The sequence below is a fragment of the Rhinoderma darwinii genome, chromosome 6, assembly GCF_050947455.1.
Source record: "Rhinoderma darwinii isolate aRhiDar2 chromosome 6, aRhiDar2.hap1, whole genome shotgun sequence".
Taxonomy (NCBI): Eukaryota; Metazoa; Chordata; class Amphibia; order Anura; family Rhinodermatidae; genus Rhinoderma; species Rhinoderma darwinii.
In genome coordinates this window covers 64,184,149-64,328,327 of record NC_134692.1, presented here as the reverse complement: position 1 = coordinate 64,328,327, position 144,179 = coordinate 64,184,149, and the positions used below count along the sequence as shown (strand labels likewise).

The 144,179-nt window shown below is 42.9% G+C and overlaps 2 protein-coding genes across 2 annotated transcripts; one reads left to right on the top strand and one right to left on the bottom strand.

Annotated features, from left to right (window-relative positions):
* Positions 1-44,523: 44,523 nt before the first annotated feature.
* On the bottom strand, positions 44,524-99,155 carry LOC142656348 (carboxypeptidase O-like). Its single transcript, XM_075831254.1, has 11 exons — positions 99,070-99,155; positions 93,444-93,519; positions 89,211-89,335; positions 88,383-88,494; positions 69,147-69,248; positions 64,992-65,096; positions 63,000-63,110; positions 61,542-61,632; positions 59,970-60,172; positions 52,297-52,381; positions 44,524-44,792 (listed from the first exon to the last, which is right to left on the bottom strand). The coding sequence occupies exons 1-11, from the start codon at positions 99,147-99,149 to the stop codon at positions 44,524-44,526; spliced, it is 1,359 nt and encodes a 452-aa protein (XP_075687369.1). The 5' UTR covers positions 99,150-99,155.
* A 19,131-nt stretch (positions 99,156-118,286) lies between these two features.
* LOC142656347 (gamma-crystallin M2-like) lies at positions 118,287-120,802 on the top strand. Its single transcript, XM_075831253.1, has 3 exons — positions 118,287-118,295; positions 118,549-118,791; positions 120,527-120,802. The coding sequence occupies exons 1-3, from the start codon at positions 118,287-118,289 to the stop codon at positions 120,800-120,802; spliced, it is 528 nt and encodes a 175-aa protein (XP_075687368.1).
* Positions 120,803-144,179: the final 23,377 nt, after the last annotated feature.

Genomic DNA, 144,179 nt, shown 5'->3' with positions numbered 1-144,179 from the left:
GAAGCACTAAAGCACAGGGGACAAAACACCCCAATAAATGGTATTATACATATAGTAGTCACGTATTGTAAAATAATATATACATCTTTATTAATAAATAACAATACATGGTATCACATGAAATATAATAAACATACAGACAAACACATGGAGAGCAGCAGCACGGTAGACTGATAAGTGTACCAAAGGGTTAGCAGACCTGACCAAACTCAGAGTCTAACGTCCAAAATCAGATAACAAAATAATGAAAAATGAATAATACAGAGATAATGAATATGTGTTGTAGAAATAAATACACCAAAAGACGCTACGGAGACTGCATAGTGTGTATAGAACAATAATCTAAAAATATGTAAGGGAAACTATGAAGAAAACCAAGCAAAGTAATGGCAGTAACAGCAACATCCAATGATAGCTTAATAATGAAAGAGGCAACACATACCTAGGGACATGATGGAAGAGAAAGACAACTGAGATGGGGCACAGGAGCAAAGACGCCTCGACGCGCGCTTCGCCACGGACCGGCTTAGTCAGGAGTCTGACGATATTAAAATAAGGGGGACTTTATAAAGGGTAGCTGGCAATAATAATAATACACACCTGTGGATGCTGCGCAGATCGACGCTCACACCGCATGTTGCGAGACTCCTCATCACCAGAAGCGCCAGAGTGTCCGCATGGTGATGACGCGTCACGTCAGATGACGCAAGGCGCACATCACCAAGGCGATGCGGACAAACAAAGTTGGCACCACGGAATGAGGGAATCACAGCGCATGCGTGGAGGAGCGTGCGTACACACAAACACTAGGTGAATGAGAGAGCAAATGGATATGTACAGAGCAGCTCAAGATAAAGAGAAGCTCAAATGGGGACGATATAAGCAAAATATCATACGAATAACTGATACCAATTTCAATTTATGGAGGATATATAAATATATATAGAAATAATAATAGTAGTGAACATAAATAATCTATATAAGTCTAATAGATCAAATTAGACACAATAACAAAAGAAAAATAATAATATATGTTATATGCATGAAAAAAATATAAATATATAAATAATATAAAAATTATATAAAAATTAATAATGCCTAGGATTTAATTATAAATGACACCTACATACACTCTGTCAAGTAATTGTGAATAGCCGTGAAAAAGAAGGGTGAAAAAATAAAAAATGAATAGAATAAATTGTGAAAACATCTAAGTATAAAAATATATGGAGCAAAAAAGTTTTGATACAATAGAAAGTGAGGTGAAAAAATATATAATATAAATATAATGAGAAAAAAAAATATATAAAATAAATATAGTGTGAAAATAGATATGTATACAGTATACAACCAAAAACACAGATAATATATAAAAATATATATATATATATTTTGAATAAATAGTGCAAAAATTGAATATAGAACAAGTGTAAAAAGGAAATATGGACAGAGTATACACAATGATATCACAATAGGCATAGACATCCAAATAACATACATATAAAAACATATAAATTACAAATACACAGGAGAAATAATAATGACATAAAATAGAAATAAAAATAAATGTGAAATAGATACAAAAAATAAAAAATAATTATAAAAAATATATAAAAAATATATAATAAGAATAATAAATAAAAATATAAATAAAAATATAAAGATGAATAAGACATGAAAAAATAATAAAAATATAAAATTGAACAATATATGTATAAAGAAATATACAACAGAATAAATTAGAATTGTATATTATAGCTTGATTGAAGAAATCATCCACCGATGCTCAATAATTCGTGATGTATAGGATATTCATGAACTAGGTATTCAGCCCAGAGGAACATCACAGTAGAATAGGCCAACAAAACTATGAACATAGAACATTAAGAACAAAAATTAGAACAAATATACAGACAAAGTCCCCCTGAAGAACATTATTTAAATAGATGGAAATAAAAAATAAAAAATTGTTAAAATTCACGCAAAAAGGTGACAGTTACAGAAAGGGTTTGAAGCTAGTGGCCTCATTCAGGCCAAAAGGTGTGGTGGTATTTAAAAGTGTGATCCACTTCATTTCTTTTTTCAAAAGGGCCTTACGGATGTCACCACCCCTACAGCCCAAATGGACCCTGTCAATACCCCGAACCCTTAAGCCTCTGGGGTCGCAAGCGTGAAATTCTCGAAAATGACGATGAACAGGTTGAAGTTGATCAAACTCCTGGGCATTCCGGGCCGACTGGATCTTACTTGCATGTTCGAGTACACGTATCTTCAACGGTTTACTGGTCATTCCGATATATATCAAGTCACAAGGACATGTGGCAAAATATATCACAGCTTCCGTTTTACAAGTGATGTTGAAAACTATCTTATATTCTTTATCCTTCTTCGAATTAAAGAAGGAAGATGCTCGCAGGATATATTTACAGGCAGCACAGCTACCACAATTGAAAGAGCCCCATGGAGGACCACGACTACCAAAGGGATTAATTGGGGTCTTGGAAATGTAATGGCTAGATGTCAGAAGGTCGCGTAGATTCTTAGATCTCCTCCACGTAATGGAGGGATTCTTGGGTAAACAAATAGACAGATCCTGATCCGTGAGAGGTACATTCCAATGTTTTTGTACGATTTTACGGGTTCCAAACCATTGGGAATTAAAGGTGGTAATAAATCTCACTTTCTGATCCGAAATTTGTTTTGATTTAGGCTTACTTACCAGAAGTACCTCTCTTGATGCTTTTTTGGCTCTCAGATAGCCACCTCTGATATCTTTAAGGTTATAGCCACGGTCACGAAAGCGTTTTGACATATCAGAGGCTTAGTGTTCAAAATTGCTGGAATTAGAACAGATACGTCGAGCCCTTAGAAACTGTCCCGTCGGTATTGACTTCTTGACTAGTGGGTAATGAAAAGAAGAGGCATGTAGAAGGGAATTTGTCGAGGACGCTTTTCTAAAAATGTCTGTAGAAATAGCGTTATTACACTCTCTGGAAATCAGGATGTCAGGAAATTCTACACATGATTTACTGAACTTCCATGTCAATTTGATGTTCAGATCATTGACATTTAAGGCAGATAAAAAGATCTCTAGATTTTGCATAGAGCCCTGCCAGATAAACAGTATATCGTCTATGTATCGAGACCATAGGAGTATGGCGTCATGACCAGGAGTATTCAGGACTATTTCTCTCCCCCACAGCCCCAGGAACAAATTGGCATAGGACGGGGCACAAGTGGCCCGCATAGCCGTGCCCTGGAGCTGTAGGAAGAGACGATCCTTAAAAGTAGAATTATAATCAACTCAATAAAATCAGGATCATAATTGGTCATCTCCAAAAAATATTTAGACGCTCGTACTCATGATGGATAGACGTGTAGAGGGATTCGACGTCGCAAGTGACTAAAAACATATTGTCTTCCAAGTATAGGCCATCCAATCGTCTCAGGACATCAGTGGTGTCCTTAACGAATGATGGCAAGGTCTCTACACACTTCTGGAGAAATAAATCAATAAATCTACATACATTCTCACAGAGACCACCGATGCCCGAGACGATAGGACGGCCGGGGGGATTTGTGGAATTCTTGTGGACTTTAGGTAGCAGGTAGAAAGTTGGTATAATCGGAAAGTCCACTACTAATCTTTCTCTCAATTTAGAGCTGATTATCTGCTCTTCCACAGCCCTTTGCAATATACTATCAAGTTAAATGGCATAGTGGGTTCGCAAGGTAGGCGACGATAACAATGTGACATGTTTAACTGTCGAAACGCTTCGCCCTCATACATCAATGCCGGCCAGATCACAACATTCCCCCCCCCTTATCAGCAGGTTTAATAACAATCTCCTTGAGATCACGAAGTTGTTTAATAGCCTGTCTTTGATTGAAATGAAGGTTATAAGTCAAACCAATATCAGTAATGGATTCCAAATCTCTTTTGACTAGCTTGAAGAAAATATCGATTGGGGGACACAGCGAAAAAGGAGGGAAATGTTGTGACCGCCGGCACAAATGCATGGGTAATTTAGGATCACTATCAGCATCCTGTTCGTCAAGGAGGGATAATAGGGCATCCATAGCCTGTCTTTCAGCAGGTGAATCACCCTGATATAGATAGACGCGCCTACTGAAATGCTTTTTAAAAAGGAGTTTACGGGAAAATAGTGCAAGATCTTTAATAGCGGTAAATAGATAAAATTTACCCGTGGGTGAAAATGATAAACCCTTTTGCAAAACCTCAATCTGAGGAGATGTAAGGACAAGAGAAGATAAATTAATTACCTTTAAAATCTCCTGTTTTTCTTGTCCCTGTTGAAATTGCCTCCCGTTTTTCTTTTTACTGAAGGAGTTCTCAGGTTGTAATTGCGGTCTCCGAGGGGACCCGGGGTCTGCCTAAAAAACTGCATTCCTCCTCAGATGCCAAAGATATCGAGGATGATGAGCGCGAGAAAGACCGGGTTCTCTCTCTGTTATTTTTCCAGCGATAGACTTTATTAGAGTGAAAATCGCCCAGATCGCGTTGGAAATTCTTAATCTTGATGTCCTGAATATTCTTTTCCCACTTAAAAAGATCTTCCTCTAGTGATTTATCAAAAGTTACAAGATCATCCTTAGTGAGGGCTTGTTGAATTTTATCCTTAAGGACATCAATCTCCTTCTCTAATAGTTCCAATCTTTTACGATCAGCGCCTATAAGTAACTCCAATAGAGTACGGGAGCATTTAGTAAGAGTATCCTCCCATTTAGAAACAAAAATAGGATCCTCTACCTGTACACGCAAGCCTCTAGGCAAAATATTTTTTGGAAGATAATTTTCCATATATTTTTATACTTAGATGTTTTCACAATTTATTCTATTCATTTTTTATTTTTTCACCCTTCTTTTTCACGGCTATTCACAATTACTTGACAGAGTGTATGTAGGTGTCATTTATAATGAAATCCTAGGCATTATTAATTTTTATATAATTTTTATATTATTTATATATTTATATTTTTTTCATGCATATAACATATATTATTATTTTTCTTTTGTTATTGTGTCTAATTTGATCTATTAGACTTATATAGATTATTTATGTTCACTACTATTATTATTTCTATATATATTTATATATCCTCCATAAATTGAAATTGGTATCTGTTATTCGTATGATATTTTGCTTATATCGTCCCCATTTCAGCTTCTCTTTATCTTGAGCTGCTCTGTACATATCCATTTGCCCTCTCATTCACCTAGTGTTTGTGTGTACGCACGCTCCTCCACACATACGCTGTGATTCCCTCATTCCGTGGTGCCAACTTTGTTTGTCCGCATCGCCTTGGTGATGTGCGCCTTGCGTCATCTGACGTGACGCGTCATCACCATGCGGACACTCTGGCGCTTCTGGTGATGAGGAGTCTCGCAACATGCGGTGTGAGCGTCGATCTGCGCAGCATCCACAGGTGTGTATTATTATTATTGCCAGCTACCCTTTATAAAGTCCCCCTTATTTTAATATCGTCAGCCTCCTGACGAAGCCGGTCCGTGGCGAAACGCGCGTCGAGGCGTCTTTGCTCCTGTGCCCCATCTCAGTTGTCTTTCTCTTCCATCATGTCCCTAGGTATGTGTTGTTATCTGATTTTGGACGTTAGACTCTGAGTTGGGTCAGGTCTGCTAACCCTTTGGTACACTTATTAGTCTACCGTGCTGCTGCTGTCCATGAGTTTGTCTGTATGTTTATTATATTTCATGTGATACCATGTATTGTTATTTATTAATAAAGATTTATATAGTCTTTTACAATACGTGACTACTATATGTACAATACCATTTATTGGGGTGTTTTTGTCCCCTGTGCTTCAGTGCTTCTAGGTTGTCTGTAGATAATACTTGTTGAGAGAACCAGGCTTTAAGGCGTACTGATCTAAAAAAAATTATTTAGATCCACATCTAATTGCAGCCAATTAATATTAGCAACCGGGCAGAATGATAGGCTTTTACTTAATACAGATAGTTCCATAGCTGATAAACAATGTGTGGAAATATTTACCACTGATTTGCAGTAGAGGGTATCTTTCTCCCCATCTGTGACGTGGATTTCAGATGTTTCATGCTTCTTGTTCTTGAGCCATCCGTTGTAGTGTCTCCCTCCCCTCCTTGTGTTGCGTTGCTTTCTCCCATGTTCTTTAAAGGTACACCTAAAAAATCTTCATTAGTGCAACTTTCTTTTCTATTCCCAGGTGTCTTTGTTTGAAAATCTCTCCGTGCAGGTTTCCTTTGTGGTATTAGCTGTTGTTCCTGTTTCCAATTGTATATCCTTTTGTTAGCATAGTCTTCCTTGTCACGGAACCATTTATGGCGTTTGATTTCCTCCTGTTCTTCTTGAAATTTATGCAAAATGAAGTGGAACCTTTCAGTGCAATTAGTACATTCATCACCAGCCATTAATGTTTGTAATTTCTCCTCTGATTCAACCTTTCTTTTGCGACGATTATCAATTTCAATTTGCAAGAATTCTATGTTCAATAAAATCACATCTAGGGCACTATGGTGCTAATATAGTTATAGGTGCAGTGTATGGCGCTATTATATTTAGAGGTGTTGAGAATTTTATCTTCGTTTATAGGTAAAGAAATGTTTTAAAGGTGAGAAGCTGAAGACATCTGAGTGGAAAAAAGCAGAAATGGGTCGTGGCCGGGAAAAATCCATCATAGAGGTCCGGACCAGGGGGAGAACAATAGAGAAAAATAATTAGAATCTGAGTTGTCACTGGTAAGTGACTTAATGTAAATGTTTATTCTGCCTCTTATCAGTACTGTGGTCACTATATGGTCTGCAGTGAGATGATGGGTGGTATGATTTATTTTTTTGTGACACAGCATCTCCCAGCATATCCTTACCATTGTTTGGGCCATGCTGGGAGCTGCAGTTTTATGCCGTACAAACCTATATGGCAGGGGTTGCACTAAATTGAGCTGTATTTGTTCTGGTGTTGTATATATGTACTGAGCTTGGTTCTGGGGCTCTATATATGTACTGAGCTTTGTTCTGGTACTCTATATATGTACTGATTTTGGTTCTGATGCTATATTTAAGTACTGAGCTTTGTTCTGGTGCTGTATATATGTGTGAGCTTGGTTCTGGTACTGTATGTATGTACGTACGTACGTACGTACGTACGTACGTACGTACGTACGTACTGAGCTTGGTTCTTGGGCTGTATTTATTTATTGAGCTTGGTTCTGGTGCTGTATTTATGTACTGAGCTTGGTTCTGGTGCTGTATATATGTACTGATTGTAGCGTCCCCGGCCGCGGACCGTCGAGATTACTTACCCTCCCTACCACAGCCATGGATCTGTGAGTGCTGACCCGCATCTCCTCCCCAGGAGACGCCAGCGCTCACTTCCGCTCCATTCTGCTGTGTTCCGTAGGGTGCGCTCGCACGCTTGTGCATGGCCTTAAAGGGCCAGTGCGCTCACATGAAAATAATCACTAATTAACCCATGATCACCCTAGACTATAAAAAGGGCTCTGCCATTTCACTCACTGCCTTAGCATTTTGTGTTTACCCATGTTAGTCTTGCAAATGGTCCCTTAGTGTTATCCTGTTCCCAGTGTTCCCCGTACCTGCTACCTATATCCTGTATCCTGTGCTACCATTGTTCCTGTGCCCTTGAAAGTTGGAGTCGTGTTGTGCCATCGGTCACGCCGTCTGTGTTACACCACGCCTGGTGTCTGCTGCCAAGGTCCAATATGAGCCTAGCCGTTACTACTGTCTGAACTGCTACAGGTACCCTTGTGCTTGGACTATATAGACATTGACTTGGTACAATGTTTGGCCAGCTGCTATCCTTTTACGGTGCCAGTGGGTCCACATACAGAGAGATCGTGACAATATGCTCAGGCCATGGACCCTGCTGGTCAACCAAAGACCGTGATGACATCACAAGCCATGCATTCGGATATGCTAATCTGCCAATTATGACAGGATCAACTGCTCCAGGCCTCTGCCCCGACCCAATCCTATATGAAATCAAGCCGATGTAGCTCCAAGTTGGAGCCCTTCATTCGGAACTAATTTTGTTTCTTGTTTTGCCTAAAGCCGTCACTCCTGTTCTACTGGGCCTGGCTTGTCTCCGACTACATGCCCCAGTCCTGGACTGGAATTCCAGAGAAGTTCTCCAATGGGGCTCCAAATGTCGCAGACGCTGTCTGTTACAGATCCATCCTGTCCAGCCTCCTCTGCCTCAGTCATTAGCATGATTACCCCCTCATTTCTCTCAATTTACGGATGTCTTCAGCAAGAAGGAGGTTGAGATGCTTACTACACACCAGGCTTATGACTGCCTCATTGAACTGGTTCCAAATGCGTCTGATCCCCTTGGTCGGGTATACTCTCTCTCCTTGCCAGAGACTCAGTCTATGTCAGCCTATGTCAAGGAGATTCTGAAAAGGGGTTTCATACAAATATCCTCCTCCCCGGCCAGGGCCGGGTTCCTCTTTGTCAAGAAAAAAGACGGATCTCTTTGGCCTTGCATTGACTACCGTGGTCTCAATCAAGTCACGATCAAGAGCAAATATCCATTGCCACAAATTTCCAAACTATTTGACCGCATTCGAGGAGCCAGGATCTTCTCTAAACTAGGCTTGCGTGGGGCTTACAATTTGATCCGAATCCGTCAAGGTGATGAGTGGAAGACGGCGTTTAACAATTGAGACGGGCACTATGAATAGCTGGTGATGACCTCCGGTCTGTGAAAGGTTGGGTTCACACTGAGATTTTTGCTTCTTTTTTCGCTGCGTTTTTCGCCTGTGGCCATTGAGCGCTGCAGGCAAAAAACGCCACGAAATGCGCTTTCTCTGCCTCCCATTGATGTCAATGGGAGGTCAGAGGCGTAAACGCCCGAAGATAGGGCATTTACCTTCTTTTTCCCGCGAGCCAGTTTTTCCGCTGGTGGGAAAAAAACGCCTCCGCCTTCCATTGAAATCAATGGGAGGCATTTTCAGGCCATTTTTGGCGCGTTTTGCGGCGCGGTTTCTGCATAAAAAAACTCAGTGTGAACTGGCCCTAACGCTCCCGCGGTCTTCCAGGAATTCGTCAATGATATCTTCTGAGATCTTCTTTATGTCTGGGTTGTGGTCTGTCATGATGATATTCTGATTTTCTCTCCAGATTTGACGACTCATCAGAGGCATGTTCGTCAAGTTCTACTATGTTCCACTAATTTCTACTAAGTTCTATTAAGTGAGAATCGTCTGTATGCCAAGCTGGACAAGTGCGTCTTTGAAAAGAACTCTCTGCCCTTCCTGGGTTCAAGGTCTCAAGATGGATCCTGAGAAAGTAAAGTCCGTCCTGGAATGGCCACGTCCTCAGGGCCTGCGGTCCATACAGCGTTTTTTGGGATTCGCCAACTTCTACCGGCAGTTTATCCCAAAGTTCTCATCATTGATGGCTCCCATCGCTACCCTTACCAAGAAGTGTGTGAACGCCAAGGTGTGGACTCCAGAGGCAGAATCTGCATTTAATAGCCTCAAGAATGCCTTAATCCTCCATCATCCTGACATCTCTCGAAAGTTCTCCTCGGAGGTGGACGCTTCTTCTGTTGGTGCAGGTGCACTTCTGTTCCAGAGGGGCCTCAAAGGTAAGGCAGTGATATGTGGCTATTACTCGAGACTTTTTTCCTCCGCAGAGCGCAATTACTCTATTGGGGATCGGGAGTTGCTGGCTATTAAATTGGCTTTGGAGGAGTGGAGACATCTGCTAGAGGGCGCAGCCCACCCCATCCTGATAAGCACCGACCACAAGAACCTTACATATATCCAGTCGGCTGAACGGCTGAACCCCCGTCAAGCCAGGTGGTCGCTGTTCCTGCAATTGCAATTTCGGACTGAAAAAACGCAGCAATTCCGCAACATGTGGACGAGCCCTAATGGTGCACTCTTAGGGGGGATTCACACGAGCGTGTATTCGGTCCGTGCGGGCCGCGTGGTTTTCACGCGGCACGCATGGACTAATACAAGTCTATGGGGCAGTACAGACAGTCCGTGCTTTTTGCGCAGCGTTTGTCTGCTGCGCAAAAAGCGCGACAGGTTCAATAACTCTGCGTATTTCGCGCATCACGCACCCATTGAAGTCAATGGGTGCGTGAAAATCACGCGCACCACACGGAAGCACTTCCGTGGGACGAGCGTGATTCGCGCAACAGCAGTGAAAAGGATGAATGAAAACAGAAAAGCACCACGTTCTTTTCTGTTTCCAAGCATCCAAACGGAGTGTCTTTGCGAGGAGCGAACCCCGACAACCGAGGCAAACTTCACCGGGTTCGGCCAAACTCGTTTTGGCCGAACCCGGCAAAAAAATTTCCGGTCCGCGACGTCGGGAGAGATTCACTGTGCATGGTGCTGAAAGAGTTAAACTGTTTCAGCACCATGGACAGTGACTTGCGATCCCAAAATACATGAACCTGTAAAAAAAAACGAAGTTCTAACTTACCGATTACTCCTGTCTCCTTCCTGCAGTCCGACCTCCCGGGATGACACTTCAGTTCAAGTGACAGCTCCAGCCAATCACAGGCCAAGCACAGGCTGCAGCCAATCACAGGCTGCAGCGGTCACTTGGACTGCCGCGTCATCCAGGGAGGTGGGGCCCGATGTCGAGAGAGGCGCGTCACCAAGGACGCGTCACCAAGGACGCGTCACCAAGGCAACGGCCGGGAAGTTCTCGGTAAGTAGGAACTTTATCTTTTTTTTTTACAGGTTTTGCGATATTGTGTTCGGCATTCACTGTCGAGGGTGCTGAAAGATTTAGCTCTTTCAGCACCTTGGACAGTGACGGGCGTCGACAAGCCTCATCTCTATGATGCCGGCTGCGCGAAAATCACGCAGCCGCGCATCAGACACGCATGACACACGCAGCTGTCAAATGGTTTTTGCGCTCGCAAAACGCTGCGTTGTTTGCGCGCGCAAAAACGCAACGCTCGTGTGAATCTCCCCTTAGGTGCAGTTTTTACATTTTGATGTGGAAATACAGTAGGTGCAGCTTTTATGCTGCGGATTTATTTTATTTTATTTTTTTAACTGGTCAGATACAATTTGCAAGTGGAAACGCAAGATAAACTGACATGCAGCGGATATTAAAATACACACCACAGGTCAATTTATATGCAGAAAATATCTGCGACGTGTAGATGAGATTTCTTGAGATCTCATTTACTTTGCTGGTACTGTATTACGCTGCGGATTTGCCGCACGAAAATACATGCTGCAAATCCGCACGTAATATGCATCGTGTGCATTTGGCTTAACAGAGTAATTTTCAACCCTAAGGCCCCATTCACACGGGTTGGAATTGATACAGATTTTAATGACAATCTGCATCCCATGCATATGAGGTTTCCGCAACCCAGTTCACATGCTACGAAAAATTTTCCACGTGTATTTTTGTCCGCACCATGAAAAGAAATCCACCACAGCAATAAGTAGCATGCTACTTATTTTGCACGGAAAAGCCGGGGATAAGCCCCTTTGAATGACAATGGGACTTGTTTTCGTGCGGATCTGCTACACGCTTGTGGCACATCTGCAGCAGAAATCCAAGGGTAACCCTCCGACTTTTGCTGCATAAAAACACATTGGACTTTAATGGCAATGTAAGGAAATTAGTGCTCCTTATATCCTCACAAGTGCTTCCTCCTCTCTTAATGCCCCCTTCACATTGTGTTATTGCCCTACGTTTATCATAGAGAAAAACAAACAAAGATAAACAAAAATTCATAGGCCTCCATTATGTCTTTTTAGCCTCCGTCGGGCTGGTAGACGTCAGTATACTTTTTTTTGAAGGATGGAATAGCATAGTAGCTATTCCTTCGTGAGAGATCCCACAAAAAAAAAACGTATACCGCTCCTGGCATTACTATATGGACAGTGATGTCACGAGCTCCCCAATGCTGGAGTCCCCATATAAAGCATCACAAGTGCTCGGCACGTGGACTTTGTCCCTGGGAAAGCTGCTGACATCACTGTCCATATATGTAAAGTGACATCAGGGGATTCTCCCGGGCCAAAATATAGATAGATAGATAGATAGATAGATAGATAGATAGATAGATAGATAGATAGATAGATAGATAGATAGATAGATAGATAGATAGATAGATAGATAGATAGATAAAGAAGATGATAGAAGATAGATAGACCCATTAACTTTTTTCACATTTTGTTATGTTGGGCCTTGTGCTGAAATAAAAAATAAAAATCAATGCATTGTAGATAGATTTTTTTTTTATGAAAGAGACTTGCATTGAATGATGGAAAAATAAAAACATAAAAATGGTATCTTCTGAATGGTATCTTCTGAAGAATTTAGGGTGATTATGTTACATGAAATAAAAACTGTTTTTCTGAGTTGTCCACATGCTTTTCTATGAACGCCATATCATTTTTTTAGTTGGATATACTGCAAGTGACATGAGCAAAAATGTAATTTCTTTAAAAATGATCTTTCTTTAAAAACCCTTGTCTTTAACTTTTTGCAAGTTTTAATGTACTAGGCTGTACATATGCTGCACAATGACTTCTGTTAAAGGCAAAAGCAAAATCTAAATCCCGGAACCCTATTGATATAATCACTGGATATTGCTCAGCATGCCAGGTAGAACAACTGGGAGCTATTCATTCTTGTCTATATACACATAGTTTGGGTGTTTTAAATGAAAATAATGAAACCTTTTCAATGTATATACATTCCTATTATGGTATCTTGGAACAGAACACACTTTGACCTTGTTCACAACACTGAGAAAATCAAATGTCTAATATCTTAGTATTTATCATTGAATTACCAACAACAGAGTGGACCTTGGAAGTTGCTTTGCATTTTATTGTCCATGTGTGGCCCAGGGACAGTTCTTTGCCCTCTCTCTGTAAATGATGAGTCCATCAAAGTCTTTTAACCCTTGAAGAGTTCCTATTTCCATAATTGCATTGTGATTTTACTAATGCATATAACATTACCTCCATCATCTGTTTTAAGGTAGTCTATTTGTAATGGCAGGAAGGAGGTGAAGGGAAAGTGAGCCCTAATCTACCCACTGCCCTGTCCCTGCCTATTTGCAACGACTCGCCCTAGGCGACGGGGTACAACTGGGCGGCGGTCCCTACGCTGTCTAAGTGCACGGGAGAACAAACAGGGAACACGCAAGGGAAGGGGCAGTAGCCACGGAACGCCGCGAGGAAACAGAGCGGTGAATGAGTAGTCAGGACCAGGACGAAGTGGAGTAAACCCAAGTGAGCACGGAGAAGGAAGCAAGCCAGGGGCAAAGCAAAGCAGGTTAAGCAGAACTGCAGCAAGGCAGAAGCACGGCAGAAGCAGGCTGGTGCACGCAGCAGTGAGGCCAGGAATCCAGAAGAATTACAAGCACTGAGGAAGAGAACACGGCAGGTAATAAAGGACAGGGGGCGGAGCTAACTCCGACTGACCAGGCCGCGATAGGCTCTCCCACTCCTGAGCCTGCCACCCTGGTTGGTGGGAGATGGTGTCAGTCTGGCCTCAGGTGTGGATTGATTATTCCCAGGAGTATACCTAGACGTAGTACCTGGCAGATCCCTAACAGTACTCCCCCTTTTATGAGGGGCCACCGGACCCTTACTAAGAGGACCCGGTTTAGTAGGGAAGAGAAGGTGGAACCTCCTGATCAATACCCCAGCGTGAACATCACAGGCAGGTACCCAAGTCCTCTCCTCCGGCCCGTATCCTCTCCAATGGACCAGGTACTGGAGGGAGCCCTGGACCATCCTACTGTCCATAAACTTGGCCACCTCGAATTCCACCCCCTCAGGGGTGAGAACGGGAACAGGAGATTTCCTCGAGGGGGACCAGGACGGGGATCAGCGTTTAAGGAGGGAGGCATGGAAGACGTCATGTATGCGAAAGGATGGGGGCAGCTCCAGACGGAAGGATACAGGGTTGAGGACTTCAATGATCTTATAAGGTCCAATAAATCAGGGAGCAAACTTCCTGGACGGGACCTTAAGGCGCAAGTTCCTGGACGACAACCAGACCAAATCCCCGACGACAAACCGGGGGTTAGCAGAACGTCTACTATCCGCCTGAATCTTTTGTGCGCTCTGGGACGCCTCTAGGTTCTTCTGAACCTGGGCCCAGACAGTGCACAGTTCCCGATGAACATCCTCTACCTCAGGATTATTGGAACAACCAGGGGAAACGGAGGAGAACCTTGGGTTAAACCCGAAATTACAGAAAAACGGGGAGACCCCTGACGAGTTACTGACCCGGTTATTCAGGGAAAATTCAGCAAGGGGAAGGAATGAGACCCAATCGAATTGACAGTCAGAGATGAAACACCTTAAATATTGTTCCAGGGATTGGTTAGTCCTTTCCGTTTGGCCATTAGTTTCGGGATGGAAGGCGGAGGAGAAGGACAGATCAATCTCCAACTTTTTACAAAAAGCTCTCCAAAATAAGGAAACAAATTGTACCCCTCTGTCAGAAACGATATTGACTGGGGCCCCATGGAGACGCAGGATGTGTTTCACAAACAAAGAAGCTAACGTCTTGGCGTTAGGTAGCTTCTTAAGGGGCACAAAGTGGCACATCTTGCTGAAGCGGTCTACTACCACCCACACCACCGACTTGCCCTGAGATGGAGGCAAATCGGTGATAAAATCCATGGAGATATGGGTCCAAGGTCTCTGGGGAATGGGCAAGGAATGTAGTAGGCCCGCAGGTCGGGACCTAGGGGTTTTGGACCTAGCGCAAACCTCACAAGCGGCGACGTAAGCCCAAACGTCTTTAGGCAACCCAGGCCACCAATAGTTTCTGGTAATGAGGTGTTTGGTGCCCAAGATGCCAGGATGACCAGATAGAGCGGAGTCATGGTTTTCCCTGAGTACCCTTAGCCGGTATTGCAGGGGAACAAACAGTTTGTCCCCAGGGACGTTCCCGGGAGCTGCACCCTGATCAGCCGCGATATCGGAAGCTAAATCAGAATCCGTGGCAGAAACGATTATACCAGGGGGTAAAATACAAGCAGGATCCTTCTCGGAAGGAGGATTGGCCATGAAACTACGTGACAGAGCATCAGCCTTAATATTCTTGGACCCAGCCCTATAGGTAACCAAGAAATTAAATCTGGTAAAGAATAGTGCCCACCGAGCTTGTCTAGGATTAAGCCTCCGGGCCGATTCTAGGAAAACCAGATTCTTGTGATCCGTAAGGACCGTTACCTGGTGTCTGGCCCCCTCCAGGAAGTGCCGCCACTCTTCAAAAGCCCATTTAATGGCTAGAAGTTCGCGGTTGCCAATATCATAGTTACTCTCCGTGGGCGAAAACTTCCTAGAGAAGTAAGCACAGGGGCGGAGATGGGTGAGGGAGCTGGTACCCTGGGACAAGACGGCCCCCACTCCCACCTCGGATGCGTCAACCTCCACAATAAATGGCTCCTCTTGGTTGGGCTGAATCAGCACGGGGGCCGAGATAAAGCACTTCTTGAGGGTCTCAAAGGCCTGGACGGCCTCAGGGGGCCAATGGAGGACATCAGCACCCTTGCGAGTAAGGTCCGTAAGAGGCTTAGCGACGACCGAGAAGTTGGCAATAAATCTCCTGTAATAGTTGGCTAACCCTAAAAAACACTGTAACGCCTTAAAGGAGGCAGGTTGGACCCATTCCGCTACAGCCTGAACCTTGGTAGGGTCGATGCGGAATTCATGAGGAGTGAGGATTTGCCCTAAAAATGGTATCTCCTGTACCCCAAAGACACATTTTTCAGTCTTAGCAAACAGATTGTTCTCCCGAAGGACCTGGAGCACCTTCCTGACATGCTCCACGTGGGAGGACCAGTCCTTGGAAAACACCAGTATGTCATCAAGGTACACAACAAGAAAATTACCCATGTAATCTCTCAGGATTTCATTAATAAAATTCTGGAAGACAGCAGGGGCATTACACAACCCAAAGGGCATGACCAGGTATTCGAAATGACCCTCGGGTGTGTTGAACGCAGTTTTCCACTCATCCCCCTCTTTGATGCAGATAAGGTTATATGCCCCCCGTAGATCGAACTTAGAAAACCATTGGGCTCCCTGAACCTGATTGAAAAGATCCGGAATCAAAGGAAGTGGGTACTGGTTCCTTACGGTGACCTTATTCAGGTTACGATAATCAATGCACGGCCTAAGACCACCATCCTTCTTCCCCACGAAGAAGAAGCCAGCACCTACAGGAGAAGTCGAGGGGCGAATGAAACCCTTGGCCAGGCATTCTTGGATATACACCCTCATAGCTTCACGTTCAGGACATGAAAGATTAAATATCCTACCCTTAGGAAGCTTGGCACCAGGCACCAAATCGATGGCGCAATCGTAATCTCTATGGGGGGGCAACACCTCGGAGGCCTCCTTAGAAAACACATCGGCGAAGTCCTGAACAAACTCAGGAAGCGTGTTTACCTCCTCCTGGGGAGAAATAGAGTTAACAGAAAGACATGACATAAGACATTCACTACCCCATTTGGTGAGATCCCCAGTATTCCAATCAAACGTGGGATTATGCAACTGCAACCAGGGAAGACCTAATACCAGATCAGACGATAATCCCTGCATCACCAGTACAGAGCACTGCTCCAAATGCATGGAGCCAACCAGGAGTTCAAAAACAGGAGTATGCTGAGTAAAATAACCATTAGCAAGGGGAGTTGAGTCGATACCTACTACAGGGATAGGATAAGGTAAATCAATAAAAGGCATCTTTAGAGACATAGCAAATTCCACAGACATGATATTAGCAGATGAGCCAGAATCCACGAAAGCACTGCCCGTGGCAGACCGGCCAGCAAACGAGACCTAAAAAGGTAAGAAAAATTTTATTGCGTTTCACATTAACGGGAAATACCTGTGCGCCCAAGTGACCTCCCCGATGATCACTTAGGCACGGAAGTTTTCCGCCTTCTTATTCTTGCGCCTGGGACAGGTGTTCAGTAGATGCTTGTCGTCCCCACAGTAGAAGCAGAGACCATTCATTCTGCGAAACTCCCTACGTTGTCGAGGGGACATGGAGGCCCCGAGTTGCATAGGTACCTCCGAGTCCTCCGTGGAGGGGCGAGGAGACGGGACCTCGGGGGGAATCGCAGAAAAGTCAGAGGGGAGCACATTGAAGCGTTCAAGCTGACGTTCCCTGAGACGTCGGTCAAGTCGTACTGCTAGGGCCATAACCTGGTCAAGGGAGTCAGAAGAGGGGTAGCTAACCAGCAGATCCTTCAGGGCGTCAGATAATCCTAACCTAAACTGGCACCTTAGGGCCGGATCGTTCCACCGAGAAGCTACGCACCACTTTCTAAAATCAGAACAGTATTCCTCAACCGGTCTCCTACCCTGACGTAAGGTCACCAGCTGACTCTCGGCTAAAGCAGTCCTGTCAGTCTCGTCGTAAATGAGTCCGAGGGCAGAGAAAAAACGATCAACAGAGGAAAGTTCAGGGGCGTCAGGAGCCAAGGAGAAGGCCCACTCTTGGGGCCCTTCCTGGAGTCGGGATATGATGATACCCACCCGCTGGTTCTCGGAACCTGAGGAGTGGGGTTTTAGGCGGAAATACAGTCTGCAACTCTCCCGGAAGGAGAGAAACGTCTTACGGTCCCCTGAGAACCGGTCAGGTAACTTGAGGTCGGGTTCTAGAGGTGAGGTGAGGGGTACTACTAAGGCAGCGTCACCCTGGTTGACCCTCTGGGCCAGGGCCTGGACCTGTAGGGAGAGGCCCTGCATCTGCTGGGTCAGGGTCTCAAGGGGGTCCCTGATAGCGTCAGCGTAGGAGAGATGGTAGACTAGGTAAGGGCTTGTAATTATGTAATGGCAGGAAGGAGGTGAAGGGAAAGTGAGCCCTAATCTACCCACCGCCCTGTCCCTGCCTACTTGCAACGACCCACCCTAGGCGACGGGGTACAACTGGGCGGCGGTCCCTACGCTGTCTAAGTGCACGGGAGAACAAACAGGGAACACGCAAGGGAAGGGGCAGTAGCCACGGAACGCCGCGAGGAAACGGAGCGGTGAATGAGTAGTCAGGACCAGGATGAAGTGGAGTATACCCAAGTGAGCACGGAGAAGGAAGCAAGCCAGGGGCAAAGCAAAGCAGGTTAAGCGGAACTGCAGCAAGGCAGAAGCACGGCAGAAGCAGGCTGGAGCACGCAGCAGTGAGGCCAGGAATCCAGAAGAATTACAAGCACTGAGGAAGAGAACACGGCAGGTAATAAAGGACAGGGGGCGGAGCTAACTCCGACTGACCAGGCCGCGATAGGCTCTCCCACTCCTGAGCCTGCCACCCTGGTTGGTGGGAGATGGTGTCAGTCGAACAGGTCTGGCCTCAGGTGTGGATTGATTAATCCCAGGAGTATAACTAGACGTAGTAACTGGCAGATCCCTAACACTATTGCCCTGACTTTGTAGCCATAAAACGAGCCTCACTGCATAAATACTGTACATTTCTTCCTTGTCTTGTTACACTTTCAATTTTATGTGTGTCAGATTAAGATGCCTAAGGCTGGGTTCACACGACCTATTTTCAGACGTAAACGAGGCGTATTATGCCTCATTTTACGTCTGAAAATAGGGCTACAATACGTCGGCAAACATCTGCCCATTCATTTGAATGGGTTTGCAGACGTACTGTGCAGACGACCTGTCATTTACACGTCGTCGTTTGACAGCTGTCAAACGACGACGGGTAAATTGAATGCCTCGGCAAAGAAGTGCAGGGCACTTCTTTGCAACGTAATTTGAGCCGTTCTTCATTGAAGTCAATGAAGAGCAGCTCAAGATTTACGAGCGTCAAAGACGCCTCGCATAATGCGAGGAGGAGCATTTACGTCTGAAACTACGCAGCTGTTTTCTCCTGAAAATAGTCTGTCTTTTCAGACATAAAAGACAGTTCTCTTGTGCACATACCCTAATGGTTCATTGCTCCTTCCAGTCTGTACCGCTGAATCTATTTTATGGAAAATGTTTTACCATCTAAAAATGTTTTTTTCTTTATCTCAAATCAGGGTCATATCATAAGTAGGGCAAAAATGGCTATTGCCCTGGGGCTCCCACCAAATAGGGGCCTCAACCAACTCTATAAAATGTCCAACAGTCAGTTTTGTTCCCCGTTTCCCATGCTACATGGCCTTGAGAAACAATGAGCTCAGCTTTTTCCAGTAAAAAAAGTTGGAGGGAAAAAGGAATAAGGAGGAAACCTCCAGCTCACCAATCGAAACACTCCAGTGTTTGTAATCGCCCGGATCGACCGCGACGGCACACGGCAGCAATCGAAGAAAAAACCAGAGGAGATCCAGCGATAAAGAAATAAGTAGGAAAAACTAAGTTTCCATTTTATTGGAATGCAAAAACATTGCTAGAAAAACACCAGGAGGAGAAGACAAGGTGGTGATATGCGGCAATAGATAGCCTACGCGTTTCAGGCACTGGCTGTGCCCTTAATCATGGCTTTTTCCACATTCCCTTATGTTATCAAGTTTGTGTGCCTTGGCGTCTTTAGGAACATCATATCAGCCGAATCAGCAATTGAATTGAACCGCACATCTTGTGGATAATCTGCCTCTATTCAAATTAGAAGGATGAGCACATTGCTGTAGATGGTCAGTTGAACTGTATACTGGTACTGCTTAGGCACAGTAGGGCACCATTTTTTTTTAGTACTGTATGGTGTTTTCTTTATGTGTGAAATGTATGGTACTGTTATTAATATCAAATTTTTATGATCTATTCAATATTTTTATTCATCCTTGTAAAGAAAATGGTAGCCGCCAAATAATGTTCTGCCAATTCCACATTCCTTGTTCAACCCTGTCTCAAACACAACTTTTACACGTTGTATAAAAATTAAAGTTATTTGTCTGACTAAATTCATCACCACATATTCTGTTTATGTTGACTATATTAAATATTATTATCTCTCTTTTATAAATTGTCCACTGTATCTGTAATGGCAGGAAGGAGGTGAAGGGAAAGTGAGCCCTAATCTACCCACCGCCCTGTCCCTGCCTACTTGCAACGACCCGCCCTAGGCGACGAGGTACAACTGGGCGGCGGTCCCTACGCTGGCTAAGTGCACAGGAAGACAAACAGGGGACACGCAAGGGAAGGGGCAGTAGCCACGGAACGCCACGAGGAAACGGGGCGGCGAACGAACAGTCAGGACCAGGACGAAGTGAGTACACCCGAGCGGGCACGGAGACAGAAGCAAGCCAGGGCAAGCAAAGCAGGTCAAGCAGAACTGCAGCAAGGCAGAAGCACGGCAGAAGCAGGCTGGAGCAAGCAGCAGTGGGGCCAGGAATCCAAAAGAATTACAAGCACTGAGGGAGAGCACAGGGCAGGTAATAAAGGGCAGGGGGCGGAGCTAACTCCGAGAGACCAGGCCGCGATAGGCTCTCCCACTCCTGAGCCTGCCACCCTGGTTGGTGGGAGATGGTGTCAGTCGAACAGGTCTGGCCTCAGGTGTGGATTGATTAATCCCAGGAGTATAGCTAGATGAAGTACCTGCCAGATCCCTAACAGTATCATGGGGAATTAGAGTGGAGAGAAATCTATTCCATCTTTTTGTAGCTACAGTATATACACTTTTTAATAAAAGCAATACCGATACAACCGAAGGAAAAATAAGTCACACTGTGCTGTTATTTATGCAGTTTTAGAAGCTACATCCATGAGTAGATTGTAAAGGAAGTAAAAGTATATAGGAAAGTCTACTTCTCTTTTTTTTTTTAATCCACTCCTAGTTGTGGCTTCAAAAATTGCATCAAAACTGCACCATGTGAATAAAATTACCAATCAATGTATACCATATATAAAGAATTATAGTCCAACATGTTTAATACAGTATCTTTATTAACTCAAGGAATAACACAAACGGACAACAAACTGTCTCAATTAAAAGGCACTAAAACCAAACTGAGGTGGTTGTCAAGATATCCAAATGTACACGGTCACAAATATGTTGTATACAGAAATATATTATTAATATCTATGCTAATATATAAGCAATTATAACTGGTACAAATGCACAATATAATTAGCTGAAAAATATAGATAAATGACTATTTAATCACATATACAGCCCAAGTGGGGTATAAAAGCCAGATACAACTATAGTCACCCAAATAACACCATGCATATAGCAGTGAACCATAAATAAATGGACCACTAGCAAAAACTATATAAATACTAACCCATAGTGGGCTATTCGGATATGTATCCACAAAGAAAAAAGACCACTGGATAAAACCACCACCTCAGGACCCAACGCGCATTTCGCCCTCAGCATTCTCAAGGGGTACTAAAGTAGGGTTGGAAGTAGTGGTTAGATATAGTAAGGGTATGTTCACACGACCTATTTTCAGCTGTTTTTTGGCCCGTAAACGTCCCAAAAAATGGCTGAAAAATCGGAAGCAGAATGCCTCCAAACATCTACCCATTGATTTCAATTGGAAATACGGTGTTCTGTTCCGACGGGGCGTTTTTTACGAGGCCGTTTTTCAAAACGGACGCATTAAAAAAACGGCCGCGAAAAAGAAGTGGTTGTCACTTCTTGAGCCGTTTTTGGAGCAGCTTTTCATTGACTCTATAGAAAAACAGCTCCAAAAACGGTGGTAAAAAACGTAGTGATAAACGCAAGTGGCTTAAAAAACAGCTGAAAATAAGGAGCTGTTTTCCCTTGAAACCAGCTCCATATTTTCAGAAGTTTTTGGTTAAGCGTGTGAACATACCCTAACAGTAGATGGGAGGATCAACCTTATGGCCAATGAGCATTACAAGATAATGATATGAGTCACAAAATATAGATATTAACCCCTTCCTGCCGCAGCCCTTTTTTTAGATTTTCATTATCGTTTTTTCCTCCCCACCTTCCAAAAGCCATAACTTTTTTATTTTTCCATTGATATAGTCCTATGAGGGCTTGATTTTTGTGAGACGAGATGTAGTTTTCCGTAGCAGCATTTATTGTGCCATATAATGTACTAGGAAATGGGAAAAAAATTATTTGTGGGGTAGAAAATGAAAAAAAACAGCGATTCCTCCATTGTTTTCTGCGCGTCGTTTTTACAGAATTCACTGTGCAATTAAAACAACATGTTAACTTTATTCTATGGATCAATACGATTACGGCAATACTAAATATATATCGATTTTTCTAGATTTTCTACTTTTACAAGTAAAAACCTAAGTGTAAAAAATTTAATTTATTTTGTGTCGGCAAATTCCGAGAGCCATAACTTTTTATTTTCCCGTTGATTAAGTGGTATGAGCGCTTATTTTTTGCGTGATAAGCTGTAGTTTTTAATGATACTATTTTGGGGTACATGCAACGTTTTGATCACCTTTTTCTTTAATTTTTTTGTGGGAGATGAGGTGAACAAAAAATAGACATTCTGGCATTTATAATTTTTTTACGGCGTTCACCGTGCGGGTTAAATAATGATATATTGTAATAGTTCAGACTGTTACAAACGCGGAGATACCAAGTATGTTTATTTATTTTTTTACTATGCTCTAGGGGGAAAATGGGAAAATATATATTTTTGTTAACTTTTAATGACATTTTTTTTTTACATAAAAAAACAACTTTATTTTACTCATTTTTACTTTTTTTATTAGCCCCTAGGGGACTTCAACCAGCGATCGTTAGATCGCTTGCGCGATATACTGCAATACTAATGTATTGCAGTATATCGTGATTCTGACAGGCTTCTGGGGTAAAACCTGCTCTGCCTTATAGCCACAAACACAATACCAATATGGAGGCATTCTAGTGTAGACGCATCAAGGGAAAACGTAAACTACAAGTAATTTTTTGCACTGCACCACATATGACTATATGTTAACTCATGATATTATTAACAGAACTTTTACCGCTAGGGATATAACAGTTCGTGGGCAGCATTTTTTCAAACCAAAAGATCGCCAAGTGTGATGTCACATAACATGACTTCAGGGCTCTCATTGCTGCCATGTTATTCTTACTTATGAGTGACAACAACTAGTGACCTTCACCTCATAACTCCACACAATAAAACACTTTTAACACTTTGTAGTCTGCAGTACTGTGGCATATTCACATACTTCATGATTATAAACCTCAAACAATATAAACAATAGGGCCTCAACTAATAAAATAATACTATAACTAATCTCCGTATTTCCCCCAGGATTGGGTCCCATCAGTGAATTGACAAGTCCTGTACATCTTCATCCTATTCTGTCTTCTGTGCTTCACTGACTGTCACCCTTAGGGTAACCCACACAGTTGTGGAGTCAGACTGTACGTTGGTGTCCAGTGGGGGATTTATTATTTCCCACCTCCTGGTCACCTACTTGTCTTTCGTTATGAACACTTGGATGCTGCTGACTGGTTCATTTTGGCTGCCTGGATCCTCGCTCTTTTTACTCGGGTCTTTGGCTTTTTTTGCAAAGTGATATGTGGATCTAGGTGGAGTTCTCCTTTACCTTGACGGTGTTTGATGTCAGCAGGACTTGGTATGGTCCTTTTCATCTGTCAAACAGTGAGGCTTGTTAGTGTACGTTACCGGGCTGTACACTTTGTACTGTGAGCCTGGCGTGAGTTCCCTCGTAGGCGGATTAGTGGAGTATTATTCTGACTGCCACAAAACCTCCACATCTGAGTCCTCTTCCTCCGGCATGTTGCTTGTATGCAAGGCTGCTTGGATTTGTGACACTGCCTTCTGTTCATGACAAACACGTTGTATTGGCTCAGGCTGTGTCTACCTGGTGGCTCTGTGATTTAGTTGATAATTTTTTATGTCTTTGGTTTAAGTTTGTTGGCACTTGCGGCCAATCATTGTTAACTTTTAAAACAAATGTTCATATGTGATAACAACAACATGCCCTTTGAGTGTTGTTCCAAGTGCATGCAATAAAAGTGGCAAACACAGGGTTCAAGTCAAACACTTTTATAAAAATGTTTATTATAACATGATATCTTTGCACTGGACAAGGTATCTAGGAAATGTGCAGCTACCGGGTACATTTCATTTTGTGCTTGTGTTGTAACACTTTTTAGTGGGATTTGTACCTTGATCTGAACTGATACCCATGACAGCCTATCCCCACAGAAATATTTATAGATACTATATATTTTTTTTATCTGAAAAGTGACTAAAGCCATATTTTTCCTTCTCTTTGAACAAAGGAACACACACACATTTACACATTCCTAACTTAGGAAGCTAAATGAAAACAGTCTGTATTACCTGGGAAGGTGTCTCCGTGGGACATATGTGTGTTTTGGTAAGGTTGGCACCAGTCTGCCAGGACTGTTCTGTAGGCAAATCAAACAGCTCTAACAGAATTTACCAGCAACAGCGGTAAAACCTGGGACATATCAATGAGATATTACCAAATTGATCCTTGCTGTCTTAGAGGCATATGTGAGGCCACATACCATCAATAGAAGCGACATCAAGAGTCTCTTAGATGCTACCGGTTGTCACGTTCTGTGGGTATTTGGACCCACTGGGCCGTACCGCCATAGCGGGATAGCAGCTGGCCAAACAGTGTACCAAGTCAATGTCTATAGTCCGAGTAAGGGTGCCTGTGGTAGTTCAGACAGTAGCGATGGTTAGGCTCGGATGGGACCTCGGCAGCAGACACCAGGCGTGGTGTAATACAGCAGACGTGATCGGTGGAACAACACCACTCCAACTCTGTAAGGCACAGGAACAAGGTAGCACGTGATACAGGATACAGGTAGCAGGCACGGGAACACTGGGAACAAGAAAACACTAAAGGACCATTTGCAAGGACTAACACAGGTAAACACAACAATGACCAGGCAATGAAGGAAGGGGCAGGGCCCTTCTTATAGTCCAGGGTGAGTATGGGCTAATTACTGATTTTCTTCATGTGTGCTCGCTGGCCCTTTAAGGCCGGGCACGAGAATGTGCGCGCACCAACTGAGTGCTGGCGTCTCCTGGGGAGGAGATACGGGCCAGCGATCATAGCTCCTTGGCTGCGACCGTCGGGGGGTGAGTAATCCCGATGGTCCGTGGCCATGGGCGTTACATCGGTTTACCTTCCTTTATCCATCCACATTCCATTAGAATCTGTTTTTCAAGCCTTCTGCTCTCAGTTCCCACTTCCTGTGGAGAACAATCTTTTCACTGCAAAAATTATTAATTGATCTTTATCGGGTAATTCAATTGAAGGAAAACATTTTAAAAAAAGACAACTTTAAGTTAAACATTAACATTGAGCAGTATAGTAAATGTTATATATGCAAACTGATTTTTCATCTTTTCATGTAAATTTCATGTTTTCCTTACACATATCTTTATCAGGTAGTTCATTGAAAGCAAAATATGTAAAAATGACAACTTTAATTGAGTGTACTAAATGTAATGTATGCAAACTGATTTTCTTATTTTCGATATAAACTTCATCATGTTTCCCTTAAACATAACTAAGAGAGACTAGGAATGTACTCATCTTGTATATACTGTATATGATGAAGTATCTCCTCATTACCAGTTTGCATTTGGAAACCTCTTTGTATCTGTTGTTCAAAGGGGGAGTCTATTTATTTTTAAAAATAGAATACTACATTTTATATGCTTCTCCATGCTCATCTGATAATACAGAACATTTGAGAATCCCACCCCCTTCAGGTCCTGTGAATGCCTGATTAATACCAAAAACGAAAGAATTGTGTTACTTCAATATGGAATAAAAGTAACAATGTTCAGCAAATGTTCAGGTAATAATCACCTCCTTCCCATCTGAGTCTGTAAAGACTCATTAATCTAACAGTGCACTATACTATTCACAAACAATAGGGTTATCACTGTTTTCCTTATTGTCATTGGGGTACAAAGGAAATTACCATTTATCCTAAACACACAGACAGAAAAAATTGCCTTGACTACTTAAATTTAGGCCTCATTCACACGACAGGGTCCGAGTGTCGGCCGGGAAAATCGGCCGTTTTTGGCCGATTTTCCCGGCCGGTTTGCATCCGGTTTGCATCCGTTCCGATTCCGTTCCGGGCCGTGTTGCCATTTTTACCTGCCGATTTGGACCCTATTTGCATCCGCTTTTTTCCCTGTCCGTTTTAAAATCGTGATGCCACCCAGCCCCCTGTAGGTGATGCCACCCAGCCCCCTGTAGGTAATGCAACCCTTCCCCCTGTAGGTGATGCCACCCTGCCCCCTGTAGGTGATGCCACCCTGCCCCCTGTAGGGGATGCCACCCAGCCCCCTGTAGGTGATGCCACCCAGCCCCCTGTAGGTTGCACCCATCTCCCCCCACTTTCCAGGAGAAGTCACTGACTTCAATGTCCATATATGGACAGTGTAGTCACTGACTTCTCCTGGAGAGGAATTCCCTGCCACAGGTCGGGAATTCTGCTTCAGAAGTGAGTGACATCACTGTGTCCATATATGGACAGTGTAGTCACTGACTTCTCCTGGAGAGGAATTTCCTGCCACAGGTCGGGAATTCCGCTTCAGAAGTGAGTGACGTCACTGTGTCCATATATGGACAGTGTAGTCACTCACTTCTCCTGTAGCGGCATCCCCGGCCATAGAGTCGGGGATTCCTCTGCAGAAGTGAGTGACTTCGCTGTGTCCATATATGGACAGTGTAGTCACTCACTGCTCCTGTAGCCGAATCCCCGGCCATAGAGTCGGGGATTCCACTGCAGAAGTGAGTGACTTCGCTGTGTCCATATATGGATAGTGTAGTCACTCACTTCTCCTGTAGCGGAATCCCCGGCCATGGAGTCGGGGATTCCGCTGCAGAAGTGAGTGACTTCACTGTGTCCATATATGGACAGTGTAGTCACTCACTTCTCCTGTAGCGGCATCCCCGGCCATAGAGTCGGGGATTCTGCTGCAGAAGTGAGTGACTCCGCTGTGTCCATATATGGGTAGTGTAGTCACTCACTTCTCCTGTAGCGGAATCCCCAATCTCCGGCCGGGGATTGGGGATTCCGACTCCTACAGGGAGCAAAAAAATACCACCCTCCTCCTCACATGCACTCTGCACTGGGAGGAGGAGGAGGAGAGAGAGCGCGAGGGACGGTAGACCCGGCCATCACTCGGGACACATTCCGGTGATGGCCGTGTATTACCCGGCCCCATAGACTTCTATGGGAGCCGGGCGGCCGGGTACTCGGCCGAAAATAGGGCATGTCCCATTTTTTGACGGCCGGTTTTCCCGGCCCGTCAAAAAATCGCTCGTGTGAATAGCCCCATTAGGGGTCTATTGTTCCTAATGCAGCCGGGTGCCGGCCGATTTATGAACGGCCGGCACCCGGCCGGGAAACCCTGTCGTGTGAATTCCGCATTAGTGTTGGTTTGGCTATTTTCTGTAATAAAATGTACTGTGTATGATTTTTATGTGCACAGAGTGTCCTTGGCTGCTGCAGACTCACTCGCACAGCCACCCCCTCCCCCTCTCCTGTCTCTTATCACACTGCTACTTATCACACTGCTGCTGAGGCACTAAATGTCCCAGCAAGGCTATAGGATATGCAGTGTAATTTACTATGATGGTTACATAATTACGTAGTACGGTTGAAAAAGAAAGACATATTAAGTTCAACCAAGCTTAGAAAAACTCCATTCTATGTAACTATAAACAATGTGCTCCTTGGCTTGGCTCACTAATGCTGTAGTCTGGGTGTCCCTAATATCTTCTGATATGAGCCTCTCCGTACTCTTGTCCCTCCTCTTGGTTCCCCCATGGGCTCTCCAGTATTGGTAATAAAGGACACCATTATCTGGTTCAATCCTTTCATCTTCACTGTCTGCAATTCCCTTTTGTCAAACACCTCCTTCATCTGGTGTGTTATAACCACTCCACTCCAGTGCCGCTCGTAAGGTGGTGAATAAGCATTGGCAGTCACACCCTTGTTGGCATCAGTGGTCGTCCTCCTAGACTTTCACCACCTCCTCCCAGACAAATCTATCTCCCATACCTCCTCTTGTGCATGCAATTTAGGCAGGCAACTCCACCTGCTTGTGGAGTAATTATCTCCCAGAGATCTATGCCAACTTCCATTTAAGAATAAAGCAGACCGTTGCACTGGAATACTAACCATAAGCAGGGCCGGATTATTATTGGTGCTCTTGGAGGTCAAGCTCCAGGCCCTGCGTTCCCCCTCGCTCAGGGGGGTCCCCCGGCCCCCGGTGACTTCCATATTCAATTGTACCTGCATTCTCAGGATGCAGGTACAATTAAATACAATGACAGAGCTGCAGGTAGCCAGCGAACTTGTTCGCTATTCACTGCAATTGTGCAGGTGCGATGACGTCATCGCTCTGGCGTACGCTTCAGGCCTAATGTGGCTGAATAGGCTGGAGCTCGGTTCATCACGGAAACGGCCCGGGCTCGGTGAGTACAGGTTTTTTTTTTTATTTCTTGGGGGCGCTATCTACAGGGAGAGGGGGTGTATGGCACGACCTACAAAGGGGGGGGGGTGGGGGTGTATGGCACGATCTACAAATGAGGGGGTGTATGGTATGATCTACAGGGGGGGGTGTATGGCACAATCTACAAGGGGTGGGATGTGTGGCACTACCTACAGTTCATGTGTGTGGCACTACCTACAGTGGATGTGAGTGGCACTGCCTAGAGTGGATGTGTGTGGCACTGCCTACAGGGGATATGTGTGGCACTACCTACAGGGTATTTGTGTCACACTACCTACAGGGGATGTGTGTGGCACTACCTACAAGGGGGTGTGTGGCACTATCTACAGAGGGCGATGGGGCACTCTCTACAGGGTCCACTGTGTGGCACTGTCTACAGAGGGCACTGTGTGGCACTATCTACAGGGGGCAATGGGTGATACTGTCTACTGATCCGCTGTATCTAAGCCTATCATGTGATATTGTCTGCTGAGCTGTTGTATCTAATCTTATCATGATACTGTTTGCTGAGCCACGGTATCTAAACGTATTGTGTGACACTGCTAAACTGTTGTATCTAATCCTATCATGTCTGATAATGTCTGCTGAAACAATGTATCTAATTCTATTCAGTGGTGTAGCTATAGGGGTCATAGACTTTTAGATCTATATACAGTGAAGGAAATAAGTATTTGATCCCTTGCTGATTTTGTAAGTTTGCCCACTGTCAAAGACATGAACAGTCTAGAATTTTTAGGCTAGGTTAATTTTACCAGTGAGAGATAGATTATATAAAAAAAATAAAAATAAATCACATTGTCAAAATGATATGTATTTATTTGCATTGTGCACAGAGAAATAAGTATTTGATCCCTTTGGCAAACAAGACTTAATACTTGGTGGCAAAACCCTTGTTGGCAAGCACAGCAGTCAGACATTTTTAGTAGTTGATGATGAGGTTTGCACACATGTTAGATGGAATTTTGGCCCACTGCTCTTTGCAGATCTTCTGTAAATCATTAAGATTTCGAGGCTGTCGCTTGGCAACTCGTATCTTCAGCTCCCTCCATAAGTTTTCAATGGGATTAAGGTCTGGAGACTGACTTGGCCACTCCATGACCTTAATGTGCTTCTTTTTGAGCCACTCCTTTGTTGCCTTGGCTGTATGTTTCGGGTAATTGTCATGCTGGAAGACCCAGCCACGAGCCATTTTTAATGTCCTGGTGGAGGGAAGGAGGTTGTCACTCAGGATTTGACGGTACATGGCTCCATCCATTCTCCCATTGATGCGGTGAAGTAGTCCTGTGCCCTTAGCAGAGAAACACCCCCAAAACATAATGTTTCCACCTCCATGCTTGACAGTGGGGACGGTGTTCTTTGGGTCATAGGCAGCATTTCTCTTCCTCCAAAAACGGCGAGTTGAGTTAATGCCAAAGAGCTCAATTTTTGTCTCATCTGACCACAGCACCTTCTCCCAATCACTCTCAGAATCATCCAGATGTTCATTTGCAAACTTCAGCCGGGCCTGTACATGTGCCTTCTTGAGCAAGTGGACCTTTCGGGCACTGCAGGATTTTGATCCATTACGGCGTAATGTGTTACCAATGGTTTTCTTGGTGACTGTGGTCCCAGCTGCCTTGAGATCATTAACAAGTTCCCCCCGTGTAGTTTTCGGCTGAGCTCTCACCTTCCTCAGGATCAAGGATACCCCACGAGGTGAGATTTTGCATGGAGCCCCAGATCGATGTCGATTGACAGTCATTTTGTATGTCTTCCATTTTCTTACTATTGCACCAACAGTTGTCTCCTTCTCACCCAGCGTTTTACTTATGGTTTTGTAGCCCATTCCAGCCTTGTGCAGGTCTATGATCTTGTCCCTGACATCCTTAGAAAGCTCTTTGGTCTTGCCCATGTTGTAGAGGTTAGAGTCAGACTGATTAATTGAGTCTGTGGACAGGAGTCTTTTATACAGGTGACCATTTAAGACAGCTGTCTTTAATGCAGGCACCAAGTTGATTTGGAGCGTGTAACTGGTCTGGAGGAGGCTGAACTCTTAATGGTTGGTAGGGGATCAAATATTTATTTCTCTGTGCACAATGCAAATAAATATATATAATTTTGACAATGTGATTTTCTTTTTTTTTTTTATATATAATCTATCTCTCACTGGTAAAATTAACCTAGCCTAAAAATTCTAGACTGTTCATGACTTTGACAGTGGGCAAACTTACAAAATGAACAAGGGATCAAATACTTATTTCCTCCACTGTATCTTTTTTTTGTTTGGGGTGGTGCATGTTTTGGGCCTTGTGTCCCTGATCTTATAAGACCCTAACATCGCCTCGGGTATGGATACATATTATGTTAATATACATAGTCTCCCGGCCGAGCCCCGTCGCAGGCCGCAAACGCTAATTTGACATTGCCACGTCCCCAGTTACATAGTTACATAGTTAGTACGGCTGAAAAAAGACACATGTCCATCAAGTTCAACCAAGGGAAGGGAAAAGGGAAGGAAAAATTTCTACACATAGGAGCGAATATTTTTTTGTTCTAGGAAATTATCTAACCCTTTTTTAAAGCCATCTACTGTCCCTGCTGTGACCAGCTCCTGCGGTAGGCTATTCCATAAATTCACCGTTCTTACTGTAAAGAAGCCTTGTCGCCTCTGCAGCTTGAACCTTTTTTTCTCCAGACGGAGGGAGTGCCCCCTTGTTTTTTGAGGGGGTTTTACAAGGAACAGGATTTCACCATATTTTTTGTATGTGCCATTAATATATTTATATAAGTTAATCATGTCCCCCCTTAGTCGTCTTTTTTCAAGGCTAAATAGGTTTAATTCTTTCAATCTTTCCTCATAACTTAAATTCTCCATGCCCCTTATTAGCTTCGTTGCTCTTCTTTGTATTTTTTCTAACTCCAGGGCATCCTTTCTATGAACTGGAGCCCAGAACTGAACTGCATATTCTAGATGAGGCCTCACTAATGCTTTGTAAAGTGGCATTATTACATCCCTGTCCCGTGAGTCCATGCCTCTTTTAATACACGACAATATCCTGCTGGCCTTTGAAGCAGCTGATTGACACTGCATGCTGTTATTGAGTTTATGATTTACAAGTACACCCAGATCCTTCTCAACAAGTGAATCCGCCAGTGTAGCGCCCCCTAGGACATATGATGCATGCAGGTTGTTGGTACCCAGATGCATAACTTTACATTTATCTACATTAAACTTCATCTGCCAAGTGGACGCCCAAACACTTAGTTTGTTTAAATCTGCCTGTAATTCATGAACATCTTCCATAGTCTGAACTATATTACATAGCTTGGTGTCATCTGCAAAAATAGAAATAGTGCTATTAATCCCTTCCTCTATATCATTAATAAATAAGTTGAATAATAGTGGTCCCAGCACTGAACCCTGGGGTACACCACTTATAACCGGTGACCATTCAGAGAAGGAATCATTGACCACAACTCTCTGGATACGGTCCTTGAGCCAATTCTCAATCCAATTACAAACTATATTTTCTAAACCTATAGTCCTTAATTTACCCATTAGGCGTCTATGGGGGACAGTGTCAAATGCCTTTGCAAAGTCCAAAAACACTAAATCCACAGCGGCCCCTCTGTCTAGACTTCTGCTCACCTCTTCATAAAAACAGATTAGGTTAGTTTGACAACTTCTGTCCTTAGTAAAACCGTGCTGGCTGTCACTTATAATGCTATTTATTGTCACATAATCCTGTATATAGTCCCTCAATAGCCCCTCAAACATTTTCCCCACGATGGATGTTAAGCTTACTGGTCTATAATTACCTGGGGAAGACCTAGAGCCCTTTTTGAAAATAGGCACCACATTTGCCCTGCGCCAGTCCCTTGGCACTATACCAGTCACTAGAGATTCTCTGAATATTATGAAAAGGGGGACAGAAATAACTGAACTAAGCTCTTTAAGAATTCTAGGGTGTAACCCATCTGGTCCCGGGGCCTTGTGCACATTTATTTTATTTAATTTAGCTTGGACCATCTCTACATTCATCCAATTCAGTATATCAACTGATATATTAACAGCACTGGCACCGGCTACATCAGCTGCTCTTTCTTCTGTTGTATATACAGAGCTAAAGAACCCATTTAGTAACTCTGCCTTCTCTTGATCCCCTGTGATCAACTCCCCATTACCATTATCTAGGGGTCCTACATGTTCAGACCTTGGCTTTTTTGCATTTATATGCTTGAAGAATTTTTTGGGATTTGTTTTACTATCCCTGGCCACCTGCCTTTCATTTTGTATTTTTGCTAATTTTATTAAATTTTTACAGATTTTATTAAGCTCTTTATATTTTACAAAGGCTACAGCTGTACCCTCAGATTTGTATTTTTTAAATGCCCTTTTTTTGTCATGTATTGCCCCTTTCACAGAAGGTGTAAGCCATGTGGGGTTTAATTTGAGTCGTTTATACTTATTACCTGTAGGAATAAATTTTGCACTATAATAACTCAAAGTAGATTTGAAAATCTCCCATTTATCATTTGTTCCATTATTTGACATTAGTTCTTCCCAGTCTATATCCTGAATTGCAGCCCTCATCCTGGGGAAATTGGCTTTCTTAAAATTAAATGTTTTTGCCCTCCCAGCCTGCGTTTGTTTTTCACAGTATAGGTAAAATGTAACTATATTGTGATCACTGTTACCGAGGTTTTCACGAACATTGACATTCCCAACAAGATCTGCATTATTAGAAATGAAAAAAAAATTATAAACACACAAACCAGCTCAAATAGCACGTGTGGGGCTGGATGCTTAAGGTATAGCATACTACCCTATTAAGGAAGAGGGCAACTCCCGTATATAATGATATACACTGAAGACACAAAGGAGCATACTAGCCAAAATTAAAAAGTAAATTTTATTAAACATATATAAACATGTATGAAAGATAAAAAGGTACAGAGCTGGACATAAGGACTCTGAAAAGTTTCACTAAAACACAGAAAGCAACAATCTCTCTATATTGCAAAAAATGAAGGGTAGTATGCAATACACAAGTTAGAGTGGACGGACAAATGTATTCATGGTGCCAGTCATATACATCAACATTGTAGGACAGCAATAGTATGCGTAAGTTAAAGGAAGTAACATGTCATAAAGCACAGATGATGCATGACCTATAGACACGCAAGAGTCTGAAAAAGGTATAAGGACTATCAGTCATATCAGATGAAAGAGATGCAAAGACTGTTGCCAACTTAAGCCAGAAGTCCACCCACTATTACAGCAACTTACCCATAGTGATCAATAGATGCAGAGAGTCGAGCTAATGTCAGTTGAAAAACCCCAACGCGCGTTTCGCGATGTGCTTCCTCAAGGGGTGTCTCTTTCATCTGATATGACTGATAGTCCTTATACCTTTTTCAGACTCTTGCGTGTCTATAGGTCATGCATCATCTGTGCTTTATGACATGTTACTTCCTTTAACTTACGCATACTATTGCTGTCCTACAATGTTGATGTATATGACTGGCACCATGAATACATTTGTCCGTCCACTCTAACTTGTGTATTGCATACTACCCTTCATTTTTTGCAATATAGAGAGATTGTTGCTTTCTGTGTTTTAGTGAAACTTTTCAGAGTCCTTATGTCCAGCTCTGTACCTTTTTATCTTTCATACATGTTTATATATGTTTAATAAAATTTACTTTTTAATTTTGGCTAGTATGCTCCTTTGTGTCTTCAGTGTATATCATTATTAGAAATGACCAGATCCAACAGAGCTTCACCTCTAGTCGGGTCTTCCACAAACTGGCCCATAAAATTTTCCTGCAACAGGTTGAGGAAATGTCTCCCCTTTGCAGTTGAAGCCGAACCATGACACCAATTAATATCCCGGAAATTAAAATCTCCCATTATCACTACAGTACCCGCCTGTGCAGCCCGCTCCATCTGTTTATATAGCTGACCTTCCATCTCCTCAGTTATATTGGGGGGTCTATAGATTACACCAAAAGTAATTTTTTCAGTGTTTACCTCCCTTTCTAGTTCCACCCACAAGGTTTCAACCTCCTCACAGTCTTCACCCACTATTGTCTCTTTCACACTCGCCTTCATATCACTTCTCACATACAGACATACACCACCACCTTTCCTATTTGTCCTGTGTTTACGAAAAAGTGTAAAACCCTGTAGATTTACAGCCCAGTCATGTGAAGAGTCCAGCCATGTTTCAGCAACACCAACTATATCTATATTTTCTTCCAGTATCAAGGCCTCCAGCTCCCCCATTTTGCTTGCTAGACTTCTGGCATTTGTGAACATACACTTTAACTTGCCTGTCAGTTTTTCACTTTTATTATCAGAAATGTGATTTGACATTAATCGGTCCTTTTTATTTACACTGATGTTTTGTAACGAAAGGATCTCCTTATCTTGTTGTCTAGTCCTCTCCCCACATTCTGTTTCTCCCCCCACCAATATAGTCTGACCCCTCTCTAACCTGGCTACCCCTTTTTTTTCTACATTGACCTCCCTCCTCAGCCCTAGTTTAAATACTCCGCCACCCCAGCTAGAATTCTCTCCCCCAGCACAGCGGACCCCCTTCCATTTAGGTGCAAATCATCTGCAGAATACAGTTTGTACCCCAATGAAAAGTCAGCCCAGTGCTCTAGGAACCCAAATCCTTCTCCTCTACACCAAGACTTCAGCCATGCATTTGATGCTTGCACCACTCCGTCGTCACCAGCAGGCATAAAATTGAACTTGTCCCTTTGGTGTAGTTTACAACTGGTGAGTAGATGTGTAGACAGTGTAGTATTAAACAGAGTGGGGTAGGTCAAGATCACTTTTTTCAATTGGAATGTCATTTTGGGGGATGGGCTCATACTTAATTGGCATGGTGCAATAGAAGTGGATGCTGCTATGTAAGTAAATCATGAAGTGGGGCAGGTTAGGAACTTACTAATGTGTTGAAAAGTAGCTGTATTAATGTATTAACTTTTTTCTTTAGGTGACGTGAAGAACCTGACCCCTCTATGTGGTGTGAGTAGATTCCAGGCTCCTTCCACCTGTATCTCCTGTGTGCTGGCTGCCCAGTGGGCATAGAATTGAACTTGTCCCTTTGGTGTAGTTTACAATTGGGGAGTAGTAAATTGTCTTATTTATAACACTGTACTAGATAGGATGGGGATGATTTATATATTGTGTTAGGCTGATGTCACTTTTTTTTTTCTGGCCGTTTTTGAGCAATTTTTCTAGCCAAACACAGGCGTGCATACAAAAGAGAGACATATCAATTTTTTCTTTATACTTTTCCGTCTTTTAGGATTCACTTCTGTGTTTGACTCAAAAAACTGTGACAAAAAGCTGTGACACCAGCCTCAAGGAAATATGCTAAGAGCTCTGTCCATGGGCTGTCTCATATTTCAGTTCATCCTCATTTAAGTGAAAGTGCTGAACTGCAATACCAGACGCAGCCCGTGGACCGACGTGATGCTTCTTAAAAAAACAACACTTTTTTAGAGTCCTGGACAACCCCTTTGCTGCCTAAAGTACATTAATTTTGTAAATGAGACCGCCACTGTTGCTGAAACGAAGGTGCAGAAGTACTTAGCTGAGAGTTTGCATCTTTCGGCTGTGAGCAGCGCTCATTGTCAGGCTGAAGCCTCTCATAGACGTTCTATGTAAGCCGTCTTCAGCCTGACAGGGAGAGCTGCTCCTTTGTTTTAGCGGTGGTGGTCTCCGCACCCAGACCCACTTCTGGTATGTGTCTATGACATTTCAAAAGTTTGATCAAAGTGTAGTTATTATTTAATGTTAAAACATGTTTTTAAAGCAGAATTTTAATATGTTGGATTTTTAACAAGAATCTGTTGCTGTTAGCAAAGTTTGTACAGCTTTTCCTTAAAAAAAATAATATTTTTTAAGTCGGGCAAACACTGGTTAGCACTGCTGCACATGCCGTTTCTTGTACCCATCTGAATGAGGCTGCCTTGTCGGGGAAGGTGGGCTCACACAATTTTATCAAATTTGATTGAACTGTGTGCCAAGAACCTCACTGTTATTTGCTTATAAGAAATATTGCAGTAATTAAATGGGTTTTTGAATCTCATCTCATAAATTCATGGTATATCCCCATGATATGCTATAAATGTCTGATAGATGCAGGAATCACTACTGGGACCTGCATCTATCTCTTAGGCTGGGAAAGGCAAGAAACATTGACCCTTCCTACCCTGGTATTGCTGGTCTGCTGCTGCTATGTTGTATCTGGCTGGTTATGAAAAATGGGGTCAGGTACTGGATCGTACCCGGCTCTTCCTGGCACACCTGGTGGTGGTTGGTACTGGGGGAATAATGGGGGTTAGTGTTAGCCTTTTCACCAGCTAACACTAAGCCCTGTCTTAGTAATAGACGTTGTAAATCAGCCAGCGGCCAATACTAAGGCGGTAGTAATAAAGTTTAAAAGAAAATACATAAAAAGACATAAAAAAAATATTTTATTGAAATAAAAAATTCCCATGTGTAATACTGTCTGTTGGACCCTGTATCTAAGCCTGCCTCATGTTAGGCTAAGATACACGGCCCCAGCAGACAGTAATCTTATACTGTATAAGATAACTGTCTGCAGGGTTGATCTTGGAAGACGATGAGTGAAAACCGAAAACACAAAAAATGGATTAGTTATGAAAGGGTTAAAGGGGCTGTCCCATGATTAAAAGTTATCTCCTAACCACAGAATAGGTGATAACATGCTGATCGGTGGGGTCCAACCACTGGGGTCCCACTGCTCCATTCATTTTCTATGGCACTGCCGGAGATAGCTGAGTGCTTTACTCGGCTATCTCTGGCAATCCCATAGCCAGTGAATAGAACTGCAGGGCGCAAGTGGGACCTGTTGCTGCATTCATTCGGAGTAATGGGACCCAAGTTCTCATGATCAGTGGGGGTCCCAGTGGTCGGACCCCCACAGATAAGCATGTTATCACCTATCCTGTGGTTAGGAGATAACTTTTAATCTTTGGACCCTTTAAGCAGCAACTTATGTTCTTCCTAGTTCCTTACCATTAAATTGCGGGCCATGCAGGTCAGGACTACAGCAGACCCTCTCCAGTCACAACAATGAATAGGAGGTGGAGCAAGCGCCCCTTGATTGTCCCACCTCCCTACGCTCTGGCCAACCGGGTTAGCGCACAGGGACATCATATACATCATGTACCCCTTCCTCACAAGCTCTCATGGACAACACAGCCGCCCACATGCTGGCCAGCTATTGTCCCATAGCAGTCGGACACCCCTGGAGCCCCCCCCCCACGGTAGCGTTTTCAGAAACGTGAGCGAGACGTGGGCAGGCTCTTCTGACTCCAAGAAAGTGCAGACCGGGTGGAGTCAGTGACAGGGGACGGAGTCAGTAACGTTTGATTGGCCATGAATTGTCCGAACGTCACTGACTCAGCCCCCCCCCCCCCCCGCGGTAATTTCTGAGAGTTATGAGAGAGTCTACCCACGTCCTGCAATCTTCTGCTCTCGGTCCCCTGGCAGACTTCCTCTGCTCTTGGTCCCCCCAACAGTCCACCGCTGTTGGTCCCTCTGGCCAAGTTAGGGACTTAGCTGCACTGAACAGTGTGGTATGGGGGGGCCTCTGGGCCCCCTGGCTATGGGGCATGGTTGCAACTGCGACCGCTGCGACGCCTATAGCTACGCCACAGTCTACATGGCAACGGTATTGCCTAATGTCAATGGCCTATTTCAGCAGGATATTGCTCCTTGCCACATTGAAAAATTATTTAGAAATGATTTAAGGAACATGACAAAGGGTTTAAAGTGTTGACTTGGCCTCCAAATTCACCAGATCCTTGCCTGGTAACAGAGATGGTAAGCTGTCGCTGAAAGCTGCCACCATGGTTCTGTAGCTATGTGTTTTCGCACAGTGACAGTTATTGTCGGCACTATAGTAGTACAGTGCAGGTCGGCAGCGGCTTCCAGCGTGCACCATACTATTACAGCAGAGGTCCTCAAGGAATACTATCGTCTATGTTTTTTGATGGCTTCAAATAGTATGTTGTCATTTTTTGATAGAACACGAGTGCGAATGTGTTCTTGTCATACCTACTTTGGTTTTTCATGTCCCATGTGTTTAAACGCATGGCACCATTGTGTCACACAAATACTGTGGCTCAGACAGATGTTTTTTTCTAAATAAAGGGTCTGGCCATGACGTTGTGCCATACAGATGTAGCCGTCTTTATCTTGACTTTCAACTAATTAAATACACAGTGGCAAGATCCCTTATCTTGACTTTTTCAATGACTTTTCAATGGCTTTTGTTGTGTAATATCACGCTGCAGCAAGTTATCAGAGTCAAGATAAAGATGGCTACATCCGTACTCATCAACGGGACAGGATGAACCTCTGTACATGAGGTAGTAGGATATTGCTGGATGGAAAGAGGCCTGTGGACAATGTCTTTTATTGAGTACATTGAGTAAACATGCAGAGAAAAAAGTAAGTGAACCTCTGTGTTAATGATTTCTCCAAGAGCTAATTGGCAAAAGGTGTTTCAAATTAGGAGATGAGATTGGAAGTATAGGCTTCAAAACAGGGGCGTAACTAGGAAAGACTGGGCCCCATAGCAAACTTTTGACTGGGGCCCCCCTCCCCTGGGTGTCACACAACCCCCCCTTGTAGATAGTGCATTTTTTACAGCCCCCCCTGTAGATAACGCCATACAGCCCCCTTTGTAGATAGCGCCATACAGCCCCCTCTGTAGATAACGCCATACAGTCTCCCCTGTAGATAACGCCATACAGCCCCCTCTGTAGATAGCGCCATACAGTCCCCCCTGTAGATAACGCCATACAGCCCCCTCTGTAGATATCTACAAAGGGGGCTGTATGGCGTTATCTACAGGGGGGCTATATGGTGTTATCTACAGGGGGACTGTATGGCGCTATCCACAGGGGGACTGTATGGCGTTATCTACAGAGGGGGCTGTATGGCGTTATCTACAGCGGGGGCTGTATGGCACTATCTACAGGGGGTTGTATGTCGTTATCTACAGGGGGTTGTATGTCGTTATCTACAGGGGGGCTGTATGGCGTTATCTACAGAGGGGGCTGTATGGCGCTATCTACAGGGGGGCTGTATGGCGCTATCCACAGGGGGGCTGTATGGCGCTATCTACAGGGGGCTGTATGGCGCTATCCACAGGGGGGATGTATGGCGTTATCTACAGGGGGGACTGTATGGCGTTATCTACAGGGGGGACTGTATGGCGTTATCTACAGGGGGTCTGTATGGTGTTATCTACAGGGGGTCTGTATGGCGTTATCTACAGGGGGTCTGTATGGCGTTCCCTACAGGGGGGTCTGTAGGGAACGCCATACAGTCCCCCCTATAGGGAACACCATACAGCCCCCCCTGTAGGGAACGCCATACAGCCCCCCCTGTAGGGAACGCCATACAGCCCCCCCTGTAGGGAACGCCATACAGCCCCCCCTGTAGTGAATGCCTTACAGCCCCCCTGTAGGGAATGCCATATAGCCCCCCCTGTAGGGAACGCCATACAGCCCCCCTGTAGGGAACGCTATACAGCCCCCCCTGTAGGGAACTCCATACAGCTCCCCCCTGTAGGGAACGCTATACAGCCCCGCCTGTAGGGAACGCCATACAGCCCCCCCGTAGGGAACGCCATAAACCCCCCCTGTAGGGAACGCTATACAGCCCCCCCTGTAGGGAACGGCATACAGCGTCCCCAACCCCCCAAAAAAATGCGACCTACAGTGTGAAAAGACAAAGGACATGTATCCCCTCTCCACAGGATAGGGGATACATGTGTGATCGCTGGCAGCGATAGCGAGAACGGGGGACTGAAAGTCCCCCGAAGTTCTCCATGACTAACCTGTGACTTCCGGCGTCTGCGCAGCTCACTACAAATGAAAGGAGCGCTGGTCACGCATGCGCACAAGCGCGACCGGCGTAGCTACGGCTGCTATAGCGGTAGTTACGCCACTGCTTCAAAAGTTATTCACTGAAAAATACACTCTGATCAAGTGTACCGCAGATAATCTCAGAAGGCCATACATGAATCTCTAGATTGACGCATCCAATCCAGGTAGGGGGAGTTAATCTAGCCTTGGATTCATGCAAGGCTTTTGATACAGTCGAATGGGAGTTCTTGTGGGAGACAATGATGGAGATTGGATTTGGTACAAATTTTCTTAACTGGGTCAAGATATTTCTGCAGGAGTCCTACTCTGGTTTTGGGATTAATTGGAACAAATCAATGTGTATACCTGTGGATGATCTGGAACAATGTATTCCTGGACAATTACAAGTATCCCTACCAGGTCAATCAGTTAAATATGTCAGAGAAGATAAAAGACTTTGCCAAATTAAATATTGTCACTTTGATAGACACGGTGAGTAACAAAGAGATTTGGAAGAAATTAAGATTACCTATAGCAGGAAGAATAGTATTAATTAAATTGTGCTTCCTGACCCAAATTCTACATGTAATTGACAATTCTCCAATATGGATCCCTACAAAATTATTTTATGTATAGTTATGGGGTTGTTTAGAATTAATATGAAGAGGGAGGCAACCCCCGAATGAAGTTAGAGTACCTTCAACATCCAATTGACCATGGAGATTCAGCAGTTCCAGATCTATATTGGGTACTACATATCTTCCTATCACAAGCACATTGGGTGGGACAGGATACACGTGAACAGAAAAAGACTACCAATGTATAACATGATTTGGCCAATGCATAAAGTCTTTCAGTTACTTGAAATGGGGGTCTTCTCTAAACAAATATTCAACATTGAATATGATGCACAGAGTTTGGTTGTCAGACAGAAAATTATGGAATGTGGATTTTAACTTTACACCAATCTGGAGAAACATTTATCCCATGAAACTAAATAAAATTGAAAATTATTAAAACTGGGAGGAATGTGATATATGTAATCTTGGTTAAATAGTAGAGACAGAGGGTATGACAGATTATGATATGCTGGATAGAAAATATAAGCTAGGTTTAAATGGTAGATTTTTGTAATTACAACTAGTCCATGCTTGTAGAGCTAAGGATTGGAGATTTATATTGTAATCGGACAAAACCTCTTGTTTGATTATATAAAAAATATGTCATCACTTAAAGGCTTAACTTCCAAATTCCATATGTGAGGAGAAAGATGCAGATGACCTACATCTCCTCTGGGATTTCTTTATGATACTGAAAATTTTGTGAGGCAATAGTCGATAGTGTTGCTAAGACTTATCAGACAAAGTTGCCACCTTTTCCCAAAACCTGTGTTCTTGGGGCAATTTCACCGATGAGTAATTGAAAAAAAGAAACCTAGGCGGTAGGTAAATTGCTATACTGCTAAAAATTGGATAGCAATATGTGTGCCGACCCTAGTGATGTGGATAAAATATGTCAACAGGCATACAAAAAAATGTTGTACAGAAGAAAAATAAAACTTCTGAATTTATACTGATTTGGGATCCCTGGTGCAAGAATTATATGAAATTGGTGTTTTATTTAAATGGATATTGGGAGGAGAAAGCTAAAAATGTTTATTCTTTCCTTCTACCTTTTTTTTTTTATTGTGGGTGGGGGTGTATAGAAAAATAAAACATTTAAGATGATTGTTATAGATCATTTACCATTGTCTCTGGTAATATGTGATGATGAATTTTTTTAAATTATTAATAAAGAATATATATGTATATATGTATGTACATATACATACACATAAACTGTGAGTATTGGGACACACCTCTTAATCATTTTTCATTCAGTCCCATTGCCACAGGGGTATAAAATCAAGCGCCTAGCCACGCAGTCTGCCTTTACTTTACTGACATTTATGAAAAAAGGGGTCATTCAAAAGAGCTCGCTGAATTTCAGTGTGGTACTGTAATAGGACGCCACCATTGTAACAAGTCAGTTTGTGAAATTTCTTCCCTCCTAGATATTCTATGATCAACTGTGTGTGGTGTTATTGCAAAGTGGAAGCGTATAGGAACCACAGCAACTCAGACACTAGGTGGCAGTCCATGTAAAGTTACAGAGCAGGGTCCCCGAGTGCTGAGACGCATAGTGTATAAAAGTCACCAATGACCTTCTGACTCAATAACTGCAGAGTTCCAAACCTCCTTTGGCATTAACATACCTCCCAATTTTCAAGTATCACAAAACTGTGTGCGGCTGGAGCTTCATGGCATAGGTTTCCATGTTCGAGCAGCTGCATGCAAGCCTTACATTGGAAAAAAAATGACAAGCGTCAGATGGATTGGTGTAAAGCTCGGTGCCACTGGACTCCGGAGCAGTGGAAACGTGTTCTGTGGAGTGACGAATCACGCTCCTCTATCTGGCAGTCTGATGAACGAATCTGTGTTTGGAAAATGCCGGGAGAACATTACCTGCCTGACTGAGGTGTTGGCCTAGGCCCCCTAGTTCCAGTGAAGAGAAATCAAGACATTTAGGACAATTGTATGCTTCTTACTTTGTGTGAAGTTTGGGGTTCATCTCTTTTCTATTCCAGCGTGACTCTGCCCCAGTGCACAAAGTAATGTCCATAAAGGCATGGTTGAGTGAGTTTGGTGTGTTAGAAATTGACTGGCCCTCACTGATCCCTGACCTGAACCCTATCAAACATCTTTGGGATGAACTAGAACTGAGATTGCGAGCCAGCACTCTCGTCCAACATCAGTGTCTGCCTTCACAAATGCTCTTCTAGATGAATGGGCAAAAATTCCCACAGACACACTCCAAAATCTTGTAGAAAGCCTTTCCAGGAGAGTAAAATCAGTTTCAGCTGCAAGGGGGCTGGGGGGGGGGGGGGGACGACAACTGTATATTAATGCCTATGGATTTAGAATGGGGTGTCATAAAAGCTCCTGTATGTGTAATGTGTAGTTGTCCCAATACTTTTGTCAATATAGTGTGTGTGTGTGTGTGTGTGTGTGTGTGTGTGTGTGTGTGTGTGTGTGTGTGTGTGTGTGTGTGTGTGTGTATAAAAAACATTTTACAGGAGAATGTAAGGGCAGCAGCTAAAAAGACATTGGGTGATAAAACAAGACAATGACCCAAAGCACCATCTACTGTGTTTTTTAATGCAGAAAACGATGCAGATTTTGCTGCCTTTTTTTCATGGTGACATCTTCTCTGAAAAACGCAGCAATTCAGTCCACTTTCCACAGCAGGAATTTACATGTTTCAGTACAAAAAATACGCACTTCAGGTGATTTTCTGCTCTGAATTTTTTTGAAGCATGTGGATGAGATTTGTTAAATCTGACCCACTTTACTGCTACTGTATTCTGCTGCGTATTTTCCGATCACAATTCCCGACGGAAATACTCAGCAATTCCATTATGTATGGACAAGCCCTTACTATTGAAAATGCACCAGAATTCTGGTTTAAACTGAGCTGATTCTGGCATACATGCTGGACGCCTCATTTATTAACATTTTCGACAATTAGAGGGAAAGTGGTGTGACTTAAAACGTGATGCTGTGCACCAAAAACTGGAATAAACTAAGCCCACCAAGAGGTTGTATGAGGAAGAGAAGTCTAACATGTCTAGCTAGATGCGCCAAATTTATCATACAGAATGCACCATTTCATTAAGTTTGTCTATAATTGTGACTTGGGTTAACTTACTTTTTCTTGCAGCTCTACTTCCATCTGCAGATCCAGCATTATTGCATTTATTAGGTATATTTTTATTACATGCTAGAATCCTAGGATCTGAGGCATAACTTGAAGCTCCTGGTTCCAAATATAAAATCTGTATCGGTGCCCCCTACCTATCGTGCCATTTTTGCCAATGCTGATGTTTTGTTATGTGGCAGTGCCTTTAGTCACCAAGGCCTGGGTGCAACTGGTCCTCTGAATCCCCTCTAGCTACGCCCATGCCTTCATATAAACTGCTTGAGCAATAAATAAATACACAATGCTTTTGTTTCTTTTTTTGGGGATCTTTGATAGTTTTTGGTTGGAAACAGTAAGTCAAGGAATCAGAAAAAGTCATTTACAGTTTTTTGTTTTGCCTTCAATGTCCATTGACAGCATCTAAGTTGTTATTAATATATAACTATAACGAATAGTATGTGCCAATGACTATTGAAAAGCCCAGATTAATCCACAAAGTACCAGAGAAAATACTTGATGCACTATTAAAATGTTTTTCATTTAGATAGTTGACAATGGATAGAATCCCAGCTGTAGCCTCTTCACATGTAGGTTGGATCTGGTCTTCAGGAAGAATAAATCCAAAAGTTCCATTATCTCTTAGCTCAAAGGTGTATGAAAAAGGAATTCCTAGATCTGTAGCCCAATCCCGTGAGGAACCAGAGTTACTATCTGTTTAAAACAATAAAAAATATATTAAGGAAGCAAGCATTATACTTTACTTTTTCCTTTACAAACAGTAGTACTTCCACAAAATAATTTTATGACATGCCAAAAGAACAGTCAAAACATATATATTGGTGGCGGAGAGCATTTGGCACATTCCTTAACTCCTAGGCAGAGTTCACATGGGGCGGATACGATACGTAAAAACATGCAGCATATCCGCCCTGTGCGCCGCAGGGAATTTTGGGCGAAAAAGCACACCAGACTGTGGTGCAGTTTTTCGCCCGGAATGTCCGCTGTGAAAATCTGCAGCACTTAGCCGACCTGCTGGCAGGACGGCCTCCTGGGATGACGTTTCATCCCAGGGGACTGCTACAGACTGTGATTGACTGCAGAAGCAGTCACATGGAATGAAATGTCATCCCAGGAGGCCGGCCCTCTGACGTCATCCAGGCCGGCCTCTTGGGATGATGTTTCATCCCATGTGACTGCCACTACAGCCTGTGATTGGCTGCAGTGGTCACATGGGATCAAACGTCATCCCAGGAGGCCACACTGGAGGGAGGAACACAGACTTCTAGGTAAGTATGAGATTTTTTTTTTCCTGAGTTGCGTTTTTTGCGGCGGGATCATTGCGAACCCGCCGCAAAAAAACACAACAACTGCTATTTCTTGCGGGTTTCACCTCCCATTTAATTGAATGGGGAAAACCTGCAACAATTAGGGCATGGCTAGACGTGGCGGAATTGCTCTGGAATACCGCTGCGGCCAGTCCGCTGAGGAAATCCGCAGTGGACATTTTCTCCATTGGTTTCTACACTTTTTTAGTTAGGTTCGTGCACACGTGGCGGAAAACTCCGCTGCGGACCATAGGCTGCGGTGCGGAATTTGGTGTCCGCAGCATACACTGGCTGTTGCGGACGTGTAGTGGACTTATTACAGACTTATTGCGGAATTTCTCCATTGACTTCAATGCAGATTCAAAATTCCGCAATTAAATCCGCAGATGTTATGTGTGTTGCGTTGCGTATTGGTTTTACGAACAGCATATTTCTTCATTCTGGCTGGACCTATGTGTTTTGAGGTCTATAGCCAGACTGAGATGAAATGTTTTAAAAGACAGCAGGAAGTACTCTTCACCTGAATACGCAACAGCTAATCCGCATCAATTTCCTGCACATTTTAGGCAAAGGCGCGATGGAATCTGCAACGCAGATTATGTGCGGTATTGATGCGGACAGTGTCTGCAGAAATACGCCACGTCTGGTCATGCCCTTAGTTTACGCGAATACAATTCTGCACTGCAGGTCAATTTCTGAGCGTTTTATTTTCCCGCTCCGTGTTTACGCAGCGTGGGGATGAGATTTGTTTTATTTCATCCACTTTACTGCTACTATATTTGCTGTGGATTTTCCGCAACGATTTACGTTGCGGAAAAACCACAGTATTTACGCAACGTGTGAACTAACCCCTATACATTTCAATACAGATCAACCTATTAAACTCCAATGGCAGCAGAAACCAAAACTGGACTGTTCTCTTTACTAGTATGTCATAAAGCACTTTCATGGGAAAATCCCTCCAACAAGGATGTAATTTCATCTGTTCGTACATGGTCCAGCTGAAAAAGCAAGAGAGAACGTTGCTACACTTGTTGCAGATTTTGTGCATGCTGCAGAGACAACCACATTCAGATGAAAGGCATTTGTTGTCTGCAAAAAAGAATGTTCACACACGGCAGATTTGTTGCAGAAATGTATGCAATGTCGCATTCCGTGAATGGGGTTTGCATAAATACATTCACATGTTGCAGAAACAAGCCCATTCATGTACATGGAACATATTTTTAGTTGCAGAAATGTCTGCAAAACAACAGCCACTTCAGGGGCGTAGCTAGGGGGGGGCAGGCGGGGCACGTGCCCCGGGCACAGTTCAGAGGGGGGCGCCAGCGCCCCCACCTCCTGCACTATAATTGTACCTGTGTCGCAAGGACACAGGTACAATTAGAAGCAATGAATGACCGGGTACGTTCCGTGCCCGGCCATTCAGCGCCTCTCCACGAATGAAGCGACTGGTACCTTTTGTACCAGTGACACTTCCGTCGATGAAAGGCGCTGACTGACTGGCAGGGAAAGTCATCCTGCCCAGCCAATCAGCGCCTTTCATAGACGCTGCGTTCAACCCCCTGGAGACCTGCGCAGAAGAGAGCAGGTCTCCATGGCTGCCGGACGGCGTGGGAGCGGGAATAAGGTGAGTTTGAATATTTTTTTTTTTTTTAAAATGTAATAGAAGTGTGGCTGTATCTGCGAGGGGAGGGGGGACTTTGTCTACACGGGGGGGACTTTGTCTACGGGGGGTGTCTATCTACAGGGGAACTATATCTACAGGGCTGGGCTATATACAGGGGGACTATATCTACAGGGGGGCTATATCTACAGAGGGGGAATATATCTACAGAGGGGGAATATATCTACAGAGGGGGAATATATCTACAGAGGGAATATATCAACAGAGGGGGAATATATCTACAGAGGGGCTATATCTACAGAGGGGGAATATATCTACAGGGGGGCTATATCTACAGAGGGGGAATATATCTACAGGGGGGCTATATCTACAAAGGGGGAATATATCTACAGGGGGGCTATATCTACAGAGGGGGAATATATCTACAGGGGGGCTATATCTACAGAGGGGGAATATATCTACAGGGGGGCTATATCTACAGAGGGGGAATATATCTACAGAGGGGGAATATATCTACAGGGGGGCTATATCTACAGAGGGGGAATATATCTACAGAGGGGGAATATATCTACAGGGGGGCTATATTTACAGAGGGGGAATATATCTACAGGGGGGCTATATCTACAGAGGGGGAATATATCTACAGGGGGGCTATATCTACAGAGGGGGAATATATCTACAGGGGGGCTATATCTACAGAGGGGGAATATATCTACAGGGGGCTATATCTACAGAGGGGGAATATATCTATAGGGGGCTATATCTACAGAGTGGGGCTATATCTACAGGGGGGCTATATCTACAGAGTGGGGGCTATATACAGGGGTGGGCTATATACAGGGGGAATATATCTACAGGGGGGCTATATCTACAGGGCTGGGCTATATACTGGGCGACTATATCTACAGGGGGCTATATACTGGAGTGGGCTGTCTATAGAGCACCATATACAGGGGTGGGCTATAGCTACAGGGGGGGCTATATAGTATATAGCCCCCTGTAGATATAGCCCACCCCTGTATATGGTGCTCCATAGATAGCCCACCCCAGTTTATAGCCCCCCCTGTAGATATAGTCGCCCTGTATATAGCCCAGCCCTGTAGATATATTCCCCCTGTATATAGCCCCCCTGTGTATAGCCCCCCTGTGTATAGCCCACCCCTGTAGATATAGCAGCCCTGTGTATAGCCCAGCCCTGTAGATATGGTCCCCCTGTAGATATGGTCCCCCTGTAGATATGGTCCCCCTGTAGATATGGTCCCCCTGTAGATATAGCCCACCCCTGTATATAGTATCCCACAAATAGCTCCCCCTATAGTGCTCCACAGAAAGCCCACCCCTGTATATAGCCCCCTTGTACATATAGTCCACCCCTGTATATAGTGCTCCACAGATAGCCCACCCTTGTATATAGTATATACAGGGGTGGGCTATCTGTGGAGCACTATATACAGGGGTGGACTATCTAGTGGAGCACTATATACAGGGGTGGACTATATGTACAAGGGAGGCTATATACAGGGATGGACTATGTCTACAGGGGGCTACATACATGGTTGGGCTATCTGTAGAGCTCTATATACAGGGGTGGGCTATATCTACAGGGGGCTATATACAGGGGTGGGCTATCTGTAGAGCACTATAGGGGGAGTTATTTGTGGGACACTATACAGGGGTGGTCTGTATGGGGGCACTATCTACAGGGGCTCTATGGCAGGCACTAGCTACAGGGGCTCTATGGCAGGCACTATCTACAGGGGGCATAGTGTGTGTGTGTAGGACACTGGGTATGGTGCTATTATAATTAGAGGTGCAGTGTATGGCGCTATTATATTTAGGGGCGTAGTGTGTGGTATAATGATAACTTTATATTTATTTATAGGTGCAGAAATGTTGGAAAAGTGAGAAGCTGAAGACATCTGAGCGGCAAACTGCAGAAATGGTCTGTGACCGGGAGAAGTCATCCTAGAGGTCTGGACCGGAGGGAGAAAAAGAACTAGAATCTGAGACATCACCGGTGAGTCACTTAATGTAAATGTTTATTCTGCCTCTAATCAGCACTGTAGTCACTGTATGATCTGCAGCGAGATGATGGGTGATATGATTATGATAGGATTTATTTTTTGTGAAACAGCATCTCCCAGCATATCCTTACCATTGTTCGGGCCATGCTGGGAGCTGTAGTTTTACGCCGTACACACCTATACGGCAGGGGTTGCACTAAATTGCGCTGTATTTGTGCTGGTGTTGTATATATGTAGTGAGCTTGCTTCTGGGGCTGTATATATGTACTGAGCTTGGTTCTGGTGTTGTGTATAGAACCATATTGCTTGTGAAATGTACAAATATTTTTATGCTCGCGTTACATAAAAAGAAATGACACGTCGATTGGTAGAGAAAACAAACACGGCGAGGGGGAAGGAGATGTCGGGAAAGAGGATGGGGGGGGGGGGCGCCAAACTGAATCTTTGCCCCGGGTGCTGGAGAACCTAGCTACGCCTCTGGCCACTTGTGAACATACCCTTAACAAGCAGGTTATCATGTGTCAAGTGGACATCGTCAGGATACATTTTTAGTCTCTAGATGTAAATTTAAAAAAAATTCATTCACTGATAGAATGTAGAGATCTTCACTATAGTGAGGAATTGATAGCACAAGTGAAAATGGCATAATTTCTCATTATAAAATTAAAAACGTTCATTTACATACAACTTTAATAACTCCTTTAATCTCTATCCGCCGCAGCTATTTTTCAGATTTTCACATTTGCTTTTTCCTCCTCACTTTCCAAAAGTCATAGGTTTATTATTTTTCTCTCGATATAGCCATATGTGGCTACTTGATTTTTTTGCGGGACGAGTTGTAGTTCATGTCATTATTTATTCTACCATATAATGTAAAACTGGAAAAAATCTCTGTGGTGTGGAATGTGAAAAAAACTGCTATTCTGCCATTGTTCTTGGAGATTCATTTTCACGACGTTCATCGTATGCTCAAAATGAAATGTTAACTTTATTCTGCAGGTAAACACGATTACGACGATGCCAAATTGATATAGTTTTTTTTAATGTTTTACTACTAAGGAAAAAACTAATTGTTAAAAATAAAATTTGTTTTGCCTTGCCATATTTTGAGTCATAACTTTTTTTTTTTTCATTTAATGAGCGGTATGAGGGTTTCTTTTTGGTGGGGCAAACTGTAGTTTCTATTGCTACCAGGGGAGATGAGGACGAGGTGACCAAAAAACAGTGAATCTGGCGTTTGAATTTTATTTTATTTTTTTACGCCATTAGCCATGGAGGTTAAATTATGTTATATTGTAATAGTTCTGACTTTTACGATTGCAGCGATACCAGTTATGTTATTTTGGGGTTTTTTGACATTTTTTGTAATGTATTGCAGTATATATCGTGCTACTGACAGTCTCCTATTAAGCCCTGCTGGAGGCAGGGCTTAGTAGGAATACAAAGATGGCAGACCTGGCAGCATTCATTAGGCCCCCAGGCTGCCAAGCCAAAAATCGGCATCTCGTGATCGCATCACGGGGGAGCCGATGAAACATCGGAGGGGGCTGCCCCCTGTTTCTAACCACTTAGAAGCCGCATTCTCTATTGACCTCAACATCTAAGGGGTTAAACGAGCAGGATCAGGCTCGTTGCACTGAAGTGTCAGCTTGTACATACAGCCGAAATGCTCGTTCTGTATATATACGGCGGAGTCGGGAAGGGATTAAATAAAAGAAGAAGCAAAGCAGTAATGAGAAATACTGAAAAGTAGATATTCCTTGGTCCAAACGGGAGTGCACCTAGGACAAAAAATCCACTTTGTACTTTGTTTTCATTTGGAGGGACTGTTTGGAAAGGTCCCACTGAACATATGGCCAGATGTGAGCACATGTAAACCTTTACAGATGCATCCGTCTGCCATAATCTGTCATTAAACAAAATATGAACGGTTTGGTATATGTTCTTTTTGGTATACAGTTTTAACAACAAGCCCAGTTGACTGCGTTTTTCATTAGAGTTGTGGCTGTGAAATCCCAACGTATACCCCGCCAAATGTATGCCAAAAGGACACCCTTTTGACATTCGAATGGTAGTAAAGTATATGGGCATGTCTGTGCGTATGTGAGGAGATTTACATAGTATACTAGTCCTTCTCAATGAATTAGAATATCATCAAAAAGTTAATTTATATCAGTAATTCAATTCAAAAAGTGAAACTCATATTATATAGATTCATTACACACAGAGTGATCTATTTCCAGCATTTCTTTCTTTTATTGTTGATGATTATCACTAACAGCTGATGCAAACCCAAAATTTAGTATATCAGAAAATTAGAATATTATATAAGCCCAATTTCAAAAATTATTTTTAATACCGAAATGTTGGCCTACTGAAAAGTATGTACAGTATATGCACTCAATACTTGGTCGGAGCTCCTTTTGCATGAATTACTGCATCAATGCGGCGTGACATGGAGGCTGTAGGTGTCCATCAATAGGTATTTCGTAATTGACACAACACGTACAGAAGGAACACTGACCATAAATATGGATCAAAATCCAAAAGAGTTTATATGTTTGTGTGAAGTTCTTAGCTACATCTTTAATAAGAAGCAAATATTACATTTTAAGAGGCTACAAAAGCAAGCCAAGTGCATTCAGGTGGCAGCCTAGCTACAGCCTGGATCATCACTTTTGAGCAGAGCAGCCTGGTCACCAAAAGTTGACATGCTAATAGCACTTCTACCACCTGTCCTGAAAGTATAGATGGCAACAACCCCAATACTTGGGAAGCGCTGCAGCATTCAACAGGGTGGGGGTGGCAGGTGAGACCTGCTATATGTTTAAATGACTCTAACGCTACAGAGGTTACACTGTGAGTATGAATCACAAGACCTGTCCGCGTGCTGATATTCCACCTTATCTTTCTAAAAAGTTTTTAGTGGTATTTTTTATATATGCAAGAAGCCTTGAGGTGTTCTCGATTATTATTTATTCAGCCATGTAAACTTCTCACACAGACACATGCCGTTCCAGCAGTACAAACGGAATAAACTGGTGTTTTGTACATAGGGTTGTATCTTTGTATTTGAAATATTTACTGATATATAGCTCTGTGTTATCTAAATGAACTTTCTTCTTCTTTATAGCATTCCTAACATGCATGTCATGCAAGTAGAAAAACACCATGAACCTAATGAACCACATCTGGAATTTTCCATTTGTCTCTTTTGTTATCTTATACACAGTACTTACACAGTATGTGAGATGCAGATCCAACTCGATACTGAGCACCATGAGTTTCTGCAATTTTTGAAGCAGCCCCCTGTCCAACAGACAACTGTAGAACAAATGTTTGAAATGTAAAATTGTTCCTAAACACAGAAAATATTCCTATACTCTGAATATATGTGCTCTTGTTGGAATCTGGTAGACCTAGAAAGCTATGAATTTATGGTAAGCAATAACAGCTTTGTATGTGGCATGTCACCATCATTTGCTACAGCATGTCAAACAGAAGGACTCTATTCAATGCACCTTACAATCTCATTGATTTCTACAGGACACCCACCATTGTGATCCACCATCCATGTCTGTGTAAGCGGACATCTCAATCTGCTATACCATCAAGAAAGGAAAGAAAATGCAAGATCCAATGGGCGCCACAAAATCAGGAGAGTAGGGGGATCAATCACTTAAAAGGAAGGTTTATTCCACGTACTACGCGTTTCGAGGTCGTTCTTACCTTTTCATTAGGTGCATACAGGTGTTCACATGAACTCAGAATTTAAGCAACAGACACCCCCATAAACGTAAGTGACATGACAATATCAAAATAGAGAACGTCATGGTAAACATGAAAAACATGACAAAAGGAAACATCACAGAATTAAAGTATCTATGCAATTGATAAATTGCATAATGCTCGTTGCTCCAACAAAAACAATTAGCCAACAATATTAAAATATAACAAAAATAAAAATAAATGCATCAGAGTTACTAATTGGAATCCCATATACAAATGATCAGGACATTCAAAAAACATGACAAATTAATAAAAAGATCTCCCAAAAATAAGGCCTAAGCCAATAAAAATAAGAATGATAATAAACATAATCCCTGATATTTATAATATTTTGGAACACCTGCACCACTTCAAAACACCTCTAAATTTATAAACATTTGGGATTTATTTTTATTAAAGTGGTTTTTCAGTCCCTAAAAATTTGATGGCCTATCCTCAGGATAGGCCATCAATAGCTGATCAGTTGGGGTCTGACTCCCAGGACCCCCGCCGATCAATTGTTTTAAAGGGGGTGAAGCACTCGTACTCCTCTTTATTTCTACTTGTACACTGTGAATCGTCGACACACATTTAGCTGCGATTCACAGGTATTGCAGCCTTTTCTCCCATTTACTTCAATGGAAGAAGAAGACTCACAGCTCCCATGCTGTTTAGGCTTGGGAGCTGGTGACTATAGGGTATGTCCCCTTAAGGGATTTACCCAGCAGGCTTTTCCCCTAGGTAGGGTGGCGTTTTCTGGGTATCCTGGGTGGGCCCTCCCACCCATATAAATTAGGATACATGGGGGAGTTGCTTCCTCTTGGACTCCCCTTTGGATCGTGGAAGGAACCTTCCCGCCTGCCCGCCCGGACAAAGTGTATTTCAAGGGCTTGTATCGTTTTTAAGCAATGTTGTAGTTTCTTCTGTCAGCTCCAATTATGTTGTTGTATTTAACTTGGTTCGTTGGCAAGTGTGCCTTTGTTGTTATGTGTGTAAATTGTATATTACTCATTTTTTCCCTTTGTTTGTTTGTTCCTAGTCACAGCTGGCGGTGTGGAGGGGCCTTGTCCGTTCAGGCTAGGGACGATAGGAGAACAGTCTGCCTGCCGTACCAACTAGGACGTTCTCACAGCGGCAGTGGTGGCGTGGCACGCGAGGTGACGGTTAATGTCAATGAGATCAAGATCTTCCGGTGTTAGCTGCGGACAAGGTTATTTCCAACCCATGCTATAATATTAAAAGCTGTGGCCTACCCCCACTTTATACCCCCACTCAGTCTCTTGTGTCAGTCATTCGGGAGAAGACGGATCGTTCATTTATATCCCTTTAGTCTGTAATATCTGTGAATCACCGCTAAAAGTGTGTCGACAATTCACAATGAGCAAGTAGAAATGAAGGGGAAGCAGTGCTTGTATGAGCACTGCACCCCCTTCAAAACAGCTTGTTAGGGAGGTTCCCAGGAGCCGGACCCTGTCGATCAGCTATTGATGGCCTATCCTGAGTAAAGGCCATCAATTTTTAGAGACTGGAAAACCCGTTTAACCATTGGGACAAGAAATGTATAATGTATCAATAGCTAATTTGTAGTTCTGATAAACGAAGGGCCTGTTCACATCAGCATTGTCTTTCCATTGAGGGGTTCTGTCTGAGCTTTCCATCGGGAGAACCCCTCAATGGAAAGGCAAACGGAAACCTTGGCTTCCGTTTGCATCACCATTGATCTCAATGGTGATGGAAACTTTTCTAATGGTTTCCGTTTGTCATCGTTGTGAAAGGTTTCCGTTGTTTTGACAGAATCAGAAGCCCAGTCGACTGCAGCCTGTGTCTCTCTCTCTGCTTCTGCTCCCTTCTCCTGCTCCCCCCCAAAGCCTCTCCAGAGACTTGTTTGCAGGGTGTCTGTTGCTAACACTCTCTCTGCTCCCTCCTCTTGCTCCCCCCTCCCCTCCTTATAGACTTGTATGGACAGGCAGTGAACAGACACATCCCCACCTTCTGCATTCTGTTAATTTTGCTCTGTAACCAGGGACGGACATTGCTTGACAACATGGGGTGGACATCAGATTACAGGAAGGGAGATACCTAGTAGCAGTAACTTCACATAAGATTTGCATGGATATTACAAGTAAATTACAAAGATTATCTATATCAGGTATACTATTATATTAGCATATGTTGTTTAAAAAGTTAGTGTCTATTTAAGTGCGTCATATAAAAAAAAAATTGTTAAACATGTAGGAAAAAAAGGGAAGGTTATCACAGCACCGGAGACATAGGATAATTGCAAAGTAATGGGTGCAAGCCTCAAAGGAACCTAATCCAAAGTCCCACAAATGGAATCCACAGAAAAGAGAGATGAGGCCGTACTTCCAAAATAAATGGGAATTTATTCACCCACCAGTGCGCCGTTTCAGTTCTCAAGCATGCTTGAGAAAGGTCCTGTTGGTCTGAAACGTCGCACTGGTGGGTGAATAAATTCCCATTTATTTTGAAAGCAATAATAATAATGATCTTTATTTATATAGTGCCAACAAATTACACAGCACTTTACAATTTAGAGGGAACATGAACAGACAATATTAGACATTACATAGTGACAAAGTTAATTTACAATTCAAACAAGAGGAGTGAGGACCCTGCTCGCAAGAGCTTACAATCTATGAGGAAATAAGGGAGACACAAAATGTGAAAGTGCTTGTTCAGTATAATGGTCCAGCCATCTTTTATACACATGGGGTGGTACACATAGAGCTGCATGAGCCGGTCACCAGCCAGTATCCGTGTATGATGGACATGAAGTGCAAGGAGTGTGAGGGAATCTTATTTTGATGACTAATGTAAAAGGGGGGCCATGGAAAGGAGTCAGATTAGGGAATGTTATAGGCCTGTCTAAATAGATGTGTTTTCAGGGCACATTTAAATCTGTGGATATTGGAAATTAATATGATTGTCTGTGGTAGTTTATTCCAGAGGACTGGTGCAGCACAAGAAAAATCTTGGAGAAGGGATTGGGAGGTTCGGATTATGGAGGATTTTAACCCCTTAGTGACCACCAATACGCCTTTTCACGTCGGTCACTAAGGGGCCTTAGGCTAGGCTGACGCCTTTTCACGTTCGCCTAGCCTAAGTCCTGCACGGGTCTCCCGTGCAGGCTGGAGCTGGGGCTCAGCTGTCTGATGACAGCTGGGCTCCTGCTCCAACGCCCGCGATCTAAGTTTACTTCGATCGCGGCCGTTTAACCTGTTAAATGCCGCCGTCAATAGCGACCGCGGCATTTAACTTTGTTTACAGAGGGAGTTAGCTCCCTCTGTCACCCATAGGCGGCCCGCGAATGCAATCGCGGGTCTCCGATGGGGTGTCATGGCAGCCGGGGGCTTGATAAAAGCCCCCAGGTCTGCCCTGGACATATGCCTGTTAGGACGCGCCGGAGGCACGTCCTAACAGATTGCCTGTCAGATTTACACTGACAGGCAATAATGCTCTGGTATACGAAGTATACCAAAGCATTATAGCAGCGATCGGAAGATCGCACAGTAAATTCCCCCAGTGGGACTAATAAAATAAGTCACCAATGTGAAATAAAGATTATTAATAAAAAGTACAGTAAAAAAATAAATAAAACCATTTTTTTCCATAAAAAGTGGTTTTATTTAGTAAAAGTGTAAAAAATAAATAAAAGTACACATATATGGTATCGCCGCGACCGTAATGACTCCATTAATAAAGTTAATATGTAATTTAAACCGCAAGGTGAACACCGTAGAAAAAAAACCCGCAAAAAACAATGGCGAAATTGAATTTTTTTTCCATTGCCCCCCAAAAAAGTCATAATAAAAATGAATCAATAAGTCCCATGCACCCCAAAACAGTACCAATCAAAACTACGTATCGTCCCGCAGAAAACAAGTTGAAAAAATCACTACATTGATGGAAAAATAAAAAAATTACGGCTCTTGGAAGCAACGATGCAAAAACAAATAATTTTAGTTCAAAAGTGTTTTTATTGTGCAAAAGTCGTAAAACATAAAAAAACTCTACATATGTGGTATCGCCGTAATCGTACCGACCCATAGAATAAAGGTAACATGTTATTTACGCCGCACAGTGAACGGCGTCAATTTAAAAACGCATAGAACAATGGTGGAATTTCAGGTTTTTTTTATAATCCCCCCAAAAAAGGTTAATAAAAGTTAATAAAAAAATTATATGTACCAAAAAATGGTGCTATTAAAAAGTACAACTAATCCCGCAAAAAAAAGTCCTCATACAGCTATGTAGACGAAAAAATAAAAAAGTTATAGCTCTTTGAATGCGACTATAGAAAAACGAATAAAATAGCTTGGTCATTAAGGCCTAAAATGGGCTGGTCACTAAGGGGTTAATCTAAGGTCGTTGGCAGAACGTAGAGTGCGAGTAGGCTAGTAGACAGAGATGAGGGAGGAGATGTAAGGAGGTGCAGCACTGTGGAGAGCTTTGTGGGTGAGGGTAATAAGTTTGAATTTTATTCTGAAGGGGATGGGCAACCAGTGCAGTGACTGGCACAGGGTAGAGGCGTTGGTGTAGCGGTTGGTCAAAAAGATGAGTCTGGCTGCTGAATTAAGGACAGATTGCAGAGGGGAGAGTTTAGTGAGGGAAAGACTGACTTGTAATGAGTTACAGTAGTCAAGACGAGAGTGAATCAGAGCAACAATGAGAGTTTTGGCTGTTTCCACAGTAAGAAAAGAAAATGATTGAATGTGAGGAGTAAAGGTGAGATCTGAGTAAAAAATAACCCAGAGACAGCGGGTGTGCTGCCTGGGAGTTCTGGTAGTGACAAACATTGAGAGGGAGACATCTGGTTTAGGGAGGTTAGTAGATGGTGGGAACACAAGGAGCTCCGTTTTAGAAAGATTCAGTTTCACATAGAGAGAGGACATGATGTTAGAGACAGCGGACAGACAATCACTGGTGTTTTGTATTAGAGCAGGGGTGATGTCATGGGAAGAGGCATATAATTGGGTGTCATCAGCGAAGAGATGGTACTGGAAGCCAAATCTGCTGATGGTTTGTCGAATAGGGGCTGTGTAGAGAGAAAAGAGGAGCGGACCTAGGACTGATCCCTGAGGAACTCCAATAGCAAGTGGAAGAGGAGGAGAAATAGAACCAGCAAATGACACACTGAACGAGCGGTCAGAGAGATAGGAGGAAAACCAAGAGAGAGCAGCGTCCTTGAGGCCAATATAGTGGAGCATGTTAAGTAGGAGTTGGTGGTCTACAGTGTCAAAGTGCATAGAGATACAAAAGAATCAGGAGAGAGTATTTACTGTCCGATTTAGCCGCCAAGAGATCATTTGAGACTTTAGTAAGGGAAGTTTCTGTGGAGTTTGGGGTGCGGAAACTAGTTTGAAAGGGGTCTAGAGTGGAGTTAACAGAGAGATAGCAAATAAGGCGAGAGCAAACCAAACGTTCCAGGAGTTTGGAGATGAAGGGGAGATTAGAGACTGGTCGGTAGTTAGTCGTGCTGGATGTGTCTAGAGTTGTTTTTTTCAGTAATGGGTTTATAATGGCATGTTTAAATGAGGAGGGAAAGATACCAGAAGAGAGAGGTTAAGTATTTTAGTCAGGTGACTAGTGACTAGTGACAGCTGGGAGAGGGACTGGAGGAGGCGTGAGGGGATAGGGTCACTAGGACAGGTGGTAGGATGAGAAGATGAGAGGAGCCTAGAGACTGCTTCTGTAATTGGGTCAAATACTGAAAGTGAAGAAGTGGGAGTGTGGGAGGGAAGGAAATCGATGTTACTAGGGGACTGCAAGATAATACCATCCCGGGTGTTGGGAAAGAAGTATACCCACTCTTCCACCCTGCCTGTCCTCAGGTCTGTGGGCATGAGAGAGGTGGAGACCACGATAAGACAAAGCAGCAGGGGAAGCAGTGTCAGACAGGTAGCCATGTTTCTGTAAGAGCCAGAAGGTTGAGAGCGTTAGAAAGGAATACACCACCAGGACAGGAGTAGACACAGGGAGTGTCCCGGGGGAAATCAGGAGACAACCATCCTCAGTAACCAGTGCAAACCCCCTCATTGCTAGCTATGAGCATGCCCTGAAAGAAAGGGAAGGCTTGTTGGCCATCGTGATCCATACTGAGCCGAGCCGACTGCCAATTTGTGGGCCTACGCCTTTCCCCTTTCCCATCTCTCCTTGGGTCACCTGCTCGCAAGCTACAGACTTTTGTGGGCTGCAATTTCCAAAGGCCTAAATGGGCGGTAGGATTGTAAACCAACAACAGCTACAACGATGAGTGCGGTAGTGAACATGTTTTTTTGTATTTTGTTTGAAAACAGGTAAAATATTAAATGTAATAATTAGAATGCATGCAAGTTTGTTAGTTTTGTCAATACAACTTACCTGTCACTTACCCTGTCTAACTGCCATGTATAACTGCCAGGACACATTTACAATATGACACTTAGACAGAGATGACTTCTGCAGCGAGTACCTTCCCCTTATGCTACAACTAAATTTATAGTGGAGTAGATGCTCACATCTAGGCCTAATTAAGCTCTTTCAGATATCAATCAAATAAACTAGACACATGAGGTGAAAAAGCTTTGCAGAGATAAACAAACAAACGAGCTGGTCTGGAGGAAGCATAAAACGTAATGACGATCAAACACTTTGACAAAAGTTAAAGATAACATTAGACTATATAGCAAGTCAAGAAAGCAGAGTTATGTACCATAAAATAAAACTTTCAACGTTTTGAAATGCAGGTGTAGGAAGTGCAAACATGTAAGAAAATCTCTTTGGAGTTATGCAAAGATATGTGCATTTAGTGCTCAAGATGTCTCACCGACACCTGTGGTCAATGTGTATTGTCACGATCTGTGGGTATGTGGACCCACTGGGCCGCACCGCTGTAGCGGGGTAGCAGCTGGCCAAACAACAGAGGACAAAGTCAATATAAAGTCCAAGCACAAGGGTACCTGTAATAATCCAGACAGTAACAACGGCTTAGGCACAGATGGGACCTTGGCGGGAAGGTGGTGCAAAATGTGCACAACACGACGCCAACACTAGAGATGGCACAGGAACAAATACAGCACGGGATACAGGATACGATTCAATATTCCCATTAAATCTAGTAAAGATACAGTAGATTAATTCTTACCTTTTCGTCATGATTGACAGATGGATCTTGAGTGTAACCATAAGGAAGGAGAATGAGCTGTCCATATGAGTGCATTGTCAGGAAGCACAAAATATCAGATTTAAGACTGCTCACTAACTGTGACACAGCCTGGACCTCTGGTTCTGATGCAGGTCCCGTTCCACAGAATGTAAGGCTGCTGCAGTTATTTGAGGCACCAATTGCTAGATGGCAACATATAAAGAAATAAGGAACTGAAGAAAAAAATTATGCTGTACCATGTTAATAAATTGTAATTCCATCCCCAACAACAATATTATAAATCTATACATACAAATCAACCAAGATGCTGTATTTTGTATATTTTATCATATTCAAAAAGCCAAAGACCTAAAATGATCTCCCATGTTCTGTTTTTGGAGCATTCTAATGATATTCTTATTAACTCAAACTTAAAAACACAATGTTATTGACTTTCAAAACTCTCTTCTTTGAACTTAATTTGAATGCAGTTACCCCTGTATTCACAAGCATATTGGTTGAGCTAGCATTATTTAATGTCAGACACTTCCCGATGCAGCGGACACTTGCAAGCTAATTTGCATATGGTGCATTATAGAATAAAACTACTTTTTTACAATTATGCAAGGACGATGTTCCACTGCTTTCCACTATACCCAGAGGTGGTTTTACACCAGCAGTATTCTAACCGGTAACAAGCGCCAGTCGACAATAGCAGTATAGAGTATGGAGACGAATGATCATAAATACGATCGTTCATTCCCATACAGTTTACATATTGTGAGCAGCACATCCCCTGTTTACACAAGGGGATTTTCTGCCGACAAACTACAATTTTATGGCGGCATTAAAGATTTGATCAGCTGATGAATAAACGTTTGCTCGTTCGCCAGCTAAATGCTGCCATGTTTACATGTGCCAATGATCGGGAACAAGTGTTCGTACGAGCGCTCGTTCGTCCAATAATCAGCCCGAGTCAGAGGGTCTTAACTAGCAGTGAGCGGTTTTGGGGGGGGGGGGGGGTTGAAATCTGCTGAAAGACCTATTTTTTCCTTTATAAAATATAACTGCTACTTTATTTCACGAGCATTTATATACAGTTTACCCTTAAAATGTTGTTTGTCTTTGTAATTATATCCTGCTTACATTTATTTATTGAACATAACTATGGCTGTAGATATAGGAATGAGCTTTATCTGTAAAATGTGTATAATCTAAAAGAATTGCATGAATATTTTTTTTTAGAGCAGAATGCTCTAACCGTAGTTCACGGTTATAAAACTTTTATCTCTCATAGACTTCATAGGAAAATCTACACGTGAATTAAGTGCAGAAAATGTATATAAAATGTATTTCATTTCAGAAAACAAGTAGTCAATTACGCTTTTCAATGCAGTGAAAAAAGGCATACATCAGGCGCTTTTTATCCTCTGGACACATTTGGTGTACACACCGAATGTGAACATAGACTAAGGGTGGTCTACTCAAATTCTGGGAATAGTGGTATACTTTCCATTGCGTACATCATTTATTTGTTAATTTCCATATAGCAAGATACTATAATGAACTTACAGCACCAGTTTGAATCAAAGTTTCTGTTAAGGTCCACACCATAACAATTTCCATTGTCATGTGACGAGCGAGATTTTCTCCAAAGACGATCCTATAAAAATAACTTCTGGAACATTACATAGATAAGGCTTAAATATAGATAATGCATAAGATAGTAAACTAGTTTAAGGTGGTTTAATTATATTCCACTCCCTGTATTAGAAGATTAATACAAAAAATGAATATTTTTTTGCATTGTAAACTCAGCCGTTATAACTGAATCTAAAGGTATATAATAAATAAAAAAGTGAGAACGTTAGCAACAAGTGATCTGCTTTAATGAGATTTACAGCTGGAGATCCTGGGCCGTGTCGGGACTGGGCTAAGCAACGGATCTATCAGTCCTCTAATAGATTAGACCATCCTAGACCCTTAGTACTGTAGTGTTATAGTGGTGCGGCAGCATTGGGCGGTCTATGCCAACTGCTCTGGGTCTTCCGGCAATCGCCACAAAACCCCTGCCTTGGGAGAGCTTTTCCCACCCCTGTTCTTAAATAGTTTATGTGTATTTCTTTTTTCTACTTGAACAACTTTATATAAAATATTTCATATTTCATAAAATTTGGACAATTGTTGTGATACTCACTTAGCATTTTGCATTTCATTGGGCATAATATAATCTTGTGTCATTCTAACCAGTAAAAGTTGCATAGTATTGGATCATTAAGCCAAAGAACCTCTATATTTATAAAACAAAATGTAATTTTGCCAACAGTTTTTATAAGCAATACAGGAGCACTTTCTACATGATGTGACAAATTACAAAAATTTTTGTTTGGCCAAACATTATTTTTGTAATATTTTAATGCGTTCCACTTGTTTAAATAGTTTAAAGAGGACCTGTCAGCTCTCCTGATCTGTTTTAGTAAATACCTGTATTTCCCATATCACAATTTTGGATTTTGCAGCATCTGTTCTTAGAACTTTACGTTGTGGTGTTCATCTATTATTCCTCCTAGAAATGTATGAATTAATTGCCAACTGGGTGTTACCAGTTGGGGGTGTGTCCCCTCACCGACTGACACTGTTCAATCAGTGCTGACAGAGTGAGACTATGAAGGGACACGCCCCTTTGACAAGGGAAGTGGTAACACTCAACTGTTACATTTATTAATAAGTTTCTAGGAAGAATAACAGTGGAAGAGAACAACACAAAGCTCTAAGAATAGATGCTCCAGAATTGGGATATTATGGGAAATACAAGTTATGTGGAATATATATATATTCACTAAAACAGACATGTCAGTAGAGGCGACAAGTCCTCTTTAAAATGTCCAAGAAATCAACTAAATATCAGTAATTCTCCTGTAGTAGTCATGTTACAAGTAAAGTGAAAGAACGCAGGTATGTTCTAATTACTTATTATCTGAATTATATTATATAATTATTAAAGGGTATTAAATCTACATTGGCAGTTACCATGGTCCAGGAATAAACAAAGCCATCAATATTAAGAACAGGGACAATATAAAAATCTATGTTCTCCAGAGCTTTTTGTATCACAGGATTGTGACTGCGATGTTGAAGTATCTGGAAATTGAAGAGAAATCTAATCAAAAAGATACAGTTGCAGAAACTTCAAATGAAATTTAACAAAAACTTTGTGTCAAACCAGAACCTAGTCAAGTGGACCTTAAAAATATATTAATTTAGGGCAAGAACATATTTTATCACTGCCACTTTTTGTCTACATACACATCTGCCATTAATTGCAACTCTGTGTAAAAATTTACTTTTGACCACACCCATTTTCCACTGCATTTCCCCAAAAGTGTACTTACCTTAATGCCTTTGTAAAGGATTTGCCTGACACAGCTTCTGTGTCGATGCCCGTGGTTAATCAGCCTGCATCTGTTCCTAGGTCTGCTAGAGTGACTCGATCTGCTACCACTCAGGCTGGTAGGCTGAGGAGTGGGAGAGCCTATCGCAGCCTGGCCAGATGGTTCAAGCTCAAGCCCTTGGTCTACTTATACCTTCATTTGATGCTTGTCTTTTGCCTGTGATTTCTCCTGTTTCCTGGCTCTGCTGTTTCTGCTGTTACCATTGACCTCAGCTTTATATTGACCCTGGCTTGACTGACTATTCTCCTGCTCTGCATTTGTTAGCACGTACACTCCTGGTTTGACTCGGCTCGTCCACTACTCTGTTGCTCACGGTGTTGCCGTGGGCAACTGCCCCACTTCCCTTGCTTCTGTGTACCCTGTCTTGTTTTGTCTGTCGTGCACATATTCAGCATAGGGACCGTTGCCCAGTTGTACGCCGTCGCCTAGGACTGGCTGTGCAAGTAGGCAGGGACTGAGTGGCGGGTAGATTAGGGCTCACCTGTCTGTCTCCCTATCCTGACATTACAGCCTTATTCAGATGAACGTGTGTCAAATCGGCCATGAAAATATGCCTTTTCCCTGGCCAATATGCACCTGTAAGGACCCATTTTTATGGATCCCACATAGAATTGAATTTATTGAGGGATCCTTAAAAATGGACAAAAATAGGACATGTCCTATTTTTCCCACGGGCCCTTCACATGGTCCTTAAAACAACGGCCTTGTGAACAGCCCCATAGAAATAAATGCAGCCGTATGATGGCAGTTAAAAAAACAGCCGTCACGCGGACGATTTATGTGCTCGTCTGAATAAGGCATAAGGGTAAGTGCAAACACAGCGTGTACGCTGCGTAAAAGCACACAGCGTACCCGTCCTGAATACCACAGGGTAGTCCACTAGAAAAACAACACCATATTGTGGTGCAGATTTTTTGGCGGAATGTCCGCTGCGAAAATAAAAAGTTTATACGTACCACTCAGTCGTTGTCATGGAGACACGCTGCTCTTCTCTGAGTACAGCCCAGCCTCCTGGTATGACGCTGTAGTCCACGTGATCAACACTTTCATCCACACTGCTGCTACTGTATTACGCTGCAGATTTTCCGCAATAAAATCCATTGCGGAAAATCTGCAGTGTTTGCGCTGTGTGTGTCTCTACCCTAATGGCAACTTTCCATTAATGTCCCACTGTCCTCTACTAGGCCACTCAGATGAAGCTTTGCCGGTCATGACAACACGTCAACCAAGCAGCACTTGAAATACTAAAACTGTTGTTTATTTTTGCTAAAACTGTGATCGCAACCTCTGCATCCCCTAGAGTTATACTTCTGCTCTGGGACCAATCCCAGTTTTGCCAGAGCAATTAACCAGTGGCAAAGATTTTTCTTCTGCTTGTTTGAGACTTTTTTTTTACATAAAAATAAAAGAAATCTATCTATGGAAGCATCATTAATAATTATTGGTATGTCAATTGCCATTTAATGGTATAAATCCTTCAAACCCTAAGTACAATAGATATTAAAGCACAATGACAGCGGGATCAAAGTAAAACGTAGTAATCAAATGTTCTGCCCTAATAATTACTTACTTCTTTAATGAACCACTGACAAAATGCCACTGAGATCCATTCACGAGCATGAATTCCACAGTCCATCCATATGATTTTCTTTTTTGTATTAGACGGCAACCCAATCTAAAAAATTATAGCGTAAAATCAGGGAAGTTATTTAGTTTCAAATGCTTGTGAAATAAATACAGTTTTAATACTTACTGTGTGAGGGTAATATATAGGAGCACATATACGTAGCATTTGAATGCAAACAAATGCTTATAGAGACCCGTAAAGGCTAATAAAAATGTTTATCAGTGTAATTGGTGTAACTTTGAATTAAATTTTATTAAAAATAATTTTTACTTCTTGAGATACAGCTGCTTTGTATCCTTTATACAGAACGGCTGTATCTTGCGCTGAGACCTAAATCAGTCAAGTCAGTGGCACTGACGGGTTCAGTGAAAGCGGGTCCTGCGTGTCTCTGACACACAGGATCCACCTGTAATCCATCACATCTAAGTTATAAATTTAGATGTGATGGATTACAGCTCGATCCTGCGTGTCAGAGACACGGAGAACCCGCTGTCACTGAACCCGTCAGTGCCACTAACATGAGGATACAAAACAGCTGTATCTCAAAAAGTAAAAATCTTTTTTAATAAAACGTAATTACAGTTGCACCAAACACACGAATACACATTTTTATTGAAAAGAAAACTAACACGTTTTCAAAGGTGTACATAAACTTTAAAGGCTATCAACACCTATGCAGACATTTTTTATTTAATTGCATTGTATGTATTTTATCAAATAAAACATATTTAAAAATGATTTATATTAAAACTTTTGGACCTTTGGTTTTTTGCAGCTTAAATGTTATACAATACAATGCAAGCTGCTAGATGCCATTCATTGCTCATGCTATCAGACAAGCTTACTGTTGCTCCTGTCTGCAGCCTGTTTCTCTATGTAGGCTATGCAGACCCGTGTAGCTTTTTAAAAAAAATATATTATTATTATTATTATTATTACTATTATTATTATTATTATTATTAATAATAAATGTATGTATTTTGTGCTAAAAAAAACAACACTTTTCTAATTGACTTTTGTGAAAAATGTTGTTTACTTTTTATGATGCAGCTTCTATGATTAAACTATATATAGAAGCTGCATAGCGCTGCTGTAAACCAAATTTCTCAGTCTGGACCACAGCTGCTCCTGTTTGTATCTGTATACAGTGAAGGAAATAAGTATTTGATCCCTTGCTGATTTTGTAAGTTTGCCCACTGTCAAAGACATGAACAGTCTAGGATTTTTAGGCTAGGTTAATTTTACCAGTGAGAGATAGATTATATTTTAAAAAAAAAACTGAAAATCACATTGTCAAAATTATATATATTTATTTGCATTGTGCACAGAGAAATAAGTATTTGATCCCTTTGGCAAACAAGACTTAATATTTGGTGGCAAAACCCTTGTTGGCAAGCACAGCAGTCAGACATTTTTTGTAGCTGATGATGAGGTTTGCACACATGTTGGATGGACTTTTGGCCCACTCCTCTTTGCAGATCATCTGTAAATCATTACGATTTTGAGGCTGTCGCTTGGCAACTCGGATCTTCAGCTCCCTCCATAAGTTTTCGATGGGATTAAGGTCTGGAGACTGGCTAGGCCACTCCATGACCTTAATGTGCTTCTTTTTGAGCCACTCCTTTGTTGCCTTGGCTGTATGTTTCGGGTCATAGTCGTGCTGGAAGACCCAGCCACGAGCCATTTTTAATGTCCTGGTGGAGGGAAGGAGGTTGTCACTCAGGATTTGACGGTACATGGCTCCATCCATTCTCCCATTGATGCGGTGAAGTAGGGCTGTGCCCTTAGCAGAGAAACACCCCCAAAACATAATGTTTCCACCTCCATGCTTGACAGTGGGGACGGTGTTCTTTGGGTCATAGGCAGCATTTCTCTTCCTCCAAACACGGCGAGTTGAGTTAATTCCAAAGAGCTCAATTTTAGTCTCATCTGACCACAGCACCTTCTCCCAATCACTCTCAGAATCATCCAGATGTTCATTTGCAAACTTCAGACGGGCCTGTACATGTGCCTTCTTGAGCAGGGGGACCTTGCGGGCACTGCAGGATTTTAATCCATTACACCTTAATGTGTTACCAATGGTTTTCTTGGTGACTGTGGTCCCAGCTGCCTTGAGATCATTAACAAGTTTCCCTGTGTAGTTTTCGACTGAGCTCTCACCTTCCTCAGGATCAAGGATACCCCACGAGGTGAGATTTTGCATGGAGCCCCAGATCGATGTCGATTGACAGTCATTTTGTATGTCTTCCATTTTCTTACTATTGCACCAACAGTTGTCTCCTTCTCACCCAGCGTCTTACTTATGGTTTTGTAGCCCATTCCAGCCTTGTGCAGGTCTATGATCTTGTCCCTGACATCCTTAGAAAGCTCTTTGGTCTTGCCCATGTTGTAGAGGTTAGAGTCAGACTGATTAATTGAGTCTGTGGACAGGAGTCTTTTATACAGGTGACCATGTAAGACAGCTGTCTTTAATGCAGGCACCAAGTTGATTTGGAGCGTGTAACTGGTCTGGAGGAGGCTGAACTCTTAATGGTTGGTAGGGGATCAAATACTTATTTCTCTGTGCACAATGCAAATAAATATATATAATTTTGACTACGTGATTTTCTGTATTTTTTTTTAATATAATCTATCTCTCACTGGTAAAATTAACCTAGCCTAAAAATTCTAGACTGTTCATGTCTTTGACAGTGGGCAAACTTACAAAATCAGCAAGGGATCAAATACTTATTTCCTTCACTGTATGTGTGTTAAAATTAGAAAAGGAGAATAGAAGCAGATGGTTTATTAGATCGCAGAACTACAGCTTAGGTTTTATACTATTTGATTTAGGCTCTGTTCACATTTCCGTCGGTCCTTTCTGTTGTTCTGCTCCGTCAGATGAGCAGAACAAGGGAATACCGAAAGCAACGTTTCCGTTGCACCACTGACATCAATTTTGGCCAACGGAACCCATTGACTTTAATGGGTTCCCTCGGCTTTCCATTTGGGTGTCTGTGGATTTACCAGAAACAATACCGCAGCATGCAGCACTATTGTTTCTGGCAATCTCTACCGGTACTGCAATGGAGGCGACTGAGGCCCCTAATGGAGCCTCCAACGCAGATGTGAAAAGGCCCTTACTTTAAAGAGGCTCTGTCACCAGATTTTGCAACCCCTATCTGCTATTGCAGCAGATAGGCGCTGCAATGTAGATTACAGTAACGTTTTTATTTTTAAAAAACGAGCATTTTTGGCCAAGTTATGACCATTTTTGTAGTTATGCAAATGAGGCTTGCAAAAGTCCAAGTGGGTGTGTTTAAAAGTAAAAGTCCAAGATCTTACCTGCAAACGCTGATGCTGCTGCAGAATCAACTGTAGCCTCTGGTGCCGATGTGTCCGACACGATGCAGGACCTGTGAGTGACGTCACAGATCTGCACTGCCAGAAGCTGGGCGTTCTGAAGAGAAGTGGATGATACTTCTCTTCAGAGCGCCCAGCTAGTAAAAGTATTAAAAACGCCCCGATGTACGCACATAATACACGCCCACTTGGACTTTTACTTTTAAACACACCCACTTGGACTTTTGCAAGCCTCATTTGCATAACTACAAAAATGGTCATAACTTGGCCAAAAAAGCTCGTTTTTTAAAAATAAAAACGTTACTGTAATCTACATTGCAGCGCCTATCTGCTGCAATAGCAGATAGGGGTTGCAAAATCTGGTGACAGAGCCTCTTTAATAGCCCAAAACATAATTTATCAGCATAGGGCCTCATGCACATGACCGTAGTTTTCATCCGTAATTATAAATCCGTAATTACAGATGAAATTGCGGACCCATTCATTGCTATTGGCCACGGACACCTTTCCATATACTAGTATATAAGGATGTGTGTCCGTGATCCACAAAATATAGAACATGTCCTATTCTTGTCCGCAATTTTAGCACAGACTTGCCTATAGAAGTCCATTGTGGATGGCTACAGATGTGTATCCATAGCCGTTGGACCTGTATTTGCGGACAGTAAAAACCCTTACAGTCGTGTGAATGAGGCCTAACACGATAAAAGTAACACTGTAAACATAACACTGTAAACATTCTTGTCGACAACTTACTTTAAAATAGTAAATGGGTCTTGTTTCATAGGTTGACCCCAGATAATGTAATGTGACTAGTTCTTTATGTGTTTCTTTTATTTGATCCATCCATTCATAGATCTGCAAATCACAAACAACCAGATAACAATTAAAATCATTGCTCTAAAGTTGAATATATCTTCTTATTGGAAACCCGAGCGAAAGGTACGAAAAACCAGTTTTCTTCTCATATTTATCCATGATTGTCTATGAAAAATATCATAGCAAAATACCCACACGTGATATGCAGAGGCGTAGCTAGGGTTTTAGCACAAGCGTGGCGAAACATATCTTAGTGGGCCCCAACCCGGTGGGCCCCCTCAACGCATGTAACATGCAGGATCGAGATGTAAGCGATCACATCCAAGGCTTCGTTCACATCTGCGTCCGGGTTCTGGTCATGGGTTCCATCAGACCTATCAATAAGGGATCCCATGAACTGAAATCGAAAGGAAATCAGTTTTTTCGGCGGAATCAATAGCGTAGTCGACTACAGAGCCCCGACGCAGATGTGAACGAAGCCTAAATTCATAACTTAGATGTGATCGATAACAGGTACAGTAGATTCTGGGTGTCAGAGACACGCAGGACCCACTGCCATTGAACCTGTCTGTCCCGCCAGCCTTGACGGACTCAGGTCTCTGTGCTAGATACAGCCGCTCTGTATACATGATAGAAAGCAGCTGTATCTCAAAAAGTTAAAATATTTTTTTTAATAAAAACGAATGAGCAATTTGCACAAAATACACTGATACAGTATATAACCCCCATAATCCCTTCATATACCAACAATCATCTGTTACTGTATATACAAGCCATCATCCCTTTATATACCAGCCATCATCCCTGTATATAACCCCATCATCCCTGTATATAACCCCCTTCATCCCTGTTTATACCAGCCATCATCCCTGTAAATACCAACCATCATCCCTGTTACTGTATATACCAGCCATCATCCCTGTATATAACCCCTATCTTCCCTGTATATACCAGTCTGGCTGGTATATACAGGGATGACGGAGATTATATGCAGGGATGATGGCTGGTATATATAGAGATGATGGCTGGTATACACAGAGATGATGGAGGTTATATACAGGGATGATGGTTGGTATATACAGGGATAATGAAGTTTATATACAGGGATGATGGAGGTTATATACGGGGATGATGGCTGGTATATACAAGTCTGATGGTGGCTATATACAGGGATGCTGGCAGTTATTTACAGGGATAATGAGGGTTATATACAGGGATGATAGCTGGTATATAAAGGAATGATGGCTGGTATATACAGAGATGATGGAGATTTAATATTCAGGGATGATGGAGGTTATATACAGGGATGATGGAGGTTATATACAGGGAAGATGGAGGTTATATACTGTGATGATTGTTGGTATATACAGGGATGTTGGAGGTTATATACAAGGATGATGGAGGTTATATACAGTGATGATGGCTGGTATACATAGGAATGATGGGAGTTGTATACAAGGATGAAGGGGTTATATACATGGATGATGCCTGGTCCAGCCATCATTACTGTATATAACCCCTATCATCCCCATATATAACCCCCATCATCCCTATATACACCAGCCATCATCTCTGTACATAACCCCATTATTCCTGTATATACCAGCCAGTATTCCTGTATGTACCAGCCATCATCACTGTATATAACCCCCATCATCCCTGTATATACCAGATGGGGGTTATATACAGGAATGATGTTTGGTATATACAGGGATGATAGTGGATATATACAGGAACGATGGGCGTTATATACAGGGATGATGGAGGTTATTTACAGGGATGATGGGGGTTATATACAAGGATGATGGTGGTTATATACAGGAATAATGGCTGATAAATACAGGGATGATGGCTGGTATATACAGGGATGATGGGGGTTATATACATGGATGATGGGGGTTATATACTGGCATGATGGAGGTTATATACAGGGATGATGGGGGTTATATACAGGAATGATGGCTGGTCTATACACTGATGATTGCTGTTATATACACAGATGATGAGGGTAATATACGGGGATCATGAGGGTTATATACATGGATGATGCCTGGCCCACCCATCATCCCTGTATATAATCCCCATCATCACTGTATAAAACACCCATCATCCCTGTATATAACAACCATCATCCCTGTATATACCAGCCATCGTTCCTGTATATAAACACGATAATCCCTGCATATACCAGCCTGGCTGGTAAGCACACCTCCCTGATGGATAAAGTTGGGTGGTATATACAGGGATGATGGTTGTTATATACAGGGATGATGGGGGTTTTATACAGGGATGATGGGGGTTATATCCAGGCATGATGGATTGTTCAGCCATTATCCTTGTATTAACCCCCATCAGCCCTGTATATACCAGCCATTATCCCTGTATATAAACCTTAATTATACCACTTCATCCCACAGGGAGGGGTGCTTACTCACCCTCTCCTCACACGCAGGCTTCTTCTGCTCCTGACGGGCAGCATTAGAGGTGTGCTCTAGCAGACGTGCCTGGCGTGCGGCACGTCTACTAGCTTGAATAATAATACAGAATTGCTGCACCGGTCATGGTGGGGGCAGCAGAGTGGCAGGCCCCACCATGTCGATGGGCCCTACTATCTCAGTGGGCCCGGAGCTACCGCCCCCCTGCTACCCACCAGCTACGCTACTGGTGATATGTATTCTTTATATCAGGTCTGACATGGTTGCGATTATCAAATACAAAGTGGCTCTTTTATGAAACGCCCAGACTCCTTAAGCTAAGTTCACACGTAGCGTAAACACTGCAGAATTGACAACAGTTTTTTCTGTGTGGACATTACGCAGCGTTTTCGCGAGAAAAATGACATGCTGCAGATTGAGAGTCCGCACCGTAAATCAATTTCCACACTTCTTTTCTGCATATTTCTTTCCGCCGCATGTGCATTGTTCAAATCTCATTTACCTTGCTGCTACTGTAATATTCTGCAGGATGTCTGCACAAAATAAAGGTCGGAAATATAGTTTTACTGCAGTTTTTGTGGCAGTTTTTGGCTCCGTTTTTTCTTCCTTTTGGATCAAACTTCTGTCTTTGGCTTAAAAGAATTAGCCACAAACTGCTTAAAAACTGTGTGTGTGGGCGGCTGGCCTTAGGGTTCAGTCACATGTGGCAAATTTTGTTGCCGAAATTTCTGCGACTGAAAATCAGTTACATTTATCTGAATGGAAGTAGAAGAAATCCATATACCTGCTGCAGAAACAACCACATTCAGATGAACAGAACTGATTGTCAGTCCCAGAACTTTTTGCAACAAAATCTGCCGCTCGTGACCGCACCATAAGGCCTTGTTCATACAGTGCTGATTTGCAGCAAATTTTCCAACCATTTTTTTAAATGGACACTAACTTTTCAAACAATGTATGCTAATCTAATAGTATTTCTGATATATATAGATCAACTTTGTGGGCCCCTCCGATAGCCCAATGGCCAACCGTGACGCGATCGCAGGGTGCCAATAGTTGTCATGGCATCCTATAGGCCTCAAGGAGTCTCCCAGGTCTGCCAACTTTGTGCTTCTATTAATCCCTACCAGAGGACTTTACTATGCGATATTATATATACTCGTATACCAAAGCTATATTGCTTGCCAGTGTAAATCTCACGGGCCATCTTTTAGGCCATGTCTCTGGTACGGCCTAAAAGGCATATAGCCAGTGTAATCCTTGTTAGGCCTCTGGCTGCCATGGCAACCCATCGGCGGCCCGCAATCGCATTTGCAGGCTGTCGATGGGTAATTAAGGTAGCCTCCTAACTCTGTAAACCACTCAGATGTCGCGGTTGCTATTGACGGTGGCATGTTAAACGGTCGCGATCAAAGTAAACTTCAATCGGATTGTTAGACCAGGAGCATCGCTGTCATCAGGCAGCCAAGCACTCGCTTCGGCCTGCCTTGGACACCTGTGCAGGACATAGATTAGGCCGCTATGAAAAGGTAGTAGTCTAGCCTAAATCCTATTAGTGAGCGCCATGAAAAGGCGTTTTGGTGGTCACTAACGGGTTAATGTGCAAAAATAGAAAAAATATCAAATGTAAAAAAAAACAAAAAAACCTGTTCCCATTCTTTTTTTTTTTACAATATAATGTTATGTAATGGTATATTCACACACTAGAGTAAAAATGTCCGAAAATACGGAGCTATTTTCAAGGGAAAACAGCTCCTGATTTTCAGACGTTTTTTAAGCCACTCGCGATTTTCGCTGCATTTTTTGCTGCGTTTTTTTACGGCCACTTTCGGAGCTTTTTTCAATAGAGCCTATGGAAAACATCTCCAAAAACGTCCCAAGAAGTGTCCTGCACTTCTTTTTCACGGCCGTTTTTTTACGTTTTTAAAACGGGCGCGTAAAAACAATGGCCCATTGGAACAGAATGCCGTTTTTCGGCCGATTTTCGGGCGTTTACGGCTCGAAAAACGGCCGAAAACACTCTGTGTGAACATACCCTAACCCACACGGTGAACGCTGTAAAAAAAAGATTCAAAAAACGCCAGAATAGGTGGCTTTTGGTCACCTTAGCTCAAACAAAAAATGGAATAGAAAGTGATCAAAAAGTCGCATGTACAGATGCAGCCGTCTTTATCTTGACTTTTAACACATTAAAGGGAACCTGTCACCAGCATTTCACCTATTAAATCAGCAATACCTGGTGGTAGTGGGTGAAAAATAATTTCCATATAACCTATAATTGTCTTTTTAGTCGGCTCTGTAGCTTTAGTATTCAGTTTTTTAGTGATCCAACAGCATATGCTAATGAGCATAAAAGAGTCAGATCTTTGTTTGAAAAGAGTAAAATCTTCACTCCCCAAGTCTTTCCGAGTTTACGCCGCCTCTTTACTTTTGATTGACAGATCCTCGCCTTCCCCCATCACACTAAATCCTGTGGTTTTGCATTGATGTCCACTTCTGGTGTATGCGCACAAAGGGACACCGGATTATTACGATAAAAAGCGCAAAATGTTTGCAGACCGTTATTTACAGTTGGAGGAAGAGTTTTGAAGAGGGGATAACGGCAATGAACTTTTGATAGCAGCGGCCAGTGAGGGATAAGTAAAGTTCAATAGGTGAAATGCTGGTGACAGGTTCCCTTTAAATACACAGTGGCAAGATCCTTTAACTTGAGTTTTTCAATGACTTTTCAATGGCTTTTGTTGTGTGATATCACGCTGCAGCAAGTTATCACAGTCAAGATAAGGATGGCTACATCCATACCCTAAACCTAGAGCTCAACCCACAAAATATAAGCCCTCACACAGCTCAATTGACGAAAATATAAAAAAGTTATGGCTCGAAGACAGTGGTGACACAAAACAAATTCTTTTTAATAATTTGTTTTTTCTTTGCAAATGTAGTTAAACATAAGAAAAATATAAAAGTGGTATTACTGTAATCATATCAACCCGTAGAATAAAGTTAACATGGCGTTTTCTACTGCACGATGTATGACGTAAAAACAAAACCCGAAAAACAATGGTGGAATTGCTGTTTTTTTGCCCATTTCACCCAACAAAGATTATTTTAAAACTATAACTAGTCCCACAAAAACAAGCCCTCATACAGCAATGCCGATGTAAAAAGAAAAAAAAAGAAAGAAATGAAAATATAAAAATTGGCTGCGTAGAGAAGGATTTAAAAAATGTACCACAAACGGGCCGTGGTTTAGCGGAAAAGGGCGTAGTTTGCTGGAAAGGGGCGTGGTTTAAAATACACCATGAAGCACCAAAAAAGTGGCACAATATTTTGGTGCAAAATGTTCCACATTTACTAATGCTGTCTTACAGGTAAACAGCAAAAAATAACACCAGGTAGTCACAAAATAAGCTATACCTCCCTATGACAAGCCATGCCCCACCCCCGCTAAACCATGCACCCTTTTCAGGCCACTTTTAAAACATGTCTAGTGAGGTGCAAACATCAACATTTTGCCAACATTTTTACACTTTCTAAAGACAGTAGTAAATCTGCCGCAATAAGCCAAATCAATAGTGTTATAACGAAGAGAAAAGTGTCTAACAGGTCATGCAAGATGTGGCAAAATTATCATTTTGTGCCTGCTTGGTCTAAGGTTACGCTAACTAACTATTAGGCTGGGTTCACACACCCTATCACTAGCAAGAGGATATGTCAAACAATGGGGTATCACAGCACCAGATGCAAGATAATATGAGTGCAAGCCTCAACAGAACCTGATCCAAAGTCCTTTGATGAAATCCAAACAAAGAGAGACGTGGCAGCACATCCAATTATTGCAACTTTTCAATCCAATAGGACCTTTCACAAGCATGTTCATCATGCTTTGTTTAGATTGCACTACCAAGAGGGACCTTGATTATATTATAAAAAGCAGCAAATTCTACCTGGACTGCATTTCTCGTGTTATTAGGTGTTTTTCATTCATTTTATTCAACAATTTTAACCCCTTCCCACTGCGACTAGTTTTGACCTTCCTGACAGAGCCACATTTTTCAAATCTGACGTGTGACTTTATGTGGTAAAATATTTTGAAATGCTTTTACCTATTCGAGCGATTCTGAGAATGTTTTCTCGTGACACATTGGACTTTATGATAGGTGTAAAATTTGGTCGATACATTCAGTATTTAATTGTGAAAAACACCAGAATGTAGCGAAAAATTGCAAAAATTTGCATTCTTATAAATTTAAATGTATCTGTTTGTAAGACAGATAGTAATACCACACAAAATGGTTGCTAACTAACATTTCCTATATGTCTACTTTAGATTGGCATAATTTTTTAAACGAGAAAAAAATATGAAGAAAATCCTCAGCACATCCAGATTGGGGAATATAAAACTAGCTTTATTTTAACATAGGTTAAAAGTCCAAGAGGACACAGGTAGGGTGTGTTACTTACTCATAGCATAACGTAACAGGTTTTACACGTGTTTTAAAATCAACTATAGCCAATCCTGACACATTCAAATAAATAAATAGAGGCAGTACTATCACCGGTTTCATAAACTGATAAATTATACACTGAAACCGTAGTGTATAGAGTTTAGTCTTGAGCATTGAGTATCAAATTACAACTTATTATACATTGCTATTTGGAGAAAAATGCAAATATAAAATATGTATGAAAGATGTCAAGAAAATACAGAAGAAATCATTGTCTATAAGGCTGGATTCACACGAGCTCATTACGTATTTCGTATTTATACACTGCAGGGGGCCGGGCTCCTAGCATCACACTTATGTACGATGCTAGGAGTCCCTGCCTCGCTGCCGGACAACTGTCCCGTACTGTAATCATGTTTTCAGTACGGGACAGTTGTCCGGCAGCGAGGCAGGGACTCCTAGCATCGTACATTAGTATGATGATAGGAGCCCGGCTCCCTGCAGTGTGTTCGGTCCGGGACTTGCGGCCGAAATACGTCCGTCCATTACAGACGTAATGAGCTCGTGTGAATCCAGCCTAACACTGAATCGGGAAAAGGTAGGAATACACAACTAAATTTATCTAAATATTGCTATAAAATACAACATTAGATATGCACTATAAATATTATTCGTTCAAGAAAAATTATATCTAACGAAAAATAAGCAAAATGGGTGGCCTAATACAACAAAAAAAAATTATTGCTTAAAACCCAAAAGAACAGGAGAAGAAATGAAGTCATAATGTCGCAATAAACTGTAACTTTACAATATACAAATGTCATATGCAAGAAATAGGAAAATTAAAACTGTAGGCGTTGTGCATGATAAATGTGAATATTAATTGGGAACTAGAACCCCCTTGTAAAAACCCAAATGGAACAAATGTATAGGCCTCGAAATTGATGTTTATTTGGGAAAAAAAACCTTAGTAAATATTTATGTATTGTTAATTGTTACTATTTTTTGTTCATAGAATAGGGAAATAATAACAAAAGTTGTTTAAGGAAGAGCCTATATATAGAGTATGATTAATAAAGATAAAGGAGATCTCCTCTCCAATTTAACCCCTTAGGATAACGGGTGTCCATCTGGAGAATCTAAAAGGCTTCCCTATTGGAAAAATGTCTCTTCCAATCACCCCCTCTAGGATCTTTTTAACCAGTTCAATACCAAAGAATTTGAAAGGTTCTAAGGAGCTGTGGTGTTTATCAATAAAATGTTTGGCGGCTCCAGATTTTTTGGAGAATTTTTAAGTATATCTGAGATGTGTTCTGCTAAACGCGTTTTAAGTTTTCTGGTTGAGCAACCTATATAATTGAGATTGCATGAGACACATGTGATTATATACACAACATGGTGTGTATCACAATTGATGAAATAATTAATTGTATGTGTTTTATTGCTTGGTAAAATACATTCTTTGGTTTTGGTACTGTATATGCAGACATTACATCTGTTGCCACCACATTTAAAGAAACCCTTTTGGGATAACCACATTTTATTGGTGGAACTGGCTATGTATAGGCTAGGTGATAAAATGTCACCTAGGCTTTTGCCTTATTTGGCCACATATTTACAACCTGAATTTAAAATTTCAGAAAGAATGGTATCCTGGTTTAATATGGGAATATATTTTTATATAACAAAATTCCAACCTTTATTCCACATCCACATTTTATAGCCTCTAAGTGACAGTATTTGCTCTAAATCATTACTTTGTGTATAAAATGATGAATCGTCTAATCATGCTCTTCTAGTTCTAATTAATTCTCCCCGCAGTATCTCTTTAACGGTGTGACTGGGGTGACAGCTAGATGCATGTAAAATGGTGTTACCTGCCAAAGGTTTGTGATATAGAGAGGTGGAAACACCTTTTTAATAGTGTCACTGCTTAGAAGGAGGTCTAAGAAGGCAATTTGAACTTTAGATGTATGAAAGGTGAATTTTAAATTCAAAGTATTGTCATTAATGTAGCTAACAAATAGTGGTATTGACATTGTGTCTCCGTCCCATACCAAAAGCAGGTCATCAATGAGGCATCCATACCATATGATAGCACCACCAAATGGGTTAATTTCAGAATAAATTAATTTTTCATCCCATCAGGACATGTATAAATTGGCCAGTGAGGGGGAAAATTTTGGGCCCATTGGTGCTCCTTCAATTTGTGTGTAAAAAAAGTGTTATCAAAGCTGAAAAAATGATGATTTAAAATATATTCAATTGACATTAAGGTAAACTCCTGCGATTCTAGGGTGTATGTGCTATATTTCTGTAAGTGGGATTCTGTGGCATGACATGCCAGGTCGTGGGGAATGCAGGAATACAGTCCCACGTCATTTACTATCTTTCCAATAACCCGGACATCACTGAACCAAAGGTTGTAACAAATTGTCTATTCATGCACTTAAGTTTTCATTGAGGGATCCCATACCTGATATAATTGAGCGTAATGGGCTGAGAAAAATTTCTTTAGGAACCTTGGGAAATCCATGAACAATGGGCATGACTGGGAACTCTGGTAAAAGATATTTAAGTTTTTTGTCATCTAGAACTCCTAAAGCTACAGCCTCTTTGAGTAATTTATGAAGGGATATGGCAGTTGGATCAGACGATAAAGTACGATATGCTTTAGTACTGGATTATAGATCTGTTACTTGATTTTTATAAATACCAGAATCCAATATTACTACTGCTCCCCCCTTGTCAGCTTTACATATAACAATGTTCTTATTATTTTTAAACTGTCATTAGCAAAAAATTCTTCTTTTGTAAGATTCTATCTCTGACTACTTGAATTAAATTTAGTGTTTTTTGACCGGGTGGGTTTTGTCATATAGGGATTTTAAATCTCTCTCTACGCAAAATTGGAAATCATCCAAAATACCAACCCTTGATTGGGTGGGATAAAACTTTGGATTGGACATCTTATAACCAATTGTGTGAGTATCATCGTATACAGGTACATTGCTTTCTTTATACAAATCAATCAGATGTAATAATTATTTTTGTTCTAAAAAATTTAGATGAGTAAATTCATTATCAGAAAAAGCGCTTTTGTCTGAACCATGGCAACAGATTTCATGGGGCTAGGTGTTGAAGAAGTTGAACAATCTTCAGTGTCCATATTACATGGAATTTCATCTTGGGAGTTCAATACTCGTTCACCTTCAAAAAAATGTTTATTTGCTGTCAACAGACAAGAAAATTAATTTACATCCAATATAGTTTGAAAAAGATTGAATTTTGCTGTGGGTACAAAATTAAGTCCCTTTGAAAGAACATTGATTTAATTTTTGTTTAAGATTGTGGGCAATAGAATAATGACACTTTTGTTGTGAGGGTGTCTTGCTATGTTGGTCTTTTCCTCGTTTGATATCTTTTTGTTCCTCTGCCTCCTCCCTCCCCTTCATATTTGTTTTTTGAACGCGTGATCATAGTACTATATGTTGGTGGTATAGATTTTTTTTGGAGTGCTGGCCTCTTTATCTGATTCAATGATTCATCTGTGTTGGAATCAGACGTATCAGCTTCAGTTGAAGAAAAACTGACTTGAAGGTCTTGTGAACGGTCTTTATTTCTAGCAGATTTATTTGGTTTTCTCCTTTTGAGAATGTCCATGATGACTGTTTCCAATTTAGTGATGTTATTTTTGACTTTGCTTTGCAACATTTAAAAATCTGAGAAATGTGCATATTTTTCAAGGGACACTTCTGTGTGTTTAATTTCTGTTTTGATTTCATGAAGTCTCACTTCTTCATATTTGACAATCAATTTGATAAGATTTTTTTTTTATTCAGAGGCATCTCGCAGGGCCGCCATCAGGGCAGTGCTACTAGTACTCCCGACAGGGGTCCGGCCACATGGATGAAGAAAAGGGGCCTGCCGGGCTGTCGTCGCCCCCCCTCGGACTGTCGCCCCCCCCGCAATGCTCGCTGGCCCCCCTCGCAACGCTCACAGGCCCCCCCTCACAACGCTCGTGCCCCGCCCTAGCAACGTTCGCGGCACCCCCCTAGCAATGCTCGCGGCACCCCCTGCATACATGTTGTAGCTTCATGTACTGGACGGGGAAGATGCAGCATGTGCAGAAGCTCCGTGTGGAGATCCTGCCCCCCAGCTCCTCTACACTGCCGACCGGACCTGCAGGCTGGTGAGTTTTTCTCCCCTCTCCATCCTGCTTCCCATTCCACCTGACCACATTTGTAGAATGCATAAAGTATGTTAAAATGTTTTTTGGTATTTTTTAATTTTCCTAGCGTTTTTTTTTGCCGTGATTTTTGCAATCACGGCAAAAATGACGCAGTTTTGCCGTGATTATATAAACATCGCGGCAAAACCACGTGATTTGTGCCACAATTACGAAAATTGCATAAAAAAAAGATACAAAACATGAAAAGTGCTGTTAGGCTAAATTCTCACAGTGCGGTCAAATTACGTTTTTGCCGCGATTTTGCAATAATTGTGTCATAGAAATGGGATTTGACCGCACTGTGTAACTAGACTAAGGCCTTATTCAGATGGCCGCGTTCGGTCCGTGACATACGGAGCGTGTATCGGCCGTATTTCCCAGGCTGACCACAATTCATGGAGTCGGACTCCTAGCATCATAGTTATCAATGTTGCTGGGAGTCCCTGCCTCTCCGTGGGAATACTGTCCCATACTGTAATGATGCTTTCAGTACGGGACCGGGGACAGTATTCCCACGGGAAGGGAGGGACTCCTATGATAATAGATAACTGTGATGACAGAAACCCGGCGCCCTGAACTGTGGTCAGTCCGGGAAATATGGCCGATACACGGTCCGTATATCAAAGACCGAATATGGATGTCTGAATAAGGCTACTTACTTGTCTCCTGTTTTTGGTGCAGATTGCGCACTGAAAATTCACTACAAATTACAATATAAGGCCTTATTCACACAAACGTGTATTATGTCCGTGATACGCGCGTGAAAATCACGCACGTCGCACGGACCTATGTTAGGCTATGGGGACATTCAGACTGTTAGTGATTTTCACGCAGCGTGTGTCCGCTGTGTAAAACTCACGACATGTCCTGTACTTGCCCGTGTTTCGCGCAGCACGCACCCATTGAAGGCAATGGGTGCGTGCAAATCGCGCACTGCACACGGAAGCACTTCAGGGTGACGCGCGTTATTCGCGCTACAGTTGTTAAAGAAGTGAAGGGAAACATAAAAGCCCCTCATTCTTTACTGTTTCGTAACATCAAAACAGAGTGTCATAATGATGCCGGCTGCGCGAAAATCATGCAGCCACGCACCATATACACATGCCACTAAGAACTTTTGCACGTGCAAAACACAGCGTTTTTTGCACTCGCAAAACTGACACGTTCATGTGAATAAGGCCTAAGGCGATATTCAGACCAACGTGTGTGAAATCAGACGTGAAGAACGTCTGTTTTACGTGGCCGATTAGCAGCCGTGCGGAACCCTTTTTCACAGATCTCTCATATACTTGAGTCTATTGAGGGATCCATGAAAACGCACAAAAATAGGACATGTCCTATTTTTTTACAGGCCCTTCACACGGTCGGTTAGAACAACGACCATGTGAATAACCCCATAGAAATGCATGCAGCCGTGTGACGGCCATTAAAAAAAACGTCCTTCACACAGACGATTAACACGTTAGTCTGAATAAGCCCTAACTCATGTGAATGGGGTTTATCAAAACCTCATGCACGTGCAGCATTTCACCCCACAAATAAAAAAAATTCAGCTTCCCAATACATTATGCGGTACAATAAATGGTGCCATGAAATACTACAACTTGTACCGCAAAAAACAAGCCCTCAAATAGAAAAAATTATAGTTTTTGGAAGGTGGAGAGGAAAAAACAAAAGCTGAGGAGGGAAGGGGTTAAATCAGCTGCATGCCTATTAGGCTATGTTCACATGCTTAGCAAAAACAGTCTGAAAATACGGAGCTGTTTTCAAGGGAAAATAGCTCCTGATTTTAAGACGTTTTTTAAGCAAACTCGTGTTATTCGCGGTGTTTTTTACGGCCGTTTTTGGAGCTGTTTTTCTATAGAGTCAATGAAAAACGGCTCCAGAAACGTCTGAATAAGTGACCTGCACTTTTTTTTCGCATAAAAAAAACGGCACGTCGGAACACAACGCCGTTTTTCTCATTGAAATCAATGGGCAGATGTTTGGAGGCGTTCTGCTTCTGATGTTTCGGACGTTTACGGCCCGAAAAACGGACGAAAATAAGCCGTGTGAACATACCCTAATGTTGCAGAATTGTAACGTATTTCATCCTTTACAATGAAAAGGGTTAATCTGTAAATCCCCAGCAAATTCTGTAACGCACACATTGAGGAATTTGGTGCACAAAATCCGCATCAAAACCGCAGGTAATTCCGCAGATAAATTCTGCGCCTAATAGTGCGTTTTTTTATAAGTTTTTAGGTGCAGTTTTTACATTTTGATGCAGAAATAGGTGCAGGTTTTATGCTGCAGATTTTTTTTATTTTTTTAAACTAGTCAGAAACAATTCGCAAGTGGAAACGCAAGATAAATTGACATTTAGCATATTTTCAAATAAGCACCGCAGGTCAATTTTTGTGCAGAAAATGCGACATGTACATGAGATTTCTTGATCTCATTTACTTTGCTGGTACTTATTACACTGCGGATTTGCCGCACGAAAATAGCCGCAACAAATTTGCGCATAATAAGTATCATGGCATTTGGCCTAACAGAGTTTTTTTTAACTCACCCTAAGGCCCCGTTCACACATGTTGGATTTGATACTGTTTCCGATGACATGTCGATGATTCTGCATCCCATGCATATGAGGTTTCCGCAACCCAGTTGACATGCTGTGAAAAATTTTCCACGTGTATTTTTGTCCGCACCATGATAAGAAATCCACCACAGCAATAAGTAGCATGTGACTTATATTACATGGAAAAGCCGAGGATGAGCAACTTTGAATGACAATGGGACTTAGGCCTTGTTCACACAGTATTTTGCAGGCAGAAAAATCTGCCTTGAAATTCCTTCAGGCTTTCTCTGCCTCCCATTGATGTCAATGGGAGGTCAGAGACGGAAATGCCTGAAGAAAGGGCATGTTGCTTCTTTCTCTCGCGAGCGTTTTTTCAGCTCGCGGGAAAAAAACGCCCTCACCTCCCGTTGAAATCAATAGGAGGCGATTTCGGAAGTTTTTTGCCGCAGTTTCCAATGCGGTTTCCACTGAAAAAAATGTGCCAAAAAAACCTCTGTGTGAACTGGTTCAGAGTGCACTAGACCAAATGAGGTGCACGAATAGGGTCCCAACCCAATCGTATGTGAAAAAGTATTCGGCACACAAAATGTGTTTCATAAATTCTTTCGTTTTATTGTATTCGATGCCATGGGCAGAGTGCGTGCAACGTTTCGGTCAAGAGACCTTCGTCAGGCACTAGATCCCACTTGGCGTTGGTATATCCTGTCGTAGGGCGCTGTCGTCAGTATGGCGGCTCACCGCTTGTTTTTGGCGCCAAGTGGGAAGCTATTCCCTGGGCGACATATCCCACTATATCACCATATGCCATACAGTCGGATACGTTTTGGCTAAATACAGTAGATCAAAATCCCGAGCATTAACCGGTCACTACCTGCTCCACGGTTTCCTTCACTGTAATTGACATCAGCACCAAAATCAGTTAATGCGTATAATGTACAAACGTGAGTGCCAGAATTTCCATTGCCCATCCCCGGTAATGGAGGGGGGGGGGCCAGACATCTTGGTTGTATGGGGCCCAGAAATTCCTGATGGCGGCCCTGGCCTCTCGTTATCATATTTCGCTCCACATAAATTTTTAACCCGTTAGTGACCGGCCCATAGTGTTTTTTACGTCGTTCACTAACGGGCCTTATTCCGATGCAATAGACTTTTTACGTCGCTGCATCGGAATAAGTAAACAGAGCAGGGAGCTGTCAAATCTCCCTGCTCTCAGCTGCCAGAGGTAGCTGAGGGCTGGGGGTGTCCCTGCTCGACCGGGTGAGATCGATATTAGTATCGATCTCACCTGTTTAACCTTTCAGATGCGGTGCTCAATAGCGTGCACCGCATCTGAGTGGTTTAGGAGATAGGGTGGGAGCTCCCTCTCATCTCACTGACACCCGGCGATAAGATCGCCAAGTGTCTGTGTCTCCGATGGCAGCCGGGGGCTAATAAAGGCCCCCAGGTCTGCCTGTAGTGAATGCCTGCTAGATCATGCCTCTGGCATGACCTAGCAGATGCCTGTCCGTTTTACACGGACAGGCATAATACACTGCAATACAGAAGTATTGCAGTGTAATATAAATGCCATCGGATTATCGCATAGTGAAGTCCCCTAGTGGGACTAGTAAAAAAGTTTAAAAAAAAGTTTAATAAAAAGTGAAAAAAAAAAAAGAAAAACCCACTTTTCCCCCTTACAAACTGCTTTATTATTAACAAACAAATTAAGTAAAAAAGTTACACATATTTGGTATCGCCGCGTCCGTAACGACCACAACTATAAATTTATTACATCATGTAACCCGCACGGTGAATGTTGTAAAAAATAAAATAAAAAACCGTGCAAAAATTGCTGTTTTCTTTGAATCCAGCCTTAAAAAAAATGTGATATAACGTGATCAAAAAGTCGCATCTACTCCAAAATGGTACCGATAAAAACTACAAGTCGTGCCGCAAAAAAAAAGCCCTCCTACAATTGCATCGGCAAAAAAATTAAAACGTTACGGCTCTTCAAATATGGAGACACAAAAACAAATAATTTTGAAAAAAAGTGTTTTCACTGTGTAAAAGTAGTAAAACATACAAAAACTTTACAAATTTGGTATTGTTGTAATCACAACAACCCACTGAGTAAAGTTATTGTGTTATTTATACCACACGGTAAACGGCGTAAATTTAGGACGCAGAAAAGTGTGGCAAAATTGCTGTTTTTTTTCTGTTCCCCCCAAAAAAAGTTAATTCAAGTCAATCAATAAATTCTATGTACTCCAAAATGGTGCTATTAAAAATTATAACATGTCCCTGAAAAAATACAAGACCTTATACAGCTATGTCAACGCAAAAATGAAATGAATAAGACGATAGAAAAACGTAAAAAATGGCTTGGTCATTAAGGTCTAAACTAGGCTGGTCATTAAGGGGTTAAAGTGTTATGGTCCCACCACATACGTTTTTCTGAGCTTAATAGCTTCTCCAAAGCAAAAAAAAGCTCCTTACATTCCATTGCACTGGTATCATGTGGGACTGACTGGCCAAAGACTTGTGCTAATGTAGAAAGGCGTATATCTGTATTAATGGTATCATAATAAGAATGGAATATTAATTTCTTCGGTGATAGTAGAAACCAAATCATGGTTAGAAGCAAGCTCTTGCAGTATTTGCGACATTATATATATATATATATATATATATATATATATATATATTGAGGAAATAATTAAGTGACATAGATGAAGTGGGAGCACCACTAAGCCAATGTCAAAATAGAAAAAAAGCAGCAGCACGTGTATAAACTCTATACACGTTCATTCACACTAGGCTTTCAGTGTATCATTTATCAGTTTCTGAAACCGGCGATAGTACTGCCTCTATTTATTTTAAAGTGTCAGGATTGGCTATAATTGATTTTAAAACACATGTGTAAAACCTGGTACGTTATGCTATGAGCAATAACACTTAGTTCGAAACGCGTTAGTGGTAAAACGCCCTACCTGTGTCCTCTTGGACTTTTAACCTATGTTAAAATAAAACTCATTTTTTCATTCTCCAATCTGGATGTGCAGAGGATTTTCTTGCATTGAATTCCTTGTCTGCCTGTACTCCATTGAGGAACCAACAATCCCAGGACAAATTATTGTAGTGAGCACACCAGTAGCTTTTGCTGCTGTTTATTTCCCTTCTTTTATTTCTATCATTTTTTAGAACATCCTTTTATTTTTCTACGACGTTACAAGACATAACTTTAGCAGAAATTTCTCACATTTTCAAGAAAATTTCAAAAGGCTATTTTTTCAGGGACCAGTTCATTTCTGAAGTGGCTTTAAGGGATCCATACTTTACAAACCCCCATAAATCACTCCCCATTTTCAAAGTATTCAAAACAGCATTTAGAATGTTTTTTCTTTTTTTTTGCAAAAATACATTTTTGATCCATTTTTTCTGTAACACAGAAAGTTTTATTAGGGAAATATTCTGCAGTTTTTAGAAATATCCCACATGTGGCCCTAGAGTGCTAATGAACTGAAGCACAGGCCTCAGAAGCAAAGGAGCACGTAGTGAATTTTGGAGCCTTCTTTTTATTAGATTATATTTTAGGCACCATGTCAGGTTTAACCCCTTAGTGACCACTAATACGCCTTTTAACGTGATCCACTACTGGGCTTTAGGCTAGGCTGACGTCTTTTCACGTCAGCCTAGTCTAAGTCCTGCACGGGTCTCCCGTGCAGCCAGGAGCCGGGGCTCTGCTGTCTGATGACAGCTGAGCTCCTGCTCCAACGCCCGCGATCGAAGTTTACTTCGATCGCGGCCGTTTAACCCGTTAAATGCCGCCGTCAATAGCGACCGAGACATTTAACTTTGTTTACAGAGGGAGTTCGCTCCGTCTTTCAACCATCGCCGGCCCGCGAATGCAATCGCGGGTCTCTGATGGGGTGTCATGGCAGCCGGGGGACTGATAAAAGCCCCCAGGTCTGCCCTGGACATATGCCTGTTAGGACGCGCCGGAGGCACGTCCTAACAGATTGCCTGTCAGATTTACACTGACAGGCAATAATGCTCTGGTATACGAAGTATACCAGAGCATTATAGCAGCGATCGGAACATCGCACAGTAAAGTCCCCTAGTGGGACTAATAAAATCAGTCATCAAAGTGAAATAAAGATTATTAATAAAAAGTACAGTAAAAAAATAAATAAAACCATTTTTTTCCATAAAAAGTGGTTTTATTTAGTAAAAGTGTAAAAAAAAAAAAAAAGTACACATATGTGGTATCGCCGCGACCATAATGACTCCATTAATAAAGTTAATATGTAATTTAAACCGCAAAGTGAACACCGTAAAAAAAAAACGCAAAAAACTATGGCGAAATTGCAATTTTTTTCCATTGCCCCCCAAAAAAGTCATAATAAAAATGAATCAATAAGTCCCATGTACCCCAAAACAGTACCATTCAAAACTACGTCTTGTCCCGCAGAAAACAAGCCCAAAAAATCACTACATTGATACAAAAATAAAAAAATTACGGCTCTTGGAAAGCGACGATGCAAAAACAAATAATTTTAGTTCAAAAGTGTTTTTATTGTGCAAAAGTCGTAAAACATAAAAAAACCTCCACATATGTGGTATCGCCGTAATCGTACCGACCCATAGAATAAAGGTAACATGTTAATTACGTCGCATAGTGAACGGCGTCAATTTAAAAACGCATAGAACAATGGCGGAATTTCAGTTTTTTTTTATAATCCCCCCCAAAAAGGTTAATAAAAGTTAATATAAAAATTATATGTACCCAAAAATGGTGCCATTAAAAAGCACAACTAATCCCGCAAAAAACAAGTCCTCATACAGCTATGTAGACGAAAAAATAAAAACATTATAGCTCTTTGAATGCGACTATAGAAAAACGAATAAAATAGCTTGGTCATTAAGGCCTAAAATGGGCTTGTCACTAAGGGGTTAAAGAGGTTGTGTGGTACCAAAACAAAGGAAACAATTTATCTAGGTGTGTAGTGATCATTTTGACTCCACAGGTGTTTCATAGATTTTATTAGAATTGGGCTGTGAAAATGAAAAATTAAATTTTTCCCAATAAAACGTAGAATTGTTTTTATTTCCACAAGGACTAAAGAAGAGAAAGCACCCCTACACTTGTAAAAAAAAATCTCTCGAGTACAGCAATATTTCATATATGGTCATAGACAGCTGTTTAGACACACGACAGGGCTTAGAAGGGAAGGAGCGCCATTTCGCTTTTGGAGCTCAAATTTTGCTGGAATGGTTTCTGGAATCTTAAAATTTTCTCACAAATTAAACCAAATCAAAAGTGGTAGAAGGAAGAGAAAATTGTCTAGCAAGTCTACCTAGATGCACCACATTTTTCATACAGCGTTCAGCACTGTGATAAGTTTGGTGCATCTTATGAATGACTGGTCTAAGTTTACACTGTCTAAATCTGCCCCATTCTTTTTTTTCATTTGTTAAAATCTGTCCCATGATATGATATGTTATAATCTTTCTTACCTCATTCATTGGATGGTATTTTGCATAATTAAATGAATTTAAGAATCTCTTTTGTCTGCGTTCAACAACAAATTGCTCATCTATAAGTTTTTGTACATCATCTATCAGGACCCTGAAGAGAAACAGCATCAAAGAGAACAAGGTAAAATACTAGTTTAAAACGTTGCTAGAATTTTTTTTGGGTTTTTAAGCTGCACTTTCTTCAAACGTTCGATTTGTCAAAAAGACATACCAGAAGTTTGGATCCTTGATTGGGTGCTGAGAGCGACCCCATCTTCACTGAAACGAAGGTGCAGAAGCGCTAAGTGAAGCATTCTGCACCTTCGTCTGTGATTGGCTCTGCTTTTCAGTCTGAAAACGGGCACACATAGAATGAATATGAGCTCATATTCAGCTTTAAAAGGAGTGCCGATCATAGCCAAAGGTGCAGAGTTCTCAGCTGACCTCTTCTGTGCCTTCATTTTAGTAATGGTAGGGGGTCTCAGCACCCGTAGCCCATCAATCCAAAGTTCTATGTCTCTATGACATATTGAAAGTTTGATAAAAGTGCATTTACTCTTCAACTGCACAGTCCACATTTCATCAGTGGATAGTATACATATATAATTTTTATGTTAACGTGAAAACATTGAAGCTCAACAAAGTTAATACAACTTTTGTGAAGTACATTCTATTTTAGATATAGCTTTAAATGAGCGTACCAAGAGAAATTTAGAAAAAAAACATGAACCCTTTTTGTCTAAAGTAGAAAAGGGTACACAGTGTATATTATAAAACAGCCTCTTATACATTTCTTGCAGTAGGTTTCATTTCATAAAACTCACATACTTAAATGAAATCTGTTTTTGATGAAGTTTTTGTTTAGTATCATTCAAGCGCGATGATGGCACCCGTACATGCACTTCTCCACCAGGATAGATATGATCTAAATAGCCCGGTTTCCACAAGTCAAGCTGCAGCTAAACAGAATGGAATGACACGTCAACTTACTGCATGTTAACCAAGTACAGTTCAAAAGACACGTAAAATAGGTGTATGTTTAATAAATGACTCCTGCTAAAAAAACTCTAATTCGATGAGCATCTTATTAGCGCGTATGGGAAAAGCTTTTATAGGCTGGTGAGATTGAGAAGCCAACATATGCCAACTCTAAAACCCTTTACCTTTTTCTAATAACCAGTTAAAAGATATGAGTTTGTGTCCTTTTTTCTGTTGCAGTGTATGTGCCATATGTACGTAGACTCGCGCTTCATACGCCAGTCTTAGTCAGAAGCCCATAGCAGTAAGAAGCATGTAATTTATTAAGAGGTGCATGCATCTAAACAAATTAGTGGCATCTTATACTGTCCGTGCACCGGACTTCGAAATCTACGGCAGCTCCAAGCTGAAGTAGATTTCCACTAGACTTTACACCACTTTCTGGCGTAAAAGTTAATAAATCCTAGGCCCATGGTGGCTCCAAACCCTTTTAAGCCACACCCCCTTTTGATAAAGAGTCAAGTGCGGTGTAAAAATAAAAAAAAGTCAGCAATTTTATTGCAGAAATCTGTGCATCTAAATGTGTGTTTTTTTGTTTTTTTACCACCACTAAAGTGGAGGGGAGGAGAGATTTTTTTTAAAAATGTGAATTGTCTAATGGGTTAGGGGAAAGTCAGGTAGGGGGCGTAATCTGAAAATACAGGACCCATTATGAGCCTCTATCTTGCTACGCCCCACAGAGTAAAATATATGCCAGCTAGGAGCTGGTGTAGATTTCCTCTATAATTCACGCTAGTTTTCTGGCGAAAATTCGAATACATTTGTCAGGCCACAGTGGCTCTTTTCCTTCTAGGAAGCCACTCAGCCTTTCCACAAAAGTGGCGAGACTGGCTTAAAAAAGCCAAATGTCAGGGTTTGCTGTCCAAATTACGACTTTTGGACCCTTTTGGGACTTTTCTATGCCAGAAAACTGCCATAAACCGGTTAATAAATTCCTCCTACAATCCTTATTTCTCATCTGTTTTTATTTTTTAGTTGTAGATTTGTTTTACTTTATTTTCTATACATAGTTACAGGGGCAGCCATCTTGCCTAAGCCACTGATAACAGCATTTGGAGCAGGGGCTTAACTAGGAAAGACTGGGCCCCATAGCAAACTTTTGACTGCCCCCCCTCCACACAAAGCTCCCCCTTGTAGATAGTGGCCCCCCTGTAGATAGTGCCCACCCTGTAGATAGCACCCTCACCTGCCCCTTGAAGATAGCGCCCCCCAAACAAATAAAACCAAAGGCCCCATTCCCGTGACGAACTGAGCTTTTCCAAAACATCCTCAATGCTGACGGAATCCTTGCATAGGCCGCCCTGATCCAGTGATGTCATCACGCCGGCCTGCTAAGGGATCCAGTCCCTGCGCCTGATAGTTTGCATGCCAAGCGTGGCCTGTAGGCTGTAGCCAAGTAAATGGCAGGGCAGGGAGATATCTCCCTGCTCTGCCAAACTGTATACATCTCAACTATCATAAACCGACGCTGCACGCGCAGCGCGTCAATTTTTTCCCATATTAGCCACGCCTCTAATCCCACTCAATCTCTGCCCATACACACCCGGTTCAGCCCACACAGTATCAGGCTCCCATAGCTGCCACCATACAGTATACTGCCCCATAGATGCAATCATACAGTACAATGCCCCCATACAGTATAATGCCCACACAGATGCCCCATACAGTATATTGCACACACAGATGCCCCCATAAAGTTTAATGACCCATAGCTGCCCCATACAGCTTAATGCCGCCAAAGCTTCCCCATACAGTATAATGCCCCATAGCTGCCCTATACAGTAAAATGGCACCATAGCTGCCCCATACAGTATAATATCCACTTAGCTGCCCCTAGTGCCAGTGCCACTTTAGAGAGTGACACAGTGCCCATGTAGATAGCACCCCTGTAGTTAGGGCCCCCATATAGTGCCACAGTGTCAATGTATATAGTGCTACACCCCCCTTGAACATAGCACCACCCCCTCTGTAGATAGTGCCATTGGGACTCCCTCTAGGAGCAGAATCCCCAGCCAGAGCATAGGCCAGGGATTCCGTTCCTAGAGGGAAGCCCTGATGTCACTGTCCATATATGGACAGTGACGTCAGTGGCTACTCATTGAGCAGAATCCCCATTGCCATCTCTGCCTGGGGATTCTGCTCCAGGAGGAGCCCCTGACGTCAATGTTCATATATGGACAGTGACCGCCAAGGTTTCCTCTAGGAGCGGATTCCCTGGCCAGATCATCGGCATAGGGGATTCCGCTCAAGGAGTAGGCACTGACGTCACTGTCCATATATAGACAGTGACGTCAAGGGCTTCCCCGAGCACAGCGCTTAAAGTAGCGATGTGCCTGGGGAGTCCTCGGCAAATGGAAGAGCTCCCTCTGCTCCTCCACTCTGAACTAATTCGGAAGCAGGGAGCCGATCCCTGCTTCAGAATTGGGTTCAACTGTATTTGCCTCCAGAGGACGCAGAAACAGTTGACAGCGGGACATAACCCCGGCCACCCGGGACGGTTGGGAGGTATGCATAGTGTTCAATAGTATCTGCATCCTAAGGACGCAGATACTATTGAATGTGTAGTCGCTACCGCTGTAGCAACAATAGCGGCTGCTAGCAGCACCACCGGGCATGGGGGGGCCTGTGCTAGCCGGTAGCAAGGGCCCCCTCATGCTGCAGGCCCCATAGCAGCTGCTATGGCTGGTACAGCGGTAGTTACGCCACTGATTTGGAGAAATGCATTACAGCAGCCACATGGACCATAGAAACTTGTGAAAAGAAGGGGACTCATTGACTTCTATGGGAGTACTTTCCTGGCATGCCTTGTGACCTGTGCAGAGGTCATTGTGCAGGAAGAGGGAGGAAGGGATCTGTGACTAGTACCTATTGTCAATTGTGGATTCTATGTTATCTTAAAAGAGGTGTTATTTATACTGTAATCTTGCCTGTGAGGATAAGGAGATGACAATAGCATCTAAGCAGATAGAAAGAGAGGAGAGGCCCCCTCCAACAGCCCATCGTGCCCCACTCCCTGACCCAACATAATTGGTACAGACGCATCCTTAAAAATTACAAACTATTAAATATAACATTATTTCAGCTGCACTTTGAACACAGTTTTTTTGTTACCTTGCCCCCCCCAAAAAAAAATGGAATGAATAGAGATAAAAAAAGACACATGTAACCCAACATTTTGGAAAGAAAAACTACAGCTTGACCCACAATAAACAAGCCTTCACAAAGCTGAATCGGTGGAAAAATAAAAAAGTTATAGGTCTCAGAATATGGCAATACAAAACAATTTTTATTTGAAAAAAAACGATTTTCTCTTTGTAGAAGCAGTTAAACATAAAAAAAACTCTATAAATTTGGCATCTCCTTAACCTGACTTTTGCCGCACAGTGAACACTGTAAAAACGAAAACCAAAAAACAATGGAGGAATCTCTTTTTTTTCCCATTCCAACACAAAAAGATTTTTTCTTTAGTTTACCAGTACATTATATGGTACAATAAATTGTGCTGTAAAAAACGACAACTCGTCCTGCAAAAACAAAGCCCTCCTACTGCTATATTAATGGGAAAATTAAAAAGTTAGGGCTTTTGGAACGCGAAGAGGAAAAAAACTAAAATGAAAATCCGAAAAATGGACTTCAGAGCGAGGGGGTAAAGACTGAAGTGTGTGAACCAGGCATGAAAGCAGTTCTTCACATTTTGTAAAGTTATCACCACTGATGGGCCACGAAAGTGTACAATTGACCAGGTTCACAAAGGGAAGTGTGGTGCAATTTTTTTATGCATTAGTGGATTCTAAAAGGAAGATGTTATGTTTATAGAAAAAATATGTACAGCATTTTTACTCTATATTGGTCTGCTCCACAGAGAAGAGAATCTTTACAGAGGTTTCAAGGTGAGGACTGGAAATTGAAGGGTCAAACGTAAATATTTTCTGCCACATTTTTCTACTATCGCACTATCCTTTTATTTAAAAAAAATATGGTAAGAACTTTTTAGCAAATCCTACAAGTGTATTTGTAACCTACCTGTGCATCATTGCAGATTTCTTTGATATAAGCAGCATGGCTTGGTATCTCAGGGACAATGCCTAATAGTTGGTCTCTAGTATGAGAAAAATAAATTAAAAGGAAAATTTAAGCCAACTTTATGGACATATAGTATAATATAATTTGATACTAGAATAATGTTTCCTTATTCTATCCATGGAAGAGATTTTTCTTTAACCCAGGCAAATACTGTTAGTGTTGCATTACAGAAAAATCTCTCCCTATACACTTTCGTGTGCTTTTTGTTATGCATATTGTACAATATACAGCGGAGATGTATAGAGAAGCAAAATTCAAATATGTGTAACTATCTTTTAGTGTCCCTCATGTCTACTCGCTTACACTTATAAACATCATAATATAATTTCCTGGTTCAGCTTACAATTAATAGATTTTTTTATAGCCTAGGTAGGCAACCAGTAAATCGAGATCAACTAGTAGATCCTTGACAGGTCCTGAGTAAATCACTGATGTCTTAGATCAACAATGAAGGCACTTCAGTCCACAAGTTCTGGACTAAAGTAGCAGTAATTGTTATCACTATAGTCCACAGGAAATCTAAAAAGGGTCGCTACTTTTCAGTGTGAAAAACTACATTTAGGGCACGTTCAGATGTGGTAAATTCGCTGCGGAATTCCGCTGCAGACAGGCCGCAGTGGAAATCTGCAGCAGACCTTTTTCTTTGGTTTCTATTGCATTTTAGATAACTTAGTTCAGACGTTGCGGAAAATAACAGTACGGAAACCAGCTTGCGGTGCCTTCCACAGCATGCACAGTCTGTTGCAGAGAAGATGCGGAATTTCACTGCGGATTTCAGCCCTTGTAGGCTGGAATATGCAGCAAGTCCATTGCAAAATAAAAAACATCTGAACAAACTGTCAAATATGTCCTCATTTTGTTGTAGATTTGCTGCATTATTGCAGCAAATTTGCAGCAAAATCCGCAGTGGTAAATTTCCGCCACGTGCCCTTATCTTACGGTGGATCTTAAGAAACTTCTGTATTCTTACAGTAGATCTCTTTATCACAAAGGTTGCCTACCACTGCTGTATAGTATCAGGGTACATCAATGAATGTGTGATATACTATACAATGTGCCATATATCCAATATTCCCATTTTCATATATACAATTTTACACAAGAAGGAAGACTTACTTAACAATCTCAGCCAAAGTTACTAGGTTAATATAAAAGCCTGTTTGTTGTCAATATTTCGTTTTAGCAGTCAAAGTCCCTTGATCTGGGTAAATCTCACTGAGGAACCCATCTATGGTTTCCATAAGTGCATAGTCTGTGATTAGCAATGCCCATGTTAGAGTCAATTGTACAGGTTATTCCAATAGATAGGAGGGTGGCTGCTAGACATAATTTTCATTGCTTATCTCATCGGTAAATACATGACTAGAAAGGTGAAAAGACAAATCAGTTTTTTTAATTTCTTGCCTTGACGTCATTATCTGGAGGCACCCATACAATTTATAGTCATCAAGTAACTGATCAGTTAATGCTCAGTAACATAGATCTCCTGCTGGGCAAAAACTATTTTTTTTAATACAAATAGCAGGATGGAAACTCCTATTAAAATATAACTTATAATGTTGATACAAATAAAATATAACAAAACAAAGAAAAACACCCTGGTGTTCGTGTTTTTATATAGTTACTATAGGACATTCAAAGATCTCAAGGACTATTGCAACACTTTGTTCTATTTGATATCCAAAATGTGCCCTCTATTATTCAGTTATCTCTCAGGCAGAGTGTTGTTGCTCCTACCCTATAGATTTTGGGCTATTGGAGTCCCATTAAAGCCTGTCGTAGCACTGTTCCTAAAACGTGACCAACCAGAGGCTATTCATGCGCTCTAAAAAGAGCGACTCCTGGTTGCCTTAAAGAGGCTCTGTCACCAGATTTTTCAACCCATATCTCCTATTGCAGCAGATCGGCGCTGCAATGTAGATAAGAGTAACGTTTTTATTTTAAAAACGAGCATTTTTGGCCAAGTTATGACCATTTTTATATTTATGCAAATGAGGCTTTCTAAAGTACAACTGGGCGTGTATTATGTGCGTACATCTGGGCGTTTTTACTTCTTTTACTAGCTGGGCGTTGTGAATAGAAGTGTATGATGCTGACGAATCAGCATCATCCACTTCTCTTCGTTAACACCCAGCTTCTGGCAGTGCACAGACACACAGCGTGTTCTCGAGAGATCCCGCTGTGACGTCACTCACTTCCTGCCCCAGGTCCTGCATCGTGTCGGACGAGCGAGGACACATCGGCACCAGAGGCTACATTTGATTCTGCAGCAGCATCGGCGTTTGCAGGTAAGTCGATGTAGCTACTTACCTGCAAACGCTGATGCTGCTGCAGAATCAACTGTAGCCTCTGGTGCCGATGTGTCCTCGCTCGTCCGACACGATGCAGGACCTGGGGCAGGAAGTGAGTGACGTCACAGCGGGATCTCTCGAGAACACGCTGTGTCTGTGCACTGCCAGAAGCTGGGTGTTAACGAAGAGAAGTGGATGATGCTGATTCGTCAGCATCATACACTCCCATTCACAACGCCCAGCTAGTAAAAGAAGTAAAAACGCCCAGATGTACGCACATAATACACGCCCAGTTGTACTTTTACTTTAAACACGCCCAGTTGTACTTTAGAAAGCCTCATTTGCATAAATATAAAAATGGTCATAACTTGGCCAAAAATGCTTGATTTTAAAAAAAATCCAACGTTACTCTTATCTACATTGCAGCGCCGATCTGCTGCAATAGGAGATAGGGGTTGCAAAATCTGGTGACAGAGCCTCTTTAAGTCTGAGTCCTAATTTCTGTTAAAAATCCCTATATACGACCTAGCCTCAACATGTTTTGCCAGAGTCTTAGCTGGCTCATCAGGAAGCAAACTAATATAGTAACGGGATGCAATGAAAATTGGCAGTGGCCACACCCCCAACTCATTCACACACCCCCTTCACCGCCAATCAGCAGCAGGGCAGGCGCGGCTTACAACCTGATGTCGCTCTGCTCCATTAGACAGGGGGTGGGACTAGAGTGGTGATATAGCATCATTATAGGAACCTAGCAGCGCGTTCCCTGGCTTAGATAAACATCCGGCCGGCTGTCAGATCAGTGAATAAGAGAACATACGCCCTGAGTGTTACGATCAATGTATTTCATTATATGTCAAATTGATTTGGCAAAGGTGATATTGGGAAAGATGGTAGCATATTAATGCTAGGATGTAACAAAGAACCCACTCTATTAACCCCTTTAATAAGACAGTCGGTCCCATGTTCACTATGTCACCAAGACTTGGATTCACTGAGCATTCTCCGGAAATGGCTATCTTTATTCAGGTATGTTTCTAATAGATAGGAAAACGGGAAGGGTATATAGAAAATGGTGATACATATAGACCTTCCAGTATTATATGAAACAACTAAAGCTGAAATTTTCATTCAGCCTGGCCGAGTTGACTGATTTTATTCTATGGATCCACCGACCCTCTACCTGTAGAATCCTCTTGATCCAATCACCTCCCCTACAGTGCTGGGGAACAGATTGAAACCAATGAAGCTTATCGATTTGGGATCTCCATTGTGCATCAGATGTACATGTCTTGACACTGATGTGTCTCTTTTATTAATAATATCATTAAACTGGTCCCTAGCTCTTCGCAGAAACTCACGTTTCATTTTACGTACATAGTCTAGGGGAAACCCATATTGGGCAAGATACATCACTCCTTTTGTTTTACAGTTTATGAAGTCCCTAATTTCAAACTGTTCCCCAGTAGATGAACTGGAGAAGGTCCTCCGAGGGTAGGATTTGGCCACACGCAATACATGTACCACATTTAAGTCGATTTTTCAGACTTCTCCCATACAATTTAATTGGAAGATATCCTCTGAAAATTACCTAGTTTTTATTGTTTTATTGTTAAACTTATTTTTGAACATTTTTGCTGGTAGTTTTCAAATTTTTGTTTCATGTCAGCATATTAATTTTATTTTTTTAAATATTTAAGTTTTTACTCTGGCCGCTAAGTCTTCACAATAAGGATTTGTTTACATCGGCATTGGGAGCCCCGGTCAAAAATGCAGGACAAAATAGCATGCTGCAGTATTTTTTCTGGTAAAACGACAGCCACATTGATGGAAACCTGATGGAACACGTTAAAATCCATGTGTACCATCGAGTGACGTTTGTGTTCGTAATGAAACGGATCCGGCTCTTCCAGTATTTTCATTATTCTGCTCCTATGGCAGAGAGGAGCAACAGAAACCCTGAATGCAGATGTGAACGAAGCCTTAGTTGACATTTCATTTTTGGTAGGGATCAGTATGAGCTTGTGCCATATACACTGGTGGCAGGGTCAAGAGTCATCTCATAATCATCAAGGTGTAGAAATCCAATGAAAAGTAACACCTTTATTATAAAGCTGGAGGCAAATAACACACCTCAAAATAGGTGATGGAAAGAGCTCAGTTCCTTCTCCCTCCTCCCCCTCCCAGAACAGTGACCTCTGTACACATCACAGAGCATAACACTAGTCAATAGGTTATTTACTGTCTCAGTTTTCCTATTTCTATGTCTTATGCTAGTTTTCTCTGCTGTAGCAACTCACCCCGCATCGTGACAGCATAATTGGAAATTACAGGATAGTATAGTACAGATTATAACTTCAAGATTATGTAATTTGTGTATTAAAAAATGCATTATTAAAAAAAATACACTAATCCACATGTCTACTTTTGGGAATTGCAGCTATTTTTTGTCCACTACCCCCTGAGGAAGCCACATTGGCGAAACGCGCGTTGGGGCGCTACGTTGTCAGGCTACAGTGCGGGGCCTCACACTACGTCTATTTCTATGGGTAAGCCCACTGTCACATCTCCTATTTAAGATACTTGACTCCTTCTCTGGCGTACTTAGTCACACTACTACATTCTGGTCATGGTCTATTTTTCATCCTACTTCAATTAATGCGATTATTTACTGTGGATATAACTTTTGGAAACTATATATGACTCTTGGAGTGAGTCTTTTCCACTCCTAAAATACAGATACTCAGCAGTCATTATCTCCATAGCTACGCATGTACAATTTTACCTAGACTGTATCATTTACCATCTACTTTGGATTGTGACTTATTGCCAGGGATTTTGTGTCGCGGTGGGCCCAATATCCCAAATTTATAAAATCTTTGAAGCCACCACACTGTTCCTATTTTTATTCGGATCTGTTTTTGAATTTTATTTAATAATTTTTATGTTGTATGTCCTAATAAAATTTGTTACATTTTTACTATATCTTTGGCATAATGACTTCTCTTTCTCAAAGTTTTTTCATGATATAATGAAGTTTGCTACATTATTTGTATACAATGAGGCGTATTGGACACTTGTTATTGACGCCTAACCCTCTACCTAACCTGGTAAGTCCTTATATTTCAATTTTTTGTCCATTTTGTCTATATTCTGCTAGAATTATGAAATGACAGTAAATTAAATTTAAAAAAAATCCTATTACAACCACAATGATGACTGAACATGAACAACAGCATTTAGAAACTAAAATAGCCGTATTGCTCCCAACTTACCCATTATAATGGACGTGTACAGCCAATGTCTCAAATGCTACAGAGTAAAGAATAATCATGAAATAGGGCAGAAACTTCATCCTGGAAGCAGTTTATCTTTGCCTTGCTTTAAAGGACACTCTAGGATATAACTGTATTCTGTTACAAGAAACTAGTTTTAAGCAAAAAAGTTACTTCAGATAACACTATCTATGTCCATCCCTCTGCACTCATAGGGAGCTATTTATATCATAAATAGTACATAAATGGACTCTAGAACTATCAACTTGTGTTATTGCTGCAATTAACTCCTAAGAAACTCTACATAATAAATAAATAATACTGAAACATTTCTTCACTAGCATCAGTGCAAAATTGATAAAGAATAAAACAATTGTAAGTGGATAAATTATATGAAAAAACTGATTCAATTATATTTTCTGTCCTTCTGTGTACTATCCATAATGTACATAATGTAAAGGTGAAGATGCAGAATAAAATCAGGAAACGTAATTTTATTTTGTTGCCATCTTGGTAAATTAAATTGTCACGACCGCGGGGAACGTGGTGGACCCACCGGGCCACTAACGTGGTAACGGAGATATAGATAACCTGATAAGGATTATCAGAAGCTGTTTTGTGCTGGATTATCGGAAGCTGGTTTGTGCTGGATTATGCGACTCGTCACGGACACTGAAGTCGTCACGGATAGTGCACTTGACATGGACACTGGACGCAGATACTGGGCTTGTCACAGACACTGGACACGGATACTGAAGTCGTCACGTACACTGGACTTGCCACGGACACTGGAAGCAGATACTGGACTTGTCACGGATATTGGACATGGCTACTGAAGTCGTCACGGACGCTGGACACAGATACTTAATAGTGACGAATACAGGTTTCAGGAACAGGTTATGGAACCTTTAAAAACTAACACTGGGTTAGTAACAACATTGCTCAGGCACTTGGGAGATGGAGAACGTACCTTAACCCCTAAATGACCAGGCCATTTTGACCAAGGATTATTTTTTGTTTTTTCACGGTCGCATTCCAAGAGTCGCAACTTTTTTTTTATTCCGTCGACATAGCCGTATTTTGTAATTGTACCATTTTTAGATGCTTATAATATATTGATTAACTTTTATTAACTTTATTTTAGGAGAGAATTTAAGCAGCTATTCCAGCATTAATTTTCAAGTTATAAATTTACGCCGTTTACTATGCAGCGTAAATAACATGTTAACTTTATTCTATGGGTCGGCACGATTACGGGGATACCAAATATGTAAAGGTTTTATATGTTTTCCTACGTTTGCACAATAAAAAGCCTTTTAGAAAAAAATTACTTGTTTTTGCATCGCCGCATTCCAAGAGCCGTAACTTTTTTATTTTTCCATCAATGTTGCCATATGTGAGCTTGATTTTTGCGGGTCAATGTGTAGTTTTCATTAGTATTATTTTGGGGTACATAGGACTTACAGATTAACTTTTATATAATTTTTTTTGGGTGGAATGGGAGAAAAGAGAGAATTTTGCCGTTGTTTTTTGCGGTTTTTTTACGCTGTTCATCCGGCGGTTTAATTAATGTGTTCATTTTATTATTCAAGTTGTTACGATTGCGGGGATACCATATATGTGCATGTGTTATTTGTTTTGACACTTTTACTAAATAAAACCACTTTTTGGGCAAAAAAAGTAGTTTTATTTGATTTTGACAGTCATTTTTTTTTTTTCCACAAACTTTATTTAACTGATTTACATTTTTTTTTTTTAGTCCCACTAGGGGACTTCACTATGCGATCTGCTGATCGCATATATAATGCTTTGGTATACTTAGTATATCAAAGCATTATTGCCTGTCAGTGTAAAACTGACAGGCAATCTATTAGGAGCGCACTTCGATTACGGCAGTTGCAGCAGGAGCCAGGCTGTGTATAACAGCCGTGCTCCTGCCGCTGATCGCGTGGGTACAGTGGCAGTACCCGCGCCATCACAGGACGGAAATATCCGTCCTCCTGCGTGAACTAGCAGCTGCAGAGGACGGATATATCCAAGAGGTTAAATAGTCTTGGGAAACAGAAGGGGTGATTGGGAAACTTTAGAATTTCGCGCACACTGGCCCTTTGAGAGGCGACCAGATTGCGCACTAGCTGGATAACGCAGAGAGAGGCACGAGACCTGCCGGCGGGGACCGCTGGCAGATGCAGTGCCCGCCGCCGCCGTTACAGAAATCACTTTGCTGCCGGAATACTTTGAAACTATTGTGAATGCCTGAAAGACTGTGTGTGTGTGTGTGTGTGTGTGTGTGTGTGGGGGGGGGGGGGTCGGGGGATTATTATCAGCTTTACACCACTTTTGTGTTAAATTTTGGCGCACACTATCTGTGCAATAAAATTTACGACTTTTTTCACATCTCGTCACTTTTGAAATGTGAATAGGTGTAGAGGTAAGAAAAGATTCGGGATAACCGGGAGGAGTAGGGCCACAATCAGCCCGCCAAATTTATAATTTCTTACAGCAGAAGCAAACTATTGCGCAAATTCACACCTGCTTACAGCAGACATAGGTTTTAACTTCTGTAGTTAGAACAGGCCAAGAACCGCCAACTTTATTAAGAGGAGAATCGCTTTTAATAAATTTGACACATCTCACTCCAGCGCACATCGGTTTTATACAGGCGTATGAAACGCCAGTCTTTATAAAATTTCCCACATTGATTGCAGGAGTAAGACACAAAGTGATAAAGCTAAAAACGTTCCTATATACATTACTGCAACTTTTCATAAAACTGCTGTAACTGCACTGGTGAGTGCCCACGTCCAGATGTAGAAACCAATAGAATGTCCACATATATGCACATAAGGTCAATATTAAAGACTTTTCATAGATTTTTTTTTTTTTTTATATTTTTTTAATCTTTTCTGGACAAATGGACACAGTCCAAACATTCCCTATCTCTTTGTATGTGATTTTACAAGGCTTCTTCAAATATTTGTACAATCCTTGGATCGGGATTATTTGCTGGGCACCCGCCCTTTTCCTATATTTGAGTGCTGCTGTCCTCTACATCTATCTATCTATCTATCTATCTATCTATCTATCTATCTATCTATCTATCTATCTATCTATCTGTCTGTCTGTCTGTCTGTCTGTCTGTCTGTCTGTCTGTCTGTCTGTCTATCTATCTATCTGTCTGTCTGTCTGTCTGTCTGTCTGTCTGTCTATCCAGTGCCCACCAAAAGTTCCGGAACACCCTCATAACTTTTGAACGGCTCGAGGTAGAGGAGTGAAATTTGGTGGGATTTAATGGGGTCATAAAATCTACCATTAATGCACAAAAAAAAAAACTCCCCCAACCCCTTGGGGGCAGTGGGGTGGGCAGGGACAGCAAAATCTTTAATGGCACGAGGGGTCGAGTGGGGGCTCATTTGAAAGCTCTGTTCAATAAGAAAACAATACCGCAATAGATTTTGAGATAGGATTATTTTTCAACGGACCTTGGATGGACCATTCAATGGACCAATGGACCTTGTCTATGATTGTAACATGATTTCATGTGTACACATTTCGGTAGTCGCTTGTGAATTTCAGAGAGCGCTAATTCGGAGAGTAATTTTTATTTTTGTACATTTCTATTGTCATATCACAAAATGCATTTGACTGAAGCGGAAAGAATCACTTTATTGATGATGAGATGGTATGGCGAAAAAAAAATAAGATCCTATCGAGAAGTATCGGCTTTATTCAATGCCACTTATCCTAACCGTGATCCAATTTCATTGTCAACTATTAGAAGAACTGTTCATAGTTTCGATATAACCGGTTCTATTAAAGAGGCACCAAGATCCGGAAGACCCAAACATCCTAGTAATGATGAAAAAGCTTTAGATGTTCTGCTCACTGTCCATGATAATACTCATACATCTGTCTCGAGTGGAGCACAACAAAATGAAATCAGCGCCACATCAGTCTGTTTAATTTTGAAGAGGCATTATCATCCTTATAAAATACGTCTAGTTCAGGAGCCATCCGAAGATGATTATGCCAGAAGAGTGGAATTTTGCGATATAATGATGACACGATTTGATGATAATCATCAGATTTTCAACTGGACCTGTTTTTCGGATGAAGCTACGTTTGAACTAAACGGTTCTGTAAATCGAACATGAGGTATTGGGCAGACGAAAATCCACATTGGATGAGAGACAGTCATACCCAGTATCCTCAGAAGGTTAACTTTTGGGCGGGAACATTGCTCATTCATACAGTATTGTAGGACCGTTTTTCATTGAAGGAAACATAAATGCAGAAAATTACTGCAATTTGCTAAGAAACCAAGTGATACCATCTATTCAAAATATTGCTGGAGAAGCTCTCCGCAATGTTTGGTATCAGCAGGATGGAAAACCGGCTCATTTTTCTCTGCAAGCTCGAAATCTTCTGAACTATATTTTTCCTGATCAATGGATTGGTAGAAGAGACCCGATAGATTGGCCACTGAGATCACCAGATCTGACCCCATTGGACTTTTTTTACTGGGGGCATTTAAAAAAGTAAAGTCTATGAGACTAGGATCACAAAGTTAGATGAGCTGCGAGAAAGAATAGTGAACATTTCGAATTCAATCGCACCAGATGTTATAAATAACGTTATCCAGAGCTTTTTACGTTCGCTTATGACACGGTCAAGTTGTTGAAGGAAATCAGTTCGAACAATTGTTTTAATACAGTAATTGCTATGTTTGTACTAATACACATAATACATGTCCTCGGTCTTGCTTTGGTTGGCCGGACAACATACACACACACACACACACACACACACACACACACACACACACACACACACACAGGGCAGAGAGGGTTTGGAGCCGTTAAATACCGGGGCAATGACAAACCCCGGGGTCCTTATCTCGTGCTGTGTATACGCGCACAAAAGTGAGAGGAAAGGGGACTCACATTAATCTAGCACCCTGATGAGATGTAAATCCGACCGTGCGACCTCTGCGCCGGTACATTTTGGGCAATGCTAACATCGGCTAAAACGTTAAATATCTCAGCGAAAAAAATCCTATCACAAAATCGTTTGCAGCATTGTTTTTGTATTGAAAAGAGCTTTCAAATGAGCCCCCACTCGACCCCATGTGCCATGTAAGATTTTGCTGACCCCGCCCACCTCACCACCCCAAGGGGGTCGGGTGTTTTTTTTTTGGCGTTAACTGGTAGATTTTATGACCCAATTAAATCCCACCAAATTAGAAACCCTCTACCTCGAGCCTTTCAAAAGTTATGAGGGTGTTCCGGAACTTTTGGTGGGCACTGTATATAGATATAAAATCACAAAAAGAGCAGTGAAGCAACACTCAAAAATAAAGAGATTTATTCACCAGACATGGTCTGCAACATTTCACCTTCTCAATGAAGGCATTTTATATTATAGATTATAGACATATATACACTTAGGTCCAGAATTATAAATTCCCCCAAACAAATTTAAAAAAAACATTGTACTCACCTAAGCTCCGTACCCACGACGAATGGAGTTGCTCCACAACGCCAAAAGGATCCTTGCATAGGCCGGTGTGATCCAGTGGCATCATCACGCCGACCTGCGCAGGGATCTTGCCCCTGCGCCTGATGGGCAGGGAGATACCTCCCTGCTCTTTCATAGGATTCAATGGTATCTGCGTCCTAAGGATGCAGATACTATTGAATGTAGCGTCGCTTCCACTGTAACAAGCATAGCAGCTGCTAGCGCTGCCACCGGGCTTGGGGGAGCCCGTCCCGGCGGGAGGCACGGGGGCACACCCCAAAGGCCAGCCCTGGTGCTATTATAATCTGGGAAATAGTGTATGGTGCAATTATAATTAGAGGTGCAGTGTATGGCACTATTAAATTTAGGGGCGCAGTGTTTGACACCATGAGAATTTTATCTCATTTATAGGTGCAGAAATGTTTGAAAAGTGAGAAGCTGAAGACATCTCAGTGGCAAACTTCAGAAATGGGCTGTGGCCGGGAGAAGTCATCAAAGAGGATAGAAAAGAAAAGAGAAAAAGAACAACTAGAATCTGAGAAGACGTCACCTGTGAGTCATTTAATGTAAAACTTTATTCTGCCTCTAATCAGTACTGTAGTCACTGTATAATCTGCAGCGAGTTGATGGGTGATATGATTTTTTTTTCTGTGAAAAGCAACTCCCAGCATATCCTTACCATTGCTCAGGCCATGCTGGGAGCTGTATTTTTATGCCACACAAACCTATACGGCAGGGGTTGCACTAAATTGAGCTGTATTTGTACTGGTGTTGTATTTATGTACTGAGCTTGGTTCTGGTGTTGTATTTATGTACTGACCTTGGTTCTGGTGTTGTATTTATGTACTGAGCTTTGTTCTGGTGTTGTATTTATGTACTGAGCTTGGTTCTGGGGATGTATTTATGTACCGAGCTTGGTAATATATAGGGTATATTTATAATAACCAAATTGCAGGCAGATGGAATTGTTTTCAATTCATTGCATATTTAATGGGAATCTGTCTGGTAGTTTTAACCCCTTGAACCACCACCATGCAGTAATACATGACCTGACAATTTTTCCAAACATTCCCTTGTATAGTTTTTCAGATACAGCAAAATCTATAAAATCAACTTTTTTTAAATCAATAAATTTTTATTGACATTTTTTTTCAATTTTTTCAAACAGTATAAACCATCCTTGGTCCCAGAACATGGACCTGCATACCATAATACATACATGTGATATGTCATTGAAGGATATACATAATCATAAACAAAAAACAACAAAAAAACTTTTCTATGCCATTTTCAAACCAATGTTAATACTAATTATGTAATGTTACCAGATACATTTCTTCACTTAAGTGTAATACTTCGAATTTACCCAAAGCTCCCAATAACGTGAATTCTTGGCATAACCAGAGGGAGATTGTAAAAGCATGGATTCATGATGACATGCTACATTTACCCTGCCTATGACTTCCGATATAGAAGGGGAAATAGTTGATTTCCAGGACTTGGCAATTGCCATTCTAGCAGCAATGAAAACATGGTGTACCAGTACCCGATGCTCTGCCATTATGTCTTCCAAGCCAATGTCTAGAATAGCCAATTCCGGACAGAACGGTATAGATTCTCCTGTAATTTCTAGTATGAGGCGAAAAACATCCCTCCACATTTCCCCCACCTTGGGACAGGTCCACCACATATGCAAGGTGGATTCCAAGCAACCACATCCTCTCCAGCAGCCATTGGAACTGCTTTGAAATATATGTGCACATCTGGAAGGTGTTAGGTACCATCTCATGTGAATTTTACGGGTGAGTTCAATATGGTTAACACATTTGGAATGACGAGTAATCCAACTAGAGGCCTTCAGCCATTGTGCCATGGAAAACGTAGAACCCATCTCCCGTTCCCATCGTAATACGTGTTCTGTCTTCCCCGAGGACTGTTTTTTCAAAATTAGATCATAGCTACAAGCTAGACCCTTACTGTGACCTTGCCATTTAAACAGGAATTTGTGATATGGGGAAAGATTTGTAGGTTGAGCTGGGATGGCAATTGTTTGTATCATATGTCGTATCTGGAGATACTGGTAAAACATGGATTTATTTACGTCATATTCCCTTACCAACTGCTCAAAGGATTTCAAGTGCTTTCCCTCATATAAATCTGAGAGGGCTGTTACGCCCAGCGATTCCCATGTCTGCAAAAATACATGTGGGACTAAAGGTTGAAATGCTTGCAATGGTATATGTTCCTTAGATAGGTACACCCAACGATTTGCACATACCTTTAATTTCCAGCATTTCAGTGCATCAGATGTGGTTACCAAGAACACCTTAGACCTATCTGTCCCCACATATGTCGCGACCATCAGATTACGTATGGAGGATCAGGGACACATCTCATTTTCCAACTGGACCCAAAGTGACGGAGCCGTGGAGTTCCATAACAAACCTAACTGGTCTAAGATGGCTGCTACGTTATATGCCGTTACCTCTGGGACTCCCAAACCCCCTTCCTTAACCTTCTGATACAATAAAGATTTGGCTACCCTCGCTCTTTTATTATTCCAAATGAACTGGAGAAACATATGTTGAATTTGAGAGGTGATGCTAGTAGGTATTAACAGTGGAATAGTCCTACAAAAATACAAGTATTTGGGAAGCAGTAACATTTTAACCAAATTGACTCTAGCAATCCAGGATAACTGGAACTTATTCAGTCTTTCACACTCCACTCGTAAATCTGCTATTAGCCCTGAGTAATTTTCTTGCAGAACCAGAGACAGCGAGGAGTAAAGTTTTATCCCCAGGTATACCAACCCTGATTCTGCCCATGCCATATCAAAGTTTGACAAAGTGCGTTTCAATTGAGGCTCTACATGTATTGGTAACATCATGGACTTTGAGACATTTAATTTATAATATGATACTTCTGAAAACTTAGAAATGATGCTGAGTAGTTCTGTCAGAGATATGAGGGGAGAAGTACAGGTCACAATAACATCATCCGCATATAATCCGATTTTGTGTTCTCTTCCCCCCACCCTTATACCCGAGATATTTTCAGAATTTCGAATCATTTCTGCAAATGGTTCCATACATAGGGTAAAAATTAGTGGGGATAGAGGGCACCCCTGCCTAGTCCCATTAGTGATGTTAAAAGATCTAGAAAGAATCCCGGAAGACAGAACCCTAGCCGAGGACGAGGAATATAGAGAAAGTATGGCTGATTTTATAAATGAATGGAAACCAAATTTGTCTAAGGTGCTTTCCAGGTATTGCCAGTTAACACGGTCAAATGCCTTTTCGGCATCTAGAGAAATAAAGAGGGAGGCACTTTTAGATTCTCCGGCTATCTGTATAAGATCTAACATCCTGCGCGTACCGTCACAAGCTTGCCGGCCCTTGACAAACCCTACTTGGTCTAGCGCTATTAGGGATGGTAAGCATTCATTCAATCTATTCGCCAATATTTTGGCATATAATTTTATATCGCAGTTTAATAGGGATATTGGACGAAAATTGGCCGGGGAATCAGGGGATTTACCCGGCTTAGGGAGTGTGACTATCGTGGCCTGCAACATCTCAGGGGGAGGGGCCTGCTTATTCGTGATACCCATAAAAGTAGTTTGCATATATGGAATCAGCGAGTCTGCAAAAGTTCGGTAGTACTCATTTGGCAACCCATCCGGTCCCGGGGATTTATTCTGTTTGGATCGCAGAATGGTCAGTTTAATTTCTTCGACCGTAAAAGGGGAATTTAATTGACTAATTTGGTCTTCTTCTCCTCCTCCTAACGGCGCGAAAGTACAGGAATGGCTGTGAAGGCAGTGAGCGGCGTCTTGACAGGGTGAGTGAGGAGTGAGCAGGGCACATCTTGAGGTGCTGGCCGGCAGTTGTTTGAGGAGCAGAGCACAGGGAGAAGATTTAAATCTAAGTCTCCTGAAGACAAAACGACTCCCCCTCCCCCAGCGGCCATCTTAATTCAGATAGCCAGGTGCAGAGAAGTACAGGGCTGGGAGTGGCAGCAACAAAAGTGAAACAGTACAGCACAGATAGTGAGACACAGTACTGCATCTTCCCTGGCATTGATTAAAACCTGTTGGAGAAATATAACGCTTCCAAGAGAATACCTGAAGAAATACTTATATTACATTGGTCTTCTGTGGAAGATATTTCAGTATCGTTGCAGCTTAGAATCAAACAGCTATTTTTCCCTTGTCACAATGGGGCGCACATCTAAAAGAAATACTAAAGCAAAGCCGTCTAAGCTCCGAGAGTTTTTCCCCTCGTCCTCTTCTCAACAAGTGGTGGTGAACCGCCGAATATCCCTCCCTCCCTCCTCCCCTGCTCCATTTTCTAGGGATGCATCTGTAGAACGTGACATGCAGGATGACATGGAATCTCAGCCTGTTTCTGAGCATATAATAAAACGTCTTCTGAATTCATTGAGAGACTCAATTCAATCAGATTTACGGCAATTTATTGGAGACTTAAGAGTAGATATACAAGCTATTGCCTCGCGGACCGATCATGTGGAGCATAAATTGGAGGAATTTGTGAAATCTCATAACTCGCTCATAGATGCGAACTACACTCTGGAGGAAGAAGTTATGCGTTTATCTACCAAAGTTTTGGATCTAGAGGACAGATCCAGAAGAAATAATGTCCGTATTAGAGGTATACTCGAATCGGTCACACCAGATCTATTAGCGAAATTCCTCACGGACCTCATGGGAATCGTTTTACCGCAAAAATCGGCCTGGATCTCACCATAGATAGGATTCACAGAATCCCTAAACCTAAGTACATTGCCGCTCACCTACCAAGAGATACAATTGCTCGAATCCACTTCTTTCATATAAAGGATGAATTTCTTAGAGGATTGAAGAACTCTCCTGACCTAACTGACCGCTTTAAGGACATTACTTTATTCCCGGATTTGTCAGCGGCGACTATGCTACGCCGAAAAGAGTTTGCTGTGATGACAAAACTTCTGAGCGATAACGGCATATTGTATAAAATCAACTTTTAAAACAGAGCACACTATATGCCAATTACTAATTTAAAGTTCATGGTTCGGTGCTGCTATCCTGATAAGTCACATAGTCCTGCCTCCAAACCCACCTTTCCATGCTTGATTGACATCCCCCTGGCTGTTATACATCACTAGCAGCCTCCTCCTACTTTCTCGGATGCGCCATTGTCTTGTACTACTTGGGCACACACCGTGCAGCGACGTGTACTCTGCCTGGCTTCATCGCTGCACCGCACTTGCCAGGGGAGTGCAAGGCAACAGCGCATCCGCAAGAGTTGGAGGAGGCTGTTAGTGATGTAGAACAGTCAGGGGGATGTCAATTAAAATCTGAGCGCTATTTCAATTTTCGCCTAGCAGAAAAGCTAGAATTGGGCCTGGCTAAGGTCAATATCAATTCTACTTATAAATAATGCATATGTGTTCCAAAAAGTATACAATTAACACCATGCTTTTTTAAGATAGTTTATTACTACAAGCTGCATGAGATGAGAACATGTAAACGACCTATGGGTATACGCAATGTGATAATGATATGAACACCTCTGGAAAACCCTGCTACATTACTAGTGATAGCTCATACATTGGGATCCCTTGCAATTTAATGACAGCACATTACATTGGTATATTACACACTTGGTGGCCAATGTGTCTACATCACACAGTGATAGTGGGTAACGTTATAGTGGGAAAGAGAAAAAATAGATGGGCACAAGCATTCTATCGCACTGCTAGTTATAGAGCCACAATAAGACACGGGTATAATTAGTAAAACATAGCTGTAATTAGTAGGGCCATAATCAAATGTGCCACATAAGTCACAGTAAACAATATTGTGTTGAACATCACATTTGCAAGTATACTAAACACAGCAGTAATGCAATTAAAAATAATCTATATATTTCATGTTTTCTTATATCTTGGTACTCGCAGAGTGTTATTGGGTTGTTTTTTGTATTGTTTGCATTCTCACAACATACCTGCCTCTGTTTATTTCATTTTGCTAGGAAAAGCTGATCAACTTTGTTTTTTTGTATTGTACATTTGGGGTGGTGACCAATATTCCCTCTAAGGGTTGGCAGCTCCTGAGCGGGGCAGTTGGGGAGCAGGGCAACTCTCCATCAATGGTGGGCGATCTGATGACCAAAAGTAATACCCCCAGTAAACGTTAATATAGCGACTAAATAAGAGAATAAGAAAACTTATTTTAAATTAGTTACTATAATATTACAAGTCCAGCAGTAAAATAGACGACAGTTATAAACACCAATTATAGGCATCTATGAAAGAATCCCTCATTACACCACTGCCCCTATAGATAGTACCATACAGACCGCCTGTAGACAGCGACGCACACACACACACCCTGTAGATAGTGCCACAGACCCCTGTAGAGAGCGCCACACAGACCCTGTAGATAGTGCCACACAGCCCCTGTAGATAGCGCCGCATACATCCCACTGTAGACAGCTTCCCCCCCTTGTAGATAGCGACACACACAGCCCCCTGTAGATAGCGTCACCCCCTGTAGATAGCATCACACACAGCCCCCTGCAGATAGCGCCATATGCAGCCCCCTGCAGATAATGCCACACGCAAACCCCCCTGTAGATACTGCCACACAGCCCCCTATAGATAGTACAACACAGACCCCTGTAGATAGGGCCACACAGACCCCCCTGTAGATAGTACCACACAGACCCCCCTGTAGATACTGACACACGAACCACCTGTAGATAGTGCAACCCCCCTGTAGATATTGCCACACAGCCCCCCTGTACATAGTGCCACACTGATCCCCCTGTAGATACTGCCATAGAGACTCCCCCTGTAGATAGTACCACACAGACCCCACGGTAGATAATGTCACACAGAACCCCTGTAGATAGTGCCACACAGACCCCCCCTGTAGATAGTGCCACACAGACCCCTGTAGATTGTGCCACACAGACCCCTGTAGATATTGCCACACAGTCCCGCTCTCCAGTTGTATATAGCGCTAGACAGCCCCCCATCTCCCCTTGTATATAGCGCTACTGCGCTGCAGAATTTACGTTGTCCGTTAACGTTGGACATTATCTGCATTTGTCTATGAGTTCCAAATTAGTGAATGTTCTCTCACTGGTGGATCTGAGAGAGGCCGGCCGGAGAGAGACCATGACACGCCCTAGGGGGCGGATTCATCTTTATTTATAGGAAAATCAGAGTAGGCATTAGCCTTTTACTTGCAAACATAAACATTTTGAATATGGTAATATCCAAACTCCCCATATATCTTTAGCCATAAGAAATACAATGCCATAACGTTTTGCCACGTTGCCTTTGTAATAGCTGAATGCAAAGTCATAAACCAAACGACATAGAATAGAATACATAGTCCCCTCCGCTGTGTATAGAGCGCTACACATCCTCTCTAATCCTCTTGTATATAGCGCTACACAGCCCCCCTCTCCCCTTGTATATAGCGCTTCACAGCACCCCTCCTCCCCTTGCATATAACGCTACACAGACCCCCTCTCCCCTTGTATATAGCGCTTCACAGCACCCCTCCTCCCATTGTATATAGCGCTACACAGTCCCCTCCTACCCTTGTATATAGCACTACACAGCCCCCTCCTCCCCTTGTATATAGTGCTACACAACCCCCCTCTCCCCTTGTATATAACACTACACAGCCCCCTCCTCCCCTTGTATATAGCGCTACACAGCCCCCTCTCCCCTTGTATATAGCATTACACAGTCCCCTCTCCTCTTGTTTATAGCGCTATACAGCACGCCTCCTCCCCTTGTATACAGCGCTACTGTCATGTCCGTGGCTGCGAGTCGTCAGGTTCACTCTCCCCCTGATGGCCGCAGCCATGGGTCGGTGAGTGCTGGCCCCAGTCTCCTCCTCAGGAGACGCCAGCGCTCACTTCCACTCACCTCGGCCGGATCCCGTAGGGTGCTCACTCTTAAAGCTCATGCCCGCTCTTAAAGGGGCAGCGCGCGCACCGGACTTTAATGAAGTATCAGCCCATTAGTGGCCTGGGCTATAAGATGGGCCAAGCCCATTGCTTCAATGCCTAAGCGTTGTATGTCATATCCTAGTTTGTCTAAGCAAATGGTCTCCTAGTGTTTTCCAGTCCCAGTGTTCCCTGTTCCTGTATCCTGTTTCCTGTATTCTGTGCTATCCTGGTTGAGTGCCGTGCTGAGCCAAAGTCGTGCTGTGCTGTATACTACGCCTGTCCTGCTTCACCACGCCTGAGGTTTACCTGCTGCCCAGTCCCAGCTGAGCCTGCCTTGCTACTGTCCGAGCTGCCACAGGTACCCTATACGAACTATAGACTTTAACCTGCACACTGTTACTGTATACTGCACCAAGATGGTACAGCCCAGTGGGTCCACGAACCCAACGTGACAGTATGCTCAGGCCATGGACTCCACTGATCGATCCAAGACCATGACGACGTCACAAGAGATGCGGGCAGATATGTTAGATCTCCGGTCTCGACAGGGCCAACTCCTCCAGGCCTTGAACATTCTCGCATGTCGGCAGGAGGCACAAGCTGCCGTTCCTCCTACTACACCTCCTGGCAGTACTGTTCCTCAGACTACACCTCCTGGCAGTTTTGATCCTCGTTTTTCTTTGCCACTTCCTGACCGCTATGATGGAGATACAAGTACCTGTCGTGGATTTTTGAACCAGTTGCAGATCCACTTCAGCCTGTATTCAAGGGCATTTTCGTCTGATGGCGCAAGGGTCGCTTTCATCAACTGCATTCTTACAGGCAAGGCCCTTGCATGGGCGAACCCTATCTGGGAGAGACAAGGACCAGAGACCCGTGACTTTCAGGGCTTCCTCCAGACTTTTCACATTGTGTTTGAGGAGCCTGGAAGAGTCTCATCTGCAGCGGCTTCCTTGATTAACCTACGCCAAGGCGACACCTCCGTGAGCGAGTATGTCATCTACTTCTGCACCCTGGCGGGAGAACTGTTGTGGAACAATGAGGCCCTGGTGGCTACATTCTGGCATGGACTGTCTTCTAAAATTAAGGATGAACTTGCCACTCGAGACCTACCGTCTACCCTGGATGACCTCATCCTTCTGTCTGCTCGGATTGATATGCGGATCTGAGAACACCTCCAAGAGGTTCATCAGAGGGGAGGCCTTCCTAGTCTGGTCCCTACTTTGCAGTAACCTCTGTTGTCCTCAGATGTCGATCCTCCTAAGGAGTCTGTGAGGATAGACCAGTGTAAGCTATCTACTCAGGAAAGACAACGCAGACGCACTTCACGACTCTGTCTATATTTCGGCCTCGGTGGCCATCTTGTGCGCCTGTGTCCCCAAAAATCCAAAAGCTTAGGGTTGATAGGAGAGAAAAGATTGGATAAAAAAAGACTTCCGTCTAGATTGTCCATACCAGTGACCATTGTGTCCGGCGAGAGAATGCATCAGGTCTCTGCCTATCTGGACTCTGGATGCGCTGCTAATTTCATTTGTAGAGACCAGGTGGATCTTCTTCAATTATCCACCACCCCTCTGGAGAGGCCGTTGACGGTTGAATCAGTAAATGGACTACCTCTGCCAGACCCAGTTATAGCTGTGGCCAAGCCGCTGAGGCTCCAAGTAGGGGCTCTTCACTCCGAACTTCTGTCGTTCTATGTCCTATCCAAAGCCATTAACCCTATGTTGCTGGGCCTGCCTTGGCTCCGACTACATGCCCCAGTCCTGGACGAATTCCGGAGAGGTGCTCCAGTGGGACCCTAAGTGTCACAGCCGATGCCTGGTGCAGATTCGTTTGGCTCAGCCTTCTCTACCTCGGTCATTGGCAGGATTGCTGGGTCATTATGCTACATTTTCGGACGTCTTCAACAAGAGGGAGGCGGAGACATTGCCTCCACACTGGGCGTATGACTGCCCTATCGAGCTGATTCCTGGTGCACCCCTTCCCCGTGGTAGGGTATGTCCTCTCTAACTGCCAGAGACTCAGTCCATGTCCGCCTATGTGAAAGAGAACTTGGAGAGGGGCTTCATACGAAAGTCCTCCTCCCCGGCAGGAGCCGGGTTCTTCTTCATCAAAAAGAAGGATGGCTCTCTTCGTCATTGTATTGACTACTGAGGTCTCAACCAGATCATGGTGAAAAAGAAATATCCGTTGCCACTGATCTCCGAACTGTTTGATCGTATACATTGTGCCAACATTTTTTCGAAACTAGACCTGCGTGGGGCTTACAACCTAGTCCGGATTCGCCGGAGTGATGAATGGAAGACTACATTTAACACCTGTCATTGACACTATGAGTATCTAGTAATGCCCTTCCGCCTGTGTAATGCTTCTGCGGTCTTCCAGGAGTTCGTTAATTACATCTTCCGTGACCTCCTCTATGTTTGTGCAGTAGTCTATCTTGATGACATCTTGATTTTTTTCTCCAGATCCTATGGCTCATCAGAGACATGTCCGTCAAGTTTTGCTGCGGTTAAGGGAGAATCGTCTGTACGCCAAGTTGGAGAAGTGCGTGTTTGAAAAAGATGTTTTACCCTTCCAAGGCTACATCATATCGAATCGAGGTCTCGAGATGGATTCTGAAAAGGTATAGTCTGTCCTGGATTGGCCACGCCCTCAAGGCTTGAGGGCCATTCAGCGCTTTCTGGGATTTGCCAATTTTTACAGACAGCTTATTCCAAACTTCTCCTCACTAACTTGTCCTATCTCTAACCTCACTAAGAAGGGCATGAACGCCAAGGTGTAAACTCCTGAGGCAGAGTCCGCATTCAATAGCCTGAAGAGTGCCTTCACGTCAGCTTCTATCCTCCATCATCCAGATGTCTCTCTACAGTTCTCGTTGGAGGTGGACGCATCCTCTGTCGGTGCTGGTGCACTCCTGTTCCAGAGAGGCTCCAAGGGCAAGTCGATGGTATGTGGATATTTTTCTAAGCTCTTCTCTTCTGCAGAACGCAACTACTCTATTGGGTTTCGGGAGTTACTGGCCATCAAATTGGCTCTGGAGGAGTGCAGACATCTACTAGAGGGTGCAGCTCATCCCATCCTGATTTTTACGAACCATAAGAACCTCACCTATCTCAGACGGCCCAACCGCTGAACCCTCGTCAGGCCAGATGGTCACTGTTCTTTACCAGGTTCCAGTTTGAGCTCCATTATCGACCGGCCGGCAAGAATGTGAGGGCCGATGCCTTGTCCAGGTCTTTCGAGACAGAAGACTCCATGGAAATTGCACAGAACATTATTGATCTATCTTGCATTCTCTCTGTCAATCCCCTGCAAGTTAGGGACATTCCTCCAGGGAGGACCTTTGTGTGCCTGGCTGACCGTGGGAGAATCCTCCGCTGGGGATACTCCTCTAGACTGGCAGGTCACGCGGGGACCCATAATGCCTGTCATTTCTGGTGGACCACGCTGCCCAAGGACATTATGGACTTTGTTTCTTCCTGTTCAGTATGTGCAGCCAACAAGGTCACTCACTCCAGACCTGCTGGCTTGCTCCAGCCATTGTCTGTGCCCAATGCTCCCTGGCACCATATAGCTATGGACTTTATTACTGACCTGCCTCTCTCTGCTGGATGCAGTACTGTCTAGGTGGTGGTGGATCGATTTTCAAAGATAGCCCACTTCGTTCCTCTGGCTGGTCTTCCTTCTGCTCCTCAACTGGCCAAGCTGTTCATCCAACACATCTCCCGTCTGCACGGCTTGTATAATCGGGGGGTTCAGTTCACCTCAAAGTTCTGGAGAGCTTTCTGCAGACTCCTAGGTATAAAGTTGGACTTTTAATCGGCCTACCATCCTCAGTCCAAAGGTCAGGTCGAGAGGATCAATCAGATCTTGGAGAACTACTTGCGCTACTTCATCTCCAAGCAGCATGATGACTGAGAACAGTTGCTTCCGTGGGCTGAGTTCTCTTACAATATTCACACCAGCGAGTCCACACAGAAAACACCGTTCTTTATTGTCTATGGCCAACACCCACAAATTCCTCTCCCGGTCCCTGATACGTCCGAGGTACCAGCTGCTGACATGGCTTTTGGGGACTTTCTGCAGATCTGGCAGCAGACTCGATCCTCCATCCTGCTGGTGGTCGACCGCATGAAACGACAGGTGGACACAAGGAGAAGAGAACCTCCTCAGTTTCTCCCTGGCACGAAGGTCTGGCTGTCCTCCAGTGGAAATAAAAGCAAAAAACACGGTGCCACATAGTGCAGGTCAATGAGTTGAGGCGAGTTGAAGGTAAAGATGTACCGTGCTCACCTAAGGACAAAAGGTTGGTCGCAAGGATAATCCACAGGTGCTGCTGCCAAGATCCAGACCGGTTACCACAGAGGTAACCGCTTGACTGGATGAACGAAGCAATGGAGAAAGAGAAAGGATCTTTCCGAGGTGCTGCTGCGTGGTTTCGATCTGAGAAATAGCAAACAGGGTATTAGATTAGGAGGAGGGTAAAAAACCCGTTCCAAACAGGACGCGACCAGGTCAGAGAATGCTTCTCTGACCTGGTCGCGTCCTGTTTTTATTTGAAATAAAAATCATTATTTCTAACCTTGTCAATGTCTTGACTATATTTTCTAGTCATTTTGCAACTCATTTGATAAGTGTGATTTTTCATGGAAAACACAAAATTGTCTGGGTGACCCCAAACTTTTGAACGGTAGTGTATGTATGGATAGAGTTGCCTCAATTATATTGAAAAGCGATGTAGGCTGTATATAAAGAAAATCCGATCGCACACTGTATACATTTTTTTAATAATGGCAGTTAATGGCAAATGTATGCTTACAGTCGCATACATCTAGGGCATGTATTCGAAGGACGGTTTCAAATGGTACCGCTGAACGTAATTGCCAAACAGGGTGTAAACTTAGCTTAAAGGGGTTCCTGGTTATTAAAATTGATGGAATTTGATGGCTTAGGATAGGCGATCAATATAAGATTGGTTGGGGACCGAATGTCGGCACACCCACTGATCAGCTGTTTGAATGGGCCGCGGCGCTCGTACGAGCACCACAGCCTCTTCATTGTTTACATTGTTCTTTTTTCTGCTCATACTTGCACTTGCCGTCACATTTGTAGCGGCCGTGCAAGGTATGGCACCACTGTTCTATTCAAGTCAATGGGACAGTGGTGCAATAACTTGCATGGCCACTACAAATGTAACGCTGTGTGCAAATACGAGCAGAAGGAAGGACCATGTAAACAATAAAAAGGCTGTGAGCACCAATGTCCCTTTAAACAGTTGATCGACGAGCGTGCCGACAATTGGACCACCACCGATCTTAAATTGATTGCCTATTCTAAGGATAGGCCATCAATTTTAATAACCCGGATAATCCCTTTAAGATAAATCCGTTTTTATATGGTGACTTAGCTTGTTCAAATATGATTTTAATCATGAAGCAATCAGACAAACATAATGGATATTTTGTCATCACGGCAGATTGTTCTTTCTCTCTATTCAGACTGCATGTGACTTTATAAAGGTTTTGCTGATATGGCTAGTTCTATAAACCCTACATGAAAAGCAACCAATTAAAGTACAGTCATACTGTATCACACAAAAAGGGATCACATATAATGCACCTTTATTGTGAAAAGAGCTCATTTGTTTGGACAATGCAGATATATATAAAGATTCAGAGCCACTCCACGGAAGCTGTGAACACTTAGAAAGCTTGACTGTTTATCATGGGCAAGGTAAAAGAAGACCCTGGTACATAGACTGTATCTATATACAATATACTGCAATAAAAGCTCATGGTAGTTGTTAAGAAATTAAATTAGATAATGCCTAATAATTTATTTAAATGTATACTTTTTATAACTAATTTTATTGTTAGTCTGATTATTATTTTAATTATATAGTAAAACATTCCCCACTGGTTTCTCAAATTAGCAGACAATTATCATTAAATTGCATTCCATGTTTTCTACTATTGTTTCTCAACAGATCATTTTTTACGAAGATGGGAACTTTCAAGGAAAGTCCCATGAATGCTCAGGAGATAATGCAGATCTGCATGCTTTTTTTGCCCGCTGCAACTCAATCCGGGTAGAAAATGGATCCTGGGTAATCTACGAACGTACTAATTATATGGGACATCAGTACTACCTTAAAAGGGGAGACTATCCTGACTACCATAGCTGGCTGGGTTTGAATGACTCCATTAGATCTTGCCATTCAATTCCACAGGCAAGTATTCATTATATGCTGAAATAATAATTACATTTTTGTTTCATATACAAAAAATGTATACAGTATTTACTTTAAAAAAAAACTGAATTCCAAACAGTTAAATATTAAGGACTAATCTAAAAGTTGTATATTGAGGTTCCATAACATCATTTTACACAAGTATTGTGTCATAATTTCATTATATACATGTAAAATAGAATGAATGAATTATGATGTTTACAGTGTTAATCTGCAGAGCAGGTATCTCAAGGAATGAGTTATCTTCAAATAGGCAAGGGTTTCCAAATCCAAAATGATTATTTTTTATAGAAAATCCCATAGGAAAATGACATGAATGGAGTCCCTGTAACTTCTTAAGGTATGAGGGGTGACCCTGTACAAATTGTGTAAAGCTTCAATCACATCTGCGTAAGGGTCCCGTTCTGATGTTTCGTCTGAGCTTCCTGTCAGAACAGGGCTCTGACTGAAACAAACAGAAACAAATGATTTCAATGGTGATGGATCCAGTGCCAATGGTTTCCGTTTGTCTCAGTTGTGCAATGGTTCCGTCTTTTTGACGGAATCAATACTGTAGTTGACTGCACTATTCATTCTGTCAAAACGACGGAACCCTTGCTAAACCGAGGCAAACGTAAACCATTTGCACCGGAAATCAATGGTGATGCAAACGGAAATCTATGGTTTCCGTTTGTTTCAGTCAGGGTCTCCTTCGGTACGGAACGGGACCCTAACACAGATGTGAACGAAGCTTTATTCTTCTATTCTGACCAATTATTATCCCCATACACAGAATAATACCATATTTAAGGTTTAGATTACAGTGATTTAGATTATAGTGTACAGCAAATTAATTCAAATCAGGTGACTATAGTATCAACTTGTTTTACCTCATATAACTAGGTTGGAAACGCAGCCAATTTTTTTTTTCCTTTTTAGTTGTTTCCTTCCCGCCTTCCAGAAGCCGTAACATTTATATTTTTATGCTTGTTTTTGGCAAGACAAGTTGTATTTTTAATGGCAATTTAATGTACCATATAATTTAATGAAAACCTGAAAAAAAAAAATTTGTGGGGTGAAATGGGCAAAAAACTGTGATTCTGCCATTGTTGTTTTATGGCTTTTATTTTCACATTGTTTGCCATGTGGTAAAAATAATTTCTGTCGTTTTTATTGATACCATTTTGATGTTTTTAGTGAGCTCGGCCCATGGGCCCAGTCAATACTTTCCTTTGGTGGCTGCCACATACAAGTACCTGGCATGTCGCAAAGGGAGTGCACTTATAGTTAGCCAGCATTCAGACGAACGTAGAGTACGTCCGTGTGACGCTGTTAAAACAACAGACATCACATAGAAGCATGTATTTCAATGGGTCCGTTCACAGGGCCGTTGTTTCAACGGACCGTGTGAAGGGTCTGTTGAAAAATAGAACATGTCCTATTTTGTTCCGTTTTCACGAATCCCTCCATAGACTCAAGTCTATAGCGATCTGTGAAAACGGAACCCGGACGTGAAAAATTTCATGTTGAGGGAAAGTATGCATTTTCAGAAGACAAACAGAGGAATGCAAAAAGTCCTGAAAATATGTATGTTTTTGTGTTTAAATGTCACTTTAACACACATTGCACTTTACATTACACTTTGAAGTTTTAAAAAGTCTTAAATCACTTGGTGTTTACATTTTGCACAATAAAATGTAATTCTCTATCTCCTACTTTATCTTCCACTTTACAGCATCGCGGATCTTACAGAATTAGGCTGTATGAGAGAGAAGACTTCTGTGGTCAGATGAAGGAGTATGTTAGCAACTGTTCAAACCTTCATGAGAGCTTCCATGCACATGATATTTTGTCCTGCAATGTTCTTGACGGATACTGGATTTTTTTTGAAGAACCTGGTTTTAAGGGAAATCAGTATTTCCTTAGACCCGGTGAATACAGAAGATATGCCAGTTGGGGATCCACAAATTCCAAAGTTGGGTCTCTGAAGAAAATTGTGGACTTTTATTAAATATATTGTACATCACTTATCTAAAGCAAATAAATATTATTTGACTTTATTTACTTCCAGTTTCAATGATATGTAGTAATGGTGGACTTACAGCTATAATGGTTCTCTACTGATGCTATACAGGTCAGATAGAATTACACCTGCTGCTTCCTCTTACTAGAATAAACAATGCCCATTCACTCGAAGTCAGTGATAGTCAGTGGCTCATACAGGGCCCCTTCTGTCTTTGCTTTCACATGTCATGTGCCTAATGAAACCTAATGATTTACAAGATGTCAACAGTACATATGCAATATACAATAACTGTAAATCACTTGCACCCATTCTACAGGGTGGGCCATTTATATGGATACACCTAAATAAAATGGGAATGGTTGGTGATATTAACTTCCTGTTTGTGGCACATTAGTATATGGGAGGGGGGAAACTTTTCAAGCTGGGTGTTGACCATGGTGGCCATTTTGAAGTCGGACATTTTGTATCCAACTTTAGTTTTTTCAATGGGAAGAGGGTCATGTGACACATCAAACTTATCGAGAATTTCACAAGAAAACCAATGGTGTGCTTGGTTTTAATGTTACTTTATTCTTTCATGAGTTATTTACAAGTTTCTGACCACTTATAAAATGTGTTCAAAGTGCTGCCCATTGTGTTGGATTGTCAATGCAACCCTCTTCTCCCACTCTTCACACACTGATAGCAACACCGCAGAAGAAATGCTAGCACAGGCTTCCAGTATCCGTAGTTTCAGTTGCTGCACATCTCGTACCTTCACAGCATAGACAATTGCCTTCAGATGACACCAAAGATAAAAGTCTAAGGGGGTCAGATCGGGATGCATTTCTTCTGCGGTGTTGCTATCATTGTGTGAAGAGTGGGAGAAGAGGGTTGCATTGAAATATTTTTCCACTATACCTGGGGCTGCACAGCGGCCCCAGTTACAGAGGAAATCAGCCCTCTTATAGTGACTATTGTCACTAATAGCGCTGTGCTGGGTTTTGTTAGACCCAGCAGCAGCCTGCCACTAATGGCATCCCGGCAATCATATGACCAGTCACATGATCACCAGGACCAATAGAGGCAGCGGAACCGCTACTGCCTCTATTCTTTATATAGCGCTCATTGTGCAAAATCTGTGCCGTAAATACACTATGGCCTGGGTTTTAAAGACTCCGACCGCCGGACGAATATATACAGCTGGAGGTTGGGAACCGGTTAAACCATTTAAAAAAAATATATAATGTTCTGTCATATGTCTATATTAGATTATATGACAGGCATCTATTAGGACATACCGAAGGTATGCCCTAACAACAATATTACTAGACCTTTTTTAGGCCCAAGGCTGTCACTATTTCCCAGCTAGCTGTTGGGGATCGCGTTGTCAGGGCTGACAGTGACGGTATAGAGGCAGCCACCTCCCTTGATCCGCACCACGATCATAATTTTTTGTGGTGCTTCAGGGGTTTCTCTGCTCCCGCCCATTAGTGCAAGAGTGTGGCTGTCAATCACAGCCGCTCTCCCAATCCTGATCACTTGAGAAAAGCTTTTGTGTCCGCGTGATTACCGATGATATATATGTACGTCTGTCACATTGGGTTCGTGGACCCACTGGGCCGTACCGTCTAGGCGGTATGGCAGCTGGCCAACAGGGTGCAGGAAACAGTCTATAGTTCATATAGGGTACCTGTGGCAGCTTGGACAGTAGCAAGGCAGGCTCGGCTGGGACTATGCAGCATACAGACGTCAGGTGTGGTGTAGCAGGACAGGAGTGGTATACAGAACAGCACGACTACTCCTCAGCATGGCACTTGACCAGGATAGCACGGGATACAGGATACAGGTACGGGAAACACTGGAAACTGGAAGACACTAGGAGACCATTTGCATAGACAAACTTTGTGTATGGCAACAACGCTGAGGCATGGGAGGAAGGGGCTGGGTGTAAGGATCTGCCAGACACAGCTTCTGTGTCGACGCCCGTGGTTAATCAGTCTGCACCTGCTCCTAGGTCTGATAGTGTGACTCGATCTGCTACCACTCAGGCTGGTAGGCTCAGGAGTGGGAGAACCTATCACAGCCTGGCCAAACGGTCCTAGCTCCCGCCCTCGGTTTATTTATCCTTCATTTTCTGCTTGTCTTTGCCTGTGATTCTTTCCTGTTTCCTGGCTCTGCTGCTCCTGCTATTATTATTGACCTTGCTTCATTTTGATATTAGTAAACCTACAAGAGACCTCTAAAAGGGAAAGAAGCAGGGGGTCCCCCAAAAGACTATAGAGACAACCTAGAAGCACTGAAGCACAGGGGACAAAACACCCCAATAAATGGTATTATATATATAGTAGTCACGTATTGTAAAATAATATATAAATCTTTATTAATAAATAACAATACATGGTATCACATGAAATACAATAAACATACAAACAAACACATGGAGAGCAGCAGCACGGTAGACTGATAAGTGTACCAAAGGGTTAGCAGACCTGACCCAACTCAGAGTCTAATGTCCAAAATCAGATAACAAAAATAATGAAAAATAAATAATACAAAGATAATGAAATATGTGTTGTAAAAATAAAAATAAATATACCAAAGGATGCTATGGAGACTGCGTAGTGTGTATAGAACAATGATCTAAAAGAATATAAAGAAAACGATGGAAATAACCAAGCAGGGTAATGGCAGTCAGCAACATCCAATGATAACCTAATAATGAAAGAGGCAACACATACCTAGGGACATCATGGCAGAGAAAGACAACTGAGATGGGGCACAGGAGCAAAGACGCCTCGACGCGCGTTTCGCCACAGACCGGCTTCGTCAGGAGGCTGACGATATTAAAATAAGGGGGACTTTATAAAGGGTAGCTGGCAATAATAATAATACACACCTGTGGATAATGCGCAGATCGACGCTCACACCGCATGTTGCGAAACTCCTCATCACCAGAAGCGCCAGAGTGTCCGCATGGTGATGACGCGTCACGCCGAATGGCGCAAGGCGCACATCACCAAGGCGATGCGGACAAACAAAGTTGGCACCACGGAATGAGGGAATCACAGCGCATGCGTGGAGGAGCGTACGTACACACAAACACTAGGTGAATGAGAGAGCAAATGGATATGTACAGAGCAACTCAAAATAAAGAGAAGCTCAAATGGGGACGATATAAGCAAAATATCATATGAATAACAAATACCAATTTCAATTTATAGAGAATATATAAATATATATAGAAATAATAATAATAGTGAACATAAATAATCTATATAAGTCTGATAAATCAAATTAGACACAATAACTAAAGAAAACTAATAATACATGTAATATACATGAAAAAAATATAAAATATAAATATAAGTATATAAATAATATAAAGATATATACAAGTTAATAATGCCTAGGGTTAAATTATAAATGACACCTACATAGACTCTGTCAAGTAATAGTGAATAACAGTGAAAAAGAAAAGTAAAAAATAAAAAATGAATGAAATAAAATGTGAAAACATCTTAATATAAAAATTAAGATAAAAGTGCATAGAGCAAAAGAGTTTTGATACAATTAAAAGTGATGTGAATAAATATATAGTATAAATATAATAAGAACATTTTTTTATAAGAAAAAACCCTTTCTTTATTATAAATATAAAATAAATATAGTGTGAAAATAGATATGTATACAGTATGTAATAAAAAACACAAATAGTATATAAAATATATATATGTATTTAGAATAAATAGCGCAAAAATAGAATATAAAACAGAAATATGGACAGAGTATATACAATGATATCACAATAAGCATAGACATCCAAATAACAAACATATGAAAACATAAAGATTACAGATACACACAAAAAATTATAAAAATTAATATAAATAGATAAAGTAAAAATAAAAATAAATATAAAATAAATACAAATAATAATAATTATGAAAAATAATAAATAAAAATATATATAAAATAATAAATATAATAAATAAAAATATATAAAGATTATTATTTCATTATTAGGTTATCATTGGATGTTGCTGACTGCCATTACCTTGCTTGGTTATTTCCATAGTTTTCTTTATATTCTTTTAGATCATTGTTCTATACACACTACGCAGTCTCCGTAGTGTCCTTTGGTATATTTATTTTTATTTTTACAACACATATTTCATTATCTTTGTATTATTTATTTTTCATTATTTTTGTTATCTGATTTTGGACATTAGACTCTGAGTTGGGCCAGGTCTGCTAACCCTTTGGTACACTTATCAGTCTACCGTGCTGCTGCTCTCCATGTGTTTGTTTGTATGTTTATTGTATTTCATGTGATACCATGTATTGTTATTTATTAATAAAGATTTATATATTCTTTTACAATACGTGACTACTATATATATAATACCATTTATTGGGGTGTTTTGTCCCCTGTGCTTCGGTGCTTCTAGGTTGTCTCTTGCTTCATTTTGACCCTGGCTTTACTGACTACGCTCCGGCTCTGCGTTTGGTACCTCGTACACTCCTGGTTTGACTCGGCTCGTTCACTACGCCTGTTGCTCACGGTGTTGCCGTGGGCAACTGCCCCATTTCCCTTAGCTTCTGTGTACCCTTGTCTGTATGTCTGTCTTCCACATATTGAGCGTAGGGACCGTCGCCCAGTTGTACGCCGTCGCCTAGGACGGGCCGTGCAAGTAGGCAGAGACTGAGTGGCGGGTAGATTAGGGCTCACTTGTCTGTCTCCCTACCCCGTCATTACATTGTGCTTATAGCCCAGGGTGCTATGGGAGCAATCAGCTCAATCTCCCACCTGCGTGCGCTTTGGCTTCTTAAGTCTGGACTGAGCTCGCGAGCGCACCCTGGTGGTCACTGTGGAACAGGATGGCCATATGTCCAGACATCTCTGGAGAGAAGGGTGTCGACTGGATGGAAGGAGTTTGTGGTCAGCGACCACGGACGTTACAGTATCCCCCCTCTTACGCCCCCTCCTCTTGGGACCAGAACGAGAGAGAAACCTCTTAATAAGGGTAGGAGCATTGAGATTCTCTTCTGGCTCCCAGGACCTCTCTTCTGGACCAAACCCCTTCCAATCTACTAAATAAAATGTTCTTCCTCTTACTTTTTTAATGTCCAGGATCTCCTTAACCTCGAAGGTGTCTCAAGGACCGCTGGAGGCAACCACAGGGCTAGGAGTCTTGGTAAAGCGGTTTGGTACCACCGGCTTCAGGAGTGAGACATGGAAGGAGTTGGAGATCTTTAGGGTAGGAGGCAGCCGAAGCTTGTAGGTGACAGGGTTGATCTGCTGTAGGATTTCGAAGGGTCCGAGGAACCTGAGAGCAAATTTGTATGATGGCACCCTCAGTCGAATATTCCTGGAGGACAGCCAGACCTTCGTGCCAGGGAGAAACTGTGGAGGTTCTCTTCTCCTTGTGTCCGTTTCATGCGGTCGACCGCCAGAAGGATGGAGGATCGAGTCTGCTGCCAGATCTGCAGAATGTCCCTAAAAGCAGTGTCAGCTGCTGGTACCTCAGACGTATCAGGCACCGGGAGAGGAATTCGTGGGTGTTGGCCATAGACAATAAAGAACAGTGTATTCCTTGTGGACTTGCTGGTGTGATTATTGTATGAGAATTCAGCCCACGGGAGCAACTGCACTCAGTCATCATGCTGCTTGGAGATGGCGTAGGTAGTTCTCCAAGATCTGATTGATCCTCTCGACCTGACCATTGGACTGAGGATGGTAGAAAGAGGAAAAGTCCAACTTTACACCTAGGAGTCCGCAGAGGGCTCTCCAGAACTTCGAGGTGAACTGAACCCCCCGATCAGACACAATATGCTGCGGCAAGCCGTGCAGGCGGAAGATGTGTTGGATGAAAAGCTTGGCTAGTTGAGGAGCAGAAGGAAGACCGGTCAGAGGAACGAAGTGGGCCATCTTTGAAAATCGATCCACCACCACCCAGACAGTACTGCATCCAGCAGAGAGAGGCAGGTCAGTGATAAAGTCCATAGCTATATGCTGCCAGGGAGCATCGGGCACAGGCAATGGCTGGAGCAGGCCAGCAGGTATGGAGTAAGCAACCTTGTTAGCTGCACACACTGAGCAGGAAGAAACAAAGTCCATAATGTCCTTTGGCAGCGTGGGCCACCAGAAATGACGGGCAATCAGATCACGGGTCTTATGGGTCCCCGCGTGACCTGCCAGCCTAGAGGAGTGTCCCCAGTGGAAGATTCACACTCTGTCAGCCAGGCGCACAAAAGTCCTCCTTGGAGGAATGTCCCCAACTTGCAGGGGGTTGACAGAGAGAATGCAAGACGGATCAATAATGTTCTGTGGAATTTCCATGGTGTCTTCTGTCTCGAAAGACCTGGACAAGGCATCGGCCCTCACATTTTTGTCAGCCGGGCGATAATGGAGCTCAAACTGGAACCTGGTAAAGAACAGCGACCACCTGGCCTGACGAGGATTCAGCCATTGGGCCGTCTAGAGATAGGTGAGGTTCTTGTGGTCCGTAAAAATTAGGATGGGATGAGCTGCGCCCTCTAGTAGATGTCTGCACTCCTCCAGAGCCAATCTTATGGCCACTAACTCCCAATCCCCAATCGATTAGTTGCGTTCTGCGGAGGAGAATAGCTTAGAGAAATATCCACATACCATTGGCTTGCCCTTGGAACCTCTCTGGAACAGGAGTGCACCAGCACCAACAGAGGAGGCGTCTACCTCCAACGAGAACCGTAGAGTAACATCTGGATGATGGAGGATAGACGCTGAAGTGAATGCACTCTTCAGGCTATTGAATGTGGACTCTGCCTCAGGAGTCCACACCTTGGCGTACATGCCCTTCTTGGTGAGGTTAGAGATAGGAGATGTCAGTGAGAAGAAGTTTAGGATGAACTGTCTGTAAAAATTGGCGAATCCCAGAAAGCGCTGTATGGCCCTCAAGCCTTGAGGGCGGGGCCATTCCAGGACGGACTTTAACTTTTCAGGATCCATCTCGAGACCTCGATTCAAGATGATGTAGCCCAGGAAGGGTAGAGCTTCTCTCTCAAACACGCACTTCTCCAACATAGCGTACAGACGATTCTCCCTTAACCACAGCAAAACTTGACGGACATGTCTCTGATGAGTCATAGGATCTCAAGAAAAAAATAGACTACTGCACAAACATAGAGGAGGTCACGGAAGATGTCATTAACGAACTCCTGGAAGACCGCGGGAGAATTACACAGACCGAAGGGCATTACTAGATATTCATAGTGTCCATCACGGGTGTTAAATGCAGTCTTCCATTCGTCACCCCGGCGAATCCGGATTAGGTTGTAAGGTCTAGTTTGGAAAAAGTCTTGGCGCCGCGTATATGATCAAATAGTTCTGAGATCAATGGCAACGGATATTTATTTTTCACCGTGATCTGGTTGAGACCCCGATAGTCGATACAGGGATGCAGAGAACCATCCTTTTTCTTGATGAAGAAGAACCCGGCTCCTGCCGGGGAGGAAGATTTCTGTATGAAGCCCTGCTCCAAGTTCTCTTTAACATAGGCAGTCATGGACAGAGTCTATTGTAAGGAGAGAGGATATACCCTACCATGGGGAAGGGATGCACCAGGAATCAGCCCAATAGGACCGTCATACGCCCGGTGTGGGGGCAGCGTCTCCGCCTCCCTCTTGCTGAAGACGTCCGAAAATGCAGCATAATGACCAGGCAATATTGCCAAAGACTGAGGCAGAGGAGGCTGAGCCGAACGAATCTGTCCCAGGCAACGGTTGTGACACTCGGGGCCCCACTGGAGAACCTCTCCAGAGTTCCAGTCCATTACTGGGGCATGTAATCGGAGCCAAGGCAGGCCCAGCAGCACGGGGTTAATGGCCTTGGACAAGACAAAGAACGATAACAGCTCGGAGTGGAGAGCTCCCACTTGGAGCCTCAGCGGCTTGGTCACAGCTATAACTGGATCTTACAGCTATACAGCTATAAGTCGATCTTACCTGCAAACGCTGATGCTGCTGCAGAATCAACTGTAGCCTCTGCTGCCGATGTGGCCGTCACGATGCAGGACCTGTGAGTGACGTCACAGATCTGCACTGTCAGAAGCTGGGCGTTCTGAAGAGAAGAGGATGTTACTTCTCATCAGAGCGCCCAGCTAGTAAAAGTATTAATAACGCCCCGATGTACGCACATAATACACACCCACTTGGACTTGTACTTTTAAACACACCCACTTGGACTTTTGCAAGCCTCATTTGCATAATTACAAAAATGGTCATAACTTGGCCAAAAATGCTCGTTTTTTAAAAATAAAAACGTTACTGTAATCTACATTGCAGCGCCTATCTGCTGCAATAGCAGATAGGGGTTGCAAAATCTGGTGACAGAGCCTCTTTAATTATAGCTAGTTCATGGTAGCTCAGTAAATAGTACACTATCTGATAAATTAGAACTACTTGTTTCATTGCCATAGTCAGTACCTGTTCTGTGGTTCTTAGGTAAAAAATATTTCCATGTCTTCTCACAGTTGTGGCTAATTGAAGTACAGGTTAATGTCTAAAACATGCCCACATATTATGAGCTAAAGTGTGGGAGTGAAGATGAGCGAATTTCCTGAAATTCTATTCAGTCCGAATAAATTTGCAGCGAATTGCAAGTGCCCTGATTGCCATGTCTGACTCTCTGATATCTTCTAGGAATGTACCCAAGTTGGATACAGTCCTAGAAGACATCAGAGTAAAACAGGGCAATCGGGGCACTTGTGATTGCACCCCTAAAATAAAAGATACAACAGACTCTTCAGTAGCGACGCGTCCCTGCTGGCACCCCAAGATGGCATTGTATTGACCCATGTGACCGCTGCAGCAGTAACATGAGACAAAATGATGTCACCTCAGGAGGCCGGCAGGGATGCTTTACTACTAGAGACCAGGGGAGGATGAGTACGTTTTTGTTTTTTTATCTCCTCTTCTCTCCTCTTTTTTCTCTCTAATCTGTAAAATGGTAGACGGCGCTCGTCACCATTCTGCAGATTTGTGCACTGCGAATCCCAAAAGTTTCAGATTTTGGTGAACCCGAAACTTTTTTGAAATTTGTACCAAATTTAATTTCTGCCGAATCGGTTCGCTTATCTCTATTAGGGAGCTTAGGCATAAGTAAAATAAATGAAAATAAAGATAGTGATTACTGTAATATTAAACTGAAATAAAGATTATTTATTTATTTATATTTTAAAGTATTTATCAAACATATGCCTAAATCTGAATTTGCATGATGCAGGACTGCCGCGATATTTCAATGCAGATTACGCACTGAAAATCTGCAGCAATTTACAGTACAATACATGTGGATGATATTTTACAAAACCCATCCACATGTAGCAGAAAAAATACACCCAGAATTGAGGACATGATGCAAATTTTCTAATTCGCAGCATGTCAATTCCGTTGCGGATTTTTAGCACAGATTTCACTTTTTGCAATGCTTAGGATGACATCTGCCCCAAAATTCACATCAAAAGACACATGTTACACATGCTGATTTTGTCTAAGAATGCTTGCGGATTTGTTGCAAAGTGTGCTGCGGAAATAGTCAGCATCAGGTAGGCTGAGCCTAAAGCCATATATTTGACCCATAGAGACCTATGGGCACGTTACAATGTAGATTTATTTGCTTTTAATTTTGGTATGAATTTTATGTTATTTTTCATATAATATAGTCTCGCATGTGGTCTAATTTTTTTGTTAAATAAAAAAATAAGTTGATTCCTTTAATCCTCCACACAAACAGTAAAAAAGGCCAGGTATTTATTTCTTAACAATATAAATGTGATATGAGACAGTAAGGCAAACCTTAATGCAGTTTACATATATTATTGTCATAAACTGGATAATGGAAAATGAAGATTAGTTACCGGGACATGAAATGAAGTCACTATGGTTTTAATCTTTGCTCCACCACTAGATGTCAATAAAGTAATGTTTTTGCTCATAAATAACCAAGAAAGCCTGGAAATATAATTATGAAATACATTAAAATCAGGGGTGTATTAACAGTCAGATATTTCCTAAGGAACATATTTAAATTCATCCAAATAACTCATAGAAGCATTCGCATTCTGCAGAAAAACGTTACTTCATTTCTCCAACAACAACATGAAAATATAAATGATCCTGCTGCCAGTTATTTCTTCCCTAATAGATTGTGCTGATCTCAGCATGTGTTTAGCTTTCAAACAGTTCAACTTGCATTTAAATATGGATGCTTTTAGAATTAACCCCTTCCCGACATCCGCCGTATATATACGGCGCACGACGGGTGGGGGAATATGGAGCGGGCTCACGGGCTGAGCCCGATCCATAGAGCGAGTGTGTCGGCTTTGTGTTACGAGCGAGTGCGATCCCGCTTGTTTAACCCGTTAAATGCCGCTTTCAAAAGTGATCGCGCCATTTAAATTACTAAAAACAGGGGGTGACCCCCTGTAACGTCCCAACGGCCCCAGCGTCGAGATCGGGGGAAGCAATTGGTTGGCACGGCTGCCTGAGGGCCTGACGAAGTCCCCCAGGTCCGCCATCTTTGTACTCCTATGAAGCTCTGCCACCGGCAGGGCTTCATAGGAGACTGTCAGAAACGCGATATACTGCAGTACACAGGGGCGTAGCTAAAGGCTCATGGGCCCCGATGCAAAAGTTCTTATTGGGCCCCCCCCCTCGCAAACTTCTCATGGCCGACGGTCCGCAGCTTTCAGCTGCATCGCTGGGTCTAAGTGACCCAACAATGCAGCACTAGCAGCCGGGGGCGTCACTAAGGGCTTAAAATGTCAGGGGAAATAGCCCTAATACATATGTGTCTGCCCAAAAAAATGTGTGTATCTATAGCACTACGACCCTATAAACTATGGATAGGATTAGATACAGTGGCTCAGCAGACAGTATCACACATGATAGGATTAGATACAATGACTCAGCAGACAGTATCACACATGATAGAATTAGAGATAGGGCCCAGCAGACAGTATCACACATGATAGGATTAGATACACTGGCTCAGCAGACAGTATCACACATGATAGGATTAGATACAGTGGTTCAGCAGACAGTATCACACATGATAGGATTAGATACAGTGGCTGAGCAGACAGTATCACACATGATAGGATTAGATACAGTGGCTCAGCAGACAGTATCACACATGATTGGATTAGATACACAGCTCAGCAGACAGTATCACGCATGATAGGATTAGATACATTGGCTCAGCAGACAGTATCACACATGATAGGATTAGATACACAGCTCAGCAGACAGTATCACACATGAGAGGATTAGATACACAGCTCAGCAGACAGTATCACACATGATAGGATTAGATACACAGCTTAGCAGACAGTATCACACATGATTGGATTAGACATAGGGCCCAGCAGACAGTATCACACATGATCGGATTAGATACAGGACTCAGCAGACAGTATCACACATGATAGGATTAGATACAGTGGCTCAGCAGACAGTATCACACATGATAGGATTAGATACACAGCTCAGCAGACAGTATCACACATGATAGGATTAGATACAGAGCACAGCAGACAGTATCACACATGATAGGATTAGATACAGTGGCTCAGCAGACAGTATCACACATGATTGGATTAGATATAGGGCCCAGCAGACAGTATCACACATGATCGGATTAGATACAGGACTCAGCAGACAGTATCACACATGATCGGATTAGATACAGAGCTCAGCTCGCTGACATTGCAGCTCCAGCGCTGGACCCAGGAAAGGTAAGAATAATAATTTTGCTTCTTTATGTGTTACTGATTATTTTTGTGTTTGTGTTTTTTTACAGGTTCGGTTGTTAGACTTCGGATACGAGGACTTCAATGACGGCGTTTTTTATTCTCAATAAAATGGTTAATGAGGGTTGTGGTTTTTTATTTCAATAAAATATTTTTTCTATGTGCTTGTATCTTTTTAAACTTTATTATCACCGCCTTAGTAATGGCCGCTGGCTGATTGACAACCTCCATTACTAAGGCGGGGCTTAATGTTAGCAGGTGCAGAGGCTAATACTAACCCCCATTATTCCCCCGGTACCCACCGCCACCAGGGGTACTGGGAAGAGCCGGGTACGAACCAGTACCCGACCAACTGTAGTGACGGGCAGGCACCGGGGTGGCCGCAGGCTGGTAGTATCAGGCTGGGGAAGGCCAATTATTTATTTATTTTTATTTTTTAAATGACGTGAGTTCCCCCCCATTTTTCACAACCAGCCAGATACAATAAAGCAGCAGCAGCCTAGCATTACCAGGGTGGGAAGGGCCACTGTTTTTGGCCTTTCCCCTCCTGATAATACCAGCCTGCGGCCACCCCAGTGGCCAACCATCACTACAGATGGTCAAGTACTGGATCGTACCTGGCTCTTCCCAGCACCCCTGGTGGCGGTGGGTACCGGGGTAATAAAGGGGGTTAGTGATAGCCTCTGCACCGGCTAACACTAAGCCCCACCTTAGCAATGGATGCTGTCAATCAGCCGGCGGCCATTACTAAGGCGGTAGTAATATAGTTTAAAAAAAAACACAAAGACATAGAAAAAATATTTTATTGAAATAAAAAAAAAACCCACACAACCCTCATTAACCATTTTATTGATAATATAAAAAGCCGTAATCGAAGTAGTCCTGGAATCCGACGTAGTCCAACGAGCGAAACTGTAAGAAAACACACAAAAAACTATTAGTAACACATGTGTAAGGCTGGGTTCACACGACCATGTTACGTCCGTAATGTACGGAACGTATTTCGGCCGGAAGACCCGGACCGAACACAGTGCAGGGAGCCGGGCTCCTAGCATCATAGTGATGTACGATGCTAGGAGTCCCTGCCTCGCTGCAGGACAACTGTCCCGTACTGTAATCATGATTACAGTTCGGGACAGTAGTTCCACGCAGAGGCAGGGACTCCTAGCGTCGTACATCACTATGATGCTAGGAGCCCGGCTCCCTGCACTGTGTTCGGTCCGTGTCTTCCGGCCGAAATACGTTCCGTACATTACGGATGTAACATGGTCGTGTGAACCCAGCCTTAGGCTTAGATACAGGGCCCATGTGTGATACTGTCTATGGAACCCTGTATCTAAGCCTACCACAAGGTAGGCTTAGATCCAGGGTCCAGCAGACCGTAATCTTATACAGTATAAGATTACTGTGTGCTGGGGCCCTGTAACTAAACCGACAGTGTGGTAGGCTTAGATACAGGGTCCCACAGACAGGATCACACATGGGCCATGTATCTAAGCCTACCATGTGATTGTCTTAGATACAGGGCCCAGCAGACAGGATCACACAATCTGTGATCCTGTCTCATGGGCCCTCTAAGCCTTCTACATCGTAGGCTTAAAGGGGTTGTGCAGTCCCTAAACATTGATGGTCATCAATAGCTGATGTGTCTGGGTCCGACTCCCGGGACCTTCCTGGATCCGGATCGCAGCGGAGGTCCTGACGTCACAGCGCTATGCGCCGCGCACAACATCGAGAGGACAGAACTTCCGCCGCGGCTGAAGAGGAAGGAAAGATTAGTTGCCCTGACTGGCGGGGTCCGACTCCCGGGACCCGCCAATCAGCTGTTTTGAAGGGGCCGCAGCACTCGTACGAGAGCTGCTTCCCCTTCATTTCACTACTCGCTCACACTGTGAATCGCCGACACCGATTCACAGTGTGACCGGAATGAAGGGGAGCAGCTCTCGTACGAGTGCTGCGGCCCCTTCAAAACAGCTGATTGGCGGGTCCCGGGAGTCGGACCCCGCCAGTCAGGGCAACTAATCTTACCTTCCTCTTCAGCCGCGGCGAAAGTTCTGTCCTCTCGATGTTGTGCGCGGCGCATAGCGCTGTGACGTCAGGACCTCCGCTGCGATCCGGAACCAGGAAGGTAAAGTCAGTCTGTTACTATAGTAACAGGGGCCCGCGGCCCGAGTTGCTATAGTAACTTTTTATTGATGCAGCGGGGGGCTGTGGGCCCCCTGGCTTGGGGGCCCGGTCGCAATTGCGACCGCTGCGACCCCTATAGCTACGCCAGTGTAGATATGAGATAAATAGATAGATAGATATGAGATAGATAGATAGATAGATAGATAGATAGATAGATAGATAGATAGATAGATAGATAGATAGATAGATAGATAGATAGATAGATAGATAGATAGATAGATAGATATGAGTTAGATAGATGATAGATAGATAGATAGATAGATAGATAGATAGATAGATAGATAGATAGATAGATAGATAGATAGATAGATAGATAGATAGATAGATAGATAGATAGATAGATAGATATGAGTTAGATAGATAGATAGATAGATAGATAGATAGATAGATAGATAGATAGATAGATAGATAGATAGATAGATAGATAGATAGATAGATAGATAGATATGAGTTAGATAGATGATAGATAGATAGATAGATAGATAGATAGATAGATAGATAGATAGATAGATAGATAGATAGATAGATAGATAGATAGATAGATAGATAGATAGATAGATAGATAGATAGGATAGATACTTTGTCTGTTATGCTAAACGGTCAGCCCTGAGGTGTGACTGCTCAGCATGACAGACATACATCAGGGGCGTAGCAATGGGGGGGCAAGCGGGGCATGTGCCCCGGGCGCAGTTCAGAGGGGGGCGCCAGCGCCCCCTCCTCCTGCACTCTAATTGTACCTGTGTCGCAGGGACACAGGTACAATTAGAAGCAATGAATGACCGGGCACGTTCCGTGCCCGGCCATTCAGCGCCTTTCCACGAATGAAGCGACTGGTACCTTTTGTACCAGTGACACTTCCGTCGATGAAAGGCGCTGACTCACTGACAGGGAAAGTCATCCTGCCCAGCCAATCAGCGCCTTTCATAGACGCCGCGTTCAACCCCCTGGAGACCTGCGCAGAAGAGAGCAGGTCTCCATGGCTGCCGGACGGCGTGGGAGCGGGAATAAGGTGAGTTTAAATATTGTTGTTTTTTTTTTTTTTGTTTTTTTTTATTGTAATAGAAGTGTGTGGCTGTATCTGCGGGGGGGACTTTGTCTACACGGGGGGGGGGACTTTGTCTACACGGGGGACTTTATCTACGGGGCTGGGCTATATACAGGGGGACTATATCTACAGGGCTGGGCTATATACAGGGGGACTATATCTGCTGGGCTATATACAGGGGGACTATATCTGCTGGGCTATATACAGGGGGACTATATCTGCTGGGCTATATACAGGGGGACTATATCTACAGGGGGGCTATATGCAGGGGGACTATATCTACAGGGGGGCTATATACTGGAGTGGGCTGTCTATAAAGCACCATATACAGGGGTGGGCTATATAGTATATAGCCCCCTGTAGATATAGCCCACCCTTGTATATGGTGCTCCATAGATAGCCCACCCCAGTATATAGCCCCCCCTCTAGATATAGTCGCCCTGTATATAGCCCAGCCCTGTAGATATAGCCCAGCCCTGTAGATATAGCCCAGCCCTGTAGATATATTCCCCCTGTATATAGCCCATGCCTGTATATAGCCCCCCTCTGTAGATATAGCCCCCCTGTGTATAGCCCACCCCTGTAGATATAGCCCCCCCTGTAGATATAGCCCCCTGTAGATATAGCCCCCCTGTAGATATAGCCCCCCTATGTATAGCCCACCCCTGTAGATATAGCCCCCCCTGTAGATATAGCACCCCTGTAGATATATCCCCCCTGTGTATATCCCAGCCCTGTAGATATGGTCCCCCTGTAGATATGGTCCCCCTGTATATATAGTCCCCCTGTAGATATAGCCCACCCCTGTATATAGTCCCCCTGTAGATATAGCCCACCCCTGTATATAGTATCCCACAAATAGCTCCCCCTATAGTGCTCCACAGAAAGCCCACCCCTGTATATAGCCCCCTTGTACATATAGTCCACCCCTGTATATAGTGCTCCACAGATAGCCCACCCTTGTATATAGCATATACAGGGGTGGGCTATCTGTGGAGCACTATATACAGGGGTGGACTATCTAGTGGAGCACTATATACAGGGGTGGACTATATGTACAAGGGGGGGCAATATACAGGGGTGGGCTATCTGTGAAACACTATATACAGGGGTGGAGTACATGTGGAGCACTATATACAGGGGTGGGCTATATCTACAGGGGGGCTACATACATGGTTGGGCTATCTGTAGAGCTCTATATACAGGGGTGGGCTATATCTACAGGGGGCTATATACAGGGTTGGGCTATACGTGGAGCACTATATACAGGGGTGGGCTATATCTACAGGGGGCTATATACAGGGGTGGGCTATCTGTAGAGCACTATAGGGGGAGTTATTTGTGGGACACTATATACAGGGGTGGTCTATATGGGGGCACTATCTACAGGGGGCTCTATGGCAGGCACTATCTACAGGGGGCACAGTGTGTGTGTGGCACACGGTGTATGGCACTATTATATTTAGGGGCGTAGTGTGTGGTATAATGATAACTTTATATTTATTTATAGGTGCAGAAATTTTGGAAAAGTGAGAAGCTGAAGACATGTGAGCGGCAAACTGCAGAAATGGTCTGTGACCGGGAGAAGTCATCATAGAGGTCTGGACCAAATGGAGAAAAAGAACTAGAATCTGAGACGTCACCAGTGAGTCACTTAATGTAAATGTTCATTCTGCCTCTAATCAGCACTGTAGTCACTGTATGATCTGCAGTGAGATGATGGGTGGTATGATTATGATAGGATTTATTTTTTGTGAAACGGCATCTCCCAGCATATCCTTACCATTGTTCGGGCTATGCTGGGAGCTGTAGTTTTACGCCGTACAAACCTATACGGCAGGGTTTGCACTAAATTGAGCTGTATTTGTTCTGGGGCTGTATATATGTACCGAGCTTGGTTCTGGTGTTGTGTATAAAACCATATTGCTTGTGAAATGTACAAATAATTTTATGCTCGCGTACATAAAAAGAAATGACACGTCGATTGGTAGAGAAAACAAACACGGCGAGGGGGAAGGAGATGTTGGGGGGGGGGGGCGCCAAGCTGAATCTTTGCCCCGGGTGCTGGAGAACCTAGCTACACCTCTGCATACATACACACAGTGAAGGGGTTAAGAGCTGGATTACTAGTTGCTACTTACATCTGCTGTGGGGTCAGCAGCTCGTACTGCAGGGGAGCAGCAGACATGAACACGATCTTCTTGCTGTAGCCATTCCTTTCCCTCTGCACAGGTCACGAGGAAGAGGGAAACAGCAAGAAGTGAGCTGATTGGGTGGGCGGGCCTGGGTCTCGTAAGATGAGTGGATTCATCTATCATTCATTTTCCACCCTCTTGTTCCCCCTCCAGGCAATGACTCTCTGACAGCTGAGCTGCCACCAATGCTTTAAGCTACATTACTGGGTCTCTTTTGTACCACAGCAGGGACCCAGCAATGTAGAGTAATCATTGCAGCGCTAGTGTGGTGAGGGGGGCCTGCGGGCCCCCCTAGCTACGGGGCCCGGTCGCAGTTGCGACCGCTGCGACCCCTATAGCTACGCCACTGGGGATGCCCCTTGGATCACGTCACAGGAATCCCATTGACGCGATTGAGGGACATACCATATATGGGCAGACAGCCCAAGGTCCAATGAAGGACCCCAGGGCTGTCTTACCATATTTCCTGTTAGGGCATACTGAGGTCTGTCCTAACAACTGCCTGTGTACTATCCGTATATAGATATATACCATGACCTGCCTAGGTAGAGTCGTGTGTTAACCTTAGACCATACTATCCCCCACCCCCATTTAGTAACGACACATGACACCGAGGTTGGATGTGAAATGGCCACAGCAGCCGTTTATTAATTTCACAGTTTTATAAAAACAATTTAAATCCGAAACATTCGGATAACTAGTTAGGAATCCACCAGAGAATTCCTCCTAATAATTCACATGACCCAACATGGGTCAGAATCATAAATAACAATTAAACGTTAACATTAACCCGAGCAGAGGAAGTCCTTGAAGCCCCTTCAGATGTTCCTTTCAAGAACACACCGAATTAGCCATCTGCAAACCACCAATTACCTCCAGCCGTAAACCAGCTCGGAAGCACCGTTCACCTCTGCAGATGGCTCCAACCACTAGAAGTCCACTTCAAGGGGATAACACCCGATGAAGCCCTCAAGTGATATACCGACCACTAGAAGTCCACTTCAAAGGGATAACACCCGATGAAGCCTTCAAGTGATATACCTTCTACCAGAAGACCACTTCAAAGGGATAACACCCGATGAAGTCTTCAACCATGTACCTTTTTTGGGGGACGCATACCCCCGATGCGACCCCCCCACCATTTTGTACTGACTGGCCTCAAGGACTCCCCCCGCCAGCTGCCATGACAACAGAACCTACTCCGGAAAAGAGAAAAACATGTTAAATAAGCACACAAAATAAAACACAACGCTCATAGACGGACATACATAAGACCTAAGGAGTAACAAACCAAGGGTGGGAGGGTGGGAGCTTGCTTATTGTATGTTAATCCTCCCGCTGCTTCCGGCTCAATGCCGAGAAACAGCGGGAAGCGCAGTAACGGCCCCCCCGTCCCCCTTAACTCCTCCCCGTCCCTCCTTCAGCTCCTTCAACTTTCCCTCACCTCATTAACCCTTTCCCTACCAGGACGGTCATGTCGGCTTCCCTTAACCCTGCGGCTGCGTCCAGCCTCTTCTTGACCTGCCTAGGTAGAGTCGTGTGTTAACCTTAGACCATACTATCCCCCACCCCCATTTAGTAACGACACATGACACCGAGGTTGGATGTGAAATGGCCACAGCAGCCGTTTATTAATTTCACAGTTTTATAAAAACAATTTAAATCCGAAACATTCGGATAACTAGTTAGGAATCCACCAGAGAATTCCTCCTAATAATTCACATGACCCAACATGGGTCAGAATCATAAATAACAATTAAACGTTAACATTAACCCGAGCAGAGGAAGTCCTTGAAGCCCCTTCAGATGTTCCTTTCAAGAACACACCGAATTAGCCATCTGCAAACCACCAATTACCTCCAGCCGTAAACCAGCTCGGAAGCACCGTTCACCTCTGCAGATGGCTCCAACCACTAGAAGTCCACTTCAAGGGGATAACACCCGATGAAGCCCTCAAGTGATATACCGACCACTAGAAGTCCACTTCAAAGGGATAACACCCGATGAAGCCTTCAAGTGATATACCTTCTACCAGAAGACCACTTCAAAGGGATAACACCCGATGAAGTCTTCAACCATGTACCTTTTTTGGGGGACGCATACCCCCGATGCGACCCCCCCACCATTTTGTACTGACTGGCCTCAAGGACTCCCCCCGCCACCGCGAAACAGGCCTTGACCACCTTAAGCCTGTGAGTTCCTCCACACCACCACCGCCCTTTCTATGCCTTCTGCTATCGCCAAGCTCCAAAGATCAATGCCAACCTCGGTCAGATGAACCCCGTCACTTCTCCAGAAATTCCCCACTCCTGACTCCAAATCCCTATGCCTCACGCAAATGCCCCCGTTCTTTGCCACAAAACGGGACACCGCCCGGTTAACCTTTATGCGAGCCTTATTGACTCTCTCCACTGATCTAGCTAACCGCCAATGCTTTCTTGGGACTATGTCCGACCACACTACCACCAACTTGGGATAAGATACCCACAAACACAACATATCATGTTTGATATCCCGCACCAACTCACGAAAAGGGCGGACTCCTAAGTCATTCCCACCCACGTGCAACACTAAAACCTCCGGAACCCTATCAAGCCGCACATATGTCTGGAATTCCGCCAACACCCTGTTCCACGACATACCTCTAAAACCCAGCCAATGCACAACCGCATCCTGTCGCGGAATGCGCAACTGGCGACCATCCGGGCGGACGTCCGCCCTCAAAGCCCCCCAGTGCACGTACGAATGACCCATCAACCACACCAGACAAGGAGGCGAATCTGAAACGGAAAACACAGTTAGGCACCACCATATAACATTTTCAAGCATAAACAACAAAATTACAACATATGGGGGCGGACATAGGACTTAAACCTTTTAGACTCCCAACGACCAATACGCCTCACCCCCTCATCATCCAACCCCCAGCGCCCCGCTTCCGTTGCTGCGCCAATCCGGAAGGAATGAGATGAATATGAGCCTGCCGCAACCCCAACCGCCGTCAAACACTTTTTAAATACAGCTCCAAACTGAAACCTGGACAAAAACGACCCGTCCATATGACGTAACAAAGGCAAATCTGGAGACCCCCTGTTTCTCGTAAAACCCCGCATGCACTCCACTGGGCACATGACCGACCCCGGGAGAGCGAACAAAACTATCAGTTTTCCCTTCCCTACTTGGTCAGTTTTAGATCTACGCAACCATACCTCCAGCCGATCTGCAAAAAGGCTCACCTCCCCAGATCTCAGCCCCCCTGCCTGTTTAGTACTTGGCGACACCAACTCACCTATTCTAAATGCTCCGAAGAACGCTAACGAAAAAGCCAACCGAAACAGATCCATTTCATCTGAAGAACGACATACCGATGCTAATGAACCGCCCAACGAGCCAAGCAAAGCAAACGACACCGGCCTTCTACTATCCGCCTCCACCCTACCTCTGCGCAACCCCTTCAAAGCCTGCGATACCAGAAATTCCTTCGATACATCCCGCAAGCTCCGCAACTTAAGCCCAAACGCCACCGCAGATATGAACCGGTTCACCTTCGCTACTGAAAACCCCGCCTCCCAGGCATCCCCTAACCAATACAAAAGTGCCACCAACCTGTCTCTATCCGTATTGACGTCACCCAACTCTCTTACCCACTCCTCCCACTGCCTCCAACAAGCAGCATAAGCACTCCACGTCGTGCGCGCCAAAGACCTTTGTAACAGCTGCTCTACGGGACCGATACCAGATCCCAAAGATGCTCTGGACAAGCCAAACCGAGACGTTCCGCTCCCGGGCCAATTGCCGAAACCGGTCCCACTGCGAGCGAGAAAGAGCATCAGCAATACAATTCCGTACACCCGGGACATGCACCGCCACCACCCACGCGTTCAACGACAAACACACCAACACTAAATGTCGCAACAATTGAACTACCGGAGGAGAGGACGCCGTGATGTTATTAATGGCAAGCACCACCCCCATGTTGTCGCAGTAAAAACGGACCTTCTTATCCCTGAGCCTGTCCCCCCAAATGGTAGCCGCCACCACGATGGGAAACAGCTCGAGCAGGGCCAGATTCCGCGTGAGTCCACTGGACACCCAGCTAGCCGGCCATTGACCTGCGCACCACGGACCTCCCCCGTAAGCTCCAAAGCCACCCGCCCCAGCCGCATCCGTGAAAATATTCAAATCACTCGTATCCTGCGCTGGGGCCATCCATAGCGAGCGACCATTGTACTGGCCCAAGAAGTCATCCCAAACCTGAAGATCAGCTCGGTGCTCCTCCTTGAGCCGCACAAAATGATGCGGCGCACGCACGCCCGCCGTTGCCGCCGCCAACCTTCTACCAAACACCCTTCCCATCGGCATAATCCGGCAGGCGAAATTCAACTTCCCCAGCAGCGACTGAAGCTCCCTCAGCGACATTTTCTTCCTTCTACAAGCCCGTCGAACCTCCAGCCTCAAAGCACCCAACTTATCCGCCGGGAGACGACACTCCATTGCCACCGAGTCTATTTCGATTCCCAAAAAACAAATCGTCGCTACCGGGCCCTCCGTTTTTTCCGGCGCCAAAGGAATCCCAAAATCCCTCGCCACCTTCTGTAGAGCATGAAGCAAATTCCCGCAAACCGGCGAACCCCCCGGGCCAACGCACAAAAAATCATCTAAGTAATGGATCAACGAGTCGACCCCGGATGCTCCCCTCGTTACCCACTCCACGAAGCTACTAAACGCCTCGAAGTATGCACAAGAAAGGGAACACCCCATCGGAAGGCACCGATCCACGTAAAAAGCCCCATTCCAAAAACAACCCAACAGCCGTTGGCTTTCTGGATGAACCGGCAACAACCTGAACGCCGCCTCGATGTCAGTTTTTGCTAGCAGCGCCCCAGGACCCGCAGCCCGCACTAACCCCACCGCCTTATCGAATGAGGTATAAACTACGGAACACAACTCGTGATCAATCCCGTCATTTACCGACGAACCTTTGGGATACGATAAATGTTGAATCAAACGAAACTTTCCGGGCTCGCGTTTTGGGACAATACCCAAAGGGGACACAACTAAATCTTTTACCGGCGACTCAACAAATGGCCCCGACATGCGACCCAACGAAACTTCTTTTAACAACTTTTCCGACACGACTTCCGCATGCAAGTAAGCCGATTTTAAATTCCTCCGCGTAACCGGAACCTCATAAGGAGGTGGAGGAATAACAAACCCAACACGAAACCCTTCATAAAGCAACTTAGCTGCCGCCCTATCCGGATACTCATTTAGATAAGGGGCCATCCTTTCCACCCTCACCGGCGACACCCCCTTGACCAGCCCCGTGCTGGTTCCCTGACCTCTTTTTCCGCAGACATTTTGCCGCCCCGTGTGATGCACCATTACACTCGGAGCACACGTGCTTGAACTTGCACGTGGCCCCGAACTTGCACTGACCTTCATTAAATTGCCAGCAAAACCCCGCCTTTCCCCCGCCGCTTTGTCCACTCTGACTAGACTGGCCTCCCTGGCCACCGCTCCCGGGAAAGGGCTGCCTAACCGGAGCCGTAACCCGTAACCAGAGAGCAATATCCTTCTGGTCCCACCGAATCGCCGGCCGAACCGCCTTCCGCTGACGGAATTGCTCATCATATCGCAGCCACGCCTGACCCCCATACGCCCTATGAGCCTCCCCAATGGCATCAAAATAACAAAACAGCGCCGAACAATTTTCCGGCGCCTTTTCCCCTATCACACTAGCCAATATGGCGAACGCCTGCGACCAATTAACGAACGTCTGCGGGATCAGCCTATACCGCCGCCGTTCCTCCTCGTCCTTTTTACTCTCATCCCGCTTGCTCTTATCCAAATTAAATTTAGCCAGTGGCAAGAGAGAAAAAATTTCAACGTATTCGTCTTTCCAGATCCGATCACGCACCTCCTGCTTTAAATGCGCCCCCAACGGACCCTCAAAACAAACATACACCTCCCCCCGAGCACGATCGTCCATACGCACTCGATCGCCGTCCTTCTGTGCCTCGGTCTGTACCGACACCGCGACCGCCTCTCTAACCGCCGCCGCAGGACGCGCCTGTAACGATCCCACGTCCCTGGGGCCTTCCCAAACTATCGCAGGAGACACTTCCGTTACTACCGGCGCCGCGGCCCTATCCAGGCGCCCC

Coding starts and splice junctions, on each gene's coding strand:
- LOC142656347 (XM_075831253.1), top strand. Junction 118,792..120,526: donor CTTGCCATTCAATTCCACAG/GCAAGTATTCAT, acceptor TCCACTTTACAG/CATCGCGGATCTTACAGAAT.
- LOC142656348 (XM_075831254.1), bottom strand. CDS start 99,149: ATGAAGTTTCTGCCCTATTTCATGATTATTCTTTACTCTGTAGCATTT. Junction 88,495..89,210: donor CAAAAACAGATTTCATTTAA/GTATGTGAGTTT, acceptor GTTTCTCTTCAG/GGTCCTGATAGATGATGTAC. Junction 44,793..52,296: donor ATCTGCATCTCACATACTGT/GTAAGTACTGTG, acceptor TGTTTTAAACAG/ATAGTAACTCTGGTTCCTCA.